The sequence below is a fragment of the Erythrolamprus reginae genome, chromosome 1, assembly GCF_031021105.1.
Source record: "Erythrolamprus reginae isolate rEryReg1 chromosome 1, rEryReg1.hap1, whole genome shotgun sequence".
Taxonomy (NCBI): Eukaryota; Metazoa; Chordata; class Lepidosauria; order Squamata; family Dipsadidae; genus Erythrolamprus; species Erythrolamprus reginae.
This window is the reverse complement of record NC_091950.1, coordinates 375,494,579-375,638,757: the sequence shown is the minus strand read 5'-3', so window position 1 is coordinate 375,638,757 and position 144,179 is coordinate 375,494,579. Positions and strand designations below refer to the sequence as shown.

Here is a 144,179-nt window from a genome sequence, read left to right as displayed (position 1 = left end):
TGTCCTCCAGACTATACAGATTGAGTTCATTAAGTCTCTCCTGATAGGTTTTATGCTTAAGACCTTCCATCATTCTTGTAGCCCGTCTTTGGACCCGTTCAATTTTGTCAATATCTTTTTGTAGGTGAGGTCTCCAGAACTGAACACAGTATTCCAAATGTGGTCTCACCAGCACTCTATATAGCAGGATCATAATCTCCCTCTTCCTGCTTGTTATACCTCTAGCTACGCAGCCAAGCATCCTACTTGCTTTCCCTACCGCCTGACTGCACTGTTCACCCATTTTGAGACTGTCTGAAATCACGACCCCTAAATCCTTTTCTTCTAGGTCTTATGCTCCAATAAGTTGGAAGGATGTTTGTCTGAGCTGCTTCCAAAGAAATGGAAACCCCTGAGGTCCCTTCCAGTGCTATGATTCTATATGGTATGTTCTGAACTTTAAAGTAAAATGTTTCAGCCATAGTTCCCTCTAAGCTGAGCAGTGAGCAATGGCTCACTTAAAAATCATCATCAACTCAGAGTTTTTCAAACCTGCCCAGAAGCCAAGAGGGAAAGAGTGAGAGGGAAAGAGTGCCGCCCAGTCCCGAAGGGACTGCCGCTCAGACACTATACTTTTCCGCCCACCCCCCAAAAAAATTAGAGGGAACACTGGTTTCAGCCCCTTTTGCTTAAGCAATGGCTCCTGTATATATTTCTATCATTTTCCTTCCTTTTTACAGAGAGGCATTACCGATCACTTTTACTCTGGACAGGGGTCTTTCAAAAGAAGTGCAGAATGGAGGAAATGTTTATACAATGTTAAAGCATTAAAATTCACATATACGCAAACACATACAACCACACTTTTAAAATAAAATTTGTCTACTTGCTAGCTGTTTTCCATCCCCAAAAGTCCTAGATCTCAGTTTTCTTTCCCCCCCCCTTAGCGCTAAATAGCATATTAGATAAGAATTTTGCCTAGATTAAGGATTGAATTACTTTTACTATTTTGAATTACTATCACTTTTCCTTCATTAACGAGTTTTCCCTAACTAGATGAGGATTTTCATCATTTCTTCAATCACTTGGAATGTTTCTCACAGTGGGAAAAACAAAATGGTGGAACCCTGATTTCCCACTTCCCCCATCCCCCCCAAAAAAGTATCCAGAAATCCAAGGAAAGCTAGTTAGATTAAGCAAGCAGCATTTTTTTTAAAATCTAGTTTTTAAACTAGCAACTTTTCATGTATACAATGCTGCTCTATTTTAATACTTCAGACAGTGTTTCTCAACCTTAACAAATGTAACATATGCAACTTTAATGTTCAAAATTCCGCACGTTGCCTGGGGAATTCTGGGAGTTGATGTCCATACATCTTGAAGTCGTCAAGACTAAGAAACTTTGATTTAGGAGAAAATGTGTAAGAAGACATGAAACTTTGGCGGGCCCCAGGGGAAGAGCCTTCTCTGTGGCAGCCCCGGCCCTCTGGAACCAACTCCCCCCGGAGATTAGAACTGCCCCCACCCTCCCTGTCTTTCGTAAACTACTCAAGACTCACTTATGCTGCCAGGCATGGGAGAGTTGAGATATTCCTTCCCCCTAGGCCATTACAAGTTATACATGGTATGTTTGTGTGTATGTTTGGTTTTATAATAAGGGTTTTTAGTTGTTTTATTATTGGATTGTTACATGCTGTTTTTTTTATCCTTGTTGTTAGCCACCCCGAGTCTATGGAGAGGGGCGGCATACAAATCCAATAAATAAATAAAAATAAATAAAGATCTTATGCATATTTTAATGAAGGGGGTATTTTCTTCCTCCCTGAGGGAACCAAAGAACTGCTGAAGACATATAATGCACTAGTCAAAATGAACAACTGCACTCAAAGCGATATAAGAGAAACCACAATCAGAAAGTTCAGCTAGTGATTGAATCTACAATGGAAGGAAAATTATAAAGGTTGACATTATCTGTTTTTGCTCCCACAGAAGGTTTGCTATCTTGTTCTTGTAGATAAGCCCTACATTGAAGAACTCACAGCTGTCTTTTCTCTAGGACAGCCAAGTGTCCATCTTAACAAAGGAAAATCTGGTATCATTCTAACACATTGTTGAGTTCAAAGTTGTCTCTAAATATGAAGTTCCTTAAGAGTAGGCGCTTAAATGTGGGGTTATTTTTCCAGCTAGCCTTGAGAGCCCCTTGAAGCTTGCAGGCTGATTGTATTGTATATACAGTAGCATCCTCTCTCTCATAGTCTTGTTTCATCTATTTTCATTGTTCAATGGGTTTGTAAAACATTTTAAATCCTGGTTTTATTTTACATGCGTCAGTGTAACTTTGGATGGGATGGGCAGCCATATAAATTCGAGAAAATAAATATTTTAAAATGTATATGCCCATTTAGCTCCAACACTGGTATTGTGGGCAATGTGCAACAGAATCCCAAAACAAAGCAAATGCATATTTTCAAGTAAAATACAACAACCAATCTGAGACTTACATTCATACTAGAGGAGGGTTCCTGCCAGTTTGGACTGGTTCTATAGAACTGGTAGCGGGGATTCCCCACCCCCCTCTCTGAACCGACAGTGATGGCTGGCTGGCCACGCCCCTAAACTGACTCTCTCAGTGGCGCCATAGGCAGCACCATCTTGTTTTTTTGCTTCTGCACATGTGCATAAACTTGGTTTATAGCTCTGCGCAGGTACACACATGCACCTGTGCGGCGCACCCACGCAGTGTGTGAGAAAGCGACCCAGCAGCATACCCTACCCCTATGAGGAATTCCAGGCATCCCAAGGCGCAAGTAAAAACTAAGTTTCTAACTCCTTTATGAAAGCCAGAAGGCAGCGCAAACTGCATCTTGGGAAGGGGAAATCATTCAAAATGTTCAGAGGATATTCTAGAAGACAAGTGTGCAGCAGAAAATGTAAACCTCTTGGGTCCCATCAGATGGATTAGTTTCTGGAAAGGGAGACCACCCTATCGGAGTATGTGGCATAGGTAGATATCACTGGGGAGAGATAGTCTCACAAATAACCTGGTCTTGTGGCTGAAGAGTTTTATAGATAATAACCAGGAAGTTGAACTGCATCCATAACAAAACTAGCACAACTCATGGAGAAATGTGTAGCTTATACAAATATGATAAATACATAAATACAGTAATACCCCGGTTATTGCGTCCCCAACCATTGCGAACAGGGTAATTTGCGATTTTTGAACCCGGAAGTCAAAACACCATCTGCGCATGCGTGCCCTTTTTTCTATGGGCACGCATGCGTAGATGGAGCCGGGCAGATCAGCTGCTGGGCGGCTTCCCTGGGTCTTCCCCCTCTTGCTGGCGGGAGGGCGAAGCCCCCCCCAGCACCCGCTCGCCCGCCCTTCGCCCGGGAAGTTCGCCAGGAGTCAGCAGAGAACGGCGCGCCTGTTTTAAAACGATCGGAGCCGGCCGGCTCCGATCGTTTTAAAACAGGCACGCCGTTCTCCGCTGACTCCTAAAGCGGGGAAGTTCAAACTTCCGCGTTTGTCTTCGGGACTCATTGGAAAGCGGCGTGTGTGTTTTAAAACGTCCCCGCCGACATGGGGGGCTCGCTAGCACCCCCTCAAACCCGGGTTGGGGGTTCGGGGGGGTGCTAGCGAGCCCCCCATGTCGGCGGGGATGTTTTAAAACACACGCGCCACTTTCCAATGAGTCCCGAAGACAAACGTCAAACTTCCCCGTTTGTCTTCGGGACTCATTGGAAAGCGGCGCGTGTGTTTTAAAACGTCCCCGCCGACATGGGGGGCTCGCTAGCACCCCCCCAAACCCGGGTTGGGGGTTCGGGGGGGTGCTAGCGAGCCCCCCATGCCGGCGGGGATGTTTTAAAACACCCGCGCCGCCCCCAATCTTCGGCTCCTCGCTAGCGCTGCGGAAGTAAAAACACCATCTGCACATGCGCAGATGGTGTTTTTACTTCCGCAGCGCTACTTCACGAAAACCCGCTCGTTGCGGGGGGTCCTGGAACGGAACCCTCGCAACGAGCGGGGGATCACTGTACATGGTATACTGAGATATGCCCATACCTACCCACAACAACACTGCATTTTGGACCAATTGTTGCTTCCATGTGGCTTTCAAAGGTAGCTCCATGTAAAATACATTGTGTAGTCTATGCAGGAAGTCTATGTGTAGTCTATGCAGGGATTCCTGATCCAAGGATGGATGCAATTCATACACAAGGCAAAACTGTACAAAGGCCCTCCTGGCTACAGTTGCTATCTGCTTTTAAAAAAACAAACTTGGAGCAATCCCAGATTTTACACTAGGTCTGAATCTGGGGAGAACAACCCTATCTAAATTGTTTCCTGATTTGATCCCTATGACAATCATTAATTATTGTACCTTATGATTCTTGACAAATGTATATTTTCTTTTATGTACACTAAGAGCATATTCACCAAAGACAAATTTCTTGTGTGTCCAATTACACTTGGCCAACAAAGAATTCTATTCTATTATATTCTAATTCTACTCTACTCTACTATATTCCAGAACTAAAGAATCCCCAGTTCCCAGATGCAGAAAACTCTAAAACCAAAGCCACTTAGTTTTGTCAGGGTGAACTAAAATGTCTTCTTTCTAGTCCAACTTCCAGACACTGCAATACAATAAGAATATTGCTAATATTGCACTCCATATTGACAGATTACCTTCCCCCTTGGCTTCAGATAGATGTTAAAAAGAAACAGGGTGAGGATAGAAACATATTGCAAAGCAAGAGCCTAGAGCTGGATTTCTCCTTTGCAATGCCAGCTGTACCCAACACTGGAGAAAAGAGAAGACCCATTGAATACAGTGTGTCCAATTCTCAGTCATGTAAGCCAGTCCAGACGGATACCAAGAGAGACGGTACCAGAGGCAAATGAGAGATTGAAGAAGGTCATGATGGGTGCACTTGCCCTAATCCTGACTTGCCCAGCAATATGCAGGCTGAGCAGATGCACAAGTATATCAGCCCCCATTATGGTAAGTTTCTTGGACAATTGCCATTGGATTACTGCCATTAAAAGTAGCCAGTGAAGGGCTACCAAAAATTTCACTATCACACTCTGGCCGTGGTTTATGCAGGATGCCCTGCATTTTCTTTCAACATCTTTCAGTGCAAATTGGGTGCTCTGGGGTGGAGCTCCATTTTTGCTACCGAACTTCATTCACACACACACACCGGTCCGGGCAGCAGCCCACCCCTGCAAGTAGCCATTGTTTAAAGACTCCTGCTTGAATGGAGAGTTGGACTAGATATACTACAAGGTCACTTCCAACTCTATTAATCTAGCCTAATCTATTTCTTTTAAGGATAGGCAAGAGGCTATCCTACTTTCCACCTCCATTAACCTTCATACTTGCATCAAACCATTTTAAAAAATACAGATCTCAGGTTCAAAACATCCAGTAGCATTCCAGTTGTACTTGTATTTCCTATCTCTTCCTATACAAGCAATATATTTACTAACAGTTGCAATACTTAACTCAAGGAGAAAAGATCATCTTTAATGAAAAGGTTGGCCAAGTAAATTTACAAGCTTTCCATTTGGATGAGAGAATAATAATAACAAGGTCAAATAAATAACTATTGCAACATCCTTGCTTTGATAGCTATGGAAATCTTGGCAGTGTTTATTGCTAATTGCTTTTGGGGAATTGATTAATGGAATGCACACATGAGCTTTAATAACCATGGTAGCCCAACTCTGTGCTATAATTGTGGAAGGGAAGAAGAAAACTACTTGAGGTACATTGGCCAATTTTGTCTTTTGCAAGAATAACATTTTCACAGATGAGAACAGGGTAACATTCTTCCTGTGAGTAAGAATGAGTAACATTCATCACTCATAACACAGACAAAGGGAGTTAACAAAGCAACACAACAACAAATATAAATTACGGTATAATAAAAGAGGAAATAATTAAGAACGTAAACAATTAGAAGCAATAAAGGTAATGGATCCTTAAGGTCTTAACCGCAAAAATAGCTGTTGATATATATTTATTTTATTTATTTATTTATCAGATTTGTATGCCGCCCCTCTCTGCAGACTCAGGGCGGCTCACAGCAATAATAATACAATGTAACAAATCTAATATTTAATTAATTTATAAAACCCCAATTTACAAACCAATCATACATACTAGCATACCATACATAAATTTTATAAGCCTAGGGGGAGGGAAAATGTCAATTCCCCCATGCCTGACGACAGAGGTGGGTTTTAAGGAGCTTACGAAAGGCTAGGAGGGTGGGGGCAACTCTGATATCTGGGGGGAGTTGGTTCCAAAGGGTCGGGGCCGCCACAGAGAAGGCTCTTCCCCTGGGTCCCACCAAACGACATTGTTTAGTTGACGGGACCCGGAGAAGGCCAACTCTGTGGGACCTAACTGGTCGCTGGGATTTGTGCGGCAGAAGGCGGTCCCGGAGATATTCTGGTCCGATGCCATGAAGGGCTTTATAGGTCATAACCAACACTTTTAATTGTGACCGGAAACTGATCGGCAACCAATGCAGACTGCGTAGTGTTGGTGTGACATGGGCATATTTAGGAAAGCCCATGATAGCTCTCGCAGCTGCATTCTGCACGATCTGAAGTTTCCGAACACTTTTCAAAGGTAGCCCCATATAGAGAGCATTACAGTAGTCGAGCCTCGAGGTGATGAGGGCATGAGTGACTGTGAGCAGTGACTCCCGGTCCAAATAGGGCCGCAACTGGTGCACCAGGCGAACCTGGGCAAACGCCCCCTTCACCACAGCTGAAAGATGATATATACATATAATGATGGAAAGCCCCAGTTCAAAAGGAATAGAGAGAGAAAGTGAAGCCTTTAGGTCAAGCTCAAATCAGAGGCACCCTGAGAGCAATTGCTGAACAGCATGCAAAGATTTCTCCCCTATGAGCGATATGGCCTTAATTTTAGTAATAATACTGACAAAAAATAGGAAACAGGATCCTTTTCCTTTTGTGAGCTGGATGCCCTGGATGGTGAGCCCTCAAAAGGCAGCTTGGATGATCTTCCTGAAAAGTGAAATATCCTCACAAACTGGGCTGTGTTTTCTACTCATGTTGTCCACTAGATAAATTTAATAAGGGGGACACACCTTCTTTTGTAGTTAAGACTATGCCTGCCTTAAACCTTTGTTAGATTTTTCTCTGCTTCCCATAGCTCCGACTTCTTTGCTGTTTCTGATACCTCTCTGCCAACCATTCCTATTGGCTTCTCGACTGGATATAATGATTAGGTTATGGTCTCCTAGGTTATGGACAGTTTACTTCTTTGAGAAATCTATTTGGCCTCCTGCTTGAGATACAGAAGATCCCAACTTTGATCTCCAGGATTCAAGGACAACTGAGATGGATCTCAAGTAAAATCCAAATAGGTGGTGCTAGTCAAGTCTGATAATCAGTGGTTTTGGACAATTGAGGTGGCCTTGACATTAGATCTCCTTTTTATTGATTTGTTTATTTCATGTTCATTTGCCACTCCATTGGGGAGGGGATTCTGAATGGTTTGCAATACTAATACAGTGGTATTCCTTCTGTGACCAGGTTCTTAAGTAGAAAAATTTGTAAGAAGAAGCAATTTTTCCCATAGGAATCAATGTAAAAGCAAATAATGTGTGTGATTGGGGAAACCACAGGGAGGGTCGAGGCCCTGTTTCCTCCCAGGAGATTCCTGGAGAGGCCCCACAGAGGCTTCTCCCTGCCTTTTCCGGTTACAGTTTCAGAGGCTCAGGCTTCTAAGTGGAAAATGGTTCTTGAGGAGAGGCAAAAAAATCTTGAACACCCGGTTTTTATCTAGAAAAGTTCGTAACTAGAGGCGTTCTTAGGTAGAGATACCACTGTATAATGAGTTAAAACTACATTAAGGCAATTATAATAATTGGAAGGCAATTATAACTATTGGAAGGTAAGCATGATCATGTTCACAGCAGTATATAGGAAGGTATAGATGTATCTTGTTATACCCAATAAACACTGCTCTCCTGCAAGGTAGATTGGGTTTCACTAGGCTTCCAGGTGTGACTCTAAGTGCTGGTTTCCACTTTTAAACCCTACATGACATAGAACTGGGTTGCTTGATGGACCATCTTCTCCTAAGATATGCCAGTCCTACACACTCGCACAGACACACTGTTTCATTTAAATCTTACAATCTTATAGGACAGTATAGAGAGTTAATTTTTATAAGGTGGAATAAGAGTGATCTAGATAAATTAATAGGTCCCATGAAAGACCTATGGAAATCTGGAAAAAATGGCAGGGAAAATAGGATTATATAAATCAAAACTGTCATCTTTATATATAGTAAATAGAGATAATGAAACAAATTTAAATAGGGTTATAGGAGAGTTGAAGGGAAGAGGGATAACTAAGATAGAACAGTTATAGTTATAGTTTATTAGATTTGTATGCCGCCCCTCTCCGAAGACTTGGGGCGGTTCACAGCATCACAGTAATACAATACATTACAAATCCAATAATGAAGAATTAAATCAATTTAAGAAATCAATTTAATAACATAATAAAATCCCTAACTATGCAATCATACACATTCAACCTAATCTAGTTATATGAGAAGGATGGGAGGCCAAGTAGAAATCGTATAGAATGGTGGTTGGGTAAGGGAAGATGGCTAAATAAATAAATGCAATATGCAAATATCTGAATGAAAGGGAGAGGAGATAGAGTTAGAGAAAATAATAAGAGAAAAAAGTGAGGGCACCAAGGTGCAAGCAAGTAATATATATAAGATGTTAGTGCAGTCAGATGGGTATGTGACCCAAGGATTGACTAAATGGTGGCAGAGTGAAATACAAGTAGATGTGCAAGAGATGAAAAATATAGTCGAGAATATAAGGAAAATTAAGAATACAAAGGTTAGGGAAACGAGAAGGAAAATATTACATAAGTGGTATTATACACCCATTCAACTTGCATATTTTCAGCAGAATGTTAAAAATACTTGTTGGCATACTTGGTGTCAAGATAAAAGAGTGTTTATGCACATGCTTTGGGAATGCCCGGTAGCGCAGAACTTTTGGCAAAAAGTGGAACAGGATATTAACAGGATGTTAAATATACGATGGATAATTACTAAGGAAATGGCAGTATTAGTTAAAAGCAATGCGATGGGAGAATTTAAAGAAATAAAACAAGCAGCGATAGAAAGCGCTCAGGTGGTTATAGTCTTAGGTTGGAAGGATGCGACAAAACGGACAATGCAAAATTGATACCGGTACATGGTGGATCATATTCAATTTGAGATTATGAATAAAAGGATGAATTCAGTGAATGAAACTGATTTGCGACAACTGATGGGACGATGGGACAAGGTAAGACGATATATGGTTAGTAGAATCTGAAACCCAGCTACAAGGATCAAATTGGGATGACTTTATAATATGCAAACAGATATTTTGCTCTTGAGTTAAAATGGTATATATAAGAAACACCCCCAATTTGGTGGTGGGATGTGAATGTTTGTCTGGTGGTGGGCACCAATCACAGCACCCCTGTTGTTTGACAATTCTCATTTTTTGGCCATGTTTAGTATAGATTTCTATTTAACAAATTTGCCTCTTTTTTATTAGAAATTTTTCATGCATCTTATTGTCCTATAAACTCAAACATTTTTTAATCTTCTGAGTTGGCATTGGCTTTGATACACCTTGTCACAGCATTTGCAGCTTTCTTTCATGTTAAATGAGATTCATACTGGTGAGCAGGTGAGCTATTCTTCTAGCGATAAATGAAGGGTTTGATCACCATTTTCAGTTAGAAATTCCACAGCAGAATAAAAAAAGATGGCAATAAATATTTCAAATACTCTTTGAAATATTTCATCCATACACAATTATTTTTTTAAATACTCAATCCATAATTTCAAAAAAGATTGGGGGAGGAAATCTGTATTATTTGAATGGTATAATTTAGTCAAGCCATTTTAATTTACAACAATTATTTCTTTTCCATAATTGAAAACCACTGATATATCACATACTGTATATCTGGATCTGGATGCTCCATCTGAGAGTAATGATATTTCAGCAGAAGAAAGGACCTATAGCAATATTTCTCAACCTTGGCAATTTCTATCTGTGTGGACATCAAATCCCAGGATTCCATTGCCAGTATGGCCATTGATAAGAATTCTTGGTGTTGACATTACCATGGCTGAAAATTACCAAAGCTGGAAAACCTATAAAGCACTCTGATATTGAGAAAATAGCAACAAAATGTTCCCAGAATATGCCAATCAAAACTTGAAAGTTCTGAAGTGCAAGACATAATACCAACCCTTTAACCAATCCAAAAGTTTCAACTTCCTTCTTTATAATCAAAATGTGTACAGAAGTAGCGAAAACAGATTAACATGAAATTGGGACAAAAATTATTTAGCTTTACTAGATAAGTAATGATTTAGTTTTGCCAGATAAGTGGTCAAAGCAATGGAAACTGCAGTTTAATGTTTCAAAATGTAAAATAATGCACTTGGGGGAAAGGAATCCTCAATCTGAGTATTGTATTGGCAGTTCTGTGTTAGCAAAAACTTCAGAAGAGAAGGATTTAGGGGTAGTGATTTCTGACAGTCTCAAAATGGGTGAACAGTGAGGTCAGGTGGTAGGGAAAGCAAGTAGAATGCTTGGCTGCATAGTTAGAGGTATAACAAGCAGGAAGAGGGAGATTGTGATTCCGCTGTGTAGAGTGCTAGCGAGACCACATTTGGAATACTGTGTTCAGTTCTGGAGACCTCACCTAAAAAAAGCTATTGATAAAATGGAATGGGTCCAAAGATGGGTTACAAAAATGGTGGAAGGTCTTAAGCATAAAACGTATCAGGAAAGACTTAATGAATTCAATCTATATAATCTGGAAGGCAGAAGGGAAAGGGGGGACATGATTGAAACATTTAAATATGCTAAAGGGTTAAATAAGGTTCAGGAGGAAGCATTTTTAATAGGAAAGTGAACACAAGAACAAAGGGGCACGATCTGAGGTTAGTTGGGGGAAAGATCAGAAGCAACGTGAGAAAATATTATTTTATTGAAAGAGTAGTAGATGCTTGGAACAAACTTCCAGCAGACGTGGTTGGTAAATCCACAGTACTAACTGAAATATGAATAAGCACATGGGACAAACTCCTGTGCCTGAGGTCCACTGTTTAAAAATTATGCAATTTGATATAAGCAGGTGGAAACATTAGCCTCTCACCCTTGAAATAATATCATTTTTCCTAATGTTGAGTTGGTGTTCGCAATGTCACTTTTAAATACTTGAATGTCAAGCTGATCTTAAGACGCAGAAGAGGATTAAATGGCAACGCTATAGAAAAACATCTTATGTTTTGAATATGAATTAATTTTGTGTCACTGTTCCAAGGGAAGAAAGATATTTGGGTCATCATGAATGCTGAGCTCATAGTATGATATTTAACTGTTTTCTGTTACAATGATATGTTACCTCCATGGAGAACTTTATTTAATTAAAAACTATAGATCTAAGAATATAGAAAATAGTACAGATTAAAATGAAATTGGCCAGAATGGCAATTTTATAAATAATGTTGTAAGGAGAAAAGTATTGTAGTGGGAGGTGTGAAAAAATAAAAAAGAATTACATTTTAGAAAAGTAGCTTTTGCAATAATATGTTTATGTTAGTCCTTCTCACCAATATCAATTTCACACAAAAATGCAAACAAAGAGCAACAAAATTAATATTCCAATTATACAAGGCAGAATAATGCAAAATGCAACTATCTTTTGATCTTCTCAAGACAGGTCATTCCAGGCAGTAAATTTTTTTACTGAAAGTACAACGTGGAATAGCTGGTTCTAAATTCAGCCAATCATCATAAGTTAGACAGAACAAGAATCAATAATAGAATACAATTCCCTAACTGGTGGGTGATAAGAGGATCTACTTCAGTGTTTCTCACAACTTGACAACTTTAAGATGTGTGTCCCAGAATTTTCTAGTCACTATGGAAGGCTAGGGAATTTCACCCATCTTAAAGTTGCCCAGTTTGGGGCATCCCATTTCCTGTGCTTCCTCAATCACAATTTCTTTTTAACACTATTGTTCTTTTGCAAAAGATTTGATGTTTCTGCTTTGATGTCTTTGGAGGAAAGTGTGTGCATGTGGCTCTGGATTTACATATGCATGTGGAGATGCATATGGTAAATTATTGGGTTAAATAATTTAGCTTCTGTTAGCCGCCCTGAGTCTACGGAGAGGGGCGGCATACAAATCTAATAAACAAACAAACAAATAAACAAAAAACAAACAAACAAACAAATATTTGGGTTTTTTTTAAAAAGGAGATCTTTAGGAGAAGGTGAAAAATACCTACCTCATCTTCCTGGAGCATCAGTTATTTCCGGTGCTACAATGCTAACCCTCTTGGTGGCCTCACTGGACATTACAGTCACAGTATGGGGCTCATGTCCTCTATGTGACTGCATTTAGTTTTTAAGTCAGAGACACTTTGTGAGATGCACCTTGGTGAAAGTGATGAAAAAGTGATGAAAAAGACTTAGCAAAGTAGTTATTTGGCATGTAAAACTGTTCCACTGCCATATTTATTTGTTTGTTTATATCCTACTTATGTTTTACAAATAACTCACTTCCCTCCTCCTAAATGAGTATGGAGATTCTGAGTGATTCAGGTCAGGGTTATCCCAAAGGTGCCTTTTCAAAGCCAACAAGACTTTCTTGGATCAGCTCTCTCCACATTTTCCAACTTTTCAGTTTATGTTCTAGCTCAGGGGTGTCAAACTGGTGGCTCGTGCATCACACAGAGGCCATGCCCACCCAGCTCCATGAATGGGAACAATGTCATGAAACATCACATGACATTAATGTGACATAGCCAGTTTGACTCCCACACTCTAGATCAGGGGTCTCCAATCTTGGCAACTTTAAACCTGGTGGACTTCAACTCCCAGAATTCCCCAGCCAGCAAAGCTGGGTTGAAGTCCACTAGGTTTAAAGTTGCCAAGATTGGAGACCCCTGATCTAGATGATTTCTAGCCATCATTTTATGATGATCCTATAAGCTACCAACCCATATATAATAAAAATAATTTTCAAATACTTGTCATGATTTTTAACTATAATTGGATAATCCCACCCACCTACCTATTTCAATAGATGATATCCCTCCACGCTCAGTGACATTTTGAACAACCATTGCACATAAAACAGCGTTTGTGTCCCCTTCCTCTTTTTTCCCCTTAGGCAGGTGCTAAAAAGGTCGAAAGAAACTGCCAAGACTTTTTAAAAAATCAATATATGAAAGCCATTCTCTTCCCACTGAGAGCTGCATCGCAGGCTACAAATAGATTTACTCCTAATATGGTCTCTAACTTTCTCCCATAATGAGTCAATAAATAATCATGGTAATGAGTGGTTTAATTGAAAAAGCTATCTCAATCGATTGTAATTCTGTAAGCAGTATCTTGTTTAGAGTGAGAGCAGAAATGAACTGCCCGTATTTCCTGTGGCGGCTTTATAGTCCTCTGGTGTTGCTTTTCATGTTAATGTATTTGTTTGTTTATTTATTTTTATTTATTTATTTTATTTATTTTATTTATTTATTTATTCTTTGTCCAATATACAATACATATGGAAGAGAATAGGCATTAAGTAATATATATAACGATAGAAAGTAAAAAGAAGAGTAGATGAGAGGGAGAGAATATATGTAATATAAGAGATAAGGAGAGAATATATATGATATATGAATTAAGGAAAGACAATTGGACAGGGGACGATAGGCACATCAGTGCACTTATATACGCCCCTTACTGGCCTCTTAGGAACCTGGAGAGGTCAATTGTGGAGAGTCTAAGGGAGAAATGTTGGGGGTTAGGGGTTGACACTATTGAGTCTGGTAATGAGTTCCACGCTTCGATAACTCGATTGTTAAAGTCATATTTTTTACAGTCAAGTTTGGAGCGGTTAATATTAAGTTTGAATCTGTTGTGTGCTCTTGTGTTGTTGCTGTTGAAGCTGAAGTAGTCGTTGACCGGAAGGACGTTGCAGCATATGATCTTGTGGGCAATACTTAAATCGTGTTTGTTTGTTTGTTTGATTTGTATGCCGCTCAGTTTTACCAGAGCAAACTGTTATCAGCTAAACAAAACCAGGGGGCCATCTAGGACATAATATCCCCAATAACTTCAGAGTTCTTGGGTACAAAGAAAAGCCCTAAGAGCCAGGGGCAAGTTCCCATTACCTTTTCCTACTGACGCACTGCTTGTGCTTTGTGATGTTTTGTACCCAAGCGTCCCTTGATGCGATTTTGCTTCCGCGCATGCGCAGAGGGACACTTTTACTTCTGCCCATGTTCAGAGAACTGAAAAATCGCTGAAAAATTAGAAAAAAAGACCTAGCCCATAATCGTAACATTTCAATCTTTAAATAGTTTTACCATAGCTCTGGAATTGAAAAGTATAGGTTGTATACTTTGTTATTCCCTTCAGTTCTTAAGAAACATAGAGCTAACCTTTTAGGAGAACATAAAAAACTCTAATATGGGAAATTGCTAACTGATTATTATATTGTTTATTTAAAAAATATAATAAGGAAGGAAAGAAAGAGAGAGCATGGTACCTCTCTAATGTTTCTTATTTTTCCTTTTTTCCTCCTTTTTTGTTTCTTTATGTGTTGTCCTCCTTATTTGATGTTTATGGATTGGTATTTTCTTTTTGTACTATGTATTCTTCAATAAATAATAATATATTTTTTAAAAAGATGGCAGCATGCATGGACTGGCAAAGACAGCAGCGGACATATTGAACCAAAATTGCATCATCATCAGCTCACTACCGGAGCGGTGCACCAGACCGCATCGCCAGGAACCCACCTTTAAAATAAAGATTCCTATGAGTTAAGTTCCCTCTATTCCACGGTAGACAGGGTAGTTGAAATATTTTTTTTCTGCACTTACTGATGTAGGAAGCTCTTTTGAATTTTTTCTTCTTGAGGTCTACCACATGCAAATCTAGTCCAATTTTGCAAAATGAGAGAGTGAGATACATTCCTGTGTTCAATATATTATTTTCTCTGTACAAATCCAGTTACAAGATGCATTAACTGCATCTTTAGGAGTTCAGAAATAAATTCAGAAAAATAGGTTCGGCGAAGGCAGGGATACAGATATATCACCTCTCTGCAATATTTTAAAGCAGCCGTATATATCCCCAGGATTGCTCAGCTGCCTTCTGTCTTTTTCATCTAGGCATTTTCTCACACTCTGGCTAACCAGATATCCGTAAGTGGACAATATGACAAGAGCTCCCTTCTGGTTTTCAGTAAATAGTACTAAGAGATGCTTTATCTCCAACTCTGGAGATACCACTTACCAACTGCTGTTTAGCAATGTTTCAAAATTACACCAGTTGAAAAAATAATCAGTTTGGGGATCAATCTTCACGTTTACAACCATTATACTGTCCTATAATCATGTGATTTCCATTCACAAGCTTCATAACCAGCTTACAACAAGCAGAACTAATAGAGAATGCAGAAGTGAAATTGCAATCTGTGGTCACATAATGTCTCGCTTAACAACCAGGGTGATTCATTTAATGAATCACATCTCATTCAGCCTTGATTTAGTTTCATAGATGTTTAAAAGAAGCTTGGAACTGTGGGAGGGTGCAGGGATTATCAAAAAAGTTTATTGCCTTTCTTTGTTTTTCTCTAATATTGGGGAGCTGTGTCAGGCTAACATCAAAACAACAAATGTTGTGGAGACAGCAAAAATGAAGGAGATGAATTCATCTGCTTAAGAAGCAAGACAAGTACAAGTTAAGGCAACTGTTCTGCCATAGAGGTGTCAAACTCTATTACATCATGGGTTTTTTTTTTACTTTACGGAGCTGGGTTAGGCATGGCCTGTGTGTGACGCAGTTCTGTGATTTTTATTAATATTGTTTCCTCATTGCTTATTTGACCCCTATGACAATCATCAAGTGCTGTACCTCATGATTCTTGACAAATCTATTTTTTTTTAAATACACTGAGAGCATATGCACCAAAGACAAATTCCTTGTGTGTCCAATCACACTTGGCCAATAAAGAATTCTATTCTATTCTATCTGTCCCTTGGGTCACCAGTTTGACACCCCTGTTGTAGTAGAACTATTCTTCAAATGTGAAGGACTTGCTTCCCACACATTCTCATGGTTCTTCAACACCAAAGAAATATTTATTTCTCTTATTCATCTTGGCAATTGGTCCTTCATGAACATGTATCTCCATTGTTCATGGCCATTGTTTGGTATGCTTTATGCATTTTGGTTTCAATAATATAAAAGTAGTTTAATTTCATACTGAGAGAAAAATGGTATTAAATACATTTATTGAAAAAAACAGAATACAAACTCAGTTACAGAGAATCCAGAGAGCTTTGTTGAATCCTTTTTTTGGTTTTGCTGCAGCATCCTGATGCTCCCTGTCGGTTTATCTTTGTTAATTAGTGGAGAAGAACCAGGATCCTTTGATGTTTTCCCTGAGGCACCACAATGTCTTCAACCAGCCCTGCCAAGCCACATAAACATCTCACTTAAAATAGTTGAACAATCATGTTTTCAGCTTTCTTTGACATTTGGATTCATGATGTGCTGCATAAATCTTTAGGGCAAATGATGGTAAGAAGTAATGAAACAAAATTTTCCATGGAGTGAAGAGTTTCCGGTTGAAGGCCTTTTAGCTGTTATCTAAGGTTGTGACCTTTGTCCAATTAATCATGTTCAAATTTAGGTTCTAGACTGCCAATGTCCTCGTCATGAACTTTTCCCATTATTTTTCTAGAAGTCGATAGATAAGTACAGGATTTTACATATGTTGTATGAAACAGTGTGGCACAGTGTGTTCTCCTATTTTGTGATTCACAACAGTATCTGTTCAAATAAACATAAATTAAACCAGCCTAAAGGTGCTACGGATTGATGGCTCTTATCCCATTATCCACTGCCTCTGAGATATATACATGTATGCAGTCAAATACAAATTTGTGACAATGGGCAGTTTTCTGTTATGCACTTTGCTTATGAGAAGATAACTAATCCAGGAGTTATTGTAATTTTTTTAATTTATAAGGCAGTCAATAGACAAAGTTAAAAAAAGGAACCAAAAAGAGGCAAATTTTATTTTCCCCTTTCTATAGCAATATCACTTAGAGTTACATACCATACCATCATGCCTTAAAGCATGCTCTGAGTGGTTCAATCTGAGTCCTCATTTTACCAACCTTTACCAACAAAATGAAATTGATTGTCAATCAGTGTTTCTTCCTAAATGGACAGTTTGATTTCACAGAAGTTTGATTTATTTGGAGTTATATTCTGTTGTTTAAGTGTTCCCTTTATTTTTTTGAGTGGTGCAGCGGTCCCTTGACTTTCGCGGGGGATACATTCCAAGACCGCCCACGAAAGTCAAATTTCTGCAAAGTAGAGATGCTCCCTTCCTTCCTTTCTTCCTCCCTCTCTTTTCTCCATTCCTGGTTTTACTTACCCCAGAACCCGCAGGGGCAACGGGGTGGCAGTTGGTGGCGGCAGAGGCTGGAGCGGAGGCCATGGTGCCAGGAGACGCAATCTCGCAGCGGCGGCCAACAGAAGACACATAGGCCACAGCTGAGAGGCCTGGAAGTGGCAAGATATGTGGCAGCGGTGGTGGCAGGGGTCATGTGGGGCACCACACAGCTGAGGGGCCCTGCGGCAGCTAGATTAGTGGTGGCAGCAGCGGCTGGGGTTGCGTGGGGTGCCACACAGCTGAGGGCCTCAGTGGCCCTCAGATCAGGATCAGCAGTAGCGGTGGCAGGGGTCATGTGGGCTGCCAAAGAGCTGAGGGCCCAGTGGCAGTGAGATCAGTGGTGGCGGCAGTAGCAGGAACACGTGGGCCACCAAGCAGCTGAGATGGCCCGGTGACAGCGAAATCAGGAGGCTGGGGCAGAAGTGGAGCTTTTATTTAAAGACGGCTTTTTAAAATAAATTTTTAAAATAAAAAAAATACCGTATACTACGAGTTTTCAAAAAAAAAATTATTTATTTTTTTGAAAACCCGTGGTATAGACTTTCCATGAAAGTCGGACCTGCGAAAGTTAAGGGACCACTGTATATATATAAATAGAATATATACCTACAGTATATCTATACCTATATCTATATACACACACATATACACAATGTTTTCTACTATGCATTCTACCTGCTGAATCCAATCTATATTTATATTTATGTTTATATTTGATTGGATTTGTATGCCGCCCCTCTCCGAGGACTCGGGGCAGCTCACAGCATATACAAGAAACAAAACAATAATATGAATCCAATTAATTAATTACAATCTGCTAAAAGTGATAGGCACTGAGCTTTCTACTGTTTTCCTAGCAAAAATGACTATAGTCAATTTACCAATCTGCACAAGCTCTCACTTTCCTGTGAACTGTCCAGAGTGCTGAATATCTCTAATATATGAATACTGTATCTCTAATCAGTCTTGAGCTTCTGTATTAAGTCCTAACTTGACACACAGTTAGTAATGTTCCTACTTCATTACTGGACTTTTTTGTGCGTGTTATTGCCTTTTGCGATCTTTTGATAAGCAAAGTCAGTAAGGAAGCCAGATTCCCTTAACATCCATGTTGGTAACTTAACAACTGCAGTGATTCACTTAACAACTATGGCAAGAAAGGTCATAAAATGGGGCAAATCTCATTTATTTATTTGTTTGTTTGTTTATTAGATTTGTATGCCGCCCCTCTCCGAGGACTTAATATCTGTCTCACTTAACAACAGATATTTTGGACTCAATTGTGGTTATAAGGACTATCTATATGTGAATGGACAGGCATACCCAACCACTGATGCAGGATAATTGAATAGAAAAAGGTCAAAATGACCTTAGAAGACACCAATGGAGGGAAGATCTTCCTCTTGGTTGTTGCCAATATGAAGAGGCCCCATCACCCTTTTGGGCGAAATATCAGACTACAGCATGTGTTAATTTATTAGCTCTTTAAAAATGTAATTTCAGTGTAGGATTTAGTCCAGATAATAGATAAATTAATGTAAAATTGTTATACCACTATAATGAGCAGTCTGAAGGAAAACAACAAATTCCAGAAATGGAACAAATGAAAGCAAAAATAGACTTTGTGCTCATTAGCTTGTATAATACAAAATAATCTGCAACAAACTGATCTTTTCATTTATCTTCAGTTTTGCCTATTTGTAAGAGCACTTACAATAAATAGCTAAAAGAAAATCAGGCAACATTATCCAGCCAGTATTCCATCATTGGTGATCTGTTGTGATCTTTTTTGCCAGAGTGGTTGCAAGATCCATATACCTTCTTTTCAGTTTAAGCAAAAACCAAATGTGAGTGTGATAACATTTCTACATGTATTTAATCTGAGAAATTTGTATTTTCATCATACTTATCATACCTGTCGCTATGATTATGTACACTGTGTAAATGGCTGGGCTTGTTGCCGCCATTGAGTTAATAGCCAAAAGATCAGAAAAATGTCACTTTGTTATTAATAGCTGTCCTGAAGATTTAGAGGAAGACAGCCCAGGAACTGAAGATATACAATATAGAACAGCAACAATTCTGTCTGTCCTTGTTCTTTGGATTTATGGTGTTTTCTAGAAGTTAAATCTTCTGAACAAGAGGTGATTCATAGTATTGTAGTGGGGCTAGACTATGTGGGAACAATCTTGAGCATTCTCAAAGAATCTAGGACAACATTATAAGAACATCCTTTCTGTAAGCCTGACTTTCAGTACCTAAATGTCTTATGCACTTCAAAACTGCTTGCATCCCGCTTCCCCCGCTATAAATAATCTTCAGAGAAGCTGGCTTTCTGTGTTAATAAATATTTCTCCCTGTTGCAGAGGTAAGAAATATTTTGCTATCAAAGATCACATCTGAACTTTGGATAGTATGTTGATGTTTTGCCAGTGGCCAGGGCAGTGATCAAGTGCCCCAGCAATTGATTATTTTGGAGCAGAGTCAATAAGCACACCAGTGTATAAAGGGAATGTTAAACTTTATTATTAACTCAAGAAACATAAAACATAACATAAGCATGCATACTAAGCAAGACAATGCCAGGATCTATTACAAGCTGCCAAGAGTTCCTTAATTGTGAGCCACCCGGAGTCTTTGGAGAGGGGCGGCATACAAGTCTAATAAATTATTATTATTATTATTATTATTATTATTATTATTATTATTATTATTAATAACAACAGAGATATTCTAAGGTGGCCAATTTCCACAGTAGCCAGCACTAGGTACTGTGCACCTGTGCAGAAACTCCTAGCAAATAGCAAACACCCTAAGGTTTTTTAATCAAAACCTGGCACCATGATTTCATGATCCTGCTATGGTCAGGAGACTATAAAACGTGTCTGGTTGGCATATCACTCTATCTCACTCTAAGGTGAAAATTGAAAGCCTAAGAATTTCACAGTGAGAAAAGCTTTGAAGCTACATTAACACACACACACACACACACACACAGAGAGAGAGAGAGAGAGAGAGAGAGAGAGAGAGAGAGAGAGAGAGAGAGAGAGAGAGAGATTCTTTATTCAGTAAACACGAATTTTAAAAACCAAGCAGGCTAAGTCAGGATAAACTCTAAACTTCTAGATTTTTCTCAATATGAAGGAGAAATCAAACAGCAACCTCAAACAAATCAGTGCACCAAGACAAATTCCTTGTGTGTCCAATCACACTTGGCCAAAAAAGAATTCTATTCTGTTCTATTCTATTCTTTTCTGTTCTATTCTATTCTACTCTACTCTACTCTACTCTACTCTATTCTATTCTAAACTATGTCACTAAATTCCTTGAAATAGCAATGGTCTTCTGCATTGCCACTGCAAGCTTCTTTTTGGGTTCATTTAGAAACCTGAAAAAAAAGCCAGGCTGAAACAAGAATAGCAAGCAGTTGTTCTCATTTAAGATGTAACGCATATCTGTGACACTCAGCAATTTTGGATAGAGCGTTGTAGAAATAGTAGTAAGGAAATAAATAAACATCATAGTGTTCTCTCTATATCTATCTTGGCAACAATATGGCAGCAGTTTGCCAGTGCCTTCTTCCAGAATATGAGAGAAAAAAGGAGAGAGGAGAGAAGGAGGGGGGAGAAAGAGAGAGAGAAAGAGATATTTAAATTCCAAAATACAGCCATGAGATTTCATTAGGCCCCATACCTAGTGGCTCTTCTTTCTCTTTCACTCATATTCTGCTTCCAAGAAACATCCTGGATCCCTAAGGATGGCCTTTGGACCAAAGCAATGTAGTGGCAATTAATGTTTGCTTCAGGCTGCATCAGTGCATGTCCACAAACATGTCACTGAACAATCTGACTGAGTCCAAATAGAAAGCTGACTCTAGCAGGCAGAAGAAAGAAACAGGAATCAAAAATGACAAGTATAACCTTTCCAAAATGATTAGCTTGACCTGCCATCACAGAAGGAGAGAAATGTGAGGCATCCGAATCAGGGGTGGGTTCCTACTTTCCTCGTTGCAGGTTCGCTTCCCCCCATGCGTTGTGTGCATGTGCATGTGTAGTGCCAACCCCCTCCCCCCTTCCAAAGCCCAAAACAAGATGGTGGCCACATGCACAGTGCCGGAAACCTGACTTCTGCACATGCTCAGAAGAAAAAAATTCAACTTTTTAAAAGATGGCAGTGCCCACAGAACCAGTTCAGTGACATCATCATGATGTCACCAGTGGGTCACTACTGGTTTGGGCAAACCAATCTGAACCGGGAGGAACCCACACCTGATCTGAATCAGTGGATGCCTTGCAAGAAGAAAAAAAAGAGAAAAAGAGGTCTACTTCACCTTTTCTTCCAGTTTTTTCATCCTGTTGGCTGCTGACATAGAATTAGAAGCTGTAATATTGAGGTCATTGCTCTTTTATTCAAGAATGCCTGATTTTATATACAAAAACAGTATATTTGAAATCTATAGATAATATCACTGTGGCTTGAAAGAAAAGACTGGAGAATACAACAATATTTTTTTGATTTGATTTGATTTGATTTGATTTGATTTGATTTGATTTCATTTGATTTCATTTGATTTCATTTGATTTCATTTGATTTGATTTGTAACAACAGTAATAAAACAGTATATAACAATATTTGAAACTAAAAGATATAAATCATCCTTTTACTTAATTATGATTGTCTAATCATGGTTTGCTAAATAAGCCATAGTTTGATGGGTTTGCATAGCCCCCAAACCATAAGATTATTTACCTTGCCAAACCACAGTTTAAAAGCAATCTGAAATAATGATGTCTCTCGTTTCCCCAAAACCACAAAATACAATCTTGAACTGTCCATTGTGATAGATAGCACATCTCATGATTTTGACAGGTAGTTTTACAATAATATTTTAACATTCCAGCATAAAGAGAAAAATATTTTTAAACAATGAGAAAGGATAAAGCAGATGGGAGCCTGCCATTGTCTCATATATAGATGTGCATTCATTTATCCACATTTACGTCCTACTTTGATTTCAGCCTGAAAGGAAAGATTTATTCAACAGCAGCTGCAGCAAAAAAAAAAAAAAAAAAGGTATATTCCACAGAACAATGAAGGGTTGATTTAAAGATTTTCTTTTACAAGCAATCCATCCTGCTGCAAATCACATGGTACACTAGAGGTATTAGATTGTGAAAACACTCTCACAAAGACGAGCCATTTAGATGAGCAATTTAGCAGAAGGAGAGATGGAAGGAACAGATTGTTATTGGTAAATGTCAGTTCGGTACAGACACATCCTCTGATTATTATTTCTTTAATAAATTCAAGGAACAGTTACGCTGCCAAAGATCACAAAGAAAAAAAACAAGATACAATATGTCTTGGACTCAAACAGTGCAGTAATATTAATCCAACACATTAGGTGTATCATAACGATAAATAACAAGCTAGGAAAGAGGAAGCTTCTTCAACAGCTATGGTCCATTGAGAAGAGGAGCTGTTGGGAAAGGTTAGCCAATGAGCATACCTCCCTGAGCAAGGCATCCCTCCTATTTAAGTGATGGGGAGACACTATCTTAGAATGAGAAGCAAATACAGGAAAGCCTATAAAATTGGGGGGGGAAACCTGCAGTGTTTCCAATCTATAGAAACATAGAAACATAGAAGTCTGACGGCAGAAAAAGACCTCATGGTCCATCTAGTCTGCCCTTATACTATTTTCTGTATTTTATCTTAGGATGGATATATGTTTATCCCAGGCATGTTTAAATTCAGTTACTGTGGATTTATCTACCACGTCTGCTGGAAGTTTGTTCCAAGGATCTACTACTCTTTCAGTAAAATAATATTTTCTCATGTTGCTTTTGATCTTTCCCCCAACTAACTTCAGATTGTGTCCCCTTGTTCTTGTGTTCACTTTCCTATTAAAAACACTTCCCTCCTGTACCTTATTTAACCCTTTAACATATTTAAATGTTTCGATCATGTCCCCCCTTTTCCTTCTGTCCTCCAGACTATACAGATTGAGTTCATTAAGTCTTTCCTGATACGTTTTATGCTTAAGACCTTCCACCATTCTTGTAGCCCGTCTTTGGACCCGTTCAATTTTGTCAATATCTTTTTGTAGGTGAGGTCTCCAGAACTGAACACAGTATTCCAAATGTGGTCTCACCAGCGCTCTATATAGCGGGATCACAATCTCCCTCTTCCTGCTTGTTATACCTCTAATAGTAATAGTAATACAGCCTTAGTGAATGGTTTGACAGTGGTGAGGGAATTATTTGTTTAGCAGAGTGATGGCATTCGGGGGGGAAATGTTCTTGTGTCTAGTTGTCTTGATGTGCAGTGCTCTGTGGTGACGATTTGAGGGTAGGAATTGAAACAGTTTGTGTCCAGGATGTGAGGGGTCAGTAAATATTTTCACAGCCTTCTTTTGGACTGTTGCAGTATACAGGTCCTCAATGGAAGGCAAGTTGTCAATAATTGTTGTTGGGTTTTTTTGCTTGGGTTTTTTTTTTGTTTTGAGGGGTTTTATGCAGTTCTGATCATTCTCTGTCTTGTCTGTCGTGTTCGGTTGCAGAGTGGGGTGGGAATAGAGATTTTGCTTTCTATCCCTCCTCTGATATGCCCACCAAGCCATGCCCACAGAACTGGTAGTAAAAACTTTTGAATCACACTGATCTAAGCTAGGTTTTAAGTAAAGCTTCATCAGCTTTCTTGCTAGATTTCTGAAACTTTGAATCAGACCCTATACAGCTCAATCTCATAAAAGAGATGAAATAAAAATCTCCTTCTAATTGCCATTTGAGTCACTTAGTAGTTTAAAAAGCAATTAAATGCTGGTGAACTTAGTAAATCCTATCAGATGCACCCTCTTGCACCAACCAATTGCCCTCTGCAGGCAACTTTAATGTAGAAAGCAAGAAAAGAGAAAATGAACTTCTATTGAAGTGTTTCTCATTAGAAATAATTTAATTATGAGATACCCAAATTATGTAAAGCAAATCTATAGTAATTTCTTTGGTAAAAGCCATATGGTGAATAAAAATAAAATCTCCTTCAAGCCAGGAGTGATTCTTAGCGTTACCTAAGAAATAAGTATTTCCATGTAAGGTTTCTGTGTGTGTTAAAAGAAAATTCTTTTGATCCATTTTCTGAGCCAGGTCACAAAAATAAACCCTCTGGGCAATTTACTTGAGGTGGAGGTTGGTATATTTGACAGCGCAGAGGATTGTGCAGCTCCCAAAGGTGGCTATGAATTCAACAGGAGAGACAGTAATATTGACATAGAAATTTGTCTTTTATTAGTTTTGTGGCCAGGCTTGAAAATGCGTCACTGGCAGGGAGAAATACAGTTCTTTCACCTTGCAAGACATGCTAATTCTTCACCCTTTCTGTGTTGAGGTGTTACAATTTTGGTTGATAGATTCTGGCTCTGGGATTTGTCCTTGTGTTGTTAAAGCATTTTCTTGTCTTGTGCGGATTCTTTATTTATGAATGAATTAAATTGGGGTTTACTGATTCCTTAATGGCAAATGTAACATTCGGCTCATGTTTTAATATAGCCATTAGGACAGGGGTGTCAATCTTCCATCCCACTGGCCGAATGTGTTGTTATTATTATTATTATTATTATTATTATTATTATTATTATTATTATTATTATTATTTAGATTTGTATGCCGCCCCTCTCCGTAGACTTGGGGCGGCTCACAACAATAACAAAGACAATATAAGAACAAATCTAATAATTTAAAAAAACACTAAAAAACCCATTATTAAAAGCAAACATACACACAAACATACTATGTATAAACTGTATAGGCCCGGGGGAAATGTCTCAGTTCAATCTTCCATCCCACCAGCCGAATGAGTTATTACTATTATTACTATTATTACTATTATTACTACTATTACTATTACTGTTACTGTTACTGTTACTGTTACTATTATTATTATTATTATTATTATTATTATTATTATTATTATTAGATTTGTATGCCGCCCCTCTCCGTAGACTTGGGGCGGCTCACAACAATAACAAAGACAATATAAGAACAAATCTAATAATTTAAAAACAAACACTAAAAACCCCATTATTAAAAGCAAACATACACACAAACATACCATGTATAAACTGTATAGGCCCGGGGGAAATGTTTCAGTTCCCCCATGCCTGACGGCAGAGATGGGTCTTAAGAACTTTACGAAAGGCAAGGAGGGTGGGGGCAGTTCTAATCTCCGGGGGGAGCTGGTTCCAGAGGGTCGGGACCACCACAGAGAAGGCTCTTTTCCTGGGTCCCGCCAAACAACATTGTTCAGTCGACGGGACCCGGAGAAGGCCAACTCTGTGGGACCTAACCGGTCGCTGGGATTCATGCGGCAGAAGGCGGCCCTGGAGATATTCTGGTCTGATGCCATGAAGGGCTTTATAGGTCATAACCAACACTTTGAATTGTGACCAGAAATTGATCGGCAACCAATGCAGACTGCAGAGTGTTGGTGTAACATGGGCATACCTTGGGAAGTCCATGATTGCTCTCGCAGCTGCATTCTGCACGATCTGAAGTTTCCGAACACTCTTCAAAGGTAGCCCCATGAAGAGAGCATTACAGTAGTCGAACCTCGAGGTGATGAGGGCATGAGTGACTGTGAGCAGTGAATCCCGGTCCAGATAGGGCTGCAACTGGTGCACCAGGCGAACCTGGGCAAATGTCCCCCTTGCCACAGCTGAAAGATGTTTCTCTAATGTGAGCTGTGGATCGAGGAGGACGCCAAAGTTGCAGACTCTCTCTGAGGGGGTCAATAATTTCCCCCCAGGGTTATGGACGGACAGATGGAATTGTCCTTGGGAGGCAGAACCCACAGCCACTCCGTCTTAACCGGGTTGAGTTTGAGTCTGTTGACACCCATCCAGACTCAAACAGCCTCCAGGCACCAGTACATCATTATGTGCTGACCACGCCCATGCCCAGTTTAGCAAAGGGGAGAAGTCCCAATACGTCAAGCCTTATGAGGAGAATTGATAAGGAATCAGGTTTATTTTGCTAATAAAAGGGGAAAATAACAAAAGTTATCCACATATCTACAAAGTGGCCACCTGTGAGCAAATCTGCCCTAAGTTAAAACTGAGAACAAGACAAGGAACTTTGAAATTTAAAAAAAGGAGATTCAAACTAACCATTAAGAGGAATCATCTGTAGTAATTTCTATCCATCAGTACAGCAATCTTCTTCAATGAGTAGACACACCTGAAAGGTGTTTTAGATGAGAGCTAGATGGCTACCTGTATAGAGTGGTTAGTGGTCTAATTCATTGAGCAGGACTTGAATTAGACATGCAATGCTCTTTCTAATACATATATTTCTTGTTTTTAATGATATGGGCACAGATGGTATGGGGCACAAGTATTTTTCAGATATCTGAAACTTCAATTGCAAAGGACCAAAGGACTAAAAAGACAAGAATAAATAGACTAAATTTGTCTCTGAATTGAATCAAAAGCCACTTAATTTATTTCTGTATTAGAGAACTTTGTCCCATCTAATGAAGGATAGTTTCAGTAATAAATGCTTCTGGCACCAGAACTGTCCTTAAAATACCCCCTTCTGCCCTCTTGTTTCAATAGATATTGGGCAAAATGAAAGGCGACAATAATGCACTTTGGCATCATCTGCAAGTTTACTTTTACTGCAATTTCCATGTGAGGAACAGCTGATAAATAACAGTGGAATAAGAGATTTAACTGCCTCCTCCGATCAGCTCTGATCCCATTAAGCAGATGTGTTCCTGCAGGTGATGCATTTTGCATTTAAAACAATCTGCATGCTTGAGTGCCTCCTGAGTTCCACTCTTTTGGAATTTATCAAGGTAGCAGTGATTTATTAAGGGCACAGAACCTTAATAAAGGTCTTCGAACATTGTTTGTGCAGGAGCAGAGGGAAGCGGAGACTGCAGGGTGAAGGGGAGGGACTCTCCCTTGGACATCGGGCCCAGCATACAGTCATGACTACCCAGGACAGGAGACAGAGCACAACCACAGCCAAGGAGGGGGTCTTCAAACTTGGCAACTTAGAACAGTGGCAACGGGAGAGCCAACAGTCTGAGCACCAACCACAATATGAGCCCAGCTGGCCAAGCTGGCCCCCCCCTTGGCCAGCTGGCCACAAGCAAACAGAACAAATATCCCCTGCCCAGAGTGTAAGCTATATTTGACATTTTTTATTTATTTATTTACTTACTTACTTACTTACTTACTTATTTTATTTTATTTTTAATTAATAATAATAATTTATTAGATTTGTATGCCACCCTCTCCATAGACTTGGAACAGCTCACAAAAAAATAATAACAATGTGACAAATCTAATATTAAATATTAAAAACATCTAAAACTCATCATTAAAACCATACAATACAATCATACCATATGTAAACAATATAAGCCTGGGGTATCTCAATTCCCCATGCCTGGCGACATAGGTGGGTCTTTAACAAGTTACAAAAGGCAAGGAGGGTGAGAGTGGTTCTGATCTCTGGGGGAAGTTGATTCCAGAGGGCCGGGGCCCCCACAGAGAAAGCTCTTCCCCTTGGGCCCACCAGATGACATTGTTTAGTCGATGGGACCCGGAGAAGGCCAACTCTGTGGGACCTTATCGGTCGCTGGGATTCGTGCGGCAGAAGACGGTTCCGAAGGTATTCTGGTCCAATGCCATGTAGGGCTTTATTGGTCATTACCAACACTTTGAATTGTGACCGGAAACTGATCGGCAGCCAGTGCAAGCCACGGAGTGTTGGTGAAATGTGGGCAAATCTGGGAAGCTCCACGAAAGCTCTCGCAGCCGCATTCTGCACAATCTGAAGTTTCTGAACACTTTTCAAAGGTAGCCCCATGTAGAGAGCGTTGCAGTAGTCGAACCTTGAGGTGATGAGGGCATGAGCGACTGTGAGCAATGACTCCCTGTCCAAATAGGGCCGTAACTGGTGCACCAGGCGAACCTGGGCAAATGTCCTCCTCGCCACAGCTGAAAGATGGTGTTCCAATGTTAGCTGTGAATCAAGGAGGATGCCCAAGTTGTGACCAGAAAATAATTGGCAGCCAATGCAGGCGCGGAGTGTTGAAGAGACATGGGCAAATCTGGGTAGCCCCACGATAGGTCACGCAGCCGCATTCTGCACGATCTGGAGTTTCCGAACACTCTTTATATGCCGCTTACTTCAAATGGACTCTGAGTGGCCAACAACAGATATAAATACAATATAAGTAAAAAAACAAATAAAGCCATCACTAAAATCACATGTATTATGTGCTGCCTGACTGAGCAACTACTGTATTAGTTATCTGAAGGAGCACTGCTTTGGCAATTCAAAAAGCCATGCTGGCTGCTGCCCAACTCTCCAGCAGTTATGTAGCTCCTGCCCTGCATGGCCTGGTCCCAAGGACACCCACTGTGGAAGCTGTACTTCTACATTGCTATGCCCACAAACCAGAGATCACAGTTGAAGATCTCGACGCTCACTGGTTGATGCTCTTTAACAAACCTGATATTGATGACTGGGAACTCAGGAATGTGTTGAACTTTGGGACTGAGGTGGAGGTGGAAAGGGCCGCTTCCTGGAGATTGCCAAAGACCTGGTCGAGTTCCATGTCATGTTTGCCAAGTTGCTGGACTGCAGTGCCAATGTGGAGAAGCTGGTCTGTGAAATCCCGGTGGGGATTAGAGATGATGTATTTCCCCGGGGACATTTTTCATCACGGGGGTCTGAGCATTTCTTTTTCATTATGGGCTGCAATGGGTGCAGTGTACTTCTGCATGTCAACAGGAGTGAGGCCTTCCTGCCACAACGCCAGCATCATTCCCTACAAAACTTTGGCTTAGTCTCCTCACAATCGACTTACAGTCATTTTTTACAGACTACACTTGAAATCATCTAGGGTTGTATTTACAACATACTTTTACCATCTTTTGTAGATTATGGAGGGCAGGGGAGGCCATTGTCACCCTCCCTAAGTTTTAGGAAAGCCTCCAGAGCGTGTAGATGGTGAAAAACAGACCCAACGGGCCTACCAGAAGTTCTGGGCCCATTTTTCATCTACAACAGACTCTGGAGGCTTACCTGAAGCTTGGAAAGGGCGAAAAACAGCCCAACGGGCCTACCACAGTAGTGGGTTCTTACTAGTATGCACCAGTAGCAGCCTGCTGGTGATGTCACTGGCCTGGTACTAGAGGCTTCAGTGAGGCCTGCGTGCATGTGCGAGGGGGCTGCAGGTGATGTTGTGCATGCATGTGGGGGGGAGGGCATTGCATTGTTGATGTGGGCATGCACACACGCGCTATCACACACACACACACACACACACACACACACATGCCCTTTTGGCACCTAAGCAAAAAAAGGTTCACCATCACTGCTCTAGAGGGACATTTTCTTCTCATTCACTCAACAGGTCTCCAAACTAAGCAACTTTAAGACTTGTGGACTTCAACTCCCAGAATTCTCGAGCCAGCTATGCTGACTGGAGAATTTTGGGAGTTGAAGTCCACAAGTCTTAAAGTTGCCTAGTTTGGGTCCCCTGCTCAACAGACTGGATCTGATTACAGATAATGGAGGATAATCATTGCAACAGTCTGTCGCCCTTTCCTAATTTCCATAGGCAGTCCAGAAGGTTACCATGATCAATAGTGTACCAAGGCACTGAGGAATCAAAGAAAACTTGTATTCTTCAGTTACGTTCAATGCTGCCTCAGTGTTATGCCCTGTTATGAGATCTGATTGGACTAAGTCTACATAGTTCATTTTCTGCTGAGTCCTCAAAACCCTCACCGCCACCACCACCACCCCAGCCAAAGTGGGGAGGATACAGACAAGACTAAAATTGTCCCAGAGCAATTGTCCCAGTTATGACAATGATCCATTTGTTTACTAACTGTTGTGGTTAGTTCTGGCCCAGCTCCTGCCCCAAGGACTGTGGATGTGGGGGAGACATCCACATGCTGCAGGCCTGTTTTGCCCCTGGTGGAATCTGCTGATGAAGGCTCCTCTGACCAAGAAGACATGAGTGACAGGGAGGAGGAGAGTGTGGCAGACAGCTCAGAAGGAGATCAATTATCTAGCTCCTCCTTGGATTCAGAACAAGAGTTAATGATACAGCCACACATGTGGAGAGCGATGCATAGGCAACAACAACTGAGAGATTATTATCAAAGAAAATGAGGCCACCTGTGGTTGGGTGGGGCTGTGGTAATTAGTGAAGCTGCTATAAATAGCAGCCTGTGGGTTTGGCCATTGTGGAGGATTATCTGATCCTTGTGTTTCGTGACTGCTTTACTGACTTTGACCTTTTGTGTGCTGATTTTTCCCCGCTAAACCAGGGCAAAGTGTGTTTCACTTTGTGAAAGAAGAAGGACTGTGAATTGCCTCACAGCTGCAAGCTAAGTATTACAGAAACAATAAGGGAGTTGTACAAATTACCAGTTTGTTTGGAGACAGTGCTCTTTGCTATACCAAAAGAGGGTTTGGTTTAAGTGAATTTTCATTATAAAGAACATTGTTTTGAATTTTCAAATGTGTGTGTGTCTGAAAGTTGTACCTGTGAATTTTTGGGAGGAGTCTACCAGAGAGCCCGACAGAACACTAACCATCTCAAATACGCCTTAAATCCAATGTAGGACTTCTTATTTTTCAATTGAATGTACTATGTACCGCTGCTTCCCATGTAATTCCATTCTGAAAACCCAGGATGGGAATTGAAAGTATGGCAGACAGCTTCTCCAATATCAAAGCAAAAGACTAAAAAAATGTGCTTACAAAGACTTTCCTTTTCTCATCCAGATGTTACCGATAAGTAAGACTTGGCTTCAGCAACATTGGCATTTAAATCCATCACCCACTATATAGGATTTCTTTGAGAATCTGAGCACTACCAACCAGTACGTATCTATTGATTTTATATGATTTTATTTCTATATTTGCTCATCTCTGCAAACAACTGAGTGGCTCCAAATTCAAAACATGTATTACAATTAAAATATTAAAAGCATTTTAAAACAATATCTCATGCTTTAAACGTTCCAAAGTTTCCATTGATTTGAATCTGTGCAGGAGTTCTTAGTCATATATATGAAGGTGGGGCAGAATTGGGGGGAAAGATACAGAAACATTAAAGTCATTTTGTTATGTTTACATTTACAAGCTTTATTTAAATAAGTGCTTAGTTACAGGTCTGAAAAATATTATTCCGGTTATTTTGCAGATTTAAAAACAAAACAGAATAATACGCATCTCTGCACAAGTAAAATGACGTGTTGACTGCTAGGAGCTTTTGAGATATGTTGACATTAACTAGTCTAGCAACATATGAGAGAGAGCAAAAAGTCTTCCAAATAAAAATCCAGACAATTGCTTGTTAGTTTTGAAGATATATGCTAAAGGCATTTACTGTAACATTTCCAATTTAGTCTCAAGGTTTAAGAGCCAGCAGTCTAATAAGCTCTTGGGAGAAAAATGAATCATTTGACCCAATTTTATCAATTTCCAGCAGGATCATCTGTGCAAGCTGATTAAATGAGTCCTATCAAAAAAATTAAGCGCTAAAACTGAAAACCTGCCACTTCATCATTGTCAATGAACACATTCTGGAAAGATCAGCACATCAGAATGCATTGGATATCCTATTCTGTTAGAGATGAGAAAATTTAATCCAATGAGCGTTTAAAAGAAAAAGGAAAATTACTATTAATATAATCCTACAAATGTTACTTGAAAATACATTGCCCCCCAGAGGCGGAGTAAAGACGCTGAGGCATATATTGTGGATTAAGGGTCATTTATTAATTATCATAAATTTAAATGACTTTAAATAAATTTAAATAAGGAACTTTGAATATTTAATTCAAAACAGACTAAGGACCTGCAGAGCCAAACTAACGGGGCGGAAATTCCTACCATAACATTCCTTGGCAACATTGGGCAAGAACTCCTTGCTGAACCAGGTGGAGGTACCACCTTCACCTGGATCAAACCACGCCCCTTCGTCGTGTGGGAGGAATTCACCCTCCAATCCCCGGGGGAGATTGGATCCGGTGATTCCCATGGACATCCTCTCTCCAATCCCCGACGTTGCTCAAACCTCTAGTTCCTGGAGAGAGGCGGTCCATCACCCTTAAAGAATGCCCGAAAGGAGCATGCGCAGTTGCTTCTAATTGCCCATTTCCGCCCCCAACCTGCCACGGAGGGGGGGTCAGATCTCAATTTTAGCCCCCCCGACCCCCACCCAGCCTCCTAAACTAGTTCCTGGAGGCGCCTCTGCAGGTCCGACAGGAAAATGGCATTCCCCTCATCTGAGAGGTGAACGCTGTCAGCCCGGTAGAGCCAGGGGGTTCCAAATTTTATCAGGGGATGCTTCACTACACACACACACACACCAACTCCCCCACCACCCTTCCAATGGCCTGGTTTACCCTTAACCTGGCCTTGTTCACAGCTTTAGGTGAGATAGCATTCCGCCAGACCAGTCTGGGGAGAATCTCAGACCACACTATGCGTGTGCCTGGATATGCAGTGGTGACGGCCTGCAGATCTTCGCGAGCCTGGATGCTCACCGCCAAGCCACTCAAAACACCGAGGTCATTGCGCCCGAGGTGGATCACCAGCAACTCGGGGGCTCTCCCGGACCGACACTGCTCACAAAAACAGGAGGCCGAGCCCCTCCCAGCGCATTCCCCTGTGGCCCATCCAGACGACGTCCATCCTGGCGCCCAGGGAAAGCTGCGATCTGACAGGAGACCTTGCAGCAAAACAGCCGGCCCAAAAGCCAAACCACGGGCCGGAAAACAGCAACGGCTGAAACAACAAACCAAACAATTAAAACGGCCAATACCCGGGTCCCTATCGGGGAAGCCTACCGTATGGCACCCAGTGCTCCAACAACTGGTCGACTGGTATGGCCAAGCCTGCCTGTAACCCTTGCTAGCCCTGAACTCCGAAATTCCTTACCTGTCCTGCGGTATGCAGCCCGGATGCCTGGAGCTATTGACAGCCCAATGGCCCGATCTGCCTCCTGCCTCCCTGGTTCTGTAGCCCCGCCAGGCTCCATAAGATCCCTACAAATTCCTGCTGCCTCCCATTCCGCTGGCCATGTTGAATGGCGCCACCTTCCTCCTAGCATCACCCCAAAGCCAAGGAAACCCGAGGCATCGGAGTGCAATGGCAAGTCTGCTTGGAGAAGCAAATCTTACTGCTAGAAGGAAATCCCGTTAAATCAGGCCAGGAATGTCTTCCCTACCCGCAAGTCTTCTCTGGCCCCTGCATTGAGCTGCATACGATGATGGGGCGAGCTTAATCCCTGCATGGAGGAATACAGTCTGCGTAAAAACGCCCTACCGGGAGCAATTACCCGGCATGCGAAATTAAGCAGCCCTGTGAGCTCCTGAAGCTATTTGAGGGTTACCCCCACACTTACCGCAAGCATGCCGGAACTTACAAGAGGAGCGTGCACAAGAGCCCTTGGCACTGTACTCAAAACAAAGCTGGGTGGTTTGAACACCCTGCCCCGCAGCAGCGCGGGGTGCAGCCGGCTCCTCCTCCATTAGATGACCGCTATCGGTCCGCTGACCCGACCCGCTCTTACGGGTCGCCTGAAACCATAGGTCGGGCACTTCCCGATCCCAGGGGAGAGAAGGGTCAAAAGCCACCCTCATCCGGAATGCCTCATCATAGTTCTGCCAGGCATCCCCCTTGACCTCGAAGTATGCCATGGCAATGAGGTCGATGTATTTAAGTAGCGCCGTAGCCCTACCCGGTTCCTTTTGTATTATAACGGTGGCATAGGTCAAAAAGGCGTATAGCCAAGACCTGAAACTTCTGGGGACCTTGACCTTTTTGGCCCGATCGGTCCGAGCTTCCTCATCCCTCTCCTTCTTGGGAATCTCCCTATTTAACAGGGTATAGAGGTCGATATATTCTCCCCTCCAAATCTTATCCCTAATCGAGGGGTGCAAATGATATCCCAAGGGGGTTGATGGAAGGCCTACAGGCACCGCCCCCATGGCAGCAGCCATGGGGTCGGTCGAGGTGGCCACACTGTTACTGGCCGTCCCTGCCACAGAAAAGGCCACCGCAAGGGAAGAAAAACCCGGCACTGTCACCGACCCAGCTACCCCAACAGGAGCTACCTGGGGCCCTCCACTGCCAGTCATGTTGAGCGATGACCCGGTTGGCCCCGAAGATCCGGGCAATGGTTGGAGCCACTGTGTATTAGAAATACTACCCTGGCTCCCCCCCGCAGTGGACCCCATGTTCACCATTGGCGCCCCGGCTGGGACCAAAGCCGGTTGCACCCCAAACTCGAGAGCATACCGTAGGCGTGCTGGACCCCAAAGGGGGAGCCATGCCGGCCGGCCCCGCTGGGGGGGTTACAGTGGATAACCCCCGTACAACCAGTGTGGGTGCACTGGATACTGACTCACCCCTGCCATCCAATGGGGCCCCGAGGGCCCCGGCCGCCGAACTGGCATCCTGTACCCTCAGGTTGCTCTGGTCCGGAGCTGGATCTTGCGTATCCCTGCTGACAGGAGGGGCTCGCAACGCTGCCGAGGGCCTGGATCCGCTGTGTGCCCCAAAGGTGGCTTCCCAGCGGGCGTCCATCCGGTCCAGGCGATCTAGTAAAGCAGAAAAGGATTGAGCCGAGATAATGGGCTCGGAGCCTGGAGTGGCCTGGTTGACAGGAGGGGGCTGCGCACAGGGGGTAGGGACTATCTCCCCGGCCTCCCTAGCCCGCAGTGAAGGGACCCTCGCCCTCCGAGGGTGAGGACCCAGGGGGCCCTGGGTAGGGGCACGCCTCTTGGGAGCCATTCCGACAATCCCTCCCAAATCCCAAGGGTAAATTTAAAATAGTAGGCCCAAACCAGGCCAGCCCACCCCCAGCAACCCGGAAGGGAGGTCTTGGGGTTCTGGAAACCTTGGGAAACCACTAAAAGGGAAAACCTGGATGCCCCCACAACCCAGGCCAAGACACCCGAACAGGGGGCCCCTGGGACCAGATCGCACCACTAGGTGCGGTACCTGATCCCACTGCCCTGCACAAAGGCCACCCTTGCCTCGAAGTGCCCAAATCCCCTTGTCCCAAAACAAGAGGCCTATCTTCTTTAGCCCTTACCAGCCCACCTTAGTAAAACACCCCCCCCGGTGGAGAATGGGGGGACAGGGGGGGAAAGTGGTGTGTGCGTGTGTGGGGGGGTGTTAACTCCCCTTAAGGGGGGAGAGAGGCCTACCCGCTAACCCCAGATGCCAACAAGATCCCGTCCCCAAATGAATTTATTTTTATTTCTGCTTTTTACAAAATGAATTTAATTTACTTAAATAAATTAAGGGAAATTTTTCTACCGGGTGAGGCCCCCTAGGCCTCGCTATCTCTCCACCCCCACACCCATCCCAAGAGTAGGCCACGCTACCCTCTCGTTCCTAAAGCCAACCACTCCTAAAGCAATTATAAAATTTAAAGGGTCAGAGGCCCGTAAACCCCTGACCCGACAAGCCTGAGCTGAGGCCCCGATAGGCCCCCGCCACGTGGTCCGTAATGAGCGGGCAGCAATGTCTGTCCGCTCCTCCATTGTTCGCTGGCAAGGCAATGGGGGGGTCCCTTCCAGATCGCCCTTTAAATAGGGCGATCTGGGACCTGGCAGGGCAAGCCGGCAGCGCTCTCTCATTGGCGCGCTGCCAGAAGCCGAACTTCCGGGTTCCGAATGAACCCGGAAGTGCTGAGCTCTGAAAAGAGCTAGCTCAGAGTCGCCCCCCCGCCCTGTAGGGAATTTCAGCCGGCAGCTTTACAAACTGCCGGCTGGGCATTTCTGTGATGTTTAATAGAGTTTACTCTATTACAATTAAGTGTGTGTGGAAATGAGTTGGATCTGAGTGGGCTGTTCTGACTATTTTAGGTTACCAGGATGCTATGAAATCTGTGATGTCTACTGCTTTGTAAGTTGACTGTGTGAAGCGAATTCAGACACTACACTAGGTAAAGCAAAGGTTAGAGTCGGAGTGTTGAATATTGCGAAAAGGAGCTCTATGCAGATCTCACTAGTAATCCCTTCAAGAGCTTCCCTCAAAGATAATTAGGATAGGTTGTCTCCAGTCAGCCAGAACTCCCTAATTTATTGTATTTTAATTAGTCTAATGTGGATTCTTAGATTTCTCTCTTCAGTTTACTCTAGAAAGAATACAAATGTTTAATAAAAATGTGTAAACATCTGTTATAAAAAAGAGAAAAAGAGAAACTATGCAACCCCATTGTCTTCTTAATAAGAAATTTCCCTTTAAAACCAATAAAGCTAAATATTTGGATATAAAAAAGCAACTCACATGTAGTCCTGGGCCCACAAGTTGCTCACCTTCGCTTTCTGGTAACCATTTTAACGTTTTGTTGGAAGGAGATGTCATGGCATTCCACCTGCCTCCCTCACCGGAACTCCTAACCAAGTACCACAAGAAAGCTGACAAGAAGGGGTTTGGATGATGTAATAATAATAATTAATAATAATTTATTAGATTTGTATGCTGCCCCTCTCCGAGGACTCGGAGCGGCTGTAGTAAGAGTAACCACAAGTACCACAAATTTCAGCAGAAAATGTGGGGGGGACGGGACACATAAGTCCAGTGTCTAATTGAGTGAGGCGTAATTCTATAATTGTTACTAACTGGTAATAATATTCTAGTAGCTGGTTACTAGAATATCTAAAGTGATTTTCTGTATCTTTTTAATTGAACTGTATAGGCATAGAGAATAGAATAGAATAGAAAATAGAAAAGAAAATAGAGAATAGAGAACAGAGAACAGAGAATGGAAGGGAAGGGAAGCTGGAAGGGACCTTGGAGGTCTTCTAGTTCAAACAGGAGAACTTATACCATTTCAGACTGTTAGTACAGGGTACATGATTGTTAGGGATTGCCATTGTAAACTGCATATTGTAAACTGTACCAAACTTGTACTTAAAGAGTTAATGTGCACTTAAAGGGTTAACTTGTACTTGAAGAGTTAATATTCAAGGCTGTTTCGTCACTTCCTCATTGAAGCTATAAAAGCTCATTATTTTGCTCGGTCATTTCCTTTCCTTTCCTTTTGCCTGAGATGGGGGAGTTGTGCTTGTATTAGCTTTGTGCTTTATCTATATTGTATTTAAGCTTTGTGCTTGTATAAGCTTTGTGCTTTTATCTATATTGTATTTTGCTTTGTGCTAATCTTGTAATTGCTCACTGCGTATTATTCTGTATTTGCTTCGTGCTTATTCTGGATTGTTTATATTTTGTTTATATGTAAATAATACTTATTTAACTAAGTCTGTGTCTTGGCTTTATTCCACATCCACGCTCTGTTAAAATTCTCTGCTCGGTATTGTCAAAGGTTTCATAGCATAGCTAACCGAGACAAGCCAACACAGACTATCCAATTTCTTCTTTAAAATCTCCAGTGATGGTGCACCCACTATTTCTGAAGGCAAGATGTTCCTCTGGTTAATTATCCTTACTGTTAGCAAGTTTCTCCTTAATTTGCTTCTCTCTTTGATTAGTTTCCTATCATTGTTTGTTGTCCTGCCCTGCACAAGAAGAGGATAATTTGGTCAGAGCTTTGGAGACTAATTTGACCCCCTTTGGATAAAGTGTGGTAGAATGCCATCAAATATCTTTTTTTTATTTAGGGAATAAAAATATGGTTTGGCTGTTTCTCTGTATCCTCTTCATTCTAGCTGAAGGACATGGCAAAGCTGTGCTGATGGTCTTACATCACCACAGGCATTAAGACACCATGAACAATTCTCAGACCAGCTGTTGCTTTTTTCCCTCCAGGCCACCCACATCAGACACCACTGGCTCCAAAAGAGGACCTTTTTTTCAGCCTGTAATAATTCATTTGAATGGTAGGATTTGAGGGAGTATTCATGTCCCATTACAAGACAGCTGGTAGAGGAGTTTTATGTTCTTCTTGGATCCTTGCTGTTAAGCAATACTGGCAAGGAGTATTTCAATACTTATTAGTGTCAGCAACAAACAAGCAAAAAGCATTGCCAAGCATTGGAGGACTGTCAGCATGTTGGCTGCAATCAATTGCAAGGTGCTAAATATTTTATTTATTTACTTATTTTATTTATTTAGTCCAATACATAATACCCATTGAAGAGAATAGATATGTAGTAATATAACTAAAGAAACAAATAGAAGAAAAGATATAAAAGTATAGGTGAACAAATTTGAAAGGAAGAAAAGATAAATGAGATAAGGAGAGACAATTGGACAGGGGACGGAAGACACACTGGTGCACTTATGCACGCCCCTTACTGACCTCTAAGGCAGTGTTTCCCAACGTGGGCAACTTGAAGCTATCTGGACTTCAACTCCCAGAATTCTCCAGCCAGCATTTGCTGGCTGGGGAATTCTGGGAGTTGAAGTCCAGATAGCTTCAAGTTGCCCACGTTGGGAAACACTGCTCTAAGGAACCTGGAGAGGTCAATCATGGATAGTCTAAGGGGAAAATGTTGGGGGTTAGAGGTGTTAAAGATGTGGGGCACTGCAATAATGGAAAAGTATGAACTTCGTGAAGCTGAGATTTGCCAGAATTAATTAATTTATTTTATTTATTCATTCGATTTTTATGCCGCCCTTCTCCTTAGACTCAGGACGGCTTACAACATGTTAGCAATAGCACTTTTTAACAGAGCCAGCATATTGCCCCCACAATCCAGGTCTTTGTTTTACCCACCTCGAAAGGATGGAAGACTGAGTCAACCTTGAGCCGGTGAGGAGATTTGAACCACTGACTTACAGTCAGCTTCAGTGGCCTGCAGTACAGCACTCTACCTGCTGCGCCACTCTAGCTCTATTAATGCAACATTTCTTTGGCAAAATATTCTTTTTTACTGTTTTGGAAAAGTCATGGTCATGTATATATCCATAACTGCATATGGATCTCAAAAGAGTCTATGACTCTTCGCCTCCTCCCCTTGGCCCCACCTGATTGGTCCCCAGGGTTCCTCCCCACTGCCTTTTCTCCTTGGCTGAAACAACCCTAGCTCTTTGACCCAGCCCCTATGTCCCAGGTGCTCCCATGCACTCCTTGAATATTTCTTGGCTAAAATGACATACATCTGTGCAAATAACTTTGGAGCTATGGCAAAAGTCCCATCCACAAACCAGGTGTCAGATGACTGCAAGATGTTCAGCCAAGTCCTTCTTCCAAATACTAGGATCCTCCTTGACCCCTCTCCAAAATTACCTAGTAGGAAAGGTTCTTGTACTCCAGTAGTTGGTCTTGTACTCCTCAGGTAAAATGAAGCAATCAAGGCTTACTGGGTCTGCAGGTGCTGTCAGAATTTGGTTCCTTTTTCTGCGGATTGTTTTTCACAAAGCTTGCATTCCTGGCATTGCAGGATACATTGGCAAGACACATAATGTCGTTTGGCGGGCCCCAGGGGAAGAGCCTTCTCTATGGTGGCCCCGGCCCTCTGGAATCAACTCCCCCCAGAGATTACAACGGCCCCCACCCTACTTGTCTTTCACAAATTACTCAAGACCCACCTTTGTCGCCAGGCATGGGAGAGTTAGGATATTCCTTCCCCTAGGCCATTACAAGTTATGCATGGTATGTTTGTGTGTAGGTTTGGTTTTTTATAATAAGGGTTTTTAGTTGTTTTATTAAATTGGATTGTTACATGTTGTTTTTTATCATTGTTGTTAGCCGCCCCGAGTCTGCGGAGAGGGGCGGCATACAAATCCAATAAATAATAATAATAATAATAATAGATTACCTCAGAAGTACCCTCCATTGTCTTCTCTGCCTGTTGCTTTATGCCACTCAAGAAATGTGCAACGGCAACCCATTGAGCTGAGGCAGGGTGAGAATCATCATTGATTCTTTTTATTATTTCTCCAAACCTTGTGTGCATTCTGGCACAGCATCTATCATACTGATCACAGCGTCAAAATCCTCATCAAACCACAAACACCTCCAAACAGGGCATGGATCTCTAAATAACTGGTTGGGGGGGGGGGGTTCTCTTCCCTTCCCTTCCTCTGATTGGTTGGTACGTCCCATGTGCATAAAAAGTCCTGGTGGGTTGGGCGTTTGAGCCCATTTGGTGAATGGGCTGGGACAAAGGGACTGGGACAGGAGGGATTGGGGTGTAGGGATTGGGACGAAGAGCTTCGGCTGTTTCAGCCAAGGAGAAAAGGAAGTGCAAAATGGCTGGGGGCGGAACCCTGGAGACCAACCAGGTGCAGTCAGGTAGAGGAGGTGAACAGTCCATTCCAATCTCAAGAGCCGGGGTGGCGCAGCAGGTAGAGTGCTGCACTGCAGGCCACTGAAGCTGACTGTAGATCTGTAGGTCAGCAGTTCAAATCTCATCACTGGCTCAAGGTTGACTCAATCTTCCATCTTCCGAGGTGGGTAAAATGAGGACCCAGATTGTGGGGGCAATGTGCTGGCTCTGTTAAAAATTGCTATTGCTAACATGTTGTAAGTTTAAGTTTAAGTTTAATCAGATTTGTATGCCGCCCCTCTCCGCAGACTCAGGGCGGCTCACAGCAATAGCAATACAATGTAAGACAAATCCAATATTTAAATTAATTTTTAAAAAAACCCACAAGTTAAAACCAATCATACACACTAGCGTACCATGCATAAATTTTATGAGCCTAGGGGGAAGGAACATGTCAATTCCCCCATGCCTGATGACAGAGGTGGGTTTTAAGGAGCTTACGAAAGGCTAGGAGGGTGGGGGCAACTCTGATATCTGGGGGGAGTTGGTTCCAAAGGGTCGGGGCCGCCACAGAGAAGGCTCTTCCCCTGGGTCCCGCCAAACGACATTGTTTAGTTGACGGGACCCGGAGAAGGCCAACTCTGTGGGACCTAACTGGTCGCTGGGATTCATGCGGCAGAAGGCAGTCCCGGAGATATTCTGGTCCAGTGCCATGAATGGCTTTATAGGTCATAACCAACACTTTGAATTGTGACCGGAAACTGATCGGCAACCAATGCAGACTGCGTAGTGTTGGTGTGACATGGGCAAATTTAGGAAAGCCCATGATAGCTCTCGAAGCTGCATTCTGCACGATCTGAAGTTTCTGAACACTTTTCAAAGGTAGCCCCATGTAGAGAGCATTACAGTAGTCGAGCCTCGAGGTGATGAGGGCATGAGTGACTGTGAGCAGTGACTCCCGGTCCAAATAGGGCCGCAACTGGTGCACCAGGCGAACCTGGGCAAACGCCCCCCTCGCCACAGCTGAAAGATGTTTCTCTAATGTGAGCTGTGGATCGAGGAGGACGCCCAAGTTGCGGACCCTCTCTGAGGGGGTTAGTGACTCCCCCCCCCAGGGTGATGGACGGACAGATGGAATTGTCCTTGGGAGGCAAAACCCACAGCCACTCTGTCTTATCTGGGTTGAGCTTGAGTCTGTTGACACCCATCCAGACCCCAACAGCCTCCAGGCACCGGCACATCACTTCCACTGCTTCGCCGACTGGACAAGGGGTGGAGATGTAAAGCTGGGTATCATCTGCATACTGATGATACCTCACCCCATGCCCTTGGATGATCTCACCCAGCGGTTTCATGTAGATATTAAATAGTAGGGGGGAGAGGACCGACCCCTGAGGCACCCCACAAGGGAGTAACCTAGAGGTCGACCTCTGACCCCCCACTAACACCGACTGCGATCGACCAGAGAGGTAGGAAGAGAACCACTGAAGGACAGTGCCTCCCACTCCCAACCCCTCCAGCCGGCGCAGAAGGATACCATGGTCGATGGTATCGAAAGCCGCTGAGAGGTCAAGAAGCACCAGGACAGAGGATAAACCCCTGTCCCGAGCTCGCCAGAGATCATTCATCAGCGCGACCAAAGCAGTTTCCGTGCTGTAGCCAGGCCTGAATCCTGACTGCTGAGGACCTAGATAATCGGCTTCTTCCAAGGACCGCTGAAGCTGGAGCGCCACCACCTTCTCAACAACCTTCCCGATAAAGGGAAGGTTGGAGACTGGTCGATAGTTGTTGAGAATGGCTGGGTCCAGGGAAGGCTTCTTGAGGAGGGGGCACACAAGTGCCTCCTTGTAGGGATCCGGGAAGGACCCCCTCCCCAAAGAAGCGTTGACAATCTCCTGGACCCAGCTCCGTGTCACCTCCCTGCTGGCCGAAACCAGCCAGGAGGGACACGGATCCAATAAACAGGTGGCGGAACTCACAGCTCCAATGGCCTTGTCCACTTCATCAGGTGTCAGCAGATCAAACTCTTCCCAGACAGGTGGACAAGTACATGCCCCAGTCACCTCAACTGACTCGTTGTCAGTCGACTCTGTATTCCAATTGGAGTCGAGGTCCCCTCGGATCCGATCGATTTTATCAGCGAAAAACGTGTTAAAATCCTTGGCACTACTCTGCAAGGGGTCCCCAACTCCCCCCTGATTAAGAAGGGAGCGGGTCACCCTAAACAGAGCGGCCGGGCGGGATTCCGCTGATGCAATCAAGGCGGAATGATACGCATCTTGCCGCCTTGAGCGCCACTTTGTAAGTCTTAACATGTGCTCTTACAAGTGTTCGATCGGATTCGGACTTACTCTTCCTCCATCACTTCTCTAGACGTCTCTTCTGGCGTTTCAACTCCCGGAGCTCCTCGTTGAACCATGGAGCTCTACGGGGTCTAGTGCCGCGGAGAGGTCGCAACGGCGCAATTCGGTCAAGAGCCTCCGCTGCAGCCTTGTTCCAGGCCTCAGCCAGAGACTCTGCCGAACTGTGTACGAGTGTATCTGGAATAACCCCAATCACCTTCTGAAAGCCCTCTGGATCCATCAGGCGTCTGGGGCGGAACAGCTTAATCGGTTCCGCCTCCCTGCGGGGAAGGATTGGAGCCAGGAAGTCAAGCCGCAGTAGAAAATGGTCTGACCATGACAAAGGCAACACTTCTAAGCCCCTTAGTCTCAAACCATTACTCAGTTGCTCAGAGAGGAATACCATGTCGGGTGCATGCCCCCCCTCATGAGTCGGACCCTGTACTACTTGGGTCAGGTTCATGGCTGTCATGGTGGCCATGAACTCCTGTGCCAGTCCAGAGGTTTCACCGAGCGACGGCAGGTTAAAGTCCCCCAAGACAATAAGTCTGGGGAACCCCACTGCCAACCCGGCTACCTCCTCGAGTAGCACAGGCAGGGCTTGTGACACGCAGCTGGGAGGCAGGTACGTGAGAAACAAGCCCACCTGGACCCCTAAGTCCAACTTCACCAGGAGGGACTCGCAGCCCGCAATCTCTGGAGCAACGAGTCTACTCAAGCCAAGGCTCTCCCTGGCTATAATAGCCACTCCTCCCCCCCTTCCCTGGGGTCGAGGCTGATGCCATATCTGAAACCCGGCTGGGCAGATTTCAGAGAGAGGAACTCCTCCCTCTGGGCCCAGCCAGGTTTCAGTAACACATGCCAGGTCGGCCTCCTCATCCAGGATCAGATCCCGGATGAGGAGAGCTTTATTTACCACCGACCTGGCATTGAGTAGCAGCAGCTTGAGCCCAGGGCCAGAATTACACTCATCACCAGCACCCAGGATTGGGTTCACAGAGTCGGAACAAGGGATCGTTATTAAGCAACGATCTCTCGTTCCCCTGGAACGGCCAGCTCTGTGGCCCCCGCCGTATCTGCCTCTCCCCAGCAGGACCGGAATATTCCGACCCTCTACCACCTCAGATATCGGTGCCCCCTCCCCTCCTGCCTCTCCAGTGTCAGGTAGGCTAATCAAATCATTCATACCATTTCCATTTATTTCATCCATACCAAAGTTCCACCCAGCCCACCCATAACAATCATTCATTTCATACATATCATCATACCCACCCCAATAATTCATTAGTTTTAAAAAACCCTTCTAATAAATTAGCTAAAATATTAATTATTAAAAATTCAATATAGATTCAATTAAAAAACAATATAAAAATCAATTACACTAAAATAGGAACACTAAGTTATTCTCAAGATCTTAATAGAATAACATATAATTATTTAAAAAATTGTTAAAATTATAAAGTGCTAAAGTTATATAGTGCAAAAAATATAGGAAATAATTAAGATGATATTCCATCAGGTCTGCAATACAGCACCAGTTCTAAAGAGTGAGTTCTGGAGAGAAAAGTTCAATGACCAAGGAGAAGTCCAAGTATATTGTTTTTCAGGATCTTGGGATCTTTGGTGCCAACCACTGCCACTGGCTGGCACTCTCAGTTCTTTCTCTGGATCCACAATCACTTTTCCTCCTCTGCTCCCAGTCTCCAGTCCCTCTACAGTCTTACATGGTTTTAGTACAGACTCCATGTGGTCTCAGTAAAATGAGTTTCAATCCCTGGCTCCGACTCGGCCTCCTCCTTCCTAAGCCACCCTGAGTCTAAGGAGAAGGGCGGCATAAAAATAAATAAATGAATGAATGAAAGAATGAACGAATGAACGAATGAAGAAATAAAAGAAGAAATAAAAAAAGAAATAAAAGAAGAAATTAACTAAAATGTCCATCATGTAATTAAAAGTAAAAAGGATGTGCAATTGGATAGGGAGTTAATCTATTTAATCTCCACCTATCCTCTAATTGTGAAGTTTCTAAATTAATTAATTCATGAGTCACAAGGCAAACTTCAAAAGAAATATAGCCATTTATTAGGAGTGACATTTTGGCGATACTCCGATGCTATCAGAATTGAGCTCATAAGTTACTTGCCCTCCTGATCCTGTTTCCCCCCACTCCTCATTGGACATGTCATAAATCACATTATCCAATGAATCACATTGCCGGGCTGTGAAACTCATACCCCTCCTTTGACACTAGCAAAGGTATGAGGCATGATATGTAGAGATAAAATACTTCCTCTTCCTGTCTCAAGCCTTGAGATGATGCAGTATGTCACTACAGCCTTCTGGCCCTGAGAAATAGGAAAAAAGTGTGTATTTTGTAATCTTTTTCAAACACAGGTTTTCAAATATAACTGGTTAAGACTTGTGTGAATCTATTAAGCTATAATATGGTTTATTGCTTGGCTATATAACACAGGTAGTCCTTGATTTACTACCGTAAGTTACTAAATGAGACAGATGTTCCTAAGTAGGGCAGATGTTAAGTGAGTTTTGCTCCATTTTACGATTCTTTCTTGCCACCATTGTTAGTGAATCTGTGTACTTGTTGAGTTAGAAACATGGTTGTTAATTGAATCTGGCTTCCCCATTGACTTTGCTTGTCAGACGGTCCCATTAGGTCAGGGGTAGGCAAAGTTGGCTCTTCTCTGACATTTGGACTTCAACTCCCAGAATTCCTGAGCTAGCCTGATTGGCTCGAGAGTTCTGGGAGTTGAAGTCCACAAGTCATAGAAGAGCCAACTTTGCCTACACCTGCATTAGGTGATCTCATGACTCTGGGACACTGCAACTATCATATGAGTAAATTGCTAAGCGTCTGAATTTTAATCACGTCGCCATGGAGATGTTGCAATGGTTGTAAGTTTGAAAAATGGTCAAAGATCAGTTTTTTCAATTTTGACTGGTCACTAAATGAACCGCTGTAGGTCGAGGATACCTGTATTATATGAAGGAATAAAAGTATTTGTTTAATCTGGATTTAGGATTTAACAAGCCACCACACAGCCACGATTTCTCTATCTAATCTGTCTCACAAAGTTATTACTAAAGATCATATGAAATAACTGATGTGATTTGAATTCTGAGGGAAGAGGATGTGTTAAATTAATCAGATGTGGCAAATAAATTTTGAAACTTAAAACATTATGTGCCAGTGGGGTCACAATTACACATCTAATGTACTGCATCTGTGTTTTCATTGATTTAACCTGAGTCACATTTGCAACTATTACAACCTGATTGTTTTAACAACTGTTTCAAATTGAGAGATTTATGCTGATACCAAGATCGTTCAACAATAAGCATTCACTAAACTACCCACAGCCAGCTTTTTCAGAATACATCCAAAGGAGAAGGATGTATTTGGACAGCACTGGTGACATTATCAAATCATCTTTGCCCTCTGAAAGTTCTCTTAAGGTCTCTCAGACAGGCTGCAAGAAGGAGAAATGACATTCTATTGCCATCCTTCAGCCCAAAAGCAATTAGTGACAGGAACTCTATTTTGTCCATCTTTAGTGATTCTGACATGAGAAAAGTCAGTTAAGGCCAAAGCCAACCTCTGAGTAATTAGCTGTGTCTTCAAGAGGATTTTTTAAAATTGATCTCTGTGTTTTCTCCCCCTCTTTCTACGCTGCCCCAGAGGGATTTATAACCAACCATCCCAAACAATAAAGGGGAAGGCAATTCTTGGAAATAACGTAATACCCTGTTCGGCCAGGTTCTATGGTATGAGCCTCCCGAAAAGTCAAGGGTACAAAATTCAGACATACACATACTTGAAAATTCAAAAACAATGTTTTTATCACAAAATTCAAAAGAAACAAAGCACCCTTTTTGTATTGCAAGGAGCACTCTTCCCAAAACAAACTTGTAGGCTGTAAAAACCTCTTAAACAGTCCTTAAGTACTTAGCTAGCAGCTGTGAAGAAACGTCACAGCCCTCCTTCTTCCACGAGTTGAAACATACACGTTTTGCTCTGCCTTGGTTTCAAAGTCTTGAAAAATCAACAGAGTCCTGAAACAGCAAGTCATGGTCCAAATCAGCACGATCAGATAATCTCCACACTGCGAGGCCAGCACACTGCCAATTTAACAGCAGCCCTAATTACTTGAACCCCACCCAACCACAGGTGGACTCAATTATCTCCTATAATTCTTTTGAAACTGTTCACTCCTATGAATAGCTCTACGCATGTGTGGGTCTATCATTATTTCCTTATCCGAATCTAAGGAAGATAAGGATGATTGACTTCTTCCTGGACTGTCTTCCAAGCCCCCCTCCTCCATCTCACCGTCACTTCCTTCTGCAGAGGACAATTCACCGTGTGACTCTGTCGGCAGCAAAACAGGCCTATGACATGTTGATGTTTCCCCCGCATCCACCTCCTCAGTCCTTGTGGGAGGAGCTGGGCCAGAGCTAACCACAACATACCCCATAGGCAGATTTCATATCATTCTTCTGCCAAAACCACATTATTACTGTATGATATTTTATTTTCTCTTGTTTGCAGTGATATTACTTGTAATATTTCAAGTTGCTGGAGCTGGGAAGGATCAACAGTGTGATATAGTCCATCAACTTGACCAAAAACACTGTAAAAATAAGAAGCCATTATTTGAACAAATATAACAATAATTCAGAGATTAAAGGCCTTGGCAAGCCAGAATTGTGCTTCTCGTTTTTAAAAAAAAAAAATGCTACAAGCAAGGAAAATGCAGTTTAGAGATTTCTTTACAAAATATGCTTAACTTGAAACAAAAGACATGAGGGTATATTCTATGAAACCTCCACCATAGTTCTTGCTGATGTAAGAAAAACAATTTAATCCTATGCACCTGGGGATAAAACACAGCTAATCAACTTTAGCTTCTTTCTAACTGAATACCAGAATATATCTTTAAAATCTTTTTTAAAAATCTCTTTTGTTAGTTTTTTTAATGTAACTGTTATTTCACATGTTCACTTTTCAGATGTTTATCTATTTTATTGTTTTAGTAATAAACATACTCATGTTTCCCCAAAAAGAAGACCCTGACTATTTTTTTTTCTGAATCCTGAAATAAGCACTTGGCCTTTGGCATGCACTCAAAAGAAAATGAGGTATGTGAGTAGAAAGTCAACATTTAAATAAATACATGACTGAATATGGCAATATTAGTTTCCCTCGTAACCCATTCTCCAGGGTATAGATATTTTAAAGAAATTCCCGCTGTCTCTGAGAAAGATAAATTCATATGATTTAGTTTAGATTGAGCTATTCAAGATACTGGACGAAACAATTTTAGAGTTTAGGAGAAAGTCAGGTACTGATCAAATTAATCTGTGATTATTTGGCTTGGCTTTCAGATTGATTTATTTGGGGCATATTCAACACTGTAATTAAACCATGGATTAGTGCAGAGACAAATAATTTTTCTGCAGCTGTCACTTGAAACACTGTTTTCTAGCCAAGAGTCTAGCTAAGAATCACAGAGGTTTCTTTCCTCTATTTTATGTCTGGGGTCTAGCATGGTAAGAACAGCCTGTTAGGATTTGTCCCCAACTTACTTACTTACTTACTTACTTACTTACTTACTTACTTACTTACTTACTTACTTATCACATATTTTTGAACTGCCTGTCTCCCTCAGAGAGGGAGTCTGGGTGGCATACAATAAATGTTATGATGTAAAAACAGTGCATACTGTATAAAATTAAAAAAATTAGAAAGATTAAGTGTTAATATTAAACACTGTTAGAACTACAGTGGTACCTCTACCCAAGAACGCCTCTACTTACAAACTTTTCTAGATAAGAATGGGTGTTCCAGATTTTTTTGCCTCTTCTCAAGAACCATTTTCCATTTACAAACCCGAGCCTCCAAAACTGTAACAGGAAAAGGTATGGAGAAGCCTCCGTGAGGCCTCTCTAGGAATCTCCTGGGAGGAAACAGGGCCAGAGAAGGCGGGGAGAAGCCTCCCTGGGACCTCTCTAGGAATCTCATGGGAGGAAACAGGGCCTCTACCCTCCCTATGGTTTCCCCAATCGCACACATTATTTGCTTTTACATTGATTCTATGGGAAAAATTGCTTCTTCTTACAAACTTTTTTACTTAAGAACCTGGTCACGGAACGAATTAAGTAGAGGTACCACTGTATTTGAAAGCTGTAGGGAGCTTTTTCAAGGCACTATCCAGCCCATGGCTGCATGTTCCTATGTACTCCCCATATGAGGTTGCTGGGCCATGTTTTGACCCCTTTTTGGAAGGGCAGGAGAGAGGATTGCCTCACTGATGGATGAACTTGGCTCCCTGGTGGTTTAAATCTTCCCAAGATTTAAAGTCTTTTTATAGGCTGTTTTTATTCTGTTTTTTTTACATATTTAATTATTTTCCCTTTCTGTATCATAAAAACTTTACTAATAATGTTTTATAGATATTTCAGCACTAAAGACAAGGTTTTTATTGGTGGTACAAAGCCCAATTCTTAATCTGTGCACCTCTATCTTAGGAAAACAGCCAAAATCCCTGAGATATTTTTTAGCAGTTCAAGAAAACATTTGCTTCTTACCAAGAGTTAAAATTGTAGAATTTTCTTTCCATCGGAAGCACCAAAAACATTTTGCACAAACATAGCCAAACCCTTACTCTTTCAAGGACCTTGGAGTACATGTGTCTAATGATCTAAGTGCCAGGCAACAACATTGTCAAAAAGGCATTAAGAGTGGTTAACCAAATCTTGTAATAGTTTCTTCTCTGGTAATATTGTACTCCTAACTAGAGCGTATAAAACATTTGCTAGACCAATTCTCAAATACAGCTCATCTGTCTGGAACCTGCACTGCATATCAGACACTAATACAATATTGTGAGTCCAGAGATATTTCATGAAAAGAGTCCTCCACTCCTCTGCTCGCAACAGAATACCTTATTCCACCGGGCTTTTGGGGTTAGACAACTTAGACCTACACCGTCTTCAGTCTGACCTAAGCATAGAACATAAAATTATCTGCTACAATATCCTACCTGTCAATGACTACTTCAGCTTCAAACACAACAATACATGAGCACACATAGCCCAGCTCCTGCCCCAAGGACTGTGGATGTGGGGGAGACATCCACATGCTGCAGGCCTGTTTTGCCCCCGGTGGAATCTGCTGATGAAGGCTCCTCTGACCAAGAAGACATGAGTGACAGGGAGGAGGAGAGTGGGGCAGACAGCTCAGAAGGAGATCAATTATCTAGCTCCTCCTTGGATTCAGAACAAGAGTTAATGACACAGCCACGCATGCGGAGAGCAATGCATAGGCAACAACAACTGAGAGATTATTATCAAAGAAAATGAGGCCACCTGTGGTTGGGTGGGGCTGTGGTGATTAGTGAGGCTGCTATAAATAGCAGCCTGTGAGTTTGGCCATTGTGGAGGATTATCTGATCATTGTGTTTCGTGACTGCTTTACTGACTTTGACTTTTTGTGTGCTGATTTTTCCCCGCTTTGAAACTAAACCTTCTTGTGAAAGAAGAAGGACTGTGAATTGCTTCACAGCTGCAAGCTAACTATCACAGAACTGATAAGGGACTTTTACAAATTACCAGTTTGTTTGAGACGAGGGCTCTTTGCTATACCAAAAGAGGGCTTGGTTTAAGTGAATTTTCATTATAAAGAACATTGTTTTGAATTTTCAAACGTGTGTGTGTCTGAAATTTGTACCTGTGAATTTTTGGGAGGATTCTACCAGAGAGCCCGACAGAACACATAGTATCTGGTATTCCAAGTCGGGTACACAAAACTGAGCACATGATGTAGACCACTTTTTCTAAAATTGTTATCCTTCAAATATATTGGAACTATAAACCCCGGAACCCCACCATTAATATGATTATAGGCTTTGCTGGTTATGAACTTCAGCCTACAGAGATTTTTGTAATCATATAGAGATCCTAAAAAACACTGCAACAGATACAACTTTCAGCATCAGAGAGCCCTAAGGTGCTAGAAACATGCAAAATACTCTTAATAACTTTTTAAAAACCCTAATTCTCCTCTTCCTTGCAATCAGCTTGCAAAAAGTTTAAATTGACTCTAAAGCAGATTATAAAACAGAATATATTTTAATGAATACCTATCCCTACTTTTTACAGTGTTAAGGAAGAACATCTGGTTTTCAAAAGCTGCTAACTTCCAGCAACCCCCAGCACCTCCATTTTTTGAGCAATTGTGAAAAATACTGGGAGTTGCAATTCAGCAATATTGGAGACAGCAAACAATATAAACTTGATCCTATTAGAATAAGGTCATTTTGGCAAAGTTGATATGATTTTTGTTATGATTTTTCCCAGCCACCTTTGTGGCATTGTCTAAAGAAAACCTAAGTAGGTAAACACTTTATATCTGTAGAATGTGACCCTTCACAAATATAAGATTTGTTCATATCTCAGAAATCATAAAGAACATATTCTGACTTTATAAACACCATCTGTTATAGACTGTTATACTTCTTTATGAAAAAAATATTTGTTTCCTTCAAGGAAAATAGAACTATTTGTATTTCTTTGAATATGTGCTGTAATAGACTTGGGAGAATCATTAGATTTATTTTTAAAAAATGTACTTTACCATATGTAGTGAAGCAAGTTCATTTGCCATTGGAAAAAAATCTGTGTCATTTCATTGTTGCCTTTCTTTATTTGGCAGATATAAAAGTGGGAAACTTATTATATTATGCCCCCCATTTACTCAGAAGATAAAAATTAAACTTCACTTCACAGTAGGACTGCATGAACAGATACTGTAGGTAGGATATGTGTAAGTTGCTTCTTTGTAATGAGGTGCAGCCAAAAAAAATATCTTCCTCTATTCACATCACATAAAAATATAACATGACTATTGACTTTCCATAAGGGATTTCTAGAGTTTATTTTCTATCCTTTTCTTAAAAGATAATGGCTAGATTATTCAGTGCTCTATTTCTTTTTCATCCTTTTTATCTTAATAACAAACCGTCTCTTCACATTTTTCTTATAAATGTTATGGCAGAAAGAAACAGTCCAGTTAATATTATTATGTATTTTCTAATCTTCCTTAAAATATAATACTGCTGCTAAATATGATGTGATTGTGCCATATGATAAATAATCCACTGTCCTTCTAGAGGACAGTGTCTTCAGAGAAGTCTAGTCTTTGGAGAAGGGCGGCATACAAATCTAATTAATAATAATAATAATAATAATAATAATAATAATAATAATAATAATACTGGCGGCACAAGAACAGGCCATTATAACAAATGCTGTCAAAGCCAGAATTGAAAAATCAACAGACGATCCAAAATGCAGACTCTGTAAAAAAGCAGATGAAACAATCGATCACATACTCAGCTGCTGCAAAAAGATTGCACAGGCAAGTATAGACATGATGCTGTGGCACAGATGATCCACTGGAACTTGTGCCGGAACTACCATTTACCAGTGGCAAAGAACTGGTGGGATCATAAGCCCGAAAAAGTGGTCGAAAATGAGCAAGCAAAACTACTGTGGGACTTCCGACTTCAGACTGACCAAATTCTGAAGCATAACACACCAGACATTGTGATCGTGGAGAAAAAGAAAGTATGGATCATCGACATCGCAATCCCAGGAGACAGCAGAATTGAGGAGAAGCAGCTAGAGAAATTAGTGAAATACGAAGATCTAAAAATCGAGCTGCAACGACTCTGGCATAAGCCAGTGAAAGTGGTCCCAGTGGTACTTGGCACGCTGGGGGCAGTGCCAAAGGATCTCAGCGGACATTTGAAAATCATCGGAATCGACAAAATCTCCATCTGTCAATTGCAAAAGGCTGCTTTACTGGGATCGGCAAACATAATTCGCCACTACATCACGCAGTCCTAGGTGCTTGGGAAGTGCCCGACTGGTGATGAAATACGAAATCCGGCATAGTGATCTCGTTTGCTGTGTTGTATTGTATTGACATAATAATAATAATTATTATTATTATTATTATTATTATTATTATTATTAATAATAATAATAATACTAATAATAATAATTTTAAAAAATTAAAAAACAGCACAATGTATAAGGAGGACAAGTTATTATTATTATTTGTATATTATTATTATTTGTAGATTTCCTGCTTCTATAAAACATACACAGTCCCAATTCATTCCACATATATGTTTCCCTATGTAGGCATGAGTGCTTCTTTTGCCTTTGTCCATTATTCCTTTTCCTTTTTTTATAACAAAATTTTCAATGAAGGCATCATCACCACCACCACAGATAGCCAATTCTGGTCTAAGATTCATTTTCTCCCTGTTGAATTTCTTCTCTCTCTCTCTCTCTCTCTCTCTTTCTCCTTTTTTTTGGAGGGGGGGCTTAAAATGGATGATTTATGTGACTCCATCAGATTGGAGATACACACTTACTATTACCTCATGAAAAGCTCAAATATGATGGCTGCTCCACAGTTGCTTTTAGACCAAATTCACCCTCACATTTTTGACATTTTTTGAGTCCTCCATCTTTACTCTGATTTCAAGAAGCAGCATATCTTTCATCATATTCACAGCTTATTACAGGATAATATTAGGCTTTTGTAACTAAGTCACCAAAGCCTTTCTTTATCAAGGACTTCTCTTAATTTACTAAACTGCAGTTGTGCTGTAGCACACTGATTATTCCAATACTGAAGCCACCAGATATGGTAGCAAGGTTTGGCAAGCAAGTGGTTATGGGCAATTAATTACTTCTACTGAACAGACAGAATTGAGATTCTTTAATAAGCTTTAGTTTAGTTTTTAGCTTTGATCTCATTACTCCTTTTAAATTCACGTTGATCTGAGTACCAGGAATCCATTGTTTATGAATTTTGCAATCTTTTATTCTGCTGTAGAAATATTTTCCTAATTCTCTTCATCACTGTCCTTCTCTTATGATCTGTCTGTTCATCTTCTTCCTATCCTCCTTTCTCAATTTATCAGCCTTTTCCCCATTTCTATTTCATGTTTGGCATTCTCTGAAAAATTCATCTGAAGCCGAACCTAATACTTTGTAGACAGGAATTTTAAAATTATTTTCATTCACTTCAACCATTGTTCTCCTCTAAGTCTCCATTTTCTCAACAACCATTCTGACTTCCTGTTCTTTGCCTCTCAGCCCCAATAAAGAGACCATGTTAAGTCCTTGACTTACAACCCCATCAGAAACTACTTAATTTTGGAGCAGACCAGAAGTGGCTACCAGGACAGGTAACCCACCTAACTGGACCCTGTTCTTACAGGGTCCAGCTCACTGATGGCTGCCTCTGGTGCTGACACATTGACCAGTTTCACTGGAGGTTTCCCTGCAGAGACCCGGTGCCTCCAGATCATGCCTCCAGACCAAACTTCTCCAGCAGTTCCTTCACCATCTTGGGTGCCCAGAAGATGCCCAGCAACCTACTAGTCCTCGTTCACCTGGCGCCAGCCTAATACTTCTCTGATCAGGGTGGAGCCGATGTTGCCTGGCATATTTGGCTGACTACACATGTGCAAACTCGGAGGTAAGGGGTGTGAAGTCCTCAACTTACACCCCTGCCAGAAACGCAGAGTCCTTGACTTACGACCGGCCAGAAAGGCTGATGCTGAAGCCTGATTGGCTAAGCACAAGAGGCCTTTTTAAGCGGGAAGTTAAAGCAATGTGATTGGTTGACACACTATAAAAGGAGCTTTCAGAAGACTGGTCGCTGTTCGTTTAAGCTGAGCTGGAGTGATGCTGAATTACCAGAATAAAAGTTCCCTATTTAAAAAGTCAAGACTCGGCTAGCTTCTGTCATAGCAAGGACTCACTTATTTAACAGACTATACTAGGAAATAAACTCCACAAGAAAGCTAAAAACCATGTATATTGAAATTGGCTATAATAGGAGAATCTTGCTATTCTCATTGTTCCATATCTCCCTTCTCTTGTCTCTCAAGTGCTATCTTGTCATGGACTTTAAAAATGCTTCAGGCCCTTAGTAATGGTTTTTGCATATTTCTGTCAAGGTCATATTTATCTCTATATTTCTTGTAATTCTCCTTTTTCAGTAATGAACAATAATTGTGTTTCCTCTACTATCTTAGATGAAGCTTTTATTCATATCTCTGTTACTGAATGTTCTAATTGTTCTACTGATGTATCTGTATGCTTTTCAGTATTCCAATTTACATGCTTTTGTGTCTCAAATACATTTTCTCTGGTTTTGTCAGGGTTTTTTTCAATGTGGCTTCTTTGTTAGCCATTTATTTTTCTACAGTTATTTTCTGTTATTAGATCTACTTCCCTATCCATAATCATTAGTTTCTTTATGGTCCTCAGCTTCTTCTATGAATTCAGATTCAAGCTCAATATTAACCGCTCCAAACCTGACTGTAAAAAATACAACTTTAGTAATAGAGTTGTTGAAGCATGGAACTCATTACCGGACTCCGTAGTATCAGCCCCTAACCTCCAACATTTTACCCTTAGACTGTCCACGGTTGACCTCTCCAGAGTCCTAAGGGGTCAGTAAGGGGTGTGCATAAGTGCACTAGAGTGCCTTCTGACCCCTGTCCTATTGTCTCCCCTATATCCCATATATCTTCTCTTCTATCCCTATATCTTTCTTCTATTCTCTCATTGATTATTTTATCCTTTACTCTCTCTTCTATTATTTCTCTAATTCTATTTCCTCAAAGGTGTTCTCTATTACCTTCATTGTGGACAAAATAAATAAAATAATAATAAATAATAATAATAAATGATCGTCAAGCTACTCCCACCTGGTCACATGACTGGCAAGCCACTCCTACCTGGTCACATGACCAGCAAGCCACATCCACAAAATAAGCCAAGCCCATAGTGTGGCAGTAAAAATTTTGGTAGCCCTTTACTAGTAATATATCTCTGTTTGCCATTTCCAATTCAATTTTGGACATCACCAATCATACATTCTTTTCATTTGTCATTAGAAATAAGAAATCCAAATTCGTGTCCACACATTTTAATTTTGGAAGAGTTACCTCTCTCCTTTTTGTGGTTCTGATTTTCTATCCATTTCTGTTCTCCTGAAATATCTATTTTTCCAATTACCATCATATCACTTCTCCTTCAAAAGTTCTGTAGATTTACCAGCTTTTTAAAGCAAAACGTTTTTCTACTTTGTATATAAGTCTGACAGTGGATTTGTTATTTTCTTCAGATGTGCCTAATCTGATAGGTAGCTTATCTGTTCATTTCCAAATCATTCATTCTGAGCTGTTTTCCTTACTTTATTTGATCCCTATATTTTATTTTTTTAAGATAATTTTTATTGAATATAACCATTAAAAACATCTAAAAAGATGAACAAACATTAAACAAAACAAACAGTACATTTACAAATATACATATAAACCTCCTTTAATGAAATTAAAATTTCATTCATATATAATTCATATAAACTGCATTTCCTTTACAGTTTTTATCTATACATCTACAGTATTGGTAAATGTATCTATCCACTATATTCAAACTTATGAAATCCTATAGTTATTCTTTAACTAAAAACCAATATACACATTTATACATCTTCTTTTTTCTTTTTATTCTTCCTTTCCAGTCATTGTAAAATAAATTCCGAGTCCTCTTTCTGATTTAGTTCTATCATTAATTTATCTTTCTGCACATTGTAAAAAGTTTTTAATAATTATATTATAGGATTTTACATCTCCATGTTTCCAATAGTGTACCAGGCATATTCTCACTGCTGTCAATATTTTATTTTTATATTTTATATTTTATTTTTAAATATAGTCTACGGAGAGGGGCGGCATACAAATCTAATAAATAAATAAATAAAATCTTTAATTCATACATTATTGATTTGAACATATTTACCATCTTGGCTATATAAGTATCTTAAAATCATTTATTTAATAATTGTGCTTACTATGTACAATTTCACATAACAGGTTCCTGTTTCAGAATGCAAGCTTTACTTCTGGGGGAAAAAAACAGATGCCATTTTAAATTCCTTGTATACACTTTTTTTAAAAGACAGTTCAAGAAGCAGCTTATTGTTCAGAAAGATCATTTTAAATCTCTGTCACATCTCATTTAATCAAATTTGGAAATAACATGAAGTTTCATCCTGTTGAATTCATCTACTATCAGGTAGTACCTATCACAAGTAGCATACTACTATTTTTCACAATCTTCACTATGAAATTATTTAAGGGGAAAAAATCATGCTTTACATTGCACATTTGGAACCATAAAGTGAGCTTGGAGTAACATGTGCTGGCTATATTAGCATCAGGATGTTACTCTGTTATAATCCTGTTTCATTTAACATCAAAAGTACAGATTTCCTCTCTCCAAAAATACATACATATATTACTGCATCATTGCAGCAGAAATTATATTGGTAACAGCAGGGAGAGAAGGAGCAGAAAGGAGCAGAAGAACAAAAAAAAGGCTTTCCTGCACTAAAAACTCTTTGATGACATGTAAAAAATGCAGAAAAATATTTTGTGTAGAAAAATATTTGTTCATTTGATGAATTAAATGAATTTGCTTATCATGGGTTTTGTTATCAAAATTATTTTGCATAAACACAGCCTCTTTATTTTATATTTAAGGAGGGCATTTCACATAATTCCTCTGACTTTATGTCTCTACTACCATGCTTATGACTAGAATAACTAAAATAAAAAGTCCAAAATAATGTATCTACAGTTATACCTCGTCTTACAAACCCCTCGTCATACAAACTTTTCGAGATACAAACCCGGGGTTTAAGATTTTTTTGCCTCTTCTTCCAAACTATTTTCACTTTGCCCAAGCCACTGCCACTGGGATGCCCCGACTCCGGACTTCTGTTGCCAGCAAAGCATCCATTTTTGCACTGCTGGGATTTCCCTGAGGCTCCCCTCCATGGGAAACCCCACCTCTGGACTTCCGTGTTTTTGCGATGCTGAGGGGGAATCCCAGCAGCACAAAAACGGGTGCTTCACTGGCAACGGAAGTCCAGAGGTGGGGTTTCCCAGCGAGGGGAGCCTCAGCGAAATCGCAGCATCACAAAAACATGGAAGTCCGGAGGTGGGGTTTTGAGGACTTCCATGTTTTTGTGATGCTGCAATTTCACTGAGGCTCCCCTCACTGGAAACCTCACCTCCGGATTTCCGTTGCCAGCGAAGCACCCATTTTTGCACTGCTGGGATACCCCTGCTGGGATTCCCCTGCAGCACCACAAAAACACGGAAGTCCGGAGGTGGGGTTTCCCATGGAGGGGAGCCTCAGGGGAATCCCAGCAGTGCAAAAACAGGCGCTTCGGCTGGCAAAAGGGGTGAGTTTGGGCTTGCACGCATTCATCGCTTTTCCATCGATTCCTATGGGAAACATTGTTTCATCTTACAAACTTTTCACCTTACAAACCTCGTCCCAATTAAGTTCGTAAGACGAGGTATCACTGTATTTCTAAATGGAAAATCAGCCTGGTGACATTGGAAGGGGGGTATACCTATTGCCTGCAATGACAGTTCATGTATCATGAATATGTGAGGTCCTTTTCACAGTACAATAAAACAGGTTTCTGATGCAAAGAGGTCTGAATCAATTCAAGTAACAACAAAGAAATAAAAAGGAAATGAATCGATACGAGAAAAATCATTAAGAATCATATCATCGTAGGAATGGAAAAAACTTTTTGGTGATCTGTCATGCATGACACTGCCATATTATTAACTACAGGTGATTGCCTGGCAAAGGAGGCGGAGGGGGGGAACTTTCCAAGGAAATCTGTTTTATTGCCAGTTTTTAAGAGATTTCCCTTAATATTTAGATGAAATCTGCTTGCCAATAATTTTCAGCAATCAGGTCATACTCTTGCTTTTTAATATATCAGAAAGCTCTCTTCTGTCTTGTACCTGACTGCTTTTTAAGTATTTGAAGAAAGGTGCCAAGATTTTTTTATTCCACTCTAAATTACCTGTCTGTTTGATCTGCTTATCACACCACTTAGTTTTCAGTCCTCTCGCAGCCTGGTATCTCAGGGATGTCATTTAATTTGTCAATTTTTTTAAAAAATAAGTGTCTAAAATCCAATAGACTACTCTAAATGTAGAGTAATGAGAATACAGAAAAACTATTACTGTACTTTCTGAACATAATGGGTTTTTTGTAATTTGTTCTAAGACAGAGGTGGGTTTCAGCAGGTTCTGAGCAGTTCTGGAGAACCAGTAGCAGAAATTTTGAGTAGTTCAGAGAACCAATAAATACCACCTCTGGTTCCACCCCCATCTATTCTCTACCTACCGAGTCTCTGCTGATCGGGAGGAAATTGAGGATTTTACAGTATTCTTCCCCTGCCATGTCCACTAAGCCACAGCCATGGTCAAGATCTGTTAGTAAAAAAAAAATGAAACCCACCACTGGCCTAAGATTGTAATATTTATTTTATTTGTTTGTTTTGTCAAGTACATATTTGTGGTATACAAAGATATAATGATATTTATATACATGATATTAGTAAAAGAGAAACATTAGGACAGGGGACAGAAGGCACTCTGGTGCACTTATGCACGCTCCTTACTGACCTCTTAGGAATCAGGAGAGGTCAACAGTGGATTGTCTAAGGGGGTTAGGCGATGATACTACAGAGTCTAGTAGTGAGTTCCATGCATGAACTAAAGTTATTAAAGTCGTATTTCCCGCAGTTGAGTTTAGAGCAGTTTACTTTACGTTTACAGTATATCTGTTCTGTGCTCGTGTGTTGCTGTGGTTAAAGCTGAAGTAGAATTATTGATATAGATGATAGAGATATAGATGATATATAGAGCTATACAGTAAATATAGAGATATACAGTATGGACATGTTGATAATCACAGGACCTTCTGCTAATTTACTTGAGTCCATCCAGTTAAACAGATCCATTAATATATTACTTTATTAATATATTAAATATAGCTATTTTAAATAGCAGATTGACTCAACCAGCAATGTAACAGCCAGGCCACACATCAGTGTTTTATTACAGATGATAAATGCTTGAAATCTTTATTGAATTTTAGATTATTGTTTTGATGGAGCTATTATTCTCATGATCAACCAGAATAATAAGTATTAAATAGAAACAATAATTGTTCTTGCATGACTTTTTGACAAATCCATAGCAGTCTTTTATAATCAATTAATTGTTGATTATGGTCACTGCTTACTTGTTTAATAGTCCTTTTTTGAAAATTTACCCAGTCAAATAAAATCTCATCTAATGCACCAATTAAATATAAGAGGTTTCTATTAAATCACAATTTACAGTATTGACATAAAATGTGCAATACTAGTGTTAACTTAAACCATCTGTATATTACACATTAGGCAAATTACATAAATGATATCAGTTGTCTGGACTGCTTCAGAAACAGCATACAATGGTATCTCTACTTACCAACTGAATTTGTTCAGTGACCAGGCTCTTAAGTAGAAAAGTTTGTAAGACGCAATTTTTCCCATAGGAATCAATGTTAAAACAAATAATGTGTGTGATTGGGGAAACCACAGAAAGGGTGGAGGGCTGGAGGCCCTGTTTCCTCCCAGGAGATTCCTAAAGAGGCCCCATGGAGGCTTCTCCCCGCCTTTTCTGGTCCTGTTCCTCCCAGGAGATTCCTAGAGAGGCCCCACGGAGACTTTTCCCTGCCTTTTCTGGTTACAGTTTCGGAAGCTCGAGTTTGTAAGTGGAAAATGGTTCTTGAGAAGAGGCAAAAAAAATCTTGAACACCCGGTTCTTATCTAGAAAGGTTCATAAATAGAGGCATTTGTAGGTAGAGGTACCACTGTATCTCCTGCTGAATTTGCAGGAAAAGGTGCTGAGATGCTCTTTTATATCTGTAATCCAGTTAAAAGGTATTGCAATCCATGATAATCCTTGATCTTATCCCACCTGCATCATGTACATATTGGGCTTGAAAGACAGCCTCTAAAACCCTTATGCATGGTGTGAACAGCATAGACCATTTTAATAGGAGTCTATTTATGTTCCAGTGGGATACAGGACACACAGTGAATTAGCACAGCACAGGATTTACCAATGAATCAAAACACCATGGCAGGATAGAGATCTTAATTTAGTGGGTGGAATGTAAATCAGCACTTCTGCAAGCGAGGCAGAAACACTTTCATGCAGCAGCTACATATCTTTCCTGGGATTCTTTCAGCCTAACCACATTGATGAAGTTGGATTATCCTTAGTTGCACAGTGGTACCTCTACTTAGAAACTTAATTTGTTCTGTGACCAGGTTCTTAAGCATAGTTCCCTCTAAGCTGAGCAGTGAGCAATCGCTCACTTAAAAATCATCATCAACTCAGAGTTTTCCAAACCTGCCCAGAAGCTGAGAGGGAAAGAGTGAGAGGGAAGGAGAGAGAGAGGAAGAGAGGAAGAGAGAGAAACAGATAGAAAAAAGAGAGGAAGGAAAAGAGAAAGAAAAAGAATGGGAGTAAGGAAGAGAGAAAGAAAATCAAAATCTAGTTTGAAACTAACTCAACTATTTAAGTGGCATTTTGATATTGATAGAGTTGCCCTATTATGAGCTCACTGTTATAGACACACAGTACAGTATTTTATTTTGAAATTCTCTGAGGCAAAACAGGATGGGTTTTTTATTTGTTTGTTTGTTTGTTTGTTTGTTTGTTTGTTTGTTTGTTTATTTATTATTTCTGTGCCGCCCAGTCCCAAAGGGACTGCCGCTCAGACACTATACTTTTCCGCCCACCCCCCAAAAAAATTAGAGGGAACACTGTTCTTAAGTAGAAAAGTTTGTAAGAAGAAGCAATTCTTCCCATAGGAATCAATGTAAAAGCTAATAATGTGTGTAATTTCTAATTGGGGAAACCACAGGAAGGATGGAGACTCTGTTCCTTCCCAGGAGATTCCTAGAGAGGCACCACGGAGCCTTCTCCCTGCCTTTTCCAGCCGTTTCATCCCAGAAGATTCCTAGAGAGGCCCCATGGAGGCTTCTCCCTGCCTTTTCCAGCCCTGTTTCCTCCCAGAACATTCCTAGAGGGGCCCCACAGAGGCTTCTCCCTGCCCTTTCTGGTTACAGTTTCGGAGGCTCGGGTTTGTAAGTGGAAAATGATTCTTGAGAAGAGGCAAAAAAAATATTGAGCACCTGGTTCTTATCTAGAAAAGTTCGTAAGTAGAGGAGTTTGTAGGTAGAGGTACCACTGTATTACTTGAGGTTCTGAGGCTCACAGGCAGGGGAGGGGAATGATGGAGGCTCTCAGGCTAGAAGAGGTTCTCTTCAAAACTGCCTCCTGGGGCCTTTTTTATATTAGGACACTTTAGCAGCCTCACCTGCATGGAATTTATTTGTTTTGTCAAGCACGTATTGATGGTATACAAAAATATAATAATATTTATATACATGATACTAGTAAAAGAGAAACATTAGGACAGGGGACGGGAGGCTAGCTTGGGCACTTATGCATGCCCTTACTGACCTCTTAAGAATCTGGAAAGGTCAAGAGTGGATAGTCTACAGGTAACGTTTGGGGGGTTAGGGGATGATACTACAGAGTCTGTTAGTGAGTTCCATGCATCAAGTATTCGGTTGCTAAAGTCGTATTTCCTGCAGTCAAGTTTACTTTAAGTTTGTATCTGTTGTGTGCTCGAGTGTTGTTGTGGTTGAAGTGAAGTAGTCGTTGACAGGAAGGATGTTGTAGCAGATGATTTTATGGGCTTTGCTTAGGTCTTGTTCAAGGCGACGTAGTTCTAGAAACATAGAAACATAGAAGACTGACGGCAGAAAAAGACCTCATGGTCCATCTAGTCTGCCCTTATACTATTTCCTGTATTTTATCTTACAATGGATATATGTTTATCCCAGGCATGTTTAAATTCGGTTACTGTGGATTTACCGACCACGTCTGCTGGAAGTTTGTTCCAAGGATCTACTACTCTTTCAGTAAAATAATATTTTCTCATGTTGCCCTTGATCTTTCCCCCAACTAACCTCAGATTGTGTCCCCTTGTTCTTGTGTTCACTTTCCTATTCTAAGCTTTCTAAAGCTAGGATTGTAAGTCTAGTTGCTTAGTTGCGTTCTCAGCTGTTTCCTGACTTTGCCTAGCCTCTTCTGTTTCCAAGAATTCCATCTTTTAGCATTTGATTGCCAACATTTATTCGGGGGTTCACTGCTAAATTGTCTCTCACTCTGCAGCCCCTTTCTTTCTTTGCTACCTCTGTTACTCTTTTATTTTGCCCTCTCCTCGCCTTTACTTCCACTTACAGTAGGCTACCATACCTAGGGTACAAAAATCTGACAGCTATGGTAGTAATAACTCTCGTGCTAGAATTCTCATACCCTGCTAGCCATCTTAATTTTTGCAGCCCAGATCTGGAGCCCTAATCCTTATTCCCATGAGCTGGAACTGGAACAGGAACTGCAATTGGAAAATGGTGGTTTCAATTATTTCTAAATTCAAATGAACAATGAGTAAAGGTGGATTTGATTTACATTTGATTTGATTTACATGTCACTTTGGCAGTACCTTGCAAACTACAATATATAATAATAATAATAATTAATAGTAATAATAATAATAATAATAATAATAACAATAACAATTTATTAGATTTGTATGCCGCCCTTCTCCGAGGACTCAGAGTGGCTCACAACAAGCAATACATCTACAAATCCAATTTAAAAAACAATTTAAAAAAACCCTTATAAAACAACCAGACAATCCAGACAAACCATACATAAATCATAACGGCTAGGGGTATGTCAATTTCCCCATGCCTGGCGACATTGATGTGTTTTAAGAAGTTTGCGAAAGGCAAGGAGGGTGGGGGCAGTCCTAATCTCCGGGAGGAGTTGATTCCAGAGGTCCGAGGCCACCACAGAGAAGGCTCTTCCCCTGAGTCCCACCAGACAACATTGTTTTGTCGACGGGACCCGGAGAAGGCCAACTCTGTGGGACCTAATCGGTCACTGGGATTCGTGCGGCAGAAGGCGGTGTAAGATTAAAGGCAACAAATCAAAATCCGAATGGATCTCTTTGAACATGGATGGTTTATGTATTCCTATTTGTATGAAAGCATCAGAAACAGAGTTAAGAGATGACACATAAATCCACGGGGAAACATTACAACAAAAAAGTCTTATCATAACTTGGTTAATTGTAAAGTGAATTGCCTTAATAGCGCACATTGCATGCATAAAGCTTTGTTTAATTAACTGATAAATTATTCTCTCCCACCTGTCCTCTGGATGAAAAGTAACTTCTTGTGGATGTTTCTCCTGAAGTATTTTGATAACAAACAACTTGATGTCTGTTATCTTCAAGACCTAAAGCACTTCATTTCATTACCATGTAATGCTAACACCATTTATACTTATCAGCAGTTTGCAGCATCCTTGTGAAAATTTGCCAGCTGGTGGCTGAAAAACTTATTCATCTCTTCTGTGTAGAGAACAAAACATTACAACTCTGCTTTCTGGCCCAAGGCTGCCCTTGACCTTTTGGTGACATACTAGGGACCAGATTCAAAAATCGGCCCAAGGTAAAAATGAAATTTGATTGAACACCTTAATTGCAGTTAATACATTTCCCTTTCTGTTGTGTTAAAACTGTAATGATAATGAGGTCTAGAGATTAGACTAAAGGCTTTTAACAGCTATGTGCAATTTTAATCTTTTTTTAACAGTAATATAGTTGGAATGGACTTTGGAAGGCATACAAATCTAATAAATAATAAAGTCATCTAGTCCTGCTTACTCAGGAGATCTATACGAGGGATTCGAACTGCCAAATTGCCAATGTTTCTGATCAACAAGCTCAGTGTCTTAGCCACTGAGCCACCTAGTCCTCTTTGTTTCTGTTTTTGAAGTTGTTTCATTGTTTGTGAAAAAGATACTGTGGAGAAAAGAATTGTTGATCTTCAGGGTATTAGATGTTCCAGAAAAGAGGAAGAATGCCCCTCTATGTATCCTGCTGGTGCAACGTTTTGCCAGAGGCTTGCCTAAAATAAATTCCATGAATATCCGAAGAGGAACCTTCTGGAAAATACCACAGGGAGTCAGCTCTTCACATTCATGGCAGATTTATATATTGCTCCTTTTTCTCAACTAACTTCACAGGTTTGGGTTTGTTTTGTTTTGTTTCCATGTGGCAAAAAGGAAATGAATCAGGATTGCCTATTTAAAAATATGGCATTCCCTAGAGCAGTGATGGCAAACCTATGGCACGTGTGCCACAGGTGGCATGTGAAGCCATATCTGAGGCACACGAGGCGTTGCCCTATGTCATTTCTAGCACACGTGCATGCTGGCCAACTTCTTTTTTGACCTTCTTTTTGGCTGTTTTCGCTCTCCCTAGGCTTCATTAAAGCCTCCTGAACCCTCGGGATGGCAAAAAACAACACAACAGACCAACCGGAAGTTCATTTTCGAAATTCCACGTGGCCCATTGGGCCATTTTATTATTATTATTATTATTTTAATACCACTTAGCAAATGAGGTCACTATGCTGGATTTCGTATTTCATCATCAGTCGGGCGCTTCCCAAGCACCTAGGATTGCGTGATGTAGCGGCAAATTATGTTTGCCGATCCCAGTAAAGCGGCCTTTTGCAATTGACAGATGGAGATTTTGTCAATTCCGATGGTTTTCAAATGTCCGCTGAGATCCTTTGGCACTGCGCCCAGCGTGCCAAGTACCACTGGGACCACTTTCACTGACTTGTGCCAGAGTTGTTGCAGCTCGATTTTTAGATCTTTGTATTTCACTAATTTCTCTAGCTTCTTCTCCTCAATTCTACTGTCCCCTGGGATTGCGATGTCGATGATCCATACTTTCTTTTTCTCCACAATCAGGATGTCTGGTGTGTTATGTTTCAGAATTCGGTCAGTCTGAAGTCGGAAGGCCCACAGTAATGATAATGAGGTCTAGGGATTAGACTAAAGGCTTTTAACAGCTATGTGCAATTTTAATATTTTTTTAACAGTAATAAAGTTGGAATGGACTTTTGCTTGCTCATTTTCAACCACTTTTTCGGGCTTATGATCCCACCAGTTCTTTGCCACTGGTAAATGGTAGTTCCGGCACAAGTTCCAGTGGATCATCTGTTCCACCGCATCATGTCTATGCTTGTAGTCAGTCTGTGCGATCATTATTATTATTATTATTATTATTATTATTATTATTATTATTATTATTACTATTACTATTTTTATGATTATTAATAATTAGATCTGTATGCCGCCCCTCTCCGCAGACTCTAACCTTAACCCTACAGATAAGGAAAATGTATAAATATGACTATCTAAATATAATTTTACCCAGAAAACTGTTTGATGAAAACAGTATTTGATGAAAATTGATTGTTATATAAATAAAAGAAATAAAAACATTAAGAAATAAAAACCAGTAAATCATGTTCCATATAAACAACTGTAAATTGATAAATGTGAAATGTAATATATGAAGACGAGCTGCTGAAAGAGACAAGTAAAACTGTTACTTTCTGTTTGATTCCCTTTTTCATCTGTTTTATTCCCTTTTTCATTTCTTCAGCATTGCTTTTCTTTCTGGCTATTCTTGCATGTTCACTATTTTTTAAAAAAATGCATTAAAATGTGCAGACATTATTGTAGCATATGCCAGATGATAACTGGAAGTACAGATTTGTCACTTTTTTACACACAGTTTTTCTGCCTTCATAGAAAAAGATATTCCAGACAAGATGACGAGATAAGAGTTATTATACTGTTCCTTATTCTACGTGGAGTAAATAGAAATCTGTCTGAGACATCTTCTATGAAGGAAATAGACACATTCCATACAAAATGAACAGGAAGCCCTTGGGGAAAAAATTAAGAGCAGCCAAAAATAACTATCTTTTTGGAGATTCCAGCCAGAGGAGCTGCAAATCTGGTGTTCGTGATGGGAGAAAGGGAAGAATTTTTAGTGGAGGGGGTTAGAGGGAGGGGAAGGCTTTTATTTGAGATCATGGGAATTTTATAGATTCGGTTAGCAGAGTTTAACCTTGAAGATACTCCAGATGGTGTTAGACTTCAATTGGCAGAACAGGACTGGAACCAATTAGGCATATTCACAAGAATAACTGCAACCTTGCATAGGTTGATCAAAATCAGTAACTATTGTATTCCTCCCTTCGGTAACAGTGAATGTTGGAAAGTAAAAAGTGCCATTTAAACATGAATATTTTTTTTACTGAAGAAAAAGCTAGTCACCATGGTAATATATGAGCAAAATATTTCACATTTATTTAAAGGGAACAAACTGCTATTCTTACATGTTGATACATTTATTAGAGCAGCAATGTAACATTTACATTTACAGTGTTGGTTATGATCTATAAAGCCCTTCATGGCATCGGACCAGAATATCTCCGGGACCGCCTTCTGCCGCACGAATCCCAGCGACCAGTTAGGTCCCACAGAGTTGGCCTTCTCCGGGTCCCATCGACTAAACAATGTCGTTTGGCGGGACCTAGGGGAAGAGCCTTCTCTGTGGTGGCCCCGACCCTCTGGAACCAGCTCCCCCCAGAGATCAGAATTGCCCCCACCCTCCTTGCCTTTCATAAACTTCTTAAAACCCACCTCTGCCATCAAGCATGGGGGAATTGAAACATCTCCCCCTTGCCCATGTTGTTTTGGTGTATGATTGATTGTGTGCTTGTTTTTTATATATATTGGGGTTGCTTTTATGAATTTTTTTAACCTAAAACTGTAATTTAGATTACTAAATATTAGATTTGTTACTATGTACTGTTTTTGCCATTGTTGTGAGCCGCCCCGAGTCTGCGGAGAGGGGCGGCATATAAATCCAATAAATCTAATCTAATCTAATCTATTATTATTTTTAAAAAAATTATGCTTAGAGGTTTTGCTAAGAAAAAGAAAGCCTTTTTAAGAAGTAGGCACATAGTCCATCAGGTCCAATAGATAGAGATGGTTTTAGGCTGGGTAGTGCTTTTTCAATGTTATCTTCAGTAAAGTCGATTTGTATTAGATTGTTGTAATTATCTGTGGTACGACTAGGAAACATTGGGCATATTCACCTCCCTCCCATCCCATAATCCAAATCAATGATTTAACCAAGGAATTAGAATTAGCAGCTAAACCTACTTAAACAGTCAATTATATTTCAATAGATTTGATTATAAGTAGACTGATTTTATTGTATGAATATTAACACCATTCATCTAAGTATTAAGATTTTTCCTTTCTTCAATATGCTATGTAACTATGGAAACATGCAAACCATTTAGTTCAAATTATACAATAAACACATGGAGACCACAAATCTCTAAGGAAACCTGTTTCTCAGTAAGTTTTGTAAACCTATAAAACTGGTTTCTGTTGAATATGTGTGTGCATGAGTGTAACATCTTTTTGCTGATAATGAAAAGGAATGGAGACTACTATAGATCTATTTTGGGCTTATTTGCCTTCATCCAGTAGCCACATCATTACTAAGATTTGAACTTGACAAAAAATCACTATGTATATAAAATATACATAAATATATATAAAATAAAAGGAACACTCAAAGAACACATCCTAGATCTGAATGAATGAAATATTCTCATTTAATACTTTCTTCTGTACAAAGTTGAGTGTGCACAACAGCATGTGAAATTGATTGTCAATCAGTGTTGCTTCCTAAGTGGACAGTTTGATTTCACAGAAGTTTGATTTACTTGGAGTTATATTGTGTTGTATATAATCCCTATTTATGTTTTTTATTATGTATAATATTGCAAGTCCTATTATAGTTATGCCAAAATGGGCATAGCTGGATTCACACTGCATGCTAAAGCGTAATAAAATTTTATTTGCTTTCAATTTATCAGATTGGGGAAACCCAGTCATTCATTCATTTATTGGATTTGTATGCCACCCCTCTCCAGAGACTCGGGGCGGCTAACAGCAACAATAAAGCAGTGTACAATAGTAGTCTGATGTTAGAAATAATTAAAAGCCCATTAATATAAAAAACCAAACATACATACATACATACCATGCATAGAATTGTAAAGGCCTAGGGGGAAGAGGGTCTCAATTCCCCCATGCCTCACGGCAGAGGTGGGTTTTAAGCAGCTTACGAAAGGCAAGGAAGGTGGGGGCAATTCTAATCTTTGGGGAAAGTTGGTTGCAGAGGGCCAGGGCCACCACAGAGAAGGCTCTTCCCCTGGGTCCCACCAAGCGACATTCTTTAGTTGACGGGACCCAGAGAAGATCCACTCTGTGGGACCTAACTGGTCGCTGGGATTCGTGCATTTTGTGGTTTATTCAATAAGATATGGTTAATTGCAGTGTTCAAATCTAGTATCAGTACATGTCCTTGATCCTATCAAAGGCTGCCATCAAGACATGACCGAACTGTTTCTGCATATTAAACCAGAGAAGAATTTGTTATATCAATAGAGGTGACTATGTGATTTATAATACATTCTCAGTTCAACTGGATAAAAGAAAATGTTTGTTAGCATCCATCAACTGGTGCTCTAATTTGATGAATTAGGACTGGGGATACATCTATTTCTTAGCATTGGCACAGTCTTAATTTCCATGGAAACAATCTACCCAGCAAGCTTCCTTCAGTAAAGACTCAGCCTACGCTGCATAAACGTCATAGAAAGGAACAGCAGATGACCTTGACTTTCATTTTTCTTATTACAATGAATGTAAATAAAAGCTAGCCAGCTGCTGTACAGATAGAAAAGGCCTCAAAGGACAGAACTGTGAGGAATAATAAATCAAGTACATGTATTAAGTCTTCCTCCTTATAAAAGTGCACACTAATAAATTAAATTAAAGGTCATAGTAGATTGAGTGCTGTGGAAAATGTGTGGGATTACTCCTACATGCCAACTTGATATTTCATTTAAAATGATATAAATTGATACTGATTCAAAAGTAATAGATAGAAGTGTAATTTGAGTACACTTTAGTGGCACTTATGCTGAATAAATAAGCAGAAAGCCCATTTCTGTATTTACATTGTAAATAGCACTTAGTGAAGCAACTTCTTTTTCTAAGCTAGCACAATTACATTTTTCTTCAATTACAGAGCCATTGTTAGAAGTTCTAGATTATTTCCTCACTAGTAAGTTATCATTATGCTTGGTATCATACATGCACACAATGCACATCGAAGAGCTAGGCTGAGGTCACACAATCACATCTTGACTTTTCTGACTTCTTTTTTCAAAAGCCTTGATCATATAACAGTGATGAAAACAGGCTACATATCATTCCATGATTAACATTTAAGATTAAGATTTATTAGATTTGTATGCCACCCCTCTCCGAAGACTTGGGGCGGCTCACAACAACAACAACAATACAATACATAGAATATTATATAGATTACCTGTCATATACAGTAATACCTCATCTTACGAATCTAATTGGTTCCGGAAGGAGGTTCGTAAGGCGAAAAGTTCGTAACACGAAACAATGTTTCCCATTCCATAGGCAGAGCTTTGATGTCACGAAGACGTCCTTCCTGGAGGCCACGTTTCAGCCGACCAGGAAGGATGTCTTCGTGACATCAAAGCTCCGCCCATGGAATTCCCTATTAGGATTCCCCACCTCCTTTCCAGCCGCCAGGTCGGCCGAAAACGCCACCGCCGATCGCAAAAACGGTGCTCCGCTGCCCGGCTGTAGCCTTCTGAAACAGCCGGGCGCTTCTTGGCGGCCTCCGGAACCCGAACCCGAACTTCTGGGTTCAGGTTTGGGAGAACGCTGAGAAGCCCCCCTGCTTTTTAAGAAGGTGACAGGCGGGCGGCAGCGCTTTTCGGTGGCCTCCTGAACCCGAACCTGAAAAGTTCGGGTTTGGGTTCGGGAGAACGCCGAGAAGCCCCCCGGCTGTTTTAAAAGGTGACAGCCGGGGGGGCGCCCAGCGGAGCACCATTTTGCGATCTGCGGTGGGTTCATAAGGTGAAAAAAGTTCGTAAGAAGAGGCAAAAATTTTCTGAACCCCGGGTTCGTATCTCGAAGTGTTCGTATCATGAGGGGTTCGTATCACGAGGTACCACTGTATTATATATTATATACAATTATATAGAGAGAACACAAAAGATGATATATCAAAACACAAAATATAAACTTGGAGGACACAACCTTGTAGATGACCCTCACTCTGTTAAGGACCTTGGAGTACTCATATCTAATGACCTAAGTGCCAGTGCCCATTGTAACAACTTTGCCAAAAAGGCACTAATCTTGAGTAGCTTCTTCTCTGGCAATATTAAACTGCTAAGCAGAGCATACAAAACATTTGCCAGACCAATCCTCAAATACAGCTCACCTGTCTGAAATACACACTGCATATCGGACATTAATACAATTGAGAGTGTCCAGAAATATTTCACAAGAAGAGTTCTCCACTCCTCTTCTCACAACAGAATACCTAATTCCACCAGATTTTAAATTTGGGGCTTAGAAAAGCTAGAGCTACATCGCCTTCGATCTGATCTAAATGTAGTTCATAAAATCATCTACTACGGTGCCTTACCTGTCAATGATTTCTTCAGCTTCAACTGCAACAATACACGAGTACACAATCAATTCAAACTTAATGTTAACCACTACAAACTCAATTGCAGACCTCAGCAACAGAGTGATCAATGCATGGAATGCACTACCTGACTCTGTGGTTTCTTCCCCAAACCCCAAAAACTTTAACTTGAGATTGTTTACAGTCGACCTCACCCCATTCCTAAGAGGTTTGTAAGGGGCATTCAAAAGCACACCATTGTGCCTACTGTCCTATTGGACAAATTTGCCCATACCTATTTTGCTTTTGTTTATGTTTATACCATACCTATTATCTTGTACACGTTTTGACAAATAAATAAAAAAATAAAAAAACTTAGTAAGGGCAAAACAAAACAGAACAAAAAAAACAATAGTTGAATGTACCAGAGAATTCTATAAATTATTTTATGGGAAAATGATCTACATTTCTGAGAGGAGATTATAGCTGAAGTAAAATAATCTTCTATAAAAAAAGAACTTGGGAACTATGAAAATGAATGAAGTAGCCAGAATATAAACAAGGAAAGTAGGTAAGCTAAGATGCTGTTACAACAGATATGGCTGTTATACATTGGGCTTCATAAGTCATTCCAGCTAACATTCTACAAACAAGATTTCCTTGGGACTCCTTTTTCATTTTCATATAGCCTTCCTCAGTTCCTTTAAAGAGAAACAGTAATTGGCAAACTTAATGAAGTATGAAGCCACCAGTGGCTGTTAAATATGATAACTAAACAGAACAGAACCATCAAATTCTAAGTTTGCTGGAACCTAAGGTGGAGGGAAAATCAAACAAATGAAATAAAAAGGAAACAATGGTCATCTTTTAACCATAAATATTAAAATGCAAGCATTCCAGATCATTAGGGAGCTGTCCAGATCATAGTAAAACAGCAATTTGAAAATTAATTTTAAAAGTAAACTATTAAAAAACTTCAATATATTTGGACAAAATACAATGTGATTCTGAACTGCGCACCTGAAGAATCCTTTGCCTAAAATATTGTAAATTGCAAGGAGAAAATTCAAAATATTGTACATTACATCAAATTTTTAATGAGAAACATCTTCATGAATATAACCTGAAATATTCAATTCCAAAATTTATACAGGGAGAAAAAACTGAGACTATGTACAACATAGGAAACAAATATAAAAATCTATTGCAAATTCCTGGCTATACATCTTTCCCTTTTTCCACAGAAACAGATGATATCTTTAAGTAAAGGATTCTCTGCTTAAAGAGATTCCCACTTTAATCTGAAGTGGCTGGGAATCCCCATTCTTCACTCAGCCTCTCCCCTCAGGTATATCCTGGCCTTGGAAAAGACCAAGCCTAGTGTTTCTCAACCTTGGCAACTTAAAGATATGTGGTCTTCAAGTCCCAGAATCTCCCAGCCTGTAAGATCAAGCCTCTTCTGTTTGCAACAGAGGAAAAACCTGTTGACCTAACTCAGCATATTTATTTATTTACTTACTTACTTACTCACTCACTCACTCACTCACTCACTCACTCTCACTCACTCACTTACTTACTTACTTACTTACTTACTTAATTTTGTCCAATGCACAATAACACACAATGAAGGTTATAGAGGATATAGTAGAAAAGAAATACAAGATATAGGAGAGACTATAGGACAGGGGACGGAAGGCGCTCTAGTGCGCTTATGTACGCCCCTTACTGACCTCTTAGGAATCTGGAGAGGTCAACTCTGGATAGTCTAAGGGTAAAATGTTGGGGGTTAGGGGATGATACTACGGAGTCCGGTAATGAGTTCCACGCTTCAACAACCCGATTTCTAAAGTCATATTTTTTACAGTCAAGTTTGGAGTGGTTAATGCTAAGCTTGAATCTGTTGTGTGCTCTTGTGTTGTTGTGATTGAAGCTGAAGTAGTCTTTGACAGGTAGGACATTGCAACATATGATCTTGTGGGCAATACTTAGATCATGCTTAAGGCGTCGTAGTTCTAAGCTTTCAAGACTCAGGATTGAAAGTCTAGTCTCGTAGGGTATTCTGTTTCGAGTGGAGGAATGAAGGGCTCTTCTTGTGAAGTATCTTTGAACATTTTCAAGGGTGTTAATGTCTGAGATGTGATATGGGTTCCAAATAGATGAGCTGTATTCAAGGATGGGTCTGGCGAAAGTTTTGTAAGCTCTGGTAAGTAGTGTGAGATTTCCAGAGCAGAAGCTACGTAGGATTAGATTAACAACTCTTGAGGCCTTCTTAGCGATTATTATTATTATTTATTATTATTTATTAGATTTGTATGCTGCCCCTCTCCGAAGACTCGGGGCGATGTTGTTGCAGTGGGCTTTGGCACTTAGATATGAGAATGGACCATCTCTCACTCATAGTGACAGAGATATACAGTGGTACCTCATGATACGAACCCCTCGTCTTACGAACAACCCGAGATACGAACCCGGGGTTCAGAAATTTTTTGCCTCTTCTTACGAACTTTTTTCTTCTTACGAACATGAGCCCGGGTCCGTGGCCTCTCTAACTGCGCGTGCGCAAACTTACTGATGCAGGGATTCTCCTGCCTTGAGACTACCCCAGGGGATTTCCAATTCGTTTCCCGCAGTCCCGCCCCTCAATTCTCTGCCGAAAATACAAAGCCGGGCTGCCAATGCTGCTGCCGAAGGAGGCTGGAGCCTCCCGTTCTCTCCCCCACCTCGCCGCCCCTCGTATCCTGGGTTTAGCGCTGGGGAGGGTGACAGGCTGCCGTTCTGCTCCCCCCAGCACAAAAGAAAAAACTTCCCAGAAAAAACTTCGTAGCACTGCTACTGAATGAGGCTGCAGCCTCCCATTCTTCCCTTCCCCCCCCACTCGCCGCTGCTCGTATCCTGGATGAAGTTCTGGGGAGGGTGACAGGCTGCCATTCTGCTCCCCCCAGCACAAAAGAAAAACTTCCCAGAAAAAACTTCGTAGCGCTGCTACTGAATGAGGCTGCAGCCTCCCGTTCTTCCCTTCCCCCCCCACTCGCCGCCGCTCGTATCCTGGGTGAAGTTCTGGGGAGAGTGACAGGCTGCCTGTTCTGCTCCCCCCAGCACAAAAGAAAAAACTTCCCAGAAAAAACTTCATAGCGTTGCTACTGAATGAGGCTGCAGCCTCCCGTTCTTCCCTCCCCCCCCCACTCGCCGCCGCTCGTATCCTGGGTGAAGTTCTGGGGAGGGTGACAGGCTGCCTGTTCTGCTCCCCCCAGCACAAAAGAAAAAACTTCCCAGAAAAAACTTCGTAGCGTTGCTACTGAATGAGGCTGCAGCCTCCCGTTCTTCCCTCCCCCCCCACTCGCCGCTGCTCGTATCCTGGGTGAAGTTCTGGGGAGAGTGACAGGCTGCCTGTTCTGCTCCCCCCAAAGCCTTTTTGGTTCCATTCTCCAACAAGCCTCTAGATGAAGGATTGATACTGTATCCATCTATGGATGGATAAATGATTGCGACAGTGTACTCTATCTATCTATCTATCTATCTATCTATCTATCTATCTACTGTATCTATCTCTATCTATCTATCTATCTATCTATCTATATAATCTATCTATCTATCTCTCTATCTGTCATCTATCTATCTATCTCTCCCTCTCTCTATCTGTCTGTCTATCTATCTATCTGTCCATCTATCTATCTATCTATCTATCTATCTATCTATCTATCTATCTATCTCTCCCTCTCTCTCTCTATCTGTCTATCTATCAATCTATCTATCTGTCCATCTATCTATCTATCTATCTATCTATCTATCTATCTATCTATCCCTCTCTCTATCTGTCTGTCTATCTATCTGTCTGTCATCTGAAGTGGGGGGGAGGGAAGAACGGGAGGCTGCAGCCACATTCAGTAGCAGCGCTACGAAGTTTTTTCTGGGAAGTTTTTTCTTTTGTGCTGGGGGGGAGCAGAACAGGCAGCCTGTCACCCTCCCCAGAAATTCACCCAGGATACGAGCAGCGGCGAGTGGGGGGGAGGGAAGAACGGGAGGCTGCATCCTCATTCAGTAGCAGCGCTACAAAGTTTTTTCTGGGAAGTTTTTTCTTTTGTGCTGGGGGGAGCAGAACGGCAGCCTGTCACCCTCCCCAGCGCTAAACCCAGGATACGAGCGGCGGCGAAGGGGGGTGGGGGGGAGAACGGGAGGCTCCAGCCTCCTTCGGCAATGACGGCCCTCCCTCCGGGTTTCTGAGTTTTGGGCTTGCACGCATTAATCGCTTTTCCATTGATTCCTATGGGCAACATTGTTTCGTCTTACGAACTTTTCACCTTACGAACCTCCTCCTGGAACCAATTAAGTTTGTATGATGAGGTACCACTGTATATACAAAATCTCAACAGTGACTGAATGTTCAGCTTAGTCAGGGTAAGAAACTGAACTTTAAATTCTTTAAATTTAGGCTCAGTAAAAACAGGGTCAAAACTAAAACTCCTCCATTGGACTATTTTCCTTCATTAGGACTATTGTCCTAATGAAGGAAAAGCAAAAAAAATACACAACTTGACTTTGAAAATGGAGTCAGGTTGTCCAGTGCTTAACAATTGAGCAAATTTCTGCCTTCGGATAAATCAGCAGGTAAATAATACATATGAATCAGTACCAGCATAGGCGCTGAATGAACAGGATAATTGCTGCAACTTTTTGTCTTCAAGCACAGCATTAAAAGAAAAAAGAAAAAAGAAAAGCAGCATAATTTTCAATTATTTACAAGAGCTGCAGCAAATGACTGCAGTATTATTAAAAAAGATTCCACAATATCCCTAATTTAAATAATTCTATAATTCACAGAGGGATGCCGAGGTAAATTTAGTTCAACACCAAGTACATTGGGGACAATTAGGATATTTTCTCGAGTGTTGTATTCTGAAAGAGCATGGCTTGAACTTCAGTCTTATTCTATGCTTTGAAAGGGAAAATAGAAAAATATGTATTTATGCTTCTGAGGGTGAAGAAGTAGAGAGGCCCCCACTCAATAATTCTGCCCCCACTCAATAATTCTTTTGCAGCTGCTGCCATGATTACTTTAGCCACTGCAGCTATTCTTTGGCAAGGCTTTATCTGTTTCTATTTTTTTACCCACCTGTTTGGGCCCTGATCAACCAGAATAGGAGAGTCTACCCTGAGAGCCCTTGAAAACCTGCACTTTGGAGAACTGTCAGAATTTCTGCACCCATAACAGTCTCCCCTCCCCTGTGCAATGAATCGCTGAACTAAATGGAAGAACTTCTCAGCAAAGACTCTGAATCACCAGAATATCTTCGAGACCGCCTTCTGCTGCAAAAATCCCAGCGACCGATTAGGTCCCAGAGTGGGCCTTCTCTGGGTCCCGTCAACTAAACAATGTCGTTTGGTGGGCCCCAGGGGAAGAGCCTTCTCTGTGGCGGCCTCGACTCTCTGGAAGCAGCTCCCCCCAGAGATTAGAACTGCCCCCACCCTCCTTGCCTTTCGTAAACTCCTCAAAACCCACCTTTGTCTTCAGGCATGGGGGAACTGAGATATCTCCCCGGGGCCTATACAATTTATGTATGGTATGTTTGTACGTATGTCTGCTTAATAATGGGGTTTTTAAAATATTTTAAATTGTGAATTATTAGATTTGTTATGAACTGTTTTATTGTGTTGTGAGCCGCCCCGAGTCTATGGAGAGGGGCGGCATACAAATCTAATAAATAAATAAATAAATAAATAAAATTTTATTTATTATTAAAGTTGAAAGGGACCTTGCAGCTCATCAAGTCCAACCCCCTGCTCAAGCAGGAAACCCTACACCACCCCAACCAGATGGCAATCCAATTTTCTTTTGAATGTGTCAAGTGACGGGGCATCCACAACCTCCGCTGGCAGGCTGTTCCATTGGTTGATCACTCTCATCGTCAGAAAATTCTTCCTTATTTCCAGGTTGAATCTCTCCTTGGTCAGTTTCCATTTGTTGCTCCTGGTCTGGCCCTCTGGTGCCTTAGAAAATAGTGTGACCCCCTCCTTTCTGTGGCAACCTCTCAAATATCGTATACTGCTATCATTTCCCCTCTTGCTAGACTATCCATGCCCAGTTCCAGCAACCTCTCTTCATATGTCTTGGTTTCCCTTTATCATTCTGGTTACACTTTTCTGTACTTTCTCTAGAGTTTCAATGTCCTTGTTGTAGTGGGGTGACCAAAATTGAATGCAGTACTGTAGGTGTGGTCTGGTTAGGACAGTGATGGCAAACCCATGGCACAGGTGACACAGGAGGCACGCGGAGCCATATCTGCTGGCACACGAGCCATTACGCTAGCTCACTGGTTCCCAAACTGGGCAATTTTAAGACTTGTGGACTTCAACTCCCAGAATTCTCCAGCCAGCATAGCATAGCATGGCATAGCATAGCTGGCTGGAGAATTCTAGGAGTTGAAGTCCACAAGTTTTAAAGTTGCCAAGTTTGGGAACCACCGCCCTAGCTCAACTACAACATACATGTGTGTGCCGACCAGCTGATTTTTGGCTCACACAGAGGCTCAGGGAGGGTGTTTTTGGCTTCCAGAAAGCCTCCAGAGGATGGGGGGGTGTTTTTACCCTCCCCTGGCTCCCAGGAAAGACTTTGGAACCTGGGGAGGGAGAAACACAAGCCTCCTGGGCCCACCAGAAGTTGAGAAACAGGCCATTTCTGCCCACCAGAGGGCCTTTGTGGGGCAGGGAGAGCTGTTTTCTCCCTCCCCAGGCATCGAATTTTAGGTGAGGGCACTCGTGCATGCATGATAGTGTACACGCATGCTCTTTCGGCATCCAAGGAAAAAAAGGTTTGCCATCACTGGACTAGGGCATTATAGAATGGTATTAGTACCTCCTTGGTCTTGGAGTGTATGATTCTGGGTAGCTACAAACAAGTCAAAATCCAACATAGTATAAATTACAGTGATGTGTACATAATCAGCAGTCAAGACAGAACTACAAATATCCTTCAATATAACCATCCCCTGGGTTCTGCCCAGTGATGAAATCCTCCCTGGGTTGCCAGCAGGCTGCTGCCCATGCGTAAGCGGTACATGCCAGACACATGCTGCATGTGTGCATACACAGTGCCCACCAGATGCAGACTGCTTGTGCATCACAACCTACACCAAATGCACGCTTTTGGGTTTCCTGCTTTGTTGTGGTTTTTTTGTACTTTTGAAAGCATTTTTAAGAGAACCAGTAGTAAAAAAATGCTTTAAAGCTCTTTAAAAAAAAAAAAAGGTCTGATAATCAGCTGTGCGACGCGCGATCATCGGATCTTTTTACAAGGGGGCACAATCTGAGGTTAGTTGGGGGAAAGATCAGAAGCAACATGAAAAAATATTATTTTACTGAAAGAGTAATAGATGCTTGGAACAAATTTCCAGTAGACATGGTTGGTAAATCCACAGTAACTGAATTTAAACATGCCTGGGATAAACATATATCCATCCTAAGATAAAATACAGGAAATAGTATAAGGGCAGACTAGATGGACCATGTCCATGAGGTCTTTTTCTGCTATCAATCTTCTATGTTTCTATGTGATTTTTTTTACTTTTTAAAGCACTAAAATGCTTAAAAAGGTTTTTTTTAGAAAAAAAGTTCTGATGATCACGTCACACAGCTGATCATTGGATTTTAAAAAAAAAAATGTTTACAGCATTTTTTACTACTGGTTCAGGCGAACCGGCCCAAACTGGTAGCATTTAACCCCTGGTTCTGCCAAACATTATGTTCACCATGTTTGGTGATACAGTCCCATCTTTAAGACCTTACAAAAAAGCCAACAAGGTCAGGAGGATGGTTGAAAGAGCGGGAAATACTACAGAAAAGTCTCAAGGTCCAACCAGATGGCACTCTTTAATAGACAAAAGCCTCTCCTGCAGGCAATCTCTCAAATAAATAGTTTAAGCTAGCTTCAAAACAGGTTTTGTTTTTTTGTTTTGTTTTTTAAAAGCTGCTGTTCTAACAAGAAAACAGCTCTGGGCTAAGATTCATCATCCAGATTCAATCATGGTTTTGAAAAATACTTTCAGCTTGGTTAGCCCATGAGTTCTGTATGTCTTCCAATGCAGTGTATAGTGGAGTTAATGACTTCTTAATAACTGAAACTCAAGTGATTTCTTTTCATTAGCAACCAAGCAGTGGTGGCCTCTATTTATTGCTTCTAGCCTTCTACTGTGAATCTCTAAAGTGAATCTCTGTGTACTAGAAACTCACTTTAAATTTCCTGAAGCAGAAGCAGTACATGGAAAGAGTAAAAAGAAATAAGAGGTTTAAATACCTTGGCCTCCATTACATATGTTAAGCAATAACTCTGAGGACAAATAAACAAATGTATAGAAAAAACTTTGGACAGAAAGATGAAAATTAAGTTTTTAGAACAGCAGCCAAAGAAGCACTTCTATTTATGAGTTCAGTGTTTAAATAATATTAAGTATGTTATTTAGCATTAGATGAACCCCACATTTCACCATTTTGCTTATATTCTACTTAATTACCCACAGAGGTATAAAATGTATACACAGATTTTTCTTGCTGAAACAAGAAATTGCACAAATTTTAAAGTGCCAACATACCTCAAGGTTTTGAAATCTGTAGTGGGCATGTGATGAATAAGTTTTTGTTAAACGGCTTGGATTGTATCTGCAGAAGAACAAATCTCAACGTCCCTAGAAAGGAAGAAAAGCCTTTTGAATCAGTTTAGCTGATTATATCCCTGAATGCAAATATTGTCAATACACGTTGAAGAAACATAGAAACATAGAAACATAGAAGACTGACGGCAGAAAAAGACCTCATGGTCCATCTAGTCTGCCCTTATATTATTTCCTGTGTTTTATCATAGGATGGATATATGTTTATCCCAGGCATGTTTAAATTCAGTTACTGTGGATTTACCAACCACGTCTGCTGGAAGTTTGTTCCAAGGATCTACTACTCTTTCAGTGAAATAATATTTTCTCACGTTGCTTTTGATCTTTCCCCCAACTAACTTCAGATTGTGTCCCCTTGTTCTTGTGTTCACTTTCCTATTAAAAACACTTCCCTCCTGAACCTTATTTAACCCTTTAACATATTTAAATGTTTCGATCATGTCCCCCCTTTTCCTTCTGTCCTCCAGACTATACAGATTGAGTTCATTAAGTCTTTCCTGATACGTTTTATGCTTAAGACCTTCCACCATTCTTGTAGCCTGTCTTTGGACCCGTTCAATTTTGTCAATATCTTTTTGTAGGTGAGGTCTCCAGAAATGAACACAGTATTCCAAAGAAATGCTTACCAATCTTGTTACAACAAAAAGAAATTTACTGATGCTTTCAACCTCTTTTTCACGCTTTCCCTTCCAACTGTGGATTGCTTCACACAATGATTTTGTCTAAGGAGGGAAATACATTGCATGTTGATCATCAATGTACTATTGTATAAAGCGATGAAACAAATATAACCCATTGGGAAAGAGGAGGCATTGAAATAAAACGTTGTATTTACATTACATAAGCCAGATTGCAGTTCTCCAGGAGGAATTTCTATAGCAGCCACTTTTCAGCAAGGGACCTTAGTGACAGAAGCTATCATCTTCTCCTCCAGCATCTCATTTTGTGCAATTGCTCAAAGCTTTCAAGAACTGAGGAGTTTTGTTGATAGTCATTTTAGAGCCTCTTTACTGGAAAGATGCTGTACTCAAGATGTTTTAGCTCTACACAATTTGCTTTGTTTTTAACATCACACAACTTTTCAGAATCACACACGCAGTTAAAGAAGCAAGATGTTTTTTTGACATTCAATGAACTCTCACAATGGGCCGGTGCTAAAGCTGATCGTTTTCTCCTCTTGATTGCATTGCACTGAAGGCATGTGTGAACCTCTGAAAGGCTAGATGTGGGGTACATTTGGAACTATTTATTTGCAGAAAATTGCTTTGAACAAAACTGATCTTATACTCCAGGAGGCAGCTATGTCCCTGTGCTGATTAGAAGTCTTCTGGTGTGTGACTCAGAGCAAAATAAAGGGGGTCCATATGACAGCATAATTGCTTAACCTCAGGAGAAAGCTGTATATATATATATCTGAGATCTGGAAATTATAACCTCCAGATATTGCTCTATTACTCCCCTGAAACTTCAGCCAACAGAATTTCTGGCAGACATATTTCAATAACATCTGGGGATTACAGGCTCCTTTCCTCTGCAATATTTGATTGCCTGATGTTTCTATAATGACTACAGCAATGGTCTACATTTCCATGTTCAAATTATTTATATTTTAAAAAAACCAGTTGCCATTTCATTGCTTTCAAGTTACAGACAAGGCTCTATAGGAGGGTCAGAATGGATGCAGGGACCGCCTTCTGCCGCATGAATCCCAGCAACCAGTTAAGTCCCACAGAGTGGGTCTTCTCTGGGTCCGTCAACTAAACAATGTCACTTGGCGGGACCCAGGGGAAGAGCCTTCTCTGTGGCGGCCCTGGCCCTCTGGAACCAACTCCCCCCAGACATTAGAATTGTCCCCACCCTCCTTGCCTTTCGTAAGCTTCTTAAAACCCACCTCTGCCGCCAGGCATGGGGGAACTGAGATACTCTTTCCCCCTAGGCCTTTACAATTTGATGCATGGTATGTCTGTATGTATGTTTGGTTTTATAATAAGGGTTTTTAACTGTTTTAATATTGGATTGTTTATATGCCGTTTTTATTACTGTTGTTAGCCGCCCCGAGCCTACGGAGAGGGGCGGCATACAAATGTAAAATAAATAAATGCAGGGCTTCCACTATGAATGAATTGGCTACGATCTTCTAGACTTTTTTGACTTCCAACACATGTCCTGTTACATTCTCAGACTGAGGCACAGAGGCTTCACTCAGGTCCTCCATTCTGGAGGGAAAATACTGACTTCTGATTGGCTAGATTGTCCGGCAGCCCCCTAGAAAAGGGTTGGCTGTCACACAGAGCCTTTGTTTGGTTGCAAATAGTTGCCAAATAAAGAGCCGTCTGACTCTTCCATTCACCCTGTCTAACACTGGGGACAAGAGTGGGATTGGAAGGCAGGTACAATCCACCCCTGGCAGTAAGTCTTGAACAAACAGTCTTTCTAAAGCAGTGATGGAGAATTTATAGCATGGGTGCCACAGGTGGCATGCGGAGCCATATCTGCTGGCACATGAGCCATTGCCCTAGCTCAGCTCCAACACACATTTGTGTGCTGGCCAGCTGATTTTTGGCTCTCACAGAGGCTCCGGGAATGTTGTTTTTGACTTCCAGAGATTCTTCAGGGGGATGGGGGAGGGAGTTTTATCCTCCCCCAGTTTCAGGGAACCCTTTGGAGCCTGGAAAGGGTGAAACACAAGCCTAGTGGGCCCACCAAAAGTTGGGAAACAGGCCATTTCCAGCCCCCAAAGGGCCTCCGGAGGGTAGGGAACCTGATTTCGTCTTTCCCAGGCATTGAATTATGAGAGTGGGCACTAACGCATACGCGATAGCGCACATGCACACTCTTTCGGCACCCAAGGAAAAAAAGGTTCGCCATCATTGTTCTAGGTTATCTAAGCCCAAAATTTCAAGTCTGTGGAATAAGGTATTCTGTCGCAAGCAGATGAGTGGAGGGCTCTTCTTGTGAAATATTTTTGGACTCTGTCAATTGTATTGATATCCGATATGCAGTGTGTGTCCCAGACAGGCGAGCTGTATTCAAGAACAGGTCTAGCAAATGTTTTGTATGCTCTGGTTAGTAATGTAATATTGCCAGAGAAGAAGCTATGCAAGATTAGATTAATAACTCTTTCATACTTGAATGCTTCCCATGAAAGGCAAGGATGTTATGTTTAATCAACAAAAACCCCATTCAGGCTCATACAGTACCCTGGGGCTTTTGTATTCAGTGTCCTTGTTCATCAAACTGGTAAACATGTGTGGAAAGAATTTGCAAGGAAAGCGTTGTGTAACTCACACTTTGGGAAATGCTGCGGAAGGAATAGGAAAAATCAAAGATGCTCAGGATGGGAAAAAAGAGGGAGGGGGAATCTGAAAACCAAGGTTAGCATTAATGAAGCCATTAAATAAAAACCATTCTCTTTTTAATCATTAATCAGGTCATGCCAGTTTTAAATGATACATTTGCTTAACAGGTTCTTTTTTAATTTTTAAATTTCCTACCGGTGTGTTCTGGGTAAATTTTAAGCTGAGCGAAGGTGGTTAAGAAATATATGTTTGTGGATTTTATTTATTTTTCCAAAACACTATATGGAGGGGGAAAATACCTGGTTCTCTGTCATAAGCACTGATCTCCCCTGTTATTTATTATCATCTAAATACCAGCAAATCACAAAAGAAAGAAAAGTGATACATCAAAGCTAAGTGACTATAGGGATAAACCTACACTCATAAAAATCATGTTAGCAGGAATATTTTTACCTGCCACTTAAAGTGTGGATGCATCTACTGAAAAACCATCTGATTAGAACCTTCCCAAAATTTGTCTATTACTATATGCTGCTAAATAAATAAATAAACAAACAAACAAACAAACAAACAAGAAATGTGTATAGTACAAAACAAATCGCCAATCTCTAAGATTATCTTGATTTATGAAAATGCCAAACATTTTTTTTGTTAATTGTTTTGTTAATGTTAAAATAGACTAGTATTTTATTCGAAGCAGGGGTATCAAACTCAAGTCCACATTCCGGAAGTGGCCTGTGGGAGGTTTAGATCTGGCCCATGGGGCCACCCTGGAAATAGGGAAGGATCGTCCCATGGTACCCCTGCCACCGAAAACAGACCTCAGCCTGAGCTCAGTTTTTGCTGACAGAGAGTTTGGCCTGCCACAAGTGTCCCCTGACACCAGTGACATCAAGCTGGCCATGCCCATCCCGGTCGTGCCCACTCCTCTCCTCCCTGAGGTCAAACACAACTCTGATGTGGCCTTCACTATAATTGACACCTCTGATTTAAAGTGCATCCACCTGTCCCCCTCCCTCCCAAAAGACCGTGATGAACATAGATAGTAGAATGCAGTGAAGGGCTACCAAAAATTTTACCACCACACTATGGGTGTGGCTTATGCAGGATGCCCTGCGTTTCCTTTCAACATCTTTCAGTTAAAATTGGGTGCTCTGGGGTGGAGCTCCGTTTTCGCTACCCCATTGCGTTCCCCACCATCCAGGCAGCAGCCCACCCCTGGTAGAAAGAATCTGGAAAGACAAGACAGGTTTGGAGGAACAGTTTGTCACCTGGTGACTAATTAGTATCTATTTTGTGTTCGCTATTGCTTCTTTCTCTAGGGAAGGAATTCACAAGGGTGGAATTGTCTACAGTCACTTAAACAAAATAGCTGTATAGTACAGAGCTGCCTTACATGCTGTCATTTCGCTGCTCTGTAATAGCATAGATTGGCTTGAGAATTTTCATCAACTTGGATAATAAAACCTGGTCTTCGGAGAGGGGCGGTATTCAAATCTAATAAATAAATAAATACGTAAGTAAGTAAGTAAGTAAGTAAGTAAATAAATAAATAAAATAAATAAAATAAATAAAATAAATAAAATAAATAAAATAAATAAAATAAATAAAATAAATAAAATAAATAAAATAAATAAAATAAGTTACTCCAACCTTTGCCGAGCCAAATTTTCTAGCTTGCAAACATCACAGGCATCACATTCTCTATTCAGGGTTTCCTTGCCTTTAATCTGTGTGCAATTTACATCACTCACAAATCTGGGAAATTATGACTTCTGTTCTAGCCTTAATACTGCTGCTTGATTCTCTAACTGCTTAAATCATGTAAAATACCACATGCAAGCCATGACTGATTTCTTTAATCTTTGTCAGGGAAAGTCTTTCAGATGTACTTCAACTTGAAATGGCTTTTACAGAAAAAAAATAAGAGATGAATAAATGTTTCTTTGACATTTGTAGGGGAAAATAAGGTTTGTTTCTTGCTCTTTTTAAATAAATAAATAAATTTATTTATTTACAAAAAAGCTTTTCTTTTTTGTAAAAAAATGGAGGGGGATCGAAACAAAGTTATTCACATGAGATGTTCTAAAGGCTGCTTATATTAAAATTTGCTTTCCCTATTGGTTGTATCTCATAAACTAAAAACATTACCTCAATAGGATATAATGGTCAACTACAAGTCCCTAATTTAGTAACGGTGACAGGTAGCTGATGTGAGTTGAAGTCCAAATATATGGACGAAATGGTGGTGATCCTTTAAATACACCAATCAGGTCTCATCATTGCTGGACCTAAGAGGAATTTTGCTTTGTGCAGAACCCCCATATTATGAGTTATCAGTGCTATAACTTGGACCAATTCAAAAGAGCATGACTAAATAATCGAATGGCTCCTCCTTTGTAGACTATTTTCACCCAAAAGACTATAAAATATTTAAGTATATAATTGTAATTCTTTTGCAAACTGTATGACTTCCTGAAATTGAGACAAATATATAAGCACATAGCAAATTGTTTATGCTACCGAGGAAATTTAATTGTACGCTTATAAAGGGTACAGATTTAACCTCTGCAGGGTGAAATGAAGGATGGGGAGGAGCAAGACATCCCAGTACAGAAAAAGTTATTGGTGCATTCTTAGATTGAAGAATGAAAGAAAATGGTGCCCGATGGATGAGTATCCAGGTACTTATATCTCTTTGTTTTGAATACATGGTTTAAGTGTATGTTTATTCATATGATACATACGTACCTGTTTCATTGTTTTATATGAGTGTTTTGAGCATGTGGCTTAAGCAGAAGTCATAGGTACACAGAGGAAAAAAAATGAACATTATGTTAATACTGACTTGACAAGAGACCAAACAGGGTCTGCTAAAATTAGGTGTGGATATAAGAATAATGAGAGTTTCTGAATAAGGAACAGACTAGTTTTTATTCTGTCAACAATGTTTCTTCATAAAAATAAAATAGCCATGCATGAAAAGGATTGTGGGGAAAAATGAGAATGAAGTCAAAACTATCACAGGAAGAGAAAGTATGAGTTATGCATGAAAAAATAGATAAATTTCCCAGTAGAATGAATGATAAGTGGGCTGTGGAAAATGCTTGATGCAGCAAGAAAAAAATATATTCCAGAGCTCCACAGAAGCGTATGGAGCAATGCTAATGGGAATTATAAATAGCAGAAAGAAACTTATTGTGTTTTGTAAATCTAATTAAACTGCATGATAAAGTAAAGCGTCTTGAATTATGGGAAGCTCTGCACAAATTTGAAGCTGATGTTTGTTTCTGATTGTGGTAAGTTACATATTGATGGAAGCAATGCATGCATGATAATGCTAATTAGTGGTACAACAATGAGTTGGGAGTAAGACAAAGAAATGTAATGTTTCATTTGAATGTTCAATGGCTTTATGGTTAAGTGTAAAAGAAACTCTTGTGATGATATTAAAAATATGTACAATTGTTAAGATTAAATGATGCAATGAAAAGTACGGATCTGAAAATGAATACGTAAAAAAAACAGGGTTTGATAATTGACAAGAAAAACAATTGACAAGAAAAACAATGCCATTTGTACAGAAATGGATCTGGAACAAATGAATGAAATAGTATATCTTGGAAGAATCTATTAACATGGGTGAATAAATAAAGAAATGTTATGATATGCAAATTTTACTAGGAAGGATCTGGATACTTTATAGCCTGAATAGGCACAAACTGAATATGGATTACAGTAAACCCAAAAGAGAGTGAGCATTTTCCAAAAATTAGATGGCTTGGTCACTTAGAAAAAGTTAAGGAGGAGTGAACTGCAGAACAAATATATGAAGGAAGTGTGAATGAAGATACAGAAAGGGGGAAATCAAGAAAACTGGTTGGGTGGAGTTGAAAGCTTCAAGTAAAACAGGTGACAAAACAGGTGAGAAGTTTAAAAAACAAAAGATACTGTATTTTTCAGAGTATAAGATGAACCTTTTTACCCCAGGATGAAAGCATGAAAGCACTCAATGTAGCTCCACACAGCCACCCCAACCCTTTGGTCTCAGCCTCCCAGCAATTTACCTCCTTGCAGGAAACAGAACAGAGCCTTATTAGCACAAGCCTCCTGACCCTCATCTGATTGATTGAAGCTGCAGGCAAGCCCAGGTGCTAAAATGAAAGTGAAACTAAAGCTACACAATTGTTGGCAGGAGAGGCAAGGCAGAATTTTGGCTTTTTGTGCTAATTAGACTGCTGAAACAGGCTGTTTATTGTTTGCTGCAAGGAGGTAACTGAATAACTATAAATGCCTATATAATGTTCAAATTATTAGACTTATTTTTTAAAGACTGTTTTATTATTGTTCCGGACAATCTAACAAAATGAAGAAGCATTTTAAAATAAATGCTTGATCTGAAGAGGCCCAGTGCTATTGTATCTTATTTTAAATAGTAGAGAATAACTATACTTCCAGAAAGCCACATCAGTTTTAACAGGATCTGGAAAAGTATAATCTGAAATGTAGCGTAGGTCTTGTTTAATATTAATATTAAGATAAGGCAGCTGAGTTAAACCCTGACTTAGTCATGTTTGAAGTAGATATATTTAAATAATTGGGCAGTTAATGTGACTCTATTTTAGAAACTTTCTGGCATTAATATACTGCCATAATGTATATTTTTCCACTTCTTTGCTATTTCTACAGGTCAGATGCACATGCACAGAAATACACAGCAAACACTATACAGTATCTGTGCTGTTTGCTAGGAGGCAAATTGCCGGGAGACAGAGGCAGATTTTTTCCCCTTGTTTTCCTCCCCCGAAACTAAAGTGCACCTTATACTCAGTTGCATCTTATATTCTGAAAAATACAGTAATATATGAATTGGTGTATGGATATGGTAGAAGCAAAGATTTTCACTTATGGCTATAACCATGTTGCTTGCATCTTTACAATTTATATAGTTTGATTGTTTCTTAGTATGATTTGATTGCTTATTAGTATCCTATGATTATCAATAAGTGTTGTTTTTAGAATAGTGTAAAGTAGAACAGAACAGAATAGCTTTATTGGCCAAGTGTGATTGGACACACAAGGAATCTGTCTTTGTTCCATATGTTCTCAGTGTACAGAAAAGATACATTTATCAAGAATCATGAGGTGAGGTACAGCACAATGATTGTCATAGGGTTCAAAGAAGAATCTTATGATTCTTGATTAATATATTTTATTTCTTCTTTATGCACACTGAGAACATATGCACCAAAAACAATTCTTTGTGTGTGCAATCACACTTGTCCAATAAAGAATTCTATCCTATTGTTTTAAAAATCTTGCCCAAAAAACTGCTTGGAGTCGTCCTTGCAGGCACCAAAAGTCAAGCGGTTTTTAAAGGCTTTTTTTAAAAAAATGGACAGGAATAATTCTTTTCTTTATATTTGTCGTTTATGCTGCACTGCAAACCACGAAGGGATATTCTTTATATGTCCCTCAGCATAAATATTATATGATCTCCAACATATCCCCAGCATACAGTTGGAGGAAGAAAAGAGAGGGAGAGGGAGAGATAGAGAGAGGTGTAGATTAAGCACTAATACAATACAAAGAGTCATCGATTCATTATTGAATGCGTCCTTCTCTTCCTTATCGAAGTAATTTTTTAGAACCCCGCACATGGAAGCAGATTTCTCGACACTTTCCGAAAGAAACCAGGATGTGACGACAAAACCTTCTCGGACTAAAACTCTTGAATCTGTTTGAATCTGCAAGAGGGTGTCCGGCGTTTCTCACGGCTGACGGGGGAATTCTGGGAGTTGTAGTCCATACACCTTCAAGTGGAGAAACGCTCCTTTTATAAGACCCGGAGGCTGCGCTCTAACGATAAACCGCACCCACCCACCCCGAGAGAAGCTGCCTTCAACAGTGCCTGTCATTCCGATTGACTTTATCCGATTTACTGAAAAAACCCGAACTCGTACTTTTCACGCGCTCAAATTTGAGATCCGGAAGAAGGCGGTCCGTTTGCAAGAACTACGGGAGCTGCCCGGGATCTTTGGGGAACATGGCGGCCGCCGTAGTTGTCGCGGCCCAGAGAGTCTGCAGTGCCGGCGTCCTCAGGAGCGCGTGCAGAGGTGAACTCGTTTTCTTGCTTTCGGCTGGGCTGAGAAGGTTTGCAATGCAAGGGCTGGGTTGGAGGACTTCCTCACCTTACCCTTTCTTCTCCTGTGCCATTCCAGCCTCTGCCCTTGTATAATGATCGTTTGCATTTTGATTGCAGCCATCATAGCCGCTGCAGCTTCGGCTGCTGTTTTTTTTAAGAGTAGCTAATTTTTTAAAAAATGAGAAGACGGGCTCTGAATTTAAATATTTCCTCACAGGAAGCTTACCCACGGTTTGAAAGTCAAGGAGAGCTTACTTGAATGGGGATGAAGCCAGCTGTACATAGGGAAGTCAGCTTCTGAATAAATAAACGTAAACTCTGCACCCGTGATTAGTCTAACCATTCCTAAGCTTTTGCATGGAACACCATAAAATAACTACATTCGTTTGACTTGCATAAATAAGCCGTTCAGCAAACGTGATTGGCTATCATGAAAAAACAGTGGAATAATAATAATAATAATTATTATTATTATTATTATTATTATTATTATTATTAATTAGTTTGTATGCCGCTCCTCTCCGTGAGTTGAAGTCCACATGTCATAGAAGAGCCAACTTTGCCTACCCCTGCCCTATCCTATCCCCTATCCCAGACCTGGGCAAAGTGCGGCCCGCCCACTGTCTGTGACCGGCCCGCAGAGGTTGGAAGAAAGGAAGGAGAAATGGAGGGAGGGAGGAAAGAAGGAGAAATGGAGGGAGGAAGGAGGGAGGGAGGGAGGGAGGAGAAATTCTCTTTTCATGCTCTTTTGCAAAAGTCCAATAAATATTCATTTTTTAATTGTTCATTGGTTTCATTGGCTTTTCCAGGAAATTTAAAGCAAACCCCCTACCCCACCTCTCAGAGGGGAAAAAGGGGGCAGGAGGAAGAAAAGGAATCCAAAACTACTTTCAGGCAAAGCCTCCACTATGTTTTCTCAACTGACAATGTAGGTCAGTTGAAGAGAGGTACCTGAAAGGAATATTTTGAAAGAGAAGTAAAGAACTGCCCAAAAGCAGAAATAAAAGGCAGAGAAAATCAGAGAGACAGAAGTTTCTCTCCATCTGAGGAAGGAAGGAGAAATGGAGGGAGGGAGGAAGGAGTGGGCAATTAATTTATAATTATAATATAATTATATATATATATAATATAATATAATTTATAATTATAATATAATTAACTCAGTTCTACCCAATAATATACAGTATTGGGTAGAAGTGAATTAATTATATTAATCCGGCCCTCTAAAACCATCCCAATTTCTCATGCGGCCTCATAGCAAAATTAATTGCTTACCCCTGCCCTATCCTATCCTGTCCCCTATCCTAACCTATCCCCTATCCTATCCTACCTTATCTTATCTTGCAACCCTGGTCGATTGCAAATAGGCTCTGATTGATTGCAAATCAATTTACTACTAATAAATAAATCTTAAACATATTTAAAAGGCAGAGACTTTAGACCTTTCTTGTCTCTGTTCTTTTCTGAAATTAGTATCAATCAATTGGTATCAACATTCACTGGCTCCATCTCATACTTCCCAATACAAATTTATTTATTTATATTTGTTTATTTATATTATTATTTATTAAATTTGTATGCCGCCCCTCTCTAGACTCGGGCGGCTCACAGCAATAGTAAATAACAATGTACAATACAAATCTAATATTTAAAAATTTAAAAACCCATAATTTAAAAAATATACACACAACATACCATACATAAACTATATAGTCTGCAGAGAGGGGCAGCATATTACAGTAATCTAATCTAATCTATAGGCCTGGGCGAGATGTCTCAGTTCTCCCATGCCTGATGGCAGAGGTGGGTTTTAAGAAGTTTACGAAAGGCAAAGGGGGCAATTCTGATCTCTGGGGGGAGCTGGTTCCAGAGGGTCGGGGCCACCACAGAGAAGGCTCTTCCCCTGGGTCCCGCCAGACGACATTGTTTAGTTGACGGGACCCGGAGAAGGCCAACTCTGGGACCTAACTGGTCGCTGGGATTCGTGCGGCAGATGGCGGTCCCGGAGATATTTATTTTATCACACATATATAAAATTACAGAAAAAGTATAAACATGATTGTGAACATGTAAAACATATAAACATGGTTATGTATACATAAGATGGTTACGAATACATGGGACATTAGGGCAGGGATGGTAGGCAGATTGATGCGCTTATGCATGCATTCTTTTTATATAGCATTCATTTGACTCACAGTCGTTTCTTTCTATGGCATTCCCCTAGCAAAGTGGTAAGTGGGTAAAACAACAATGATAATCTGTAATAAAATTTTGTTGGGCAGGTGTGTTTTTGTATGAATTAGTATACCAATTTCTGAACCTCCCAACTTTGAGGAGTAAGAGTTGATGATACTGAGAATGGGCTCCAGCTGTTATTCATAGGTAGGATTTTTCTGTTCATTAACCTTGAAACCAACCACAATTGCATCCTTCATGTTTCCTGAAGAATTGTGATAGGGAAGGCCATTGTTACAAAACAGACTGGAATATAAAAAGTTTCCTGCTGGCATTATAACCGATGGTCTGTAAAAGAATAAAAAATGAAAGGGCTTAAACACACGCACACCCAGACTAAAGTGGACGTGCAGTGCAGTTCAGTTGATCTTTTTTTATTTCCTCAGTAATAAATTGAGTGAAAGTATAATACATTACAGTGTTCCCTCGATTTTCGCAGGTTCAAACTTCGCGAATAGCCTATACTGTACCACGTTTTTTCAAAAAATATTAATTAAAAAAATACTTCGCGGGTTTTTTTCCTATACCATGGTTTTGTCTGAATTAAGAGCTGTGGCAGTGCTGTGGTTAGAATGCAGTACTGAAGGCTACTGATCACTGACTGCCAGTAGTTTGGCAATTCAGAACTCACAAGGCACAAGGTTGACTCAGCCTTCCATCCTTCTGAGGCGGGTAAAATTGTTGGGGGCAATATGCTGACTCTAAACCACTTAGAGAGAGCTGTAAAGCACTCTGAATTGGTACAGTATAGAAGTCTAAGTGGTATTGCTATTGCTATTCTGTGTGTCTGCATGCACATTTGTGTGTCTTCCTTCTTGTGGGGGGTACAATCAATTTAAATTCAAAATCTGTCAGTATAGGCAAATAACAAAAAATAATTATTATTGTTAATAAATAATTATGTTTATAAATATCAGGATCACTAAGTGTCTTATTCAATGCTGAGTACCAGTAATAATGGTGAGTAAATGGTTGTTAAGGGAATGGGAAATGGTAATTTAGGGGTTTAAAGTGTTAAAGGAAGGCTTGTGATACTGTCCATAGCCAAAAATGGTGTATTTACTTCTACATTTCTATTTTGCGGAAATTTGACTTTCACGGGTGGACTTGGAACACATCCCCCGCGAAAATCGAGGGAACACTGTACTTGTAATTGAAAAGTATATATTGTTTTATAATAAATTAAGTGAAAGGATAATAAGAGATAAGAAAGCTTCTTGCCCTGAAGGCTTTTCTTTTTCTGTTCAAAATCCTCTCTTCACTTGTTTATTGTAGTGAAGAAAATGCGGAGGCTGTGTTCTCAGTAACAGAGATGCTGAAGGAAATTATTTTTTCTGCAGCAGAGGTGGATAATTGTCGTAACTTTATGGCCAGTGGACATGCTGGGTCATAAATTCTGGGAATTGAAGTCCGTATTTGCCCACCCCTGGTCTAGAGCAGTGTTTTTCAACCAGTGTGCCGCGGCACACTAGTGTGCCGCGAGACATGATCAGGTGTGCCGCGAAGCTCAGCTTCCGAGATCGGAAGCTGAGCTTCATTCTTCCCACCTCCTTTGGGGCCCTGCGGGAGAGCGTTGGCAGCAGCAGCATCGGACAGTAGCCGGGGCGGCGGCTGCGAGCGGGAGCTCCAGGTCAGAGGCACCAGCAGTGCCCCGCCCAGCTGGAGATTCCCCGGCGGCACCAGGAAGTAGCCGGCAACGCAGCACCCTTTTCCAGTGCCGCGCAAGGAGCCAGGCGTTGGAGTTTGGGGCGAGGAGCGACGGAAGTGCGGAGGCCGGCGCTGCGGCCGCCCCCACCCGCCAATGCCTCCGGCCCCCTCGCGCCCCTGGCTTCTCGCCACTGATGCTTGCCCGATCCGCCCCTTTCTCCAGCTCCTCCCGCAGTGGTGGCTGCAACAGCGGCGAACGCTCAGAGAAAACCTCACAGCGGAGGTCAGTGAAGATTCTTTGGAACGTTGGGGGCGTGCGCGCACCCCATCCCCCAGCCAGCCGACCCGGAACATTTAAAATAAGAAAAAGCTTTGCCGGCATCCACAGAGAAGAAAGGAAGAGAGAGAACAAGAGAGAGAAAGAAAGGAAGAGAGAGAAAGAGAGAGAGACAGAATGAGAGAGAAAGAGAAAGAAAGACAGAGACAGCAAGAGAGGGGAAGGAGGGAGAGAGAAAGAGAGCAAAAGGGAGAGGAAGGAAGGGAGAAAGAAAGGGGTGGAGAGAGAGAGAGAAAGAGGAAGGGAGAGAAAGAGGGAGGGAGAGAGAAATAGAGTGAAAGGGAGGAAGAGAGATTTTTTTGTCCAAACTTTTTTGCGCCCCCCCCCCAACTCTATGTTCCCCAGGATTTTGAAAATGTGAATAATGTGCCGCAGCTCAAAAAAGGTTGGGAAACACTGGTTTAGAGCAATGTTTCTCAACCTTGCCAAGCTTATGGCATGGCTGGGGAATTCTGAGAATTGAAATCTAACCCTCTTAAACTTACCAACATTGATAAGCACTGGTCTAGAGAATTGCCTAGAAAACTCTGATGGGAGGGTGGGGATTATTCTGTAAATTGGTTACAGAGATGTAGCCTCTGCTCTTCTGGGTTAATGCTTTATGTTTAAATTGGAGTAATTTGCTTTAGGATAGAAATATTAATGAGTGAATTGATTTAATTAATACATTTAAATTATTTTAATAGGTAAAAGGATGTGTTTGATCAGCAAAAGTCTAAAGTTGTTCTATTTACTACAAGAATCTGTAAAAATTAATGTTGGCTAAATTATCTTAAGAACTCTACATTTTCTTTGCTACCTTTAAAGAAGTGAGAAGATGATTTTGAACAGAAAAATAAAATCCTTCAAGGCAAGAAGCTTCCTTATCTCTTATACTTTCATTTAATTTATTAAAAAAACAATATATACTTTTTAATTAATGTATTATACTTTTACTTAATTTATTACTCTTTTTTTTATACAATGTACAGTGGTACCTCGACATACGAGTCTAATTCGTTCTAATTCGTTAGACTTTGTTTTTTGCGCCGAGATAACTGGAAGCAAGGAATTCTTGCGCCACGTAGTGGAAGCTCGGCTTGTATCCTGAATTTCAGCTCGGGTGTCGAACAGAAATTTTGCTTGCGTCTCGGCTCGTAACTTGGAATACTCGCATGTGGAGCAGCTCGTATCTAGAGATACTACTGTATATAGATATTATCCAGGGGTGAAATTCAGCAGTTCCTGACAAATTGTGGAGAACCAGTAGTGGAAATTTTAAGTAGTTCGGAGAACCGGCAAATACCACCTCTGACTGGCCCCAAAGCGGGGAAGGAATGGAGATTTTATTTATTCGATTTTTATGCCGCCCTTCTCCTTAGACTCAGGGCAGCTTACAACATGATAGCAATAGCACTTTTTTAACAGAGCTAGGCTATTGCCCCCACAATCCGGGTCCTCATTTTACCCACCTCGGAAGGATGGAAGGCTGAGTCAACCTTGAGCCGGTGATGAGATTTGAACCGCTGACCTTCAGATCTACAAGTCAGCTTCAGTGGCCTGCAGTACAGCACTCTACCTGCTGCGCCCCCTCCCCCCGGCTCAATTTTGCAGTATCTTTCCCCTGTGACGCCCACCCAGCCACACCCACAGCACTAGAAGGGGAAAAATTGAATTTCACCCCTGATATTATCCAAATATATTAATATTTCTTGAGATATTTCTTATTCATAACTTAATATTTTTTAACCTTTCAATAATTGGGATATTAACATGATTTTTTCCAAAGGTTATGCTTTGATTTCAAATTATGGAGTCAGTTGCCAGTATGCTGCCTTGGCATGGACATTTCAGACACATTGCAACATTTCTGCATCATATAATGTGACAGTGCAACAAAGAAGGCAGAGAAGCTTTTTCAATAAATGTAAGTATTTGGAAGCCTATAATTTTACTCTTATATTAATTAGATTCACACCCCCTTTGTACTTCTATAAACATTGAAGGCAGATTACCAGAATTAAAATCAAAATATAAAGTGAAATTAAAGTCTATGAATAGTAAGAAAATCTGAGCCTACACTATGGCAGTTAAGGATGGTAACACTGGCCCACTTTTACACTCTGAAAGTATCTACAGGAGGTCAGGCAGCTGCACTCTTTGCACAAGTAGATTTCCAGACCACTCCAATTCAGGGAGTGCTGCTTGATCCCCTCCTGTCACTAAATTTAAAGGTAATATAGCGAGTGACACAATTGCACAACATGGCTAATGTACCAGCTATAAGCCTTTCTAAGTCAGGCAGCTTTAATGGAGGTTATTCACACTTTAGTGAACTGCTGTCTTGATGTATCCTTGAAAAGTGTCCAAAAATGTACCTGGAGAAAAGTGCTGAGGTTAGGTTAGTAAATAATGCACTAAAAGTCTGCACAAATTGCCTGTGTTGTCATCTAAAATTTAAGGCAACAATGCTGATTTTATAAGCTCTAAACAAATTTATGGTTGCTGGTTGCCTGACCAACTAAATATTGATTGATTGACTGATTGATTGATTGATGGATTGGATTTGTATGCCGCCCCTCTCCGTAGACTCGGGGCAGGTAACAAGAATAATAAAAACAGCATATAACAAATCTAATATTTAAAATAACTAAAAACCCTTATTAAAAACCAAACAGCCACACAAACATACCATGCATAAATTGTATAAGCCTAGGGGGAAAGGGATATCTCAATTCCCCCATGTCTGACAACAGAGGTGGGTTTTAAGGAGCTTACGAAAGGTGAGGAGGGTGGGGGCAATTCTGATCTCTGGCGGGAGCTGGTTCCAGAGGTCCGGGGCCGCCACAGAAAAGGCTCTTCCCCTGGGTCCCGCCAAACAACATTTTTTAGTTGATAGGACCCGGAGAAGGCCCACTCTGTGGGACCTAACTGGTCACTGGGATTCGTGCGGCAGAAGGCGGTCCCGGAGATATTCTGGTCCGATGCCAAATATCTCCCCTCCTACAAGCCCGAATAATAATTTAAGATTAACAGGAAATGGTTCTGCTATCAGAAGCTTATTTATTTGACAGGTGGTAAAAGGCCTCCTTTTGTGTAGCTTCAAGGCTATGGAATCAAAAGTTCTTTCATAGGAAATTACACTGCTCAAGGGTTTACGTGATTCCTCAGATGGCTAAATTAAATTAAATGGATCCCTAAAGTTTTCACAATCAGAGCTGATCAGTGTTGATTAGTCCAATCTTACCAGAGATGAACATTGAAGTCCTCCAGATACTTGCTCAACTTCAAACCAACTTTTGTTAAAATGACAAATGGTGTTTGATCTGGAAAGTGTAATTTGGTAATGTTTTGAGGATATTACATTTTTTTTCCTAAGCTGTCATTGGGATATACTACATGATGTGAACTCTCTTGCAATGTTATTTTTTTTCTTAGAACTTATATTTTACTGTGGCATGTGGCATGTAATAGGATAACTGATTGAGGGGTGGGTGTTAGAGGACCCATTAGTCTTGAGTTGTATGCATGTGTGCATGTATGTATGTATTTATAGATGCCAATCTCACAGAAGTGGCTCTGGGCAACTGACAAGGATTACAGACACAGCAAATCCCACAACATATAATCTTAAGTGCCCAAAGATGAACAATAACACTTCTCAACAGGAAAGAAAAACCATTTTGACAGTAGTAGAGCCATCTTACCACCTAACCCAAATAACCAGATTTCAAATTCAGGGTTGGAGCAATCTGAATCTGTGAAGGATATTATATTATTATTCCATTGGACAGGCACACAGCTATGACATGACTGTAGTATCCAGCTGGACCTCTCTATATCTGGTGGGATAAGGGAAACAATAGGAAAAAGGTGGCCCCACAATTCAATGTACAATTGAAGTACAAGTCTCTCCAATGTACAGCTTTGTAGCTGATAACCAGTACCTTGAATCACATCTAAAACATTACTGAGAGCATTGCAGCTTGCAGAGCAGCATTGTTATGGGCATAACAAGAAGTGCTAACAACTATCTGCACAATACATTTTGTATCAGCTACATCTTCTGAGTGCTCTTCAAGAGTAACTCCATGTCAAGCACATTGCAATAATCCAAATGAGTCACCATGTGTAACACTGTTCTGAGAATGGGAACAATTGGTATACCTAAGACAAATCAGTGTAAAAAAAAAACCCTTCAAGCAGGAGTCAAATGTCCATGGAAGCCATGAATTCCTGAACCGCATCTGAGGGATCGCCAATGGCAAATTGAAATCCCCCAGCACCATAAGTCTGAGGAACTCCACTGCCAACCTGGCTACTGCCTCTAGCAGTGCAGGCAGGGCTTTTGTAATGCAGCTGGGAGGCAGGTACGTTAACGGCCTACAACCTACCAGCGGACGTTGTGAACTCCAACACTGGACATTTTTAAGAGAAGATTGAACTGCCACTTGACTGGTGTACTATAGGGTTCCTGCTTGGGCAGGGGGTTGAACTCAATGGCCTTCATGGTCCCTTTCAACTCTAACAATAGGTAGGTAGGTAGATTAGATAGATAGATAGATAGATAGATAGATAGATAGATAGATAGATAGATAGATAGATAGATAGATAGATAGATAGATAGATAGATAGATCAACTGAACCCCTGAGTCCACCCTCAAGGGGAAAGACCCACACCCAACTATCTCCGGGTTAGGGATCTCATGAGGACAAAGACTTTTCCAAACAATGACTCCACTCCACCACCCCTTCCCTGGAGTCACAGCCGATGTAAAACCTGAAACCCATCCAGGCAGATCTCTGAGAGGGGAACACCCTCCCATTCTTGGCCCAGCCAGATCTCAGTTATGCATGCCAGGTCAGATCCCTCTTCCAGAATTAAATCCTGAATGGGGGCTTTGTTGACAACAAACCTGGCATTAAGCAATAGCAGCCCAAGGCCAGATCCCTGACATCCCAAGTCACCAGGTATACGAGAGGATGGAACAAGTAATCACTTTGAGAAGTGTGTCCTAGTTCCCCGAGAACGGCCAACCCCTTGCTCCCATTTCTACCTCTCCCAGTTACCAAACACCCTAGAGATCTCCTCCCTCACATCTACAGCACTCCTCCTGCCTGGCAGGTCGGGCTATATCTGGCTCCCCATCTGCTTCTGTTTACACAATTGCCAAATCCTCATGGCATCGGACCAGAATATCTCCGGGACCGCCTTCTGCCGCACGAATCCCAGCCACAGAGTTGGCCTTCTCTGGGTCCCGTCGACTAAACAATGTCGTTTGGCGGGACCCAGGAGAAGAGCCTTCTCTGTGGCGGCCCTGACCCTCTGGAACCAGCTCCCTCCGGAGATTAGAACTACCCCCACCCTCCTTGCCTTTCGTAAAGTTCTTAAGATCCATCTCTGCCGTCAGGCATGGGGGAACTGAGACATCTCCCCCGGGCCTATACAGTTTATACATGGTATGTTTGTGTGTATGTTTGCTTTTAATAATGGGGTTTTTAGCATTTTTAAATTATTAGATTTGTTCTTACATTGTTCTTGTTATTGTTGTGAGCCGCCCCGAGTCTACGGAGAGGGGCGGCATACAAATCTATTAAATAAATAAAATAAATAAATAAATGTAGCATCAATACTGAATGAATGAAATATTAATGTACAAAAGATGAACTCCCTTTTATCTGCCTCTGAAGCATAGATGAATTGTTGTAGTTTGTGTCTGAAGTACGCTTGATTAGGGCTAAGCCAGTCCACATTTCCTAAAAATGAATTATTAGGTTCCTGATGAACATTTGACAGTGTTTGTGGTGCCTAGGACTGGTTAAGTATAATTTCCCATATTTTGGAAATTATTTGAAGTATTACTTTCTTTTACATTAGCCACGCACTGTCACCTCAGGAAAGACTGCGGAACATTTTAAGTAGCACTTAGCAGTATTGTCACCACCAGCTGTGAATTGATTCTCCTGTGCTCCATATTGACTGTGGAAGAAGAGTAGAGAATTGATTTTTTTTAGAAGTGATGAGTCATATGGTTGATGGGAAGAAAAGAGTATGGAATACAGAATGCCGGGAGAGAAGACAATAAAACCAGGATATTTTGGAAAATTGAGGATCAAAATGGAAACTAGGTTTTGAAATTATTCATCAATCTCTTTTGCTCTAGACCAGTGATGGTGAACTTTTGGGCATATCGGAGGGCACACAAGGCGTTGCCCTATGTCAGCTCCTGCGTGCATGCGAGTGCTGGCCATCTGATTTTCGGCCTTGTGGAAGGCCGTTTCACCCTCTGGAGTGTGAAAAACGACCCACTGGGCAAACCGGAAGTTCAGAAAAACGGACTTCCTGTTTGCCTGTTGTGCTGTTTTTCGCACTCCGGGGCTTCAGGAAACTTCCCTGAAGCCTCTGGGGTACGAAAAACAGCACACCGGGCAAACTGGAAGTCTGTTTTCCTGAACTTCTGGATTGGCCGTTTTTTCACCAAACCAGGCTTCAGTGATGCCTGCGTACAGGTGCTGGGGCATGGAGGAGTGCATAGGAGTAGCACGGGGGTGGGTAGGCTGCACATGCATTGGGGGAGGGAATGAGTATGGGCACAGGCGCATGCACAGCCCCCCCTTTGGCAAGCAAATCAAAGAAGTTCCCCATCATTGCTCTAGCCTAATCTCAGTGTACTTATCTTCAGGGCACGATTAAACAGTTCCTGCTATAGTCCTCATCTGTAATGTATTTTTATGACCCTGAACAAAAAAATCAAATCAAAATGAGTTCCAGCGTGAATTTGATTGAATCTATTAATTTGGACTTTTATCAGTTATAATGTTGATACTCTAATTTCATATTTCCCAAATATGCCCATATTACACCAACACTCCGCAGTCTGCATTGGTTGCCGATCAGTTTCCGGTCACAATTCAAAGTGTTGGTCATGACCTATAAAGCCCTTCATGGCACCGGACCAGATTATCTCAGGGACCGCCTTCTGCCGCACGAATCCCAGCGACCGGTTAGGTCCCACAGAGTGGGACTTCTCTGGGTCCTGTCAACTAAACAATGCCGCTTGGCGGGACCCGGGGGAAGAGCCTTCTCTGTGGCAGCCCCGGCCCTCTGGAGCCAACTCCCCCCAGAAATTAGAATTGCCCCCCCCCCCCTCCTTGCCTTTCGTAAGCTCCTTAAAACCCACCTCTGCCGCCAGGCATGGGGGAATTGAGATGCTCTTTCCCCCTGGGCCTTTACAATTTCATGTGTGGTATGTCTATGTATGTTTGGTTTTTTATATTAATGGGTTTTTTAATCATTTTTAGTATTTATTGGATTATTATTGTACATTGTTTTATTACTGTTGTTAGCCGCCCCGAGTCTTCGGAGAGGGGCGGCATACAAATCCAATAAATAAATAAAATAAATAAATAAAAATAAATAAAGATCAACATCTCCTTTGCAGTTTATACATTCCACTACAAATACCATTTCATTCTGAAGCTCAGGCCTAATCCCACTGGCCCACCCATCCCAGCCATTAAGAATTTAGTCAGCTAATAGCAAAGGGAAGACTTTTATGAATATGAAGACTATGAAGTATCTACCCATTTTTTTTCTTAATATGAAGAAATGATGCTTTAAAAAATATTTTTAAAAAACATTTTAATTTGTGCATTATACCTGTTGCTATGATATTTATTTGTATATGGTTTGAATAATGTTTATGCTAGAAAGGTAAAATAAAATGTTGATAATCATATTATATGATAAAAATCATACAGATCATTAATAATTAAATGCAAGAGTTATTTGAGAATGGTAGAATGAATAAATATGGGCATAACCTTTAAAAAGAAATGAGGGAAAGGTTATGTAAAAAGCAACTCATCCTTGAAAAACAGAAGGGGGAGAGAATGAAGTTAAGGATTGACCTTAACCTTGATTCTCTTTGGGGTAGGAAGGGAGAGATGGACACTCAAGGTTTCAAGATGTTCTATGCCGTCCTTCTCGAGGCTTTGCAAAGGGTCAGGATGGGCACACATATTTATTTTATTTATTTAGTTATTGAATTTGTATGCCGCCCCTCTCCGTAGACTCGGGGCGGCTAACAACAGTAATAAAAACAGCATATAACAATCCAATATTAAAACAGTTAAAAACCCTTATTATAAAACCAAACATACATACAGACATACCATGCATAAAATTGTAAAGGCCTAGGGGGAAAGAGTATCTCAGTTCCCCCATGCCTGGTGGCAGAGGTGGGTTTTAAGAAGCTTACGAAAGGCAAGGAGGGTGGGGGCAATTCTAATCTCTAGGGGGAGTTGGTTCCAGAGGCCCGGGGCCACCACAGAGAAGGCTCTTGACGGGACCCGGAGAAGACCCACTCTGTGGGACCTAACTGGTCGCTGGGATTCGTGCAGCAGAAGGCGGTCCCTGAGATAATCTGGTCCGGTGCCATGAAGGGCTTTATAGGTCATAACCAACACTTTGAATTGTGACCGGAAACTGATCGGCAACCAATGCAGACTGTGGAGTGTTGGTGTAACATGGCATATTTGGGAAAGCCCATGATTGCTCTCGCAGCTGCATTCTGCACAACCTGAAGTTTCCGAACACTTTTCAAAGGTAGCCCCATGTAGAGAGCATTACAGTAGTTGAGCCTCGAGGTGATGAGGGCATGAGTGACTGTGAGCAGTGACTCCCGGTCCAAATAGGGCCGCAACTGGTACACCAGGGAAACCTGGGCAAACGCCCCCCTCGCCACAGCCGAAAGATGTTTCTCTAATGTGAGCTGTGGATCGAGGAGGACGCCCAAGTTGCGGACCCTCTCTCAGGGCGTCAATGATTCCGCCCCCAGGGTGATGGACGGACGGATGGAATTGTCCTTGGGAGGCAAAACCCACAGCCACTCCGTCTTATCAGGGTTCAGTTTGAGTCTGTTGACACCCATCCAGACCCCAACAGCCTCCAGACACCGGCACATCACTTCCACTGCTTCGTTGACTAATCAGCAGCAGGAGGCTAACCAGACTTTGCAGAGTACTGGGCAGCAGGTCCTGGGTGCCAAAAAGGCAAAGATGGGAGGGATATGGTTTGGTGGGATATGGATAAGTTGAAGCACCCATGGGGTCATAAGTATGGATGGGCTGCCAAGCACCCAAATTTGGACCACATGACCATACAGCATTCCAGTGGTCATATTTGGAAAGGCCAGGGATATGTACCATTGACAGACACCACCATAACTGTTAATCCTCCATTGAATGAGTGATGTACAGTGGCACAGAAGCATAGTCAGTGGGGAAGCTGGCAAGAAATCTGAAGTTGCAGATATTAAGATGCTTGCAAAACAATCCATGCAGTCCTTGTTTAGCCATGTCAATTGAGAGTACCAGAATTACCATCATATCTCCTGTAGCCCTGCAGCTATATGCAGTTTTACACTTTGGAAGGCAGTTGGTGATGGAAATAACTACCATATTTTTCAGACTATAAGATGCACCAGATTATAACACGGATCTTAGTTTTTGTGGAGGAAAATAAGAAAAAAAAATTCTGCCTATCAGCATCCATCTGGCTAGCGTCCTTAGCAAACAGCTTGGAGCAGGTATATTAGCCTTGCAAAGCTACATTTGAGAGATTGTTTTCAGCCTTGCAAACTCCATTTCAGAGGCTGCTTTTTCAGCTTTGCAAAGCTACATTTGAGAGGCTGGGCAGGGCTACATTCTGTGTATAAGATGCACCCGGATTTTCACTCTCTTTTAGGAGGGGGAAAAGATACATCTTATACTCCAAAAAATACTTGATACTTATACTCCGAAAAGTATTTGATATTCTTGGGGAAATTAAAAAAAAGATTATATAAATTGATGCAATTGTTAGATCCTGATGATGACAATTCTCAGACTGAAGAAGTTACTTGGCTAAGCAGCAAAATATTGCAAACCAAAAAGAAAAAGTCCAGTTGCCATGACTTAAATTCCAGACAACAGGTCATTATGTTTTTATGTCATCCTATAAATTTGGTGTTAACTCCAGTAAATACTGTACTGCATGTAAATCATGATTTAAATCACTAGTAAAAAGGCTTGATTTAAATCAACTCGATTTTAATCATAATTTTTAAAGAGCAGCTGTCACCTCTTTCCCACAATGACTCCTCCTCTGACATACTGTTGATTCACCAACAGTCCCAATACTGTATTGCAAAATATATAGCCTCGTGCAACATAATTAAGCTCCATTTCATGCTAAATAAACCAAATTATTAATGTTTCTAAAATAGAAAACTATCTTCAGATAGATTTTTTTACTCATAAAGCATTTTATTAAAATAAATTTAATAAAAATTAAAAAATCCTATTTAAAATTTAAAAATCCAATTTAAATATTTTTTTAAAACAATTATTTGATTATATACATTCTTTTAAAAAGGACAAAGATTAAACAAAGCAAAACAGTACATTTATATTTATACATATCCGCCTCTGGGGTTATCATACAATAAATTATCTGAACGATTAATTTTTGCTTATGCATAATTTAATATACATGCTATATTTTCATTTCAATTTTTTTCTCAATAAACATGCTTATAATAACTAAGGTTATTAAAGTCTTATATATATATTAATAAATTAAATACAAGTCGATATATTTTGTTTTCTCCTTTCAAGCCAATTATAAAATCCAATTTAAATAGTAAAATCAATGTAAATTTTTAAAATCTATTTTTTTTTAAAAAAAAAATTTTTTATCTATTCTGCTGTACTGCAAACAAATTAAGTGCAAGCCCATCTTAGCAGCTGTTTGAGGTATATTTTGCTTGAGGTATAACAGGCTTAAACAAGAGTAAATAGCATAGACGTTCTTCATTTGAACTGCTGTTAAAATATATTATGATTTAGATAACTTGTACATGTCTGTTTCATAACAGTGACAGCCCACCAACTCTGGAAAGGAGTTGCAGCAGAGAATACTGCAGGTGGAAGGAAAGGGCGAGGCAAACGAGGGAAGCGGAAAAGAACGAGGGATCTGAATAGAGGCCAGGCCCTTGGCGAAGGTAAACTCATGAAATAATCAGGAGTCCAGAAGGGATCAATTTCTCAAATCAGTCCAAATAATACTGAACTCGGATGCTGATACAATACAAAATGAGTTGAATTTATATCATATAACTTTTCTTCCTTTCATATATCTTCTCCCCTATTTTTATATCTTTTCTTCTATCCTTTTCTATATATATATATATATATATATATATATATATATATATATATATATATATATATACAGTGGTACCTCATCCTACGAACGCCTCTTCTAACAAACTTTTCAAGATACAAATCCCGGTGTTTTAAGATTTTTTTGCCTCTTCTTCCGAACTATTTTCACCTTACCAACCCAAGCAGCTGCTGCTGGGATGAAGGGGTTTCTTTTTTTCCCCTTTTTTGAAGAAAGAAAAGGGAGGGGCGGCTTGGAGGAGGAAAGATTTTGCAGAGAACAGCTTGCTTGCAGAGGCACTGAAACGGTGTCTTTTGAAGAAAGAAAAGGGAGGGGCGGCTTGGAGGAGGAAAGATTTTGCAGAGAACAGCTTCCTTGCAGAGGCACTGAAACGGTGTCTTTTGAAGAAAGAAAAGGGAGGGGTGGCTTGGAGGAGGAAAGATTTTGCAGAGAACAGTGTGCTTGCAGAGGCACTGAAAGGGTGTCTTTTGAAGAAAGAAAAGGGAGGGGCGCCCCCCTTGCCTTTCTTCCTTCCCACTCACCCTTTAGCCTAGCCTTGCTTCTTCCATCCGCCCCCTTTAGCTGCTCCTCCCTGCCCTCTGTTCGCCTCCCTTCTAAAGTTTGGGATTTTCCTGAAGGATGTGCACGCATTATTTGCTTTTACATTGATTCCTATGGGAAACATTGTTTCATCTTACGAACTTTTCACCTTACGAACCTCCTCCTGGAACCAATTAAGTTCGTATCATGAGGTATTACTACTTGTGTATTCTCTTCAATGTGAATTGCGTATTGGACAAAATAAATAAATAAAATAAATAAAAAATTGGGGTTCTAAGAAATTTGAGGGAATAAGGGTTTTTTAAAAAATGCCATTACACTTCCCCTTGGTGTAATTTTAATGTATACATAACCCCAAAATTCCAAATGCCAAAATTAATATAAATGAACAATGAAAACAATACAAAATTTGCAGGAGGGTGGATTTTTTATAATAATGTAAAAGTGGTAGCAATATAAGGGATATATAAACAATATAACAGCGTAACAATGTAAGGGAGCCAGTGATTAAGGCACAAGGCTAAAAATCAGAAATCTGAGTTTCTAATCCCACCTCAAGCATGAAAATCAGCTGGGTGACCTTGAGTCAATCAGTCTTTCTTAGTGCAATTCACAAAGTTGTTTGGGGGAAATAGAAGAAGGGAGCATTAGATATGTTCACTGCCTTGAGTTATTGAGTTACTTACAAAAATAATTCCAGCTCTTGCCAAATGTTAATTAATTGGAAAAGAGATTCCCCCAAATAGTAAAATGATAGCTTACATAGGGGAGATAGCTAATTTTTTTTTGGAGTGGGAAGGTATGTCTGGGAAACAATAATGGTATGGGGACGCTATCATTGCTATCTTCTCCAGACACCCTAACATCTGCTGTCTGAGGTAAATTGCTGCCTCACTCCACCTAATACTGTAATAAGTCAATCATATATGAAAATCCCAGCAAAAAGACTTCTCTTAAGACGGGTAGGCGAAGTTGGCTCTTTTATTATTTGTGAACTTCAACTCCCATAATTCTTCAGGCAATCATGCTAGCTCAGGAATTCTGGGAGTTGAAGTCCACATGTCATAGAAGAGCCAACTTTGCCTACCCCTGTCTTAGGAGATGAGGAGGTACTGAATTTTCTTATGGCAAAATCCACATCATAATTTATATTGTATTTATAATGCTTTCCTTGGAGTGCTGAAAATAGCCAAAGAGAGTGATAATCAGAATTTATTTCAGGAAATATGTTTTCCACTTGAAAAGAACTGATTCCAAATTAGAAGGGAGGCAAAATATTGACTCACTTTCAGTCATATGCTTTCTATGCTTTTATGCAGTTAAACTTTTGGAAGTTCTGGTTAGCCAAAATTTTCTGCCACATTTTACAATTTAAATCTTCCTTAAGATGCCATGATAAGCTGTACATTAAAATAAATTAGTGCAAAAATATCATTTTATGACTTCAAATATTTGCTCTGGAAGTGTATATTGATGGTGTGCTAAATAATATCCACAACAGGGATATTTATTTAATTTTTTTGTGTTGATGTGTTCAGGAAAAATTGGTTTCCTTTGGCCTGGCCTCAATGCTCCATTGATGGTATCTGGAAGAGTTCAAGGCATTTCTCAGAGAGATGAAGAAGAGCAGAAGGCTTTGCAGTTAGCAAAAGCTGAGGAACAAAAACAAATAGACAAAAAAAGGAGAATACGGATTAAGAAGGAGAGAGGTTGGACTGGACGATCCTGGGGAGGAGTCAGTTTAGGACCTCCTGATCCTGCCCCCAATGGAGGTGAGATAATTATGGAAAGAATGACCATTTTGTTCTCTAGAAGCAAGATTTGTTTGGTGCTTTCATATTCTGTGTACACTACTAATACCAAGTTATATACATAACCTGTAGCTTAGCTCCCACCTGTGGCTCCTAGTAGCTGTAGCATGCACAACGGCCAAACCCTGGGCAATAGCTTTGGTAGGCTGGCCAAACCAAGTGGAGAGTGGCCATTTGGTCATTGACCTTCAGTGAGATGGGGACTTGTCTATACCGAGCATGTAAAGACAAATTCTGGCGGACTGAGCAGATGAAAACTACTAGAATAGGACAACTGTCATGAAGGTGGTCTCTGCAAGTGATGTAGCACGCTAAGAGCATGACAAGACACCAAAGATGCCCTGGTCAACCATTGCCCCCAGCCCATCTCCAACTGTCACTTGTCCTGCTATTGGAGCAAGACAAGTTGCAGTCAGGCAGTAGGGAAAGCAAGTAGGATGCTTGGCTGCATAGCTAGAAGTATAACAAGCAGGAAGAGGGAGATTATGATCCCGCTATATAGAGTGCTGGTGAGACCACATTTGGAATACTGTGTTCAGTTCTGGAGACCTCACCTACAAAGAGATATTGACAAAATTGAACGGGTCCAAAGACTGGCTACAAGAATGGTGGAAGGTCTTAAGCATAAAACGTATCAGGAAAGACTTAATGAACTCAATCTGTATAGTCTGGAGGACAGAAGGAAAAGGGGGGACATGATCGAAACATTTAAATATGTTAAAGGGTTAAATAAGGTCCAGGAGGGAAGTGTTTTTAATAGGAAAGTGAACACAAGAACAAGGGGACACAATCTGAAGTTAGTTGGGGGAAAGATCAAAAGCAACATGAGAAAATATTATTTTACTGAAAGAGTAGTAGATCCTTGGAACAAACTTCCAGCAGACGTGGTAGATAAATCCACAGTAACTGAATTTAAACATGCCTGGGATAAACATAGATCCATCCTAAGATAAAATACAGAAAATAGTATAAGGGCAGACTAGATGGACCATGAGGTCTTTTTCTGCCGTCAGTGTTCTATGTTTCTATGTTTCTAAGATGGAATCTGGGAAGAGAGAGTGAGGCTGAATATGCGCACCTCTCACTTTAATCCAATTCATGCACAAATCTTTACACACACACACACAATTTAGATGTCCTCTTCAAACACGATGGATGAACGTCATCATATACATAAGTAGAAGGCCATGTAGAAGAATAGATATCACACACACACACACACACACATACCAAAAAACACCCTAGTTTTAGGGAGAAATTGTTTCCTTGCTAATACTATCTGAAGAGGAAAGGATGGGAAGATACATGTAATATTCCACACTATTATTTCAGGCTACATATTTACTCCATAGATTCTGATCATATCTAATAACGTCAAATATGTATTAAAATGGCTCGGAAAATATTCAGAATATTGCCATATTCTTCCAATTGTTAATGGGAATTTAATGTTGTGAACTGCCCAGAAATTTCTTGTAATGTTGATGAATTTTGACTACAAATTCATCATTTCCCCACTGACTATGGGAAGAATTGAACACCCAAAGCAGGGAGAATTCCAAAGAAATTGTGCTCAATATGATTTGCCTGTTGACTCCCTTGGAAAAGAAACTTACAGGAGAAACTGCTAGAATATAGTTAGAAATATTAATGGTTTTCTCATTCCTAGACATCCTGGTGTTGTGTTGGCACAGTAAAAGTAAACATTTATAGCCTGTTGGTTTCTGTTTAGTTTAAATATAACCTGATCTGTGCATGATTGCTTACTCAGGTAATGCTTAGTCAGGTGAACAAGTATTTCAAAATTAATATAGGTAAAATGGTTGTCATCTGTTTGCTTTATAATTTTGTGCTGCTTACTTAATTACATTTTGTCACTTTAAAAAATAAGGGCAAAACAAAATGCCGTCCTTCTCCTTCTCTCCATACTTCCATTTGCATTTCACAAATGGCTATTGTTTTTAAGGCCCTTTCATCCCTTATGGAATAGATGCTCCAATTCATTAGTGTCCTATTATTGCTGCATGGATTGGTTCATATCGGTCTTAAGTTAAAGGAACAGTGACATTCACATGGAACAAGGCCATTGATGTATTGCTATGCGCAGGCGATAAAATGATTCCTTGAAGGCCAATTCCAACAGTTGTATAATTTATGTACTCCATATGACCTGATCTCACCTGATCTTGTGATGAGATACAACTTAATTGCTCTTGGAAAATACAGTGTTCCCTCAATTTTCGCGGGTTCGAACTTCACGCATAGCCTATACCACGGTTTTTCAAAAAATATTAATTAAAAATACTTCATGGGGTTTTTTTCTATACCACAGTTTTACCCACCCGATGACGTCATATGTCATCGCCAAACTTTCATCTGCCATTGCTGATTGGCCGAAATTTCGGCCAATCATCGTTGTTATCGCAAAAGAAATAATTATTGTTAATAATGTTTATAAATATCAGAATCAGTAAGTGGCTTATTCAATGGTGAGTACCAGTAATAATGGTGAGTAAATGGTTGTTTAGGGAATGGGAAATGGTAATTTAGGGGTTTGAAGTTTTAAGGGATGGCTTGTGATACTGTTCATAGCCAAAAATGGTGTATTTACTTCCGCACCTCTACTTCGCGGAAATTCGACTTTCGCGGGTGGACTCAGAACGCAACCCCCGTGAAAATTGAGGGAACACTGTAATATGGATATTGTATATGCAGTATAACACTGATACATTTCTCCTTAACTGACAGAAACATTTGAAGATTTTGATAGCAGAGTACTTGAGGTAAGAGGCGCTTTTTTAATGAAAATATAAACTTAAGTGTCTTTAAATGTAAAAAGCAATGTTTAAAATCCAATATATGAATTTTCTTCCTTTCATAGTAACTCTGTAGTAGGCCTGTGCTACTTGTAGAGGTGAAAGGACCCCACTAATAAATTAAAAATCATTGTGGGACACAAATGAACATTCCAGTCTGCTATTTGATAGCTAGCAAAATGACAGTGGAGTCTAGAGACATTGGAGGTGCCTGGCAGGATGTTTTTTGGGGCAATGGAGAGAATGTATTGACTTTTGAAAAACCACCAGCAGGTTGTTGGTGAGCCACATGTTGTGCGGGCCTGGTCTATAGAACAATAATTTGTTAGACCAATGGATTCTCAAATAATGTATTACAACCTCAAAGTAATATATGCTGGGGGGTGGGGTGGGGCTTAAATTCTTGACTGCATCAAGGTCAATAAAAACTAAGATCATAATTTGAAGAGAGCATTTTTTTAAATGGAAGGTATTTCTGATCAATTTTGAAAAATTAATAAAGTTAACTATTAGGTTAATCACATGAAAGTGAAATAAACATAGAATCAGTCTCTTGTCCAGTTAATCTGCATTCTATCCAAACCAAAATAATGCCAGAATAAAATTATATAAAGGAGAAGGAGTCGGTTTCACGTTTTGTCTTTCTATTCTTAAAAAACATTATACTTGAGATTTTTTTCCTTCAGAGTAGTTTTTTATTCATTAGATGTATTAAGTGGGTTATGATACTGAGTGAATTTGGATTTGGGATTATGTTCTTGTAATTCTGATTTCCTTTTCTCTTCCTAAATGTGTTGCATTTAGTTATTCTCCACCAGTGGTTTTAACTCATGCCCCCTTTGTAGCTTTCTCTCTCATCCTTCACATAATTCACATTTCTACTAAGCAGGAAGTAAACACTCAACAAAGTTGCCTTGTAAATTTCTCACACATCCCAGCATTAAAACAACCAGAATTTTAGAATTGACCACACTGTTACATTTTAGACTATACTTGTACAGATTCTGTTAAAATTGGTGTGGCTTTCTGGAGGTATTATATTATTTAAAAGAAGGCACAATACTTCTGGGCCTCTTCAGATCAAGCATTTATTTTAAAAAGCTGCTTCATTTTGTTGTCTAGAACAATAGTAAAGAAGTCTTTAAAAATAAGTGTAAAAATTTGAATATTCTACAGATATTTATAGTTATTGACTTACCTCATTATTATTATTATTATTATTACTTATTACTTATTTATTATTTATTATTTATTGGATTTGTATGCCGCCTCTCTCCATGGGCTCGGGGCGGCTAACAACAATGATAAAAACAGCATGTAGAAATCCAATACCAAAACAGCTAAAAACCCTTGTTATAAAACCAATCATGCATACAAACATACCATCCATATATTGTAGCAGCCTAGGGGGAAAGAATGTCTCAATTCCCCCATGCCTGACGGCAGAGGTGGGTTTTGAGGAGCTTACGAAAGGCAAGGAGGGTGAGGGCTATTCTAATCTCTGGGGGGAGTTGGTTCCAGAGGGCCGGGGCCGCCACAGAGAAGGCTCTTCCCCTGGGTCCTGCCAAAAGACATTGTTTAGTTGACAGGACCCGGAGAAGACCCACTCTGTGGGACCTAACTGGTCACTGGAATTCATGCGGCAGAAGGCAGTCCCGGAAATAATCTGGCCCGGTGCCATGAAGGGCTTTATAGGTAATAACCAACACCTTGAATTGTGACCGGAAACTGATCAGCAACCAATGCAGACTGCGGAGTGTTGGGGTGACATGGGCATATTTAGGGAAGCCCATGATTGCTCTCGCAGCTGCATTCTGCACGATCTGAAGTTTCCGAACACTTTTCAAAGGTAGCCCCATGTAGAGAGCATTACAGTAGTCGAGCCTCGAGGTGATCAGGGCGTGAGTGACTGTGAGCAGTGATTCCCGATCCAGATAGGGCCGCAACTGGTGCACCAGGCGAACCTGGGCAAATGCCCCCCTCACCACAACTGAAAGATGTTTCTCTAATGTGAGCTGTGGATCGAGGAGGATGGCCAAGTTGCTGACTCTCTCTGAGGCGGTTAGTAATTCCCACCCCCAGGGTAATGGATGGACAGATGGAATTGTCCTGGGGAGGCAAAACCCACAGCCACTCCGTCTTATCAGGGTTGAGTTTGAGTCTGTTGACACCCATCCAGACCCCAACAGCCTCCAGGCACCGGCACATCACTTCCACTGCTTCAACAGTTCAACAGAAAATAAAAATCTGCCTCCTTCCCAGCAATTTACCTACTTGCAGCTAGTTTCAGTTTCAGTTTCAGTTTAGCATGTGGCCGTCTACAGGCAGGCTCAAATCATCTGAAGGTCAGGAAGCTGATAATGAGTTGCTTGGGTTAACAGACTCTGTTCTGTTTGCTACAAAGAGGTAAATTGCTGGGAGGCAGAGCCCAAAAAGTGGGGGTGGCTGGGTAGGGCTACATTTCGTCTATAAGACGCACCCACATTTTCACTCTCTTTTGGGGGGTTAAAAGGTACATCTCATACTCCAAAAAATATGGTAAGTAGTATTCTGCTGCAGCAGATCCCTGGCTCATCTAGTCCAGTAGCTTGTTCTCATAGTGGTGAGTCAACTGCACAAGGTAGTCCACTAGTCTGCCAGAGATGGTCTTCAGAAGCAATCATACTGTGGTCAAGGCTAATGGGCATTGTTCCCCTTAATTTATATGGATTGTTTAATCCTTTTTGAACCCAACAAACACCATATCTCACAGTGAATTCCAAAATTTAATTTCACACTGTATAAAATAAATCTCTGCCCTCATTCTTTCAGGATTCACTTTCATTGGCTGATCTTTGGTTTCAATAGCTTCTATTTCTCTACTTTATCCACACTTTGCATAATTTTATGCACCTCACTCATGTCTTGATTCCCTTCTTGGGAGCAAGTGCTCAGCTTCAGCATCTCTTTTGATTTTTTTTCTGTGAAAATAGAACTAAATAAATCATTCAGCTTTTTCATTTTTTTCCTGTTATGATTGCCACCAAAATAAAGGTGCCTTGTGAAGCCTTGTGGGGCATGAAAGAACAAAGGACCTCTCTTATACTATACCAGAAGTTTATAGTCTCGTGTGTCTAGAAATGTAATTAATAGTAGCAGTGGGATTTTTTTTAAAAATGCTACTTTTTTAATAGAAAAAGCCAAGGATTAAACTTGAGATATCCGAATGCAAAGCATGTGCTCTGTCACTGAGATTTTTGAGCATATGTTCAAGTGGTGGCAGACACATGCTAAATACAGCTTGAGGCAACTCGCTATTTCAAAAGTAGATAGAATCCAGGCACAGATCATAGCATCGTGTCTGTCATATTTTCAATACTATCTCCATGGTCACAATGCCTAGGTAATGTTACGAGACAAAAATTAAGATTCTTGAGAGAGAGGCTTAGAAAACTCACCCTTTCTTTTTTGAGGCCGTTCATAATTGGAATGAATATGTTTCTACTAGCCAAATTGTGAAAGGGCTTGGGCTGTTGCAGCAAAAAGATTAGAGGAAATTAGGGCAAAGAATTTCGTGTTAAGCCCTTAATGCCACTGACAACTCAACAGCTGCTTCTTTTCCATCTAAAGATTTTAGAGCGCCAAAAAGCTCACAGCAAAATGCAGATCAAGGCATTAAGACAAATAGATGAAGATAGGTCACAAGTGCATTTGAATAAACCATTTGAGGTGCTATGGGACTAAATTGTAATGAACTGTGAAACTTAATTTTTATTTAATACTCTTAAAAGGAAAGAGCATCATTATTTTTCTTCCAGTTTTAAAATGGCATCTTGATTGCTCTCCTAAGAGAGACTACTTCAGTTTTTAAATGAATGTGTTAACAGGTGGTGCTTGATGGCAATCAAGCTCGGAATTACAGTTGTAAGTGATGGCATCATTCAGTCAGTCATAATGTGATTGTGCCCAATTGTACAACATTTTTTGCAGTGGTTGTAAGCTAATGCCACAGTTGTTAAAGAAATTCATTTTCTTCAATGGGCATTTTTTTTGACGGAAAGCAGAAGTAAATTCTGAAAACCAGCAAAAATCATGCTAAAAATCATGGTCAAATATCAGTAAATGCAAGCTGGTTGCCAAACGTTTAAAATGTGGTCACGTGGCTATAATGGGGGGCACAGCTATCGGAATCATATGAGAGTTAGTTAAGAGTTGTTAGCTTAATCCTTCGCATCTTCTTCTCTGGCAGAATCGATCTCTTAACCAGATCTTACAAAACATTTGTCAGACCAATCCTAGAATATAGCTCACCTATATGGAACTCACATTACATATCTGACATCAAGACAATTGAGAGAGCCCAGAAATATTTTACAAGAAGAGTCCTTCACTCCTCTCCCCGCAACAAAACACCTTACTCCACCAGACTTGAAATTCTTTTATTAGACAACTTACAACTCCGTCGTCTCCGTTCCAACTTAACAATAGTTCATAAAATCATATACTAAAATATCCTTCCAGTTAGTGACTACTTCACCTTCAACCGCAACAACACACGAGCATGTAATAGATTTAAACTAAATGTCAACCGCTCTAAACTAGACTGTAAAAAATACGACTTCAGCAATAGAGTAATCAATGCCTGGAATGCACTACCTGATTCTCTGGTTTCTACTCCTAACCCCAAAACTTTTAATTATAGATTATCTACAATTGACCTCTCTCCCTTTCTAAGAGGTCTGTAAGCGGCGTGCATAAGCGCACCATTATGCCTACCGTCCCTGACCTACTGTTCTATTGTCTTCTATCATTACTTTTCTAAGGTTTTATTTATATAAATTACCATGCTATAATTGTTTGACAAATATAAATAAATAAAATAAATAAATAAATGTAGCTCTGGGGAGGCCCATCATAACTTGGAACTGTCACTAAGTACCCAGTCACTAATAAGTACACTACCTCTACTTATTCCAAGAAATAAAGAGGCATTAGTAATGGAAGGATTTTTTCCAATTATAATAGAAGCAAGGAGCTATTTACAACAATGTAAAAGATCTAAACAAAAATGCTTAACATTTAATAATATTAAATAATAAATAAATAATGATAACAACAAATCAAGCAGATTACATTGGGAGAAAGAGTCTGAAACTATCATACTAGAAAATATGTCCAGCCTTACATAAACTTGATTCAAAGTTACATAGGTTTAATTTTTTTAGTTTGTCAGAAAACACTTGAAGAATAAAGTGTTTGAAAACGACTGCTGAGATTTTTTCAATTAAGATGAATGTATGTATTAAGAGGAATGAATCTTAAAATCTTGAAACTAATGAATTAAATATTGAGTCACACTTACACATTTGGGAAGGGCCAGCAAACAATTTAGAATGTAATTGTGAAGTTTATGTTTCTCATTGAAGAGAAGGAAGTTTTAAATTATAAGCACTATAAAAATGATTGTAATTTTGTGCCCTCCCCTTCCAACTTTTATAGTGTTCTGCAATCTTTTTTTTAAGATGCAAATGTATTTTGAGGGCAGCAGTATTAAAGCACCAAATAATAATAACTATTATTATTATGATTAGGAATTCAGACAGTTTCAATTTTTTGATTTGATTTGATTAGATTTGATTTGATTTGTATGCCGCCCCTCTCCGGAGACTTGGAGCGGCTCACAGCAACAGAACATAGTACAAAGCCAATAGTTAAAAACAATTTAAAACCCCTAATATAAAAACAATGATTCATCTCATACAGACCATACATAAAGCGGAAACGACCCAGGGGAGTCAATTTCCCCATGCCTGACGACAGAGGTGGGTTTTGAGGAGTTTGCGAAAGGCAAGGAGGGTGGGGGCAGTCCTAATCTCCGGGGGGAGTTGATTCCAGAGGGTCGGGGCCACCACAGAGAAGGATCTTCCCCTGGGTCCCGCCAGACAACATTGTTTCGTCGACAGGGCCCAGAGAAGGCCAACTCTGTGGGACCTAACCGGTCGCTGAGATTCGTGCGGCAGAAGGCAGTCCCGGAGATATATCAGGGAACACTACAGTATTGTAATATATGTATATTCTCATTAATATTTATGATATGCCTACTTAAAACGTTTGTTTGGCCATCTAATCAACCCAAAACAGTATTGGCAAGTTACAAAAAATTTGACAGAACGTAACAAAACACAACTGTATACATCGACTCTATACTATATTTCAAATTGAATAAAAAATATACAAGTTATATTAACATGTAATGATATAATAATAGAACAGTAAGTCAAACAGAAATGGCACCATGGAATAATTAATGGTGGGGGGATTATATATGATTATATATTTCCCTTTGTTACTTTTGTTTCCACTTCTGTTAATAAGGGGAATGGTTCTACAGAGTGCTTGACTGTTGGCCTACGCTAATCAGCATTTTGCTGAAAATTAATTATACTGTAGAAGAAACTGCTTTTTGAACAAAGATGCCAAAGCAACATTACTAGTCTTTTATGAACAATGAATCCTAATGGTACCCTTCTGAAAACACTGATTAATCTGTCTTGCTGATGCAACAGGATAGTAAATATCTGCATATTGGATGTTGTATTTGTTAATAGCTTCCTAGCTTTTTGTTTAAGGCTACATCCTCAGACTTTTCTATGTACACAAGTACTGTAATTTATGGTGAAGGGTATTTGGCCTGCCTTTAAGTCCAGCATTAAGAGATGTTGTTTTGACCTTAAGCTTGTGCCATAAAAGCAGTACTTAATGGTTCCCTCGGGATTTTGTTCAAAGGTAAATGATACTAAAGTCAACACATTCCTTCCTGTATTGCTTAGCACCAGAACTGGAAAGCTTCTAAATGTAGTACAATGGTTCAGGAGTTCAATTTCTGGTTTGAAACCCATAAGAGTAAGATTTGGGTACATACTTCTGCCAAGTATTGATTGATTAATTGATTGATTGATTGATTGGATTTGTATGCCGCCCATCTCCGGAGACTCGGGGCAGCTAACAGCAATAATAAGACAGCATATAACAATAATCCAATACTAAAAACAATTAAAAACCCATTATAATAAAAACCAAACATACATACAGATATACCATGCATAAAATTGTAAAGGCCTAGGGGGAAAGGGTATCTCAATTCCCCCATGCCTGGCGGCAGAGGTGGGTTTTAAGTAGCTTACAAAAGGCAAGGAGGGTGGGAGCAATTCTAATCTCTGGGGGGAGTTGGTTCCAGAAGGCCGGGGCCGCCACAGAGAAGGCTCTTCCCCTGGGTCCCGCCAAGCGACATTGTTTAGTTGACGGGACCTGGAGAAGGCCCACTCTGTGGGACCTAACTGGTCGCTGGGATTCGTAACATGCAATATAGAAGGAAATTGATTGTGTACTCTGCCTACGGATGATCTGTGTAACTATAGCTTTTGCTATGGTTTCATTGATTATTTTCTTACTAGTCCTTAAGCTGATATTCCTTGGCGTTTTGATTTCTGTTGCTACTCTATAACAGCACAGAGTAGCTGGTAGTATTTCTGCTTTAACAGCTATATTCTGACATTACAGATTTTGTCTATCATTATGTTTATACCGAGCTTATTTTATATCTCTTAATATATTTTATTTGATCTTCCCACTGGTGCACATGATTTAAGGCTACACTCCCACATTATCTGAAAGAAAAAGACGTACAAACATGGATATTCCTTTTATGAGTTTTTCTCTGATCTCTGGCTAATACCTAACAGTTGAAGTTTCCCGTATTGAGCTTTGAGTTATGAAGCGATGTTTGTCATTAATGAAATAATTTTTGCTTTGACAGACAGGTTAGCAGTTGTGGAGGAATTAAATATGTCTGTAAGCATGTTTTACATTTCTAGTTATTTAACAGAGTAGAACAGTCTTTTAAAAAGAATACACAGTACTGTAGTTTTATCTTTCTGTCCACTGTCTATGAAAGTGTTGGCTGAGGAATCCTGAGAGTTGAAATCCACCCTTCTTAAAATTTCTGAGGTTGAGGAATGCTGTTTTGTAGCAACCTGGATGTAACCAGGTACAGTGGTACCTCAAGATACGAACCCCTCGTCTTACGAACAACTCGAGATACGAACCTGGGGTTCAGAAAAAATTTGCCTCTTCTTACGAACTTTTTTCATGTTACGAACGCCAAACCCGAACTTCCGGGTTGGCTTCGGGGGGGGGGGGGAAGGTTGCTGGGAAGCCCCCCAGCCCGGCTGTCACCTTTTAAAACAGCCGAGCAGCTCCCCAGCAGTTTCCGAAAGCGGTTTGCTCTCCATGTGTCCTCAACCTTTCACGGAGGGTTTTCCACCTCTCCTCTTCCCAGTTTGCTCTCCATGTGTCCCCAACATTTCACGGAGGGTTTTCCACCTCTCCTCTTCCCAGTTTGCTCTCCATGTGTCCCCAACCTTTCACGGAGGGTTTTCCACCTCTCCTCTTTCCAGTTTGCTCTCCATGTGTCCTCAACCATTCACAGGGTTTTCCCCCTCTCCTCTTCCCAGTTTGCTCTCCATGTGTCCCCAACCTTTCACGGAGGGTTTTCCACCTCTCCTCTTCCCAGTTTGCTCTCCATGTGTCCCTAACCTTTCACGGAGGGTTTTCCACCTCTCCTCTTCCCAGTTTGCTCTCCATGTGTCCCCAACCTTTCACGGAGGGTTTTCCACCTCTCCTCTTCCCAGTTTGCTCTCCATGTGTCCCCAACCTTTCACGGAGGGTTTTCCACCTCTCCTCTTCCCAGTTTGCTCTCCATGTGTCCTCAACCTTTCATGGAGGGTTTTCCACCTCTCCTCTTCCCAGTTTGCTCTCCATGTGTCCTCAACCTTTCACGGAGGGTTTTCCACCTCTCCTCTTCCCAGTTTGCTCTCCATGTGTCCTCAACCTTTCACGGAGGGTTTTCCACCTCTCCTCTTCCCAGTTTGCTCTCCATGTGTCCCCAACCTTTCACGGAGGGTTTTCCACCTCTCCTCTTCCCAGTTTGCTCTCCATGTGTCCTCAACCATTCACAGGGTTTTCCACCTCTCCTCTTCCCAGTTTGCTCTCCATGTGTCCCCAACTTTTCACGGAGGGTTTTCCACCTCTCCTCTTCCCAGTTTGCTCTCCATGTGTCCCTAACCTTTCACGGAGGGTTTTCCACCTCTCCTCTTCCCAGTTTGCTCTCCATGTGTCCCCAAACTTTCACGGAGGGTTTTCTACCTCTCCTCTTTCCAGTTTGCTCTCCATGCGTCCTCAACCTTTCACGGAGGGTTTTCCACCTCTCCTCTTCCCAGTTTCCTCTCCATGTGTCCTCAACCTTTCACGGAGGGTTTTCCACCTCTCCTCTTCCCAGTTTCCTCTCCATGTGTCCTCAACCTTTCACGGAGGGTTTTCCACCTCTCCTCTTCCCACTTTGCTCTCCATGTGTCCCCAACCTTTCACGGAGGGTTTTCCACCTCTCCTCTTCCCAGTTTGCTCTCCATGTGTCCCCAACCTTTCACGGAGGGTTTTCCACCTCTCCTCTTCCCAGTTTGCTCTACATGTGTCCTCAACCTTTCACGGAGGGTTTTCCACCTCTCCTCTTCCCAGTTTGCTCTCCATGTGTCCTCAACCATTCACAGGGTTTTCCACCTCTCCTCTTCCCAGTTTGCTCTCCATGTGTCCCCAACCTTTCACGGAGGGTTTTTCACCTCTCCTCTTCCCACTTTGCTCTCCATGTGTCCCCAACCTTTCACGGAGGGTTTTCCACCTGTCCTCTTCCCAGTTTGCTCTCCATGTGTCCCCAACCTTTCACGGAGGGTTTTCCACCTCTCCTCTTCCCAGTTTGCTCTCCATGTGTCCTCAACCATTCACAGGGTTTTCCACCTCTCCTCTTCCCAGTTTCCTCTCCATGTCTCCTCAACCTTTCACGGAGGGTTTTCCACCTCTCCTCTTCCCAGTTTGCTCTCCATGTGTCCCCAACCTTTCACGGAGGGTTTTCCACCTCTCCTCTTCCCAGTTTGCTCTCCATGTGTCCTCAACCATTCACAGGGTTTTCCCCCTCTCCTCTTCCCAGTTTGCTCTCCATGTGTCCCCAACCTTTCACGGAGGGTTTTCCACCTCTCCTCTTCCCAGTTTGCTCTCCATGTGTCCCTAACCTTTCACGGAGGGTTTTCCACCTCTCCTCTTCCCAGTTTGCTCTCCATGTGTCCCCAACCTTTCACGGAGGGTTTTCCATCTCTCCTCTTCCCAGTTTGCTCTCCATGTGTCCCCAACCTTTCACGGAGGGTTTTCCACCTCTCCTCTTCCCAGTTTGCTCTCCATGTGTCCTCAACCTTTCACGGAGGGTTTTCCACCTCTCCTTTTCCCAGTTTGCTCTCCATGTGTCCTCAACCTTTCACGGAGGGTTTTCCACCTCTCCTCTTCCCAGTTTGCTCTCCATTTGTCCTCAACCTTTCACGGAGGGTTTTCCACCTCTCCTCTTCCCAGTTTGCTCTCCATGTGTCCCCAACCTTTCACGGAGGGTTTTCCACCTCTCCTCTTCCCAGTTTGCTCTCCATGTGTCCTCAACCTTTCACGGAGGGTTTTCCACCTCTCCTCTTCCCAGTTTCCTCTCCATGTGTCCTCAACCTTTCACGGAGGGTTTTCCACCTCTCCTCTTCCCAGTTTGCTCTCCATGTGTCCTCAACCTTTCACGGAGGGTTTTCTACCTCTTGAAAGGTTGGGGACACATGGAGAGCAAACTGGGAAGAGGAGAGGTGGAAAACCCTCCGTGAAAGGTTGGGGACACATGGAGAGCAAACTGGGAAGAGGAGAGGTGGAAAACCCTCCGTGAAAGGTTGAGGACACATGGAGAGCAAACTGGGAAGAGGAGAGGTGGAAAACCCTCCATGAAAGGTTGGGGACACATGGAGAGCAAACTGGGAAGAGGAGAGGTGGAAAACCCTCCGTGAAAGGTTGAGGACACATGGAGAGCAAACTGGGAAGAGGAGAGGTGGAAAACCCTCCGTGAAAGGTTGGGGACACATGGAGAGCAAACTGGGAAGAGGAGAGGTGGAAAACCCTCCGTGAAAGGTTGGGGACACATGGAGAGCAAACTGGGAAGAGGAGAGGTGGAAAACCCTCCGTGAAAGTTTGAGGACACATGCAGAGCAAACTGGGAAGAGGAGAGGTGGAAAACCCTCCGTGAAAGGTTGGGGACACATGGAGAGCAAACTGGGAAGAGGAGAGGTGGAAAACCCTCCGTGAAAGGTTGAGGACACATGGAGAGCAAACTGGGAAGAGGAGAGGTGGAAAACCCTCCGTGAAAGTTTGAGGACACATGGAGAGCAAACTGGCAAGAGGACAGGTGGAAAACCCTCCATGAAAGTTTGAGGACACATGGAGAGCAAACTGGGAAGAGGAGAGGTGGAAAACCCTCCGTGAATGGTTGGGGACACATGGAGAGCAAACTGGGAAGAGGAGAGGTGGAAAACCCTCCGTGAAAGGTTGGGGACACATGGAGAGCAAACTGGGAAGAGGAGAGGTGGAAAACCCTCCGTGAAAGGTTGGGGACACATGGAGAGCAAACTGGGAAGAGGAGAGGTGGAAAACCCTCCGTGAAAGGTTGAGGACACATGGAGAGCAAACTGGGAAGAGGAGAGGTGGAAAACCCTCCGTGAAAGGTTGGGGACACATGGAGAGCAAACTGGGAAGAGGAGAGGTGGAAAACCCTCCGTGAAAGTTTGAGGACACATGGAGAGCAAACTGGGAAGAGGAGAGGTGGAAAACCCTCCGTGATAGGTTGGGGACACATGGAGAGCAAACTGGGAAGAGGAGAGGTGGAAAACCCTCCATGAAAGGTTGGGGACACTTGGAGAGCAAACTGGGAAGAGGAGAGGTGGAAAACCCTCCGTGAAAGGTTGAGGACACATGGAGAGCAAACTGGGAAGAGGAGAGGTGGAAAACCCTCCGTGAAAGGTTGAGGACACATGGAGAGCAAACTGGGAAGAGGAGAGGTGGAAAACCCTCCGTGAAAGGTTGAGGACACATGGAGAGCAAACTGGGAAGAGGAGAGGTGGAAAACCCTCCGTGAAAGGTTGAGGACACATGGAGAGCAAACTGGGAAGAGGAGAGGTGGAAAACCCTCCGTGAAAGGTTGAGGACACATGGAGAGCAAACTGGGAAGAGGAGAGGTGGAAAACCCTCCGTGAAAGGTTGAGGACACATGGAGAGCAAACTGGGAAGAGGAGAAGTGGAAAACCCTCCGTGAAAGGTTGGGGACACTTGGAGAGCAAACTGGGAAGAGGAGAGGTGGAAAACCCTCCGCGAGGGTTTTAAAACAGCCGCGAGGCCCGCCGAAAGCCTTTTTTTTGCGGGGGGGTTTTTTGGTTGCACGGATTAATTGACTTTACATTGTTTCCTATGGGAAACAATGTTTCGTCTTACGAACCTTTCGTCTTACGAACCTCCTCCTTGCACCAATTAAGTTCGTATCATGAGGTATTACTGTACTTGTGATTCTCCCTTGCCTTTGCACATAAATCTATGCAAGCATGTTCTTTTTCATCATCTGTTCCTTTAAAATGTACATTCTGTTGTGGTTAGCTCTGGCCCAGCTCCTGCCCCAAAGACTGTGGATGTGGGGGAGACATCCACATGCTGCAGGCCTGTTTTGCCCCCCGGTGGAATCTGCTGATGAAGGCTCCTCTGACCAAGAAGACATGAGTGACAGGGAGGAGGAGAGTGGGGCAGACAGCTCAGAAGGAGATCAATTATCTAGCTCCTCCTTGGATTCAGAACAAGAGTTAATGATACAGCCACGCCTGCGGAGAGCGATGCATAGGCAACAACAACTGAGAGATTATTATCAAAGAAAATGAGTCCACCTGTGGTTGGGTGGGGCTGTGGTAATTAGTGAGGCTGCTATAAATAGCAGCCTGTGGGTTTGGCCATTGTGGAGGATTATCTGGTCCTTGTGTTTCGTGACTGCTTTACTGACTTTGACTTTTTGTGTGCTGATTTTTCCCCGCTTTGAAACTAAACCAGAGCAAAGTGTGTTTCATTTTGTGAAAGAAGAAGGACTGTGAATTGCCTCACAGCTGCAAGCTAAGTATCACAGAGCTGATAAGGGACTTGTACAAATTACCAGTTTGTTTGGAGACGAGTGCTCTTTGCTATATCAAAAGAGGGCTTGGTTTAAGTGAATTTTCATTATAAAGAACATTGTTTTGAATTTTCAAACGTGTGTGTGTCTAAAATTTGTACCTGTGAATTTTGGGGAGGAGTCTACCAGAGAGCCCGACAGAACACATTCTAATCAAATTTGTTAAGTAAAAATCTTGTTGAACGGCGGGTATTGGATTCCTGAGTGCTTGTGTTTAGCATGGAGTTACCGGCATTCTCAGGGACATGATAGCACTGAAGCCAAAGTAAAGGCTTTTTTGCCCCATATCTTTTCCCAAATTTCTTATCAAGGTAATTATGCACCGAGCTATTTTCTTTTCCTACAAAGAGGAAGGAAGCAAACTAATTCCCAGTGCTCAGTGAATGGAAAAAAGTAGTGCCAGTCCATGGCTGCCTCTACACGTGACCAAGCTTGAAAAGTCCCTATGGAATTTTGAGAGAGATGTGATAGCTGTGTGATTGTGATGGGTGACCGGGCACATTTTCTTTCTGAGCTGCACAGAAACAGCTGACGTGGGTAGTTTTTTTTTAAAGACAGTCACTTCTTGGTTGACTTGTTTCTGTGTGCTGCTTTTGCCATCTGCTGGAAAAGGAAGGAAGGATCCTTGCACTCCGGCCTTTTCATCCCCCAGTTTATCTGCAGTCTAATACAAATGCAACATTTCACACATTTTTTTAAGAAATACCGAGCAGTCCATGCAATAGTGTTCTCTCAGTCCATAGCAGCCATACCTACTTTAAATTAGAACGTGCTTATCTTTCCATCCCGATTTAATAACAAGTCTTGGTTTGCATTAATCACAGTGAACATTGAACACCTGGTGCTCAGACATTGAATCCAGAGTTGGGAAATTGGAGCCATTCTATACTTGTGCAGACTTTGCATAATCTTAGAGCATATGGTTCTTAAAACACCTTTTCTGATAATAGGAAAGCCATACATTTTCCTCCTATAAATCAGTGTATGATATTAAGAAACATACCTTGCAAATTTCCGTTGACCCATGGTTTGCTTACTGCAGAGGACATATTGTATCTTGCAAATCACCTATACATGGATCTTTTCTCCTTTAAGATTCCCTTTTTCCATAAAAATGCATATGCAGTGGTACTTCTACTTGCGAACTTAATTCATTCCGTGGCCAGGTTCTTAAGTAGAAAAGTTTGTAAGAAGAAGCCGTTTTTCCCATAGAAATCAATGTAAAAGCAAATAATGTGTGCGATTGGGGAAACCACAGGGAAGGTGGAGGCCCTGTTTCCTCCCAGGAGATTCCTAGAGATGCCCTACATAGGCTTCTCCCCTCCTTTTCCAGCCCTGTTTCCTCCCAGAAGATTCCTAGAGAGGCCTCATGGAGGCTTCTCCCTGCCTTTTCCGGTTACAATTTTGGAGGCTTGGGTTTGTAAGTGGAAAATGGTTCTTGAGAAGAGGCAAAAAAAAATCTTGAACACCCGGTTCTTATCTAGAAAAGTTTGTAAGTAGAGGCATTTGTAAGTAGAGGTACCACTGTACACGCTCTACTTTATCCTGGTTAACATTTAGACATTGTGCAAAATCTTTGTGACATTTCACAACATTTCTTGACATAGTAGTTAAGTGAATCACTGCAGTTGTTCAGCCAAAAACGAAGTTGTTGAATGAATCTGGATTCCGCCCTTTGATTTTACTTGCCAGAAGGTTGCAAAAAGATGATCGCATGACCCAGGGACACTGCAAAAATCATAAATATGAGCCAGTTGCCAGGCATCCGAATTTTGATCACGTGACTATGGGGTTGACACAAGTGTGAAAATTGGTGTTAAGTCATTTTTTTCAGTGCCATTGTAACTTGGAATAGTCACTAGACAAATGGTTGTATGTCAAGGACTATCTGTAAAAGAATACAGTGTTCCCTCGATTTTCGCGGGTTCGAACTTCGTGAATAGCCTATACCAGGGTTTTTCAAAAAATATTAATTAAAAAATACTTTGTGGGGGTTTTTCTATACCACGGTTTTTCCTGCCCGATGACATCATATGTCATTGCCAAACTAATAATTTTTGCAAATAAATAACAAAAAAAATAATTATTGTTAATAAATATTTATGTTTATAAATATCAGGATCACTAAGTGTCTTATTCAATGGTGAGTACCAGTAATAGTGGTGTTAAGAGAATGGGAAATGGTAATTTAGGGGTTTAAAATGTTAAGGGATGGCTTGTGATACTGTCCATAGCCCAAAATGGTGTATTTACTTCCACATCTCTACTTTGCGGAAATTCGACTTTCGCGGGCAGTCTCGGAACGCATCCCCTGCGAAAATCAAGGGAACACACTGTATTTGAAAACATGCATATAGTCCAGTGGTGCAAAAAAGTTTAAATCTTTTCAGGCTGTGGTACTTGTTAGAGGGGGGGGGGGTTTAAGTCCCCAGAAAAGAGGCAAAAATTAAGGGTGGAAAATAAGCTGCATTTAGATGATTTTTTAAAAAAAATCTTTTCTCTCATGGAACCCAGACAAAGATCTTGTTGCATCTTAGGCTTCTGTGGAACACTGTGAAAAACCGTCTACTGCATTAGACAACGTTAATACAGGATATATATAATAGCAGTGCCAATCCAATAGAGACAGGCAACATTATTACTTTCCTTGGTGGTTGAGGCACTTGGCCATTAGGGCAATTTTAAAATCCAATGGGATTTTTTAAAAAAATGTTATAGCTTTTAATCAGGTTTGTGTTGCACTCCTTTTTTCCCCTGTGTGAAACTTCTTTGTACCCTGTCTAGAATCCTTGTCAGTTAGAGCAGCCTATACATTTTCTTGTAGACATTTCATTATCCCTACTTTGGGCAATGAAACTCTGCAAGAAAACAGCCAAGCTCAGAGAGCACCAAGGGTTGCTGATCTAATCTCTACCTCAGAAAAGCAGTATAATAATCTTGCAGTTATTTGCTTCCCAAATGAATTACAAATATTGGGTATATTTTTTTCTCCACTTTAAGATAATAAATAATTTATATAGAGCGCTGGCGAGACCACATTTGGAATACTGTGTTCAGTTCTGGAGACCTCACCTACAAAAAGATATTGACAAAATTGAACGGGTCCAAAGACGGGCTACAAGAATGGTGGAAGGTCTTAAGCATAAAACGTATCAGGAAAGACTTAATGAACTGAATCTGTATAGTCTGGAGGACAGAAGGAAAAGAGGGGACATGATCGAAACATTTAAATATCTTAAAGGGTTAAATAAGGTCCAGGAGGGAAGTGTTTTTAATAGGAAAGTGAACACAAGAACAAGGGGACACAATCTGAAGTTAGTTGAGGGAAAGATCAAAAGCAACATGAGAAAATATTATTTCACTGAAAGAGTAGTAGATCCTTGGAACAAACTTCCAGCAGACGTGGTTGGTAAATCCACAGTAACTGAATTTAAACATGCCTGGGATAAACATATATCCATTGTAAGATAAAATACAGGAAATGGTATAAGGGCAGACTAGATGGACCATGAGGTCTTTTTCTGCCGTCAGTCTTCTATGTTTCTAAAACATATGTAAATGACAAAACACAATACCACTATCCAGCCAGATACATATGCCAAATTTCCATACCATTAATGTGCTTTAAGGAGTTTCTTTACTTCCTATCTTCCCTCTCCCCTCCCATAACTCCCATCTTTCCAATATTATAAGTAGTACTAAACTTTGAAAACAGAAACAAAGAAATAAAAACCCCAAATATATCCTCAATATCTAACATTCTATAAATCCCATATTCATCATTATTTATAGGGGAAGAGAAAAGAAAAAGAAGAAAGAAGAAAAATCCCCTTCACTCCAGCATTTAGCTGATTCCCTAATGAAAATACTGCAGTTTTCCCATATAAAATAATGTAAAAACATGAACTATCTTCGATTTGTGTTACATTAGCAACTAGTGCTGCAAAAAAGCTACAAATCTTGATTCATGTTTTAAAAATATGAATATAGAATAGCATAGAATAGAATAGAATAGAATAGAATTTTATTGGCCAAGTGTGATTGGATATACAAGGAATTTGTCTTGAATCATATGCTCTCAGCATACATAAAATAAAATGTACATTTGTCAAGAATCATGTGGTACGACACTTAATGATTGTCATAGGGGTCAAATAAGCAATGAGGAAGCAATATTAATAAAAATCTAAGGATATAAGCAGCAAGATACAGTCATACAGTCAACATGGGAGGAAATGGGTGATAGGAATGATGAGAAAAACTAGTAGAATAGAAGTGCAGATTTAGTAGAAAGTGTGACAGTGTTGAGGGAATTATTTGTTTAGTAGAGTGATGGCGTTCGGAAAAAAACTGTTCTTGTGTCTAGTTGTCTCGGTGTGCAGTGCTCTGTAGCGACGTTTTGAGGGTAGGAGTTGAAACAATTTGTGTCCAGGATGTGAGGGGTCAGTAAATATTTTCCCTGCCCTCTGGGGAAATATGTTACTGAGTTACTAATCAAATTGAATAATTGCTACTTTTCTCTTCAGCTAAGATCTGTATTTAACATGACTTCAAATGAAGGCCGGAAAAGATCCATGAGGGCCCTTGTGGCTGTTGGCAATGGGAAAGGATCCGCTGGTAAGTAATTGTCCTTCAGTAGGGGACTCAAAGCTTAGTTAATCCCTTCCCATAGAGGTAGAAATTCCCTTCTGTTGAATAGATGAACATTTGGGGGATATTGCATCAAGCAGGCATCTTTTAGAATTAGAGAAGAGTAGAAATAGCTTGTTTGTCTGCTCTAACTGTCCAGACTCATGCTGAGATGCAGAAGATCCCAGCAAATTTAACGTTTTTATTATTATTATGTCAGTACAAAACAGCAAACGAGATCACTATGCTGGATTTCGTATTTCATCACCAGTCGGGCGCTTCCCAAGCACCTAGGACTACGTGATGTAGCGGCGATCCCAGTAAAGCGGCCTTTTGCAATTGACAGATGGAGATTTTGTCAATTCCAATGGTTTTCAGATGTCTGCTAAGATCCTTTGGTACTGCGCCCAGCGTGCCAAGTACCATTGGGACCATTTTCACTGGCTTATGCCAGAGTCATTGCAGCTCGATTTTTAGATCTTCGTATTTCACTAATTTCTCTAGCTGCTTCTCCTCAATTCTGCTGTCTCCTGGGATTGCAATGTCGATGATCCATACTTTTTTTTTCTCCCCGATCACAATGTCTGGTGTGTTATGCTTCAGAATTCGGTCAGTCTGAAGTCCCACAGTAGTTTTGCTTGCTCATTTTCGACCACTTTTTTGGGCTTATGATCCCACCAGTTCTTTGCCACTGGTAAATGGTAGCTCCGGCACAAGTTCCAGTGGATCATCTGTGCCACAGCATCATGTCTATGCTTGTAGTCAGTCATTATTATTATTACTATTATTATTATTACTATTTATTTATTTATTATTATTTATTAGATTTGTATGCCGCCCCTCTCCGTAGACTCGGGGCGGCTTACAGCAATGATAAAAACAACATATAATGACAAATCTAATAGTTAGACTCTAAAATAGCAATAATACATTTAAAAAGTCTAAAAAACAAATGTGAAATGATAGCATTGGACGTGGTTGAACAAGCAACCTGAACCTTGAACATACCGTATATTGCAATGGACTTCCTCTGGATATTATTCTGCAGAAAGAAGGAAAATCACATTAGTGTTGATACTATTTCCTTGTATGTAATAAGGTTGTCGTTGCTTCTGTTAAACAAGCTTGACTGAAAATGGATGCCATTCATAGCGTTCCCCGTTAACCCCCAGCACGTCAAACATAAGCATGTATTGAACGATGGACAAATGAATGAGTTTTTAGTTGTCTTCACTTTGTATTATCAGGCCAGCAGCAGGTTCTTCAGACCCCCCACCACCTCTCTCTATTTTTTGAAGACACCTCCAGCTGTCATCTCACCTGTGATGTTGTTTTCATTTATTTCTTACCATTTGGTTTCATACAGCCCCCATTATTTCCTTTTGTCCTATTTCTCCTTGTAAAAATGTATGTAATATATGTCATATATGAGTTAATCACCCAAGAAGTAAAAAAGAGTGGTTCTATAATAGGACAGAAATGTAGAAACAATACAGTATTGCCTAAATCTGGCAAAGACTGAAGCAACAAGGAAGCTTTCTAAATCTGTCAAGAGTCTTCTTGGAAATAGTCTGTTTTGCAGCAGCAGCACAACCCAGATTTTAAAGCTCAGCATCAGGGGTCTATTTATGTTCAGAACGAAAATACCGCCCAGCAACAAACCCAATATAATTAGCCATATTCATCTGTTAGATTCCCTTATTGTTTATAATTTTTTAAAATGCTAACTATTATTTGTTGTAAAAATTTAAAATATATAATTAAAAACCCTTATGACAGTTAAGAGTTTTGTTGAACAAAAACGGGACCTTAGATTAATGAAGAAGCTAAGGACATATTTATTGGAGGTAGTGGAAGGGGGCAGATTTTTTCCTTTTTACTTAGATATATTTGCAGCTCTTAAATGTTCTAGTTCCAGGTGGGGGGAACTGGCATTGAATCTTAATATTATATAGATAATGTATGTGTGAATGTATGTATGTATGTATATATGTATTAAATTTCTCTGCTGTCCATCTTACTAATACAGAAACTCTGGGCAGCTTACAATAAAATAAAAAGTTAAAAAGTACTTAAAACAATTAAAATTATAATAAAAAGTTTAATAAGAACCAAGATGATGGGCAGCCTGGGGTAAGAATCTTCTCATATAAAGAACATTGGTGCTATATATAGGAGTTTCTTCATTTTTTGCAAGTTTCCATTTGTGGTGTTTGTTTTCTAACAGCCCATTTGTATTTATCAGGTTTTGCACTAGGAAAAGCATCTCACATGAAGAATGCACTAAGAAAAGTATGTAATGCAAAAGCTTAGCACTGTCTATTGTTATTAAAGTCTGTCTTTACTTCCATGGTTTAGAGATACAGTGATACCTCATCTTACAAACCCCTCGTCATACAAACTTTTCGAGATACAAACCCAGGGTTTAAGATTTTTTTGCCTCTTCTCCCAAACTATTTTCACCTTACAAACCAAAGCCGCTACCACTGGGATGCCCCGCCTCCGGACTTCTGTTGCCAGCGAAGCGCCCATTTTTGCACTGCTGGGATTCCCCTGAGGCTCTCTTGCATGGGAAACACCATCTCCGGACTTCTGTGTTTTTGCGATGCTGCAGGGGAATCTTAGCAGGGGAATCCCAGCAGCGCAAAAATGGGTGCTTCACTGGCAACGGAAGTCTGGAGGTCGGGTTTCCTAGCGAGGGGAGCCTCAGCGAAATTGCAGCATCGCAAAAACATGGAAGTCCTCGAAACCCCACCTCCGGACTTCCATTGCCAGCGAAGCACCCATTTTTGCGCTGCTGGGATACCCCTGCTGGGATTCCCCTGCAGCATCAAAAAAACACGGAAGTCCGGAGGTGGGGTTTTCCATGGAGGGGAGCCTCAGGGGAATCCCAGCACTGCAAAAACAGGCGCTTCGGCTGGCAAAAGGGGTGAGTTTTGGCCTTGCACGGATTAATCGCTTTTCCATTGATTCCTATGGGAAACATTGTTTCATTTTACAAACTTTTTCACCTTACAAACCTCGTCCCGGAATGAATTAAATTCGTAAGACCCTCGAAGTATTACTGTATAGTCATAATCCTGTGTTTCTACTCTTCTGTGAATACATTTAGCAAATGTTAAATACCTCAGACCATGGTTTCTGATAAACAACCTTTCCTATCATACTGAACTTGTGCGCGAAATAAATACTCTGTCCTTCAGCTATCTTTCTCATCACAAATTCCACAGACATCATGGAATAATAAGGTGTGGATTGGAAAATGTTCTTATTCACTACTGCCACTTGTGGCAAAGACTAACTCAGTTCCCACCACTGCACATAGGCTGATACTCAAAAGATAGATACACTCTTCTACAGAGAGTATCCCTTTTTCTCCTCTTTATCATTTTTAACAAATTGCAATGTTTTCAAAAGACAGATTTGGAGGATTCCACAATTTTAAACTTGTCAGGGAAAAGCATCCACTTGAAAGATACTGTTTATCATGTGCACAGAATCTGGGTCTTTGCATTTGCATTCACAGTGAAGTGCAGTGGCTCACAGATACTTTGTGTTTTTCTTTGTGCTAAATAAATCCCTATTGCTCTTAACTATTTTAGATTGAGGGAGGGGAGAAGAAAGGAAGGAAGGAAATTATAGGAGAACTTATTGGTTTAGATAAGATCAGGTCTCTCAGTTGAAGCCAATTTATGATTCAAAGCCATACTAAAAAAAGACTAATTAAAATCAACATGTACAGATATTAAATACTATATGCCATTTTTTTTGTTCTCTGCCTTTAACCTTTCTTATTTTGAGGTAACTAAGACTATAATTTCTTTGGAGTTTTGTTTTTTTACTCTTTACGGGCCATTTTAATTTCCCTTTTCTTGGAAAAAAAAGGTTTGCAAGTCAGTTTTTCCAGATGAATTAATTAAACATCTCTTTTCTTTGTTTTTTAGTATCAATTATTTTTCACATGTTTTTTGTTTAGCTCTAGGGGACAAACAATAAGGTTTCCTCAATTCAGACTTGACATTTCTCTTGAATATCAATCTGCTAAATTAAATTTAGCCCCTTATTTGATCATTTGGTTATTTGAAGAAGCTGTTGCCACCAGGGGACTTCAAGAAGGCTGAGAAAAATTAATATTTTATGACCGAAATTATTAAAATGCCATATTATACTAAATAATCTGGAATAATTTGTTAAACATAGTAGATTTTATTTATTTAGCAAATGTATATAGTCATCAATCTCACAAAAAATTACTCTTAAGTTGTGTACAGCAGTTAAATAAAAAATGTCGTAAAACAAGTAAAAATATAAAACAGTGATTAAAATACAGAAGAGAATACAGTGATCCCCCGCTCGTTGCGAGGGTTCCGTTCCAGGAGCCCCCGCAACGAGCGGGTTTTCGCGAAGTAGCGATGCGGAAGTAAAAACACCGTCTGCGCATGTGCAGACGGTGTTTTTACTCCCACAGCGCTAGCGAGGAGCCGAAGATTGGGGGCGGGGCGGCTGTTTGCCGCCGGCATGGAGGGCTTCCTAGCAGCCCCCCAAACCCGGGTTGGGGGTCCGGGGGGCGCTGGCTCTCGGCGCTTTTGAGCTGAGTCCGGAAGCGAATTCGCTTCCGGACTCAGCTCAAAAGCGCCGATAGCAAGCGGCAAGGAACGGCTTGTCTCGGCGCTTTCGAGCTGACCGGACTCAGCTAGATGGCAGCGTAGATGGCTTGCTATCGGCGGTTTTGAGCTGAGTCCGGAAGCGAATTCGCTTCCGGACTCAGCTCAAAACCGGCGATACCAAGCGGCAAGGAACGGCTTGTCTCGGCGCTTTCGAGCTGACAGCTCGAAAGCGCCGAGACAAGCCGTTCCTTGCCGCTTGCTATTGGCGGTTTTGAGCTGAGTCCGGAAGCGAATTCGCTTCCGGACTCAGCTCAAAACCGGCGATACCAAGCGGCAAGGAACGGCTTGTCTCGGCGCTTTCGAGCTGACAGCTCGAAAGCGCCGAGACAAGCCGTTCCTTGCCGCTTGCTATAGGCGGTTTTGAGCTGAGTCCGGAAGCGAATTCGCTTCCGGACTCAGCTCAAAACCGGCGATACCAAGCGGCAAGGAACGGCTTGTCTCGGCGCTTTCGAGCTGACAGCTCGAAAGCGCCGAGACAAGCCGTTCCTTGCCGCTTGCTATCGGCGGTTTTGAGCTGAGTCCGGAAGCGAATTCGCTTCCGGACTCAGCTCAAAACCGGCGATACCAAGCGGCAAGGAACGGCTTGTCTCGGCGCTTTCGAGCTGACAGCTCGAAAGCGCCGAGACAAGCCGTTCCTTGCCGCTTGCTATCGGCGCTTTTGAGCTGAGTCCGGGAGCGAATTCGCTCCCGGACTCAGCTCAAAAGCGGCGAGAATGAACGGCGTGGGCGGGCGAAGGGCGGGCGGCAGCGAGGAGTTTGCGTGGGCGGTGGGGAAACTCCTCGCTGACGCCAGCAAGAGGGGGAAGACCCAGGGAAGCCGCTGCCATCTACGCATGCGTGCCCGGCACGCATGCGTAGATGGTATTTTTGACTTCCGGGTTGAAAAATAGCGAAGTACCCTGTTCGCAATGGTTGGGGACGCAATAAACGGGGGATCACTGTAGATACTAACATTAACAATATTAATAATTAATAATAATAATAATTTATTAGATTTGTATGCCGCCCCTCTCCGAAGACTCGGGGCGGCTCACAACACGATAAAAACAGTATTATACAGGCACAAATCTAATATTAAAAAAATAAAAACCCTATCATAATTAAAAACCAAACAGCACATACATACCAAACATAAATTATAATAAGCCTGGGGGAAAGGTGTCTCAAATCCCCCATGCCTGGCGGTATAGGTGGGTCTTAAGTAGTTTACAGAAGACAAGGAGGGTGGGGGCAATTCTAATCTCCGGGGGGAGTTGATTCCAGAGGGCCGGGGCCGCCACAGAGAAGGCTTTTCCCCTGGGGCCCGCCAGACGACATTGTTTTGTCGACGGGACCCGGAGAAGGCCAACTCTGTGGGACCTTATCGGCCGCTGGGATTCGTGCGATATTAATATTAATAACAATATTAACATCAGTAGACAGTACTTCCAGCTATCATTGTGATTAATTTAATTGCAGTAATACTAGATTGTAGTTTATAATTGACTTAGAAGTAAGTTTAATATTTTCTCTTTTATCAGACCTGTGATTGAACTTTAGAATTGAGTTGGTACCATGTTTCCCCGAAAATAAGACAACCCCTGAAAATGAGGCCCTCTTCCGAAAATAAACTCTTCCCTAAAAATAACTCCTCCCCAAAATATTTAAGCGCATGTGCAGCCGTCTCCACCATTTCATCTGGTTAGAGTTAGGGAGACAGAGTTGGAAATGAGGTAAGATCGCAGGAGGAGCCCCATCTTGCCTTCCGAAAGAGTTTAAAAACTCATCTTTGCCGCCAGGCCTAGGGTTATTAGCTCTTCCCCCTGACCAATGAATGTTTCTTAGTATGACTGTTGAATGAATTGTTATGGAAGTTTTTTAAAATTAGAATTTTAAGGATTGTTTTTTATGTATATTAATTAGATTGTTTATTACTGTACGAGTCTGCGGAGAGGGGCGGCATACAAATCTAAATAATAAAATAAATAAAAATAAAAATAAACTGTCTCTTTTATATGCTGTGAGCCGCCCCGATTCCTCGGAGAGGGGTGGCATATAAATCCAATTAAACTCAGTCGATCTTGTTCCACGTGCCCCAAAATAATAAGACCTTCCTAAATATAAGGCAAGCGCTTATTTTGGGGCTCAAAAAAAATATAAGGCAGGGTCTTATTTTCAGGGGAACACGCTAAATTTTCTTAATCATGTCTAGTTTTAAAAAATAATAATGTTTCCCCAGGCAAAGAACAAAGCTATTCGCCATTTACAATATGTTGAAAGATATGAAGATCACACAAGTAAGTATTAGAAATACATTTTAATTGAAATTTTAAAAGTGAGATAGTTACAGTATTTCCCACCAGATACTATAAAACTGTTTATTTCTTCCATCTCTTTGTCTCAAAATCCAAGTTTCATGAACTTGCAAAATTAGACAACATAATGTGCCTTACCTAAAACTTTTTTTTTGGCCACATGAATGAATAGCTTTTTTATTCCATCTCATTCTTTTGCATGAATTTATCCAAATTCATAAGAAAATGTCATTGATGCCTGAAGAGTTCCCTAGGCCCTTTCCTCTTCCATCCCTGAGATTATCATCTGATTAGCTTTAGCAAGATTATTTTGCCTTTTCTTTTAGATTATGCTTGATTTTTTTAATGCATGGTAACTACTGTGATTCATTTGAATTAACCACCTCTGATAAAACACACAAATATAAATTAATTGCACCAATTTGGGGATTGCCCAAACTGCTTTCTTATTTATGTTACCATGCAAAAAAAGCAAAAAAAAAAAAAGTGTTTTCTCAAGATTCAGAACCAGAAAATCAATACTAGTTTTTCATTCTGGTGCCATATTCTTAAAGTCTCAAAATGGGTGAACAGTGCAATCAGGCGGTAGGGAAAGCAAGTAGGATGCTTGGCTACATAGTTAGAGGTATAACAAGCAGGAAGAGGGAGATTATGATCCCGCTATATAGAGCGTTGGTGAGACCACATTTGGAATACTGTGTTCAGTTCTGGAGACCTCACCTACAAAAAGATATTGACAAAATTGAACGAGTCCAAAGACGGGCTACAAGAATGGTGGAAGGTTTTAAGCATAAAATCTATCAGGAAAGACTTCATGAACTCAATCTGTATAGTCTGGAGGACAGAAGGAAAAGGGGGGACATGATCGAAACATTTAAATATGTTAAAGGGTTAAATAAGGTCCAGGAGGGAAGTGTTTTTAATAGGAAAGTGAACACAAGAACAAGGGGACACAATCTGAAGTTAGTTGGGGGAAAGATCAAAAGCAACATGAGAAAATATTATTTTACTGAAAGAGTAGTAGATCCTTCGAACAAACTTCCAGCAGACTTGGTAGATAAATCCACAGTAACTGAATTTAAACATGCCTGGGATAAACATATATCCATCCTAAGATAAAATACAGAAAACAGTATAAGGGCAGACTAGATGGACCATGAGGTCTTTTTCTGCCGTCAGACTTCTATGTTTCTATGTTTCTAAGATCTAAACACTGTACAAATTGATCTTCAGACAACTTGCAAAGCAGTGCAAAATGCTTCCATTTCAAGTGCTGTACTGCTTTCTGCGTAGTAATTAGATTTTCTGTGAACGGTCAGTAAACGTGCTTAAAAGTATGCATTGAAATCATTTGGGATTCAAAATACTTATTTGGCAATATTTTGTTTTTATTTTAGTTTACCATGATATTGCAACCACTTTTAAGAAAACAACAGTTCGGATGAAGAAGCAAAACAAAGGTGTGTTTATTTTTTATTCAGAGTCGGCTAATATTCATCCAATTTGTACTCCTATTAAAAGTGGTTTTAATTTTATTTTGAACTCTGATAGCAGCTTGGATTAAGTCTCCTTTGGTCACAAAGTAACATACGGCTCAATATTTATTTGTGGAAAAATCAATGAGAAAAATATTGTCCTGCTATTCATATAGGACAGTGGAGTGTCCTCATTTAATAAATTGCACATCTACTGTTGTCATGGGAAAATGACAGTTGTTCTCCAATCACTGAGTGACAATTTGCCCTGCAGTTGAAATAATCACAAATAGCTGTATTTGTTGCTTTTTGATAAAATACATTTGGTCAGACTTGGAATTATAAAAGCTTTATAAACCTAATCTCTCATGAAACACGTTTCTGTTGAAAATATAAAATCTGTTATTCTCAATGAAGGTGACAATGGAATATCTGTATTAAAAATAATATAAGTCTACAAAGAAAGTATTCTATATTCCATTTTACAACCAACGTGCCACTAGACTTCCTATATTAACAATATTCCATGGATCACATTTAAGCAGACTTCTCATGTGGTGATTTCAAAAATAAATAACCACATTAAACAAATGTATCCTTCTTACCCATTTTGTTTGATCTTATAGTAATATAATTGCAATAATATCAAATAAAATATTAGGAAGAATATGAATAGCCAAGATCTTAAACATAAAAATACAACATTTATTTTTTACAGATGATATGTCTCTGTCAAAAATTGAATTACATACATTTCATAAAGTAGCTAATTTAACAGGTGAACCTTCTGCTAATTGACATTAAAAGGTGGATAGAGAAAAATTCTTTTCTCTATCACAATACTAGGACAAGGGGGCACTCTCTAAAACTCATAGGTAAGAAAGCAAGGACAAATAAAGGGGAATATTTCTCCACCCAGAGGGTCGTTGATTTATGGAATTCACTTCCAGAAGAGGTCATGACAGCTGTCAGCCTTCATAGCTTCAAGGCAGGATTAGACAGATTCATGGATGCCAAGTGTATCCGTGGTTATTGAAACGGATGTCCATGGGCCGCCTCTATGTTGGTTGGGGCAAGCAGGATTTCCTTGAGTACCATATGTTGGGGGTCAAGGGAAAGGGAGGGTTTTGCCTTCTCTTTCTGCTCAAGATCCCCATGGACAATTGGTGGGCCACTGTGTGACACAGAATGCTGGACTCTATGGGCTTTGGCCTGATTCAGCATTGCTCTTCTTATGTTCTTAACATTGATTAATAAACATAGCTACTCTTCAGAAGGCCAGATCCTGAAGATGAAACTCAAATACTTTGACCACCTTATAAGAAGGAAGGACTCACTGGAGAAGAGCCTAATGCTGGGAACGATTGAGGGCAAAAGAAAAAGTGGGTGACAGAGAATGAGATGGATGGATGGAGTCACAGAATAAATTGGCATGAGCCTAAATGGATTCTGGAGAATGATAGAGGATAGGAAAGCCTGGAGTAACATTGTCCATGGGGTTTCAATGAGTCGGACATGACTTTGCAACTAACAACAACAATAAACATAGAAAATGTTTATTTAAAAGACAAAGAAGGAACAAATGAAAAGCATGTGAATAATATCTGAAGGAGATTTAATTAGGCTTTGCTGTTTCACGTTAATTACAAGAGATCAGACACTTCTTATGTTAGGAAGAAATTCATCACCTTTTGGAGCACAAACCAGCTTCTAAGAATACATTGTTTTAGATAGCCCCAAATAATATAGTCCTCAGATAAGTTTATTTATTATTTATGTATTTATTAATCAGATTTGTATGCCGCCCCTCTCCGCAGACTCGGGACGGCTAACAGCAATAATAATACAATGTAAACAAATCTAATATTTAAGTTAATTTAAAACCCCAATTTAGAAACCAATCATACATACTAACATACCATGCATAAATTTTATAAGCCTAGGGGGAGGAAAAGTCTCAATTCCCCCATGCCTGACAACAGAGGTGGGTTTTAAGGAGCTTACAAAAGGCAAGGAGGGTGGGGGCAACTCTGATATCTGGGGGGAGTTGGTTCCAAAGGGTCGGGGCCGCCACAGAGAAGGCTCTTCCCCTGGGTCCCGCCAAACGACATTGTTTAGTTGACGGGACCCGGAGAAGGCCAACTCTGTGGGACCTAACTGGTCGCTGGGATTCGTGCGGCAGAAGGCGGTCCCGGAGATATTCTGGTCCGGTGCCATGAAGGGCTTTATAGGTCATAACCAACACTTTGAATTGTGACCGGAAACTGATCGGCAACCAATGCAGACTGCGGAGTGTTGGTGTGACATGGGCGTATTTAGGAAAGCCCATGATAGCTTTTGCAGCTGCACTTTGCACGATCTGAAGTTTCCCAACACTTTTCAAAGGTAGCCCCATGTAGAGAGCATTACAGTAGTCGAGCCTTGAGGTGATGAGTTGAAAAACTGATAATAGTTGCTGTTTATAATTACTAAATTGTTTTGCACAGGATATGGACTTCGTTGTCACCGCGCTATCATCACACTCTGCAAACTGATTGGGATTAAAGACATGTATGCCAGGGTTTATGGATCAGTGAATATACTGAATCTCACTACATGTCTTTTTAAGGGATTAGCTAATCAGGTAAAAATTAAGTGAGAGACTAACACGTGCTTCTCAGTATGTTAAAAGTATTAACTTTTTATTTTTATTTTATGAACTGTGCTTTGCCATAGTGCAGTGGAAAGGTACAGATGGGAATATTCAAATTAATTTAAAGTGAATACCGGAAAATAGTTTCTCGATATAAGCATGGTTGGGGGAGTATGATATTTTTTTCCAATTTTGATTAAAATATGTTTTTTACAATCCAAAGATGGATTGTATTTGTTCTTTAAAATCCTGCCATGGCTGAGATTTGAGGCAGGTACAAAACAAGGGCAACGTCAGTGCAATATAAAAGTGAATGAAATTAAATCAATTATCAATTAATGACAATCAGAAGCAAAATAAAAAGTGGTGTTCCTTACCATAGCCTAACGCTAACAGCTTGTGTGACAGTCTTTCTTGGATTTTGAGCAAGTAGAGATTTTTTCTCATCATCTGCTATTTTATCCATTAGTATTGAAATATGCCATGGATTCATTTGACATTGATTACAGTATACAGTGGTACCTCGAGATACGAGTTTAATTCGTTCCGGACCTGGGCTCTTAAGTCGAGCAGCTCTTATCTCGAACGACTTTTCCCCATAGGAATTAATGTAAATAATTTTAATTGGTTCCAGCCCTCAAAAAACTCACAAAGTTAGTCTAAATTATGCAGAAAGACATGTTTTTAATGAAGAAATGTACATGTACATATAAATGAATAATGAAGTTTCTTTCACTTAACTTGTAAACTTTCTTAAACTTTTAAATTTACATATGTTCAACTTCTCTGCCACCCAATCCTGTAGGACAGAGGTCCCCAACCCTTTTTGCACCAGGGACCGGCTTTAAGCGATGAAGAGAGGAATGGGTGAATAAATGGACGGAGGGTGGGAAGGAAGGAAGGAAAGAGGGAAGGGACAGGAACAGAGGAAGGAAGCAAGGAAACTTATGAAAGGGGAGAGTAAGAGGAATGAGTGAAGGGAGGGAGGGAGGGAAGAAGGTGGGAAGGAGAAAGAAAAGAAGAAATAGAGGAAGGGAAGGTAAAAGAGAGAAAGAAAAAGAGAAAGAAAGAAAGAAAGAAAGGGAAGGGACAGGAACAGAGGAAGGAAGCAAGGAAACTTATGAAAGGGGAGAGTAAGAGAGGAATGAGTGAAGGGAGGGAGGGAGGGAAGAAGGTGGGAAGGAGAAAGAAAAGAAGAAATAGAGGAAGGGAAGGTAAAAGAGAGAAAGAAAAAGAGCAAGAAAGAAAGCTGCAAGCACCCCCCCGAGCCCCCCAGGCCGGCTGCAACCTTTTAAAACACGCGCGCCGCTTCGCAGCTGTCTCCTGAAGCCGAACGCGGAAGTTAGCGTTTGGCTTCAGGAGACAGCTCCTTGGCGCTTGTATCTCGAATTTGGGCTTGTAAGTAGAACAAAAATATCTCTCCCCTCCCAGCTCTTATCTCGAGTTGCTCTTAAGTAGAGCAGCTCTTATGTCGGGGTTCCACTGTATTGATTTTTACCATTCTTCTCTCTTTTTTTGGAGGGGGATGTTAAATTTTGTTCTGTGAGGGACTGCTTCCATTTCATTCATAACTAAGGGATTATCAAACAAACAAGTTTCAGCTTTATAATATTTTATTCAGCCTCATTTGTGCTACATAGAACTTGCTTTCTGACTGGGTGGCTTGCTTTCATTATTATCATATGTCTGTGAAATCATTTCTATGTCTTGACTTTTCAAATCTTGAACTTTCACTCCTCATTTCAGACTTTCCTTACTATTATTATTATTATTATTATTATTATTATTATTATTATTAATTAGATTTGTATGCCGCCTCTCTCCGAAGACTCAGGGCGGCTAACAACAATATAAAAAGACAATGTAAACAAATCTAATATTAAAAACAATCTAAAAAACCCCGATTTAAAAAACCCCTCATACATACAAACATACCATGTATAAATTCTATAAGCCTAGGGGGAAGGGAAATTTCAATTCCCCCATGCCTGACGACAGAGGTGGGTTTTAAGGAGCTTGCGAAAGGCAAGGAGGGTGGGGGCAACTCTGATATCTGGGGGGAGCTGGTTCCAGAGGGTCGGGGCCGCCACAGAGAAGGCTCTTCTCCTGGGTCCCGCCAGACGACATTGCTTAGTCGACGGGACCTGGAGAAGGCCAACTCTGTGGGACCTAACCGGTCGCTGGGCTATCATGTCCCTATTTCCTGATATGCTAAAATAATGAGGTTAAGGCTGAGGCTAAGGGGTACTAAAACAGTAAAGAGGAGTTAGAATAGCAGCTAAGGATACCTTTAACCTTCCATGAAACGATTTACTAAATGTTGAAAATTGATAAATTGGTATTTCTGTAGATCAGAATTCCCTCTTTGAATTATCCCCACAGGAAACTCATCAAAACCTAGCAGACAAGAAGAAGCTCTATGTGGTTGAATTCCGCGATGAATGTGGCCCACAGCCCATTGTTGTTGCAAAGCCTAATGGACCAGTCAGAGAAGATCCCGAATCTGAAGAAGCCATGCTTGATGTCAAACTGGAATGGAAAGAAGTGAAGGCAGCACAAGGAATGAAGAGTAGATGGGCTGATCTCAAAAGACCAGTCAATTTTTAGATATACAAATTAAAGAAGATCCAATGTAATTGTATAATAAGACAATATTTGTTTACACATACAGTGAAAAAATTCTTATTGCTTGCCTCGATTATTGTTGTCCTTATAATTTAGTCATTCAAAACAACATAGCCAACTTTCTTCAGTTGGTATCTATTTAAAATGCAAATCATTTTATGGCGTGCAGGCTGTAAAGGAAAAGGAATTTACCAAATCTCTTGACAGGAAAATGAATCTTTTCCCAAATAACTGGAGACCAACAGTAGGGAAAAATAAAGTTGTAATTGAATTTCATTTCATTTCACTTATCTCTGTATGTTCAAATAGGAAACTTGGACTTTTAATGAATGAGTAAACTTGATGCCTTTGGCTTTTAATACTACTTGGACAATACCGAACCAAAAGGAACAATTGGAAGCAGTAATATTAACAAGTTTTGGGTAACTCCTCCTTGCCGTCATTATGTTAGAGGAGGCATATTGGTTGCAGAAAGCTCCAAGTCCAATTTCAGGGCTCAGAAAAATATAACTGAAACCCTAAAGAGTTCTTTTAAACAATGTAGGAAGTTCTGATATAATAGAAGAAAACATTTGTCATGGTATGATTTTAGTAATATCAGCATGCAATCTTAAGAGCACTCTCAAAGTGCGTAAAAACATTGCATACTTTTTAGTGATGGACTAAAAAGTTGCTTAGGTTGATAGTAGGGTAGAACTTGAAGTCTTGATTGAAAAGGGATTCTTTCCTGAGAGTCCAGATAATGAAAATGCCATAATTGAATATCAAATAAGGGGGGGGGGGGGGAGTTAAGAGGGTAAAAGATAAGAAAGCTGCTCGGCCAGTATGACAATGAAGACATATTATGGACCTAGCATAGCTGTGGGCCTGATTTCCTCATATTGCCAAAGATAAAAGTAGTTATGAGTCTGGTGCAAAATCAAATAACTGGTGGCAAGACATGCTTTATGGACAGCCCTGATTATATTCATAATGACTTACAGGGGAGGTTGCTGTACAGTAGCTCAACATTCTAGATAAATGGTCAAAGCAATGGAAACTGCAGTTTAATGTTTCCAAATGTAAAATAATGCACTTGGGGAAAAGGAATCCTCAATCTGAGTATTGCATTGGCAGTTCTGTGTTAGCAAACACTTGAGAAGAGAAGGATTTAGGGGTAGTGATTTCAGACAGTCTCAAAATGGGTGAGCAGTGTGGTCGGGCGGTAGGAAAAGCAAGTAGGATGCTTGGCTGCATAGCTAGAGGTATAACAAGCAGGAATAGGGAGATTGTGATCCCCTTATATAGAGCGCTGGTGAGACCACATTTGGAATACTGTGTTCAGTTCTGGAGACCTCACCTACAAATAGATATTGACAAAATTGAACAGGTCCAAAGACAGGCTACAAGAATGGTGGAAGGTCTTAAGCATAAAACGTATCAGGAAAGACTTCATGAACTCAATCTGCATAGTCTGGAGGACAGAAGGAAAAGGGGGGACATGATCGAAACATTTAAATATGTTAAAGGGTTAAATAAGGTTCAGGAGGGAAGTGTTTTTAATAGGAAAGTGAACACAACAAGGGGACACAATCTGAAGTTAGTTGGGGGAAAGATCAAAAGCAACGTGAGAAAATATTATTTCACTGAAAGAGTAGTAGATCCTTGGAACAAACTTCCAGCAGACATGGTTGGTAAATCCACAGTAACTGAATTTAAACATGCCTGGGATAAACAGATCCATTGTAAGATAAAATACAGGAAATAGTATAAGGGCAGACTAGATGGACCGTGAGGTCTTTTTCTGCCGTCAGTCTTCTATGTTTCTATGTTTCTAACATTCATAGTAGCTAAAATGATATGATCAGATAAGTGTCAGGCCAAAGCCATCGTGTGGATTCAGAGACTTTGGCCTGCCACAGTAGTTTAGTATTAGGGGCCTTGGGAGGGGTAGAGTGTGAGAGGGAAAGTTACTAGACACAACAAATTCCTTTCTTTGAGCCAGGGTCATCTTTCGTTCTGCATCAACTGAAGAAAAGAGGAAGTTGGTGTAATCCCTGCCCTGGACTGGGTCTTGTGATGAACTTGTGGGTGTGGGGATGAAGGATGAACCTTAACCTGGGAAAACGTTAATATTGGAATGAAGATGGCGTGACCAACATGGTTCTGTTAATAAATCGAACCTTAAGTGAAGGAATTAGACTGGAACTTGATTTATTTTTCAAATGCTATTTGGGGTGCTGACAATAAGAATGCCAATGAATTTCAGTTTTTTTAGGAAGTCTGGTATCTTCTATGTAGCTAAGAGTGCTTCTGGCTTAAAGTGACTCCTTTTGTATAAATGTGAGTTTATGTTATATCCTGAATAAATTGGTTAGTTTGTTTAGTACAACCTAGCTAGCTCCTATTGCATAGCCATCTGG

The 144,179-nt window shown here is 40.7% G+C and overlaps 1 protein-coding gene across 1 annotated transcript; it reads left to right on the top strand.

Annotated features, from left to right (window-relative positions):
- The first annotated feature begins 89,410 nt into the window (after positions 1-89,410).
- On the top strand, positions 89,411-142,053 carry MRPS5 (mitochondrial ribosomal protein S5). The gene is made up of 11 exons (XM_070734655.1): positions 89,411-89,744; positions 95,764-95,901; positions 104,894-105,019; positions 107,280-107,513; positions 110,301-110,335; positions 127,982-128,072; positions 130,330-130,376; positions 134,970-135,027; positions 136,443-136,505; positions 139,007-139,143; positions 141,535-142,053. The coding sequence occupies exons 1-11, from the start codon at positions 89,675-89,677 to the stop codon at positions 141,757-141,759; spliced, it is 1,224 nt and encodes a 407-aa protein (XP_070590756.1). The 5' UTR covers positions 89,411-89,674; the 3' UTR covers positions 141,760-142,053.
- The last annotated feature ends 2,126 nt before the right edge of the window (positions 142,054-144,179 follow it).

Excerpts from the sequence above, each read along its gene's own strand:
- MRPS5 (XM_070734655.1), top strand. The coding sequence starts at position 89,675 with ATGGCGGCCGCCGTAGTTGTCGCGGCCCAGAGAGTCTGCAGTGCCGGC. Across the intron at positions 89,745-95,763 it reads CCTCAGGAGCGCGTGCAGAG|GTTATGCTTTGATTTCAAAT; the intron begins GTGAACTCGTTT and ends TTTTTTCCAAAG. Across the intron at positions 139,144-141,534 it reads TTAAGGGATTAGCTAATCAG|GAAACTCATCAAAACCTAGC; the intron begins GTAAAAATTAAG and ends TTATCCCCACAG.